The sequence below is a fragment of the Nesoenas mayeri genome (genome assembly GCF_963082525.1).
Source record: "Nesoenas mayeri genome assembly, chromosome: 4".
Classification (NCBI taxonomy): Eukaryota; Metazoa; Chordata; class Aves; order Columbiformes; family Columbidae; genus Nesoenas; species Nesoenas mayeri.
In genome coordinates this window covers 62,955,137-63,099,315 of record NC_137540.1, presented here as the reverse complement: position 1 = coordinate 63,099,315, position 144,179 = coordinate 62,955,137, and positions in this window count along the sequence as shown.

Sequence of the window (144,179 nt, the reverse complement as noted above, 5' to 3'; positions counted from 1 at the left end):
ATCATTAATATTTTGTCATTTCCTAAATTCTTATGTTCAAGGACTGTTCTATGTAACTGAAATCTGGTTAATTACATAGTTTGTATACTCGGTGTCAGGAAGTGAAAATATATGGTATTGTTTCTGGTTTAGAATATACTTTTGTTCTTGTGAACAGCACGTAACTAAGATGTGTGTGTAACTCTTAACAGGTAACTCAGAGCACGTGGATGAAAGCACTGACTCATTTCCAGGTTTTATTGGAAGAGAGCACTGAGTCTAGGTTCAAGTTGTGCTAAATTATCTATATGCTTTATTTTCACCATGGATTATCTCTCTATGTTTGTGTTACGGGACGTGTCCCTTTCTATGTATATGTTGAGTCCAGTGAGAAGATAAATCAAAAATCTCAAGCAAATTCAGTGAAGGTGCAATCTCCAGAAAACTGGAGTGTTCTCTGGACCAGAAGGCAGTGGTGGGTCATTCATTGGTGGACAGAACATGTTTGAGGCAAGACAAGGGAAAGTTCTGCAGGTGAATACCAGCTATATTAATTTACTACCTGGCCTATCTTACACTTTCTGTGCACGTAAGGCATGAGTGAAATTCCTCTAAAGTTTTTCTTTTTCTTCTTTGGTTGGGAGGTATTGCTTCCACTCTAACCTAGAATAACTTCTTAGCTCCCATCAAACCTGTCTGGTTTATGCACTTGAGAAATATTAGTAAGAGAAAAGACAAAATGTGGCAACATATGTCAAGCTCATCAATTCTGAACTAATCATAAATTTACTGAGCAAATGTGACATGTTGATACAAAAGGAACTTATTTTTGGCATATGGAGAAGAGAAATGCAGGGCTCAGCCACAAATGTTGATGTGCAACACAGAAAACAAACTGCTCCTAGAAAATAATACCTGTCTCTTAAATGATAAATTCTCACCATCACTCAAAGCTAAAAGAAATTCCACATCTTTGTCACTACAGTTCCCACATATATGACTTTTTTATAACATTATCTAAGAGTCGTCATTTTAAATAGAAACATGACATATCCAGATAGATTATCTAATTAAATTTGTAACTACAATGTAGGAGGGGAAAATATGAGCTAAAACCCAGAATTAATTGGTGTTTAGAGCTCTAAGGTAACACAGTTGGACTGTTCACTTCACAGGGTTGTTTTAGCTTGCTGAGGGCTAGCAAAAGCCCCTGTGCTTTACACTGTGATCTGAACTGTCAGTTCAGATGTGAATATCCTGTACATAGAAACCACTAGTAGAAATGTAATATTGCTTTATTTTCATCAAAATTATGAACCTTCAACAAAAAACAAATTTGATTTTTAAATATTTTTCAACTCTCCTTAGCAGAATTGTCAGGAGTCGGACAAGTATCAGTGCTTATATATTATGATTGAAGAGTAATGAAGAGCAATTCACAAGTTTCCTTTTTTTTGTATGTGGACATAGCAGGTCTTTTTTTTTTTTTTTTTTTTTTCACTAACAAAACAAAGTTTAAAAGAAATTTTGAAGATACTGGAGAACTTATTACCAGAGCTATACTAGCTCAATTACACTGGCAATTGTGCTTATCACTGTGTTTCAACAGAACTTCTCTCCACTTGAGTTTGACCAGGAATATACTGTGATGAAAACAAATTGGGCAACAACATCTGAAAGAATAAATCCTGTAGTCTCTTCTTACAGTGGAAAACTCTAGATAAGCAGTGTATTAAATGTCATTCTTTTAATAGTGCTGCTATTAAAGAAATAATACTTCAACCAGCACTGTTTATCTGATTGCTGTCCACCACCTCCAGACTTCATCTAGATGCAGAATCCTCTGATGGCAGATCTCTGTTTTCACCTGCAGAAGAGTCATTCCTCCTCCTCCTGTATTGTTTAGACTATTACATCAGCTCTAAGAATCATTCCTGTTTGTCATGAAGTTTGAGAAGCTCAGGCGCAGAGCTTTCCTACCTACAAAGCACTGTATTGTGCACACTGATCATTCTTTCTGCTTAACGATGGTGAACTATCTCAAAATAAACTGGGAAGTGGTTATATGGCAGCTTAATCATGAAGGTTGAAAGTGCTGTAAATGTACCATAGCACAGTGATATTATTACCTAACAGTAAACAACAGAACTTAACAAACAGTATAATTTTCTTCTCATAAAGCACCTTTAATCCTAGTTTTATTGTACCTTCAATGTTTATTAAGGCAATAATGCAATTATTAGTAATTTAAGCATGTCTTTATATTAACAGCTGTAATATCAGGTGCACTGCTACCAGAATCACATAGTTCAAATGGAGTCTACACCTCCCACAACAGGAGGATAGATATGCACTATCCACAAATTGTAGCAAGTGATTTTCTATGGGTAGTGCCAAATTCAACTCTCCATATTGCTCCAGACAATTTAGGAAAAGCTTCAAATAGATGTATTGGATTAGGAATTGGACCAAATGGTACTGTGGGCAGCTATCACTATCATTTTTTACAGGGATTTATTCAGCTTTCCTAAAATTAATTTGAACAAAATCTGTCAATCTGCCTTGCAGGTAGTGTCTGACAATTTGATGGATGGATCACATTTTCCAACATTAGTAGAAAAGGAGAACACTTCTCTCCACAGAAAAGGGCTATACAAGATTTGTGTGGAAGGTACCTTCTTCCTTTGTCAAGGCAATTGAAAGATTACTATAATAATAATACATAATGCTGGACCAGAGGCAAAAGAACTAAAAGTTTTTCCTTAACCCTCCTAGGCTCTCCCTGAAGACAGTGCAGCATTCTGCATGAAAGGGACTGATGTTTTCATTTCAATACTCCTTAGACAGGGATCTGCCCTGCAAACAAAACAGAAATAGTCACACAAACATACTGCTGGCAGAGCAGACAAAATGGGGCAGAAGTGACCTCCAGAAATAGTACAGAAACACATTTACCAAACTCCTGCCTCGTCTGAGCTGCAGGATACTGCGGGAATTTTGCATCATTCTCACCCAGACTGAAACATCAAAAATGTTGCAATAGGGGATCATATTACTGATGTACATCAACTCCAGTACTGACCTGTGCAACAGGGAATCTCTGCAAAAAACAGCTGTGGAATAAAGATGCAAAGTCCTCTTCCTGGTAGATACTGCTATATTCCCTCTGGGACACCTTTCTCCATAATTGGTAGTACATGACCTTGCATAAACACTTCTAATTCTTTTTGCTAGTTTGGCCCTGACGCAGAAACCTGTTTTTAAAGGAAAGCACTGTATTCTAAAATTGTAACACAGGACTTTCTAACTTTATCAAGGATTAAAAGGAATAAGATATCTAACCAGGCTTCATCTGTGTGCCTGATTTTCTCTGCAAGTCTCTTGTGCCTACAATACAATTCTAAAGTCAGCAAGGATTCAGCAATGAGCAGCCCAGCAAATGTGCAGATAGGTTCTAGTGGCAGAACTTTTTTACATTGCAGAACTACCTCAAACTATTGCCAGCACCTCTTCAAATCTCAGCAGGGCATCTCCAAGGGTCAGCTAAGCCAAACACACTATAATACCAGGTTGTTTTTGTTTTTCTGTAATAACGTCTAGTCTCTGTCAAGGCCTGGTAAAGAGGCATATTCCTTGTCCTCATTTATGGATTTTCACAATGAACATTCAGCTTTCTGAAAAAAAGTTAGGTGCTTAAAGCTGTGATGAGAAGATGCAATCTGGAAAGATTCATTTATCTGCCAGGATATGCTGTAATGCATCTGTAACTAGACAGACTACAGTCAAAACCACATTCAGACTGGCAAAGCCTCACTGGTAGAGTGGAGCATTTCAAAGGTATCTGTAAATTGAATGAAAAAAGGGAATTTCTGTGAAACAAAACTATATTCCTGTAGGAGAAAGGAGTTAAGAAATGAGAAGATGGCTTAATTAAATCAGTCATCATTACTGGAGTTTGTAGAAGGCTTTGGGGGAAAATATGCACTTACTAGTGTAATCCTATCTAAGAAAGAAAATGTAAAATCAATACAGCCACTTCAGTCTGTATTTACTTCAAAGAGGGAAAACCAAGGACAGGATATGTCAATGATTGGGGTCCACTTAGAGAAAACATGCCAGAAGATAGTTTAACATGACTGTAGCTAATGAGAAAATCCCCGGAAGCAAAGCTGATGACTTTATGTCATGATCATGTTATTGTTTGGTTTATCTGTACCTGTTTCCAAATACAGTCAGGAATTTGTTAAATAATCCTCTTTTCTCTTTTTCATCTTATGATTTAAGTATTGCTTAATTATTTCAGAGAGGTTGCAAACTCCTTCTGTGCACGGTGATGAGGACTGACCCTGAATTTTGGCATTTGCCTCTTAACTTCCTATGCCTATCAATCAGAACTGTCACTCTCAGGAAGGCATCTTCCTAACAGACATTAAGCATGGCAGGCCAGTGAGGAAAGAAGCTGAACCTGACGCATTATTGAGCACATTGTGTTGAGAATAAGGGAAGGGGACAGTCATGATGGTCCAGAGGCTGGGGCATGCTATGCATGACCAGCATCTTCTCGTGAGGCTCCGCTGAAATCCTAGTGCTACACTGAAAACTCTTCCCACTTGCCACACATTCTTCCCCTGATGACACAACAATGCTGTTTGCAGAGCTTTTTTGATGACGTTCAAGTAACTGAAGACAATGGAATTGTAAGAAATACAAACTATATATATATATATATTTACAGAGGAATCTATTAGAGAATCAAGTACATTGAATCCAACTTCATGGCAAACCAAACTGGAAGGGATTAAATGATTGATGCTCTCAGATGTCCGGTCTTCTCCCCTCCCGGGCTTTGTCTCCTTTCACATGAACAACTAAATAGGATGTAAATAAGTTCCTATATACTCAGCTTAGACACCAACTTATCAAGTAAAATATAATTTTCACTGTTTTATTTTAACATGCTACATTGTAAACTGAGCCTGTTCAAATGGTGTCATATATGCTGTCTGAAAAGCCACAGTAATCCTTCCAGCCACCAAAGGTAAGTGGACACAAATGCCTTACAACATGTCATTAGTGCCAAGATTGCATTTAAAGCAAAAGTAAATTACTTTGAAGTTATCAAACTGGCCACTGTCAAGAAGTCATCCACTTCTTATGAAAGAGGTAGCAGTGGTGTTAGGTTATGTGGTTAAAGGCTCATTTCCAGAGCTAAGGCACAGAGAGGCACAATGGCAAATGCGGGAATCCTCAAAACCTCACTAGAGAAATGAGCCCTTGCCCCAGCTCCTCCCAGGGCTGTCAGAGGACAACCATTACTGCTTTGACAACCATCACCATTACTTGACGGGAGAGCCTTTCTGGGTCACCTCACAGGCTGAGGGAGGTTACTGCCTGACAGGTTTTGGGGTTCTTGTGTGATGCTGAGGAAGAGTGTCTTGAGATTACACTAGACTTGAATATGAGATATCTAGGGGAAGAATCAAATGCAAACAAATGGAGGAATCAGCATGTTTTGCAGAGCAACAAGCATAGAAACCTGTCTGGCCATGCCCTGTGCCTGGTCACTGCAGTCTGCCCTGTATTCTCATCAAACTCCATTTCTAACTATTTTCCTGAGTAAGGGACTCTGTATTCAGTGTGCACACACGTGGGAGGGGCCACACATTGAGTCAGACCACAGGTCCAATGTCCCATGTGTTTGTGGTGAAACAACTGGAGAGAACAGACTGTATGCATCATCTGTGGGTGTGCATGTTGGCCTGTGACCACTAGATAACATCGAACTGAATAAGCTTGTGGAAAGGGTAAGAGGTTTGGTACCTTGGTTTTGGAGTGGTCATAGGTCTGGGCCAAATAATAGAAAAATAAGTAACTGAGAGCTGGCTGCTGGAGGGAGCAGAGGGGATCCAAGTCAGTCGCTGAAGAGACCTTGGGGACTGGTGGACAGCTACTGGTGAGGTCCTAAGACTGAATCAGCTACTCCAGAGACCCATGTGTATGGGGGGGTCTCTCGATACAAATAACTGCAGTTGCGCTGCAGACTTCAGGGACTTTTGTGTCCAGGTGCCAACAAAGGGAGAGACCTGGGGTCCAGGCACAGCTACTGGATAGAGGATATGCCTGAGATCTGCTACTGCAGAGCTCCAGCCTCTCCGTTGTTTGGCTACTGCATTTGGCAAGTCCTAATGTCTGAAGCCGATAAGCAACTAAAAAGAGCTTTACTGCTAAGAAGTTCAACGCCTCTGAGACCATCATAGATTACTTCAAGTGAGTATTGGCCAAGTTTAACTAAGATTGTTCTGGAACAAAATAAAAATCAAAATAAAAGACAGAATGATATATTATACTGTCCCACTGAGACAGAATATATAAATTCTCCTGGCTCTCTAATGAATGTTAAATTGGCACATGAGATCAAGAGCAATACATTTTCTACCTAGGAACAAAGCCTGTATTATCAGCAAATAGTAAAATATCGTTCTACTAGGCTATACAGTGTTTTGTCTTTAAGTGGTACAGTCCCCTGTGGTGAACTCCTGTAACATTGGAAGTTTTTGAGCAAAATAAGAAGGACTAGGAATAGAAGTTGAGAGTTACTATTTTGCAACTACAATTTTTGGGGGTCTGTGTAAATGATGTACGTTATCATCATCAATGTCATGCAATTTCAATGCATAAGCATGTGTCCTTGATACTCTCTGGGCCAAAATAATAAATGAAAAAAAGTGGGAAAATTGCATCAAATTAATGTATTCTTGTGAAAAATAGTGATGCAAATTGAAAGTCATCCACAAGACAAGCAAAAACCTGTTTTGTTCTGATGCTTTATGAGGAGTAATCACAGAAACAGATGAAATAGTTTGAACTGAAATATCAGAAAGAAATGAGTAGCCTCTCTTCATAAGGCAAGCACTCCATTGATCCCTTGAAATTGTATATCACAAAAGGAAAAGCTTGCAGCCTTGGAGAAAACAAGCCTCATTTAAATGACTATATGAGTGAGACCAAGTCTTTCAAAGGCTTTGTCTCCATTATAAAGTTCTTCTGGCACAACTCTGTCAGTTCATAATGAGTCAGATATCCTGACGCAGTAATGCCTGTAAAATCTCAGACAGAGGCAGTTATGGCAAGTAGAAGAAATCCTTTGGCAGTGAGGTTTAGTGGGAACAGACTAATCTGGCTCTCTTGTATTAAGCGTTTAGCTGAAGATGCTGATAAATTCACATATCTCAGGTTTTGTAACATGGTGTAAACACGCCTGCTGTATCCCAGTGGGGTTTTTACAAGGCAGCTATGGTAAAAATATAGATGTGTCACAGAACCGAATCCAGAGGAAACAGGTCACCTTCAAAGTCAGTGTAAACACAGAGGAATTAACTTATTTCTTGTTCCAGTCACAGACCCCAATTGTCCTCCCAGAATAATACTCAAATCATTAAGAGAATAGATGTCCACCTCTCATTTCTAATGTGCACTGGAAGAGATGCATCAACAGTAAGGCATAGAAAGGACTATGTCCTTTTTAAACCTTTTTGGGGATCAAACTGTTAAACTTTTCACAGGTGGCTGAATTCCATATTTTCCTCTTTTTTTTCTGGGCACACAGTGTGAAATTTTGGAGTCTAATTTGCACAGGTGCAGAGCACACACAGCTGCAAGTGAAGTCAATGAAAGCTGTGGTGTGAACACATGAAATGCTCTATAATTCTAAGTTGAAATGAATTTTTAACATTGTAAAGCCATATATTGAACTACTTCACTGAATTTTTCAGGGGTAAGGAAATGATGAGCCATAGGCAGACACCTGGAATAATATCTTTCATGAAAAATTGTTGAAATTTGGCAAAATTATATGAAAGTGAAAACCCAGTCATTGTATGAGTGGAAAGTGTTAAGTATGCTTAAGAATAGGTGACACAGCCCAAGTCTGATGTATTATAACTATTTTCAGAATCCCTATTGTTCGTTATGAAAATCTTGCCACTATGGCAGGAAAAGTTTAGAATCAACTAACAGAAGCTTATTTTCAATTTAAAATCAATGGCTGAGATGTTTTTCTTCCAAATACTAAAAGCACTTACAACATAAGGGAGGCTAATTGACTGTCAAATTTACATCAGTTAATGGCATTTTGCAGGTACTTAAGTTTAAAGAGATCCACATTCATTTTGTTCTGTCCAACTCTTTGGAAGCCTTATATTCTCTGTTAATGGAATTTGCATTAATTGAAGAGAGGAGAATCTAACCTTTCATAAGGTAAGAGGCAATTAGCAGTATGTTTAAATTATGGAATGGATTTTTTATTTTCAAGTTTAATTACAATTTATACTTTTGAGCCTCCTTCAAGAGATTTACTGTCTTCTTTGACGGTATGTCATATGATCTGTGCAGCATCACATTGGAAGCTGACTAGAACAGTCGGGAGAAAATCCTTATGCATACTGCAAGATTTGAAAATATGGAATATATTTTTTCATATAATGTCATAATTTCAGTGTTGCCAACCATTGCTAAAAGAGAATGGACACTGATAAAACATCACTTTGGGGAAAGAGGGAATTAACAAAATGAACTAATGTAAAATTGACTGCACAAGAGCTTTTCCTTTAGTTTACATAGTTACTTTACAGTCTGTAGAGAATTAATTAGTATGGAAGTATGGAAGCAAGAAGAGTGGAATCCAAATATCTGAATTTCACAACCCAAAATCCTAGCCTAAGGTCCTTTGAGATTGCAACTTAAACTGAAGATCTATATCCCTATTAAATAGAAAGTTGCTTAGATTTCATGGAATAAACTCACAAAGTGGGCAGTGCTTGATCATAATGGCTGATTTTATAGCTATTTTGCTCCATAGTATATTGTATGGCAGGTACTTTTCAAATAAGACAACAGACAGAAAATAAAATAAGAAAGGGGAATAAAAAAAAATCTGTGGAAAGCAAAACAAAACAAAATAAAACAAACTGTCTAATTGAATTCAAATTAGTACCAGTGGAGCAAACTAGTTTCTGCAGTGCAGTAGGTATATACAGTATTATTATAGTGGCACAGAATCCTGAAACACATTGTTTATGCATCAGTGTCAAAAAGGGAATGAAACCTCAAAGAAGATGCCTGGTTGGACACCTTTTAAATCCAAATATTCTAGGCTACATTGGATGGACAAGTTCATTCAAGCCATACCCATTACTTACTTGTATATAAATGTGTAACTTTTATGCTATATGTAAGTATAATGATATGAGAGCACATATTTTACATAGGAATCATGCTCTGTTTTTATTTGGAGGGGCATAAACTTTGATCAGATTTCACTGTAAAGAATAATAAAGAATCATCTATTTAAAGGTGTATTTGGAGACAGCAAAGTGATTCTGTTGACAAATGAAAAGCTATTTGATACTCTTTCCAGGGTAATTTCACTTTCTTTTAAAATTTGGTCAAATTTCCTCTCAGTGATGGTAATATAATCAATGTGGCAAATTCAGAAATGAGGAGGAATTACAGTGGAAAGGGAAGGAAATAGGGTTCATTTGTTCATACTGTCATTCCAGTGACATGGAATATTGTGTAGTAGTTTCTCTGTTTCGGAAAATTCTTAAAGTGGTCTCAAAAATATCTTCCTCGGATAAAAAAAAAAGTTGTTTGCTATAGTCTGGATGTTTCTTAATATAAAGTCAGTTATTTACCAGATCTCTTGGTGAAAATGTTTAAGCAAGTATCAGTGGAAAATAGACACAAAATAATAAAAAAATAGTCTTTTTTCCTTACCTGTTTTTTTAAGACAGCTGTACTTAAAGGCAATAAAATTCAGTGGTGCTTAAGGCAGCAAAGACAAGAACAGATTATAGGATGCTCTTATCTCAATCGATTTACAGTTGTGATGTAGTATTAGAAACTTTATCCTCTGAATGGAATTTAAAGTTACTGAGATCTTCACTTCACTTTACTTTGTGTTCACTTACAATCTTTGGCAAGTGATAGTGGAACACTGGTTGGGGTTGCTACACCCAGTTTTCCTAAAATTCCCATTGAGTTTATTTTAATAGATGCAGTTTTGGTGTTAAATCATAATGCTGCCCCTCTGTGAGTTTTGTAATTTTTGCTGGATATTCAAGAAGTTTAAGATTTTCTTTTACTGTAAAAAGTAATGATGGAAAACACTCCTCCTGTCTTTCTCCATCTTCTACTTCTGTCTCTCCATGTTAAAACTGAAGTATTTGGGCTTTGGCACCCAGGCCTTTCTTTTCAAGTGCTACCAAAGCCTGATTAGTAACACTGACAGTAGAGTGCTGCAACCTCTTCTTCAGATAGATACTGATCTCCATACACAGCACGGACTTCTAATTATTTTTGCAAAGAAGTAGTATCTGCAGCTCTTGAGCCTTCCACCACTGCTTGTAGGGATGGTGGAGGAAGAATGAGCCCTGTAATCCTGTAGCCATAAATAACGAGAAGGTAAAGGGACCAAAGAAGAATGAAGAATAATTTTTCTGAATTTCTTCTTTCCCAAATGCTATGGTGTGTTGCCACAAAGAAAGAGATCTTCTTCCTTACAGGCACATTTTTCTTAGTTGCAAAAAGCAAATTGGTTATGTCTGGGCTACTTGAAAGCTTCTCAGCAGTGAAGTAGAATGATACTGGGTCTGCTGTCCTATTCTAGGTCTGCATCAGCTTTCTGCCCCCACAAGTCGTGATCTGGCTCATGGTTTAGGAGTTCTTAAGTGCTCATTCCATGTCTGCAATTGAGAGCAAACTGTCTTTCACCTTTCCTTGTCCTCCTCTTCCACCAGAAACATCTTAGCAATCAGTTGGGCAGAAGCAGCACAGTAAGAGGACTCCCTGTAAGATGAGGTGCAAAGGAGGTGCCAAACTACTCCCACTTTGTTTTTGCTGTTGTTGTTGTTTTCTTCAACCTGGCCCAGAGCAACCTTACTCCTTCCTATGGTAGGAGACCTGAGAAGCTGTCTTGATGAACTGCACTGCATGATGAACTGCTGTCTTGATGAACAGCACTGCATGATGAACTGCTTGAAAAGACCAAGAAGCCTCTTCCACCAGTTCTTGTTTGCTCAGTCTCTGCCTATCCCAAACCACTCAGCCCCCAATAGAGACCATGACATCATCTCTCAAGGCTGTACCAGATGTGAAGGCAGGCTGGGATACGTCAACTCATAGGAAGTAGCTCCAAACTTTATATTACTCAGATAGTGCCCCAGTTTAGGAATATGCTCTGGAAATATAATTGTGGAAAGCCTATTCTTTCTGTATGTTCTCTGCTGAGACAGTTGGACTTCACATTGCAAACTTCAGTAATGCCACCAGTTGCAGCCAGAACTCCTGGATGTTTTTGAGATCTGTAATGATCCTTACAAATTTTGAGCAGTAGAACCTCAGCAGATTTTTTTCTCAAATCTAAACCACAAGAAGTAATCTGAAGTGAAAAGTCATAGAATAAAAAAATCTTTCTTTTTTCTTTTTTTTTTTTTTTTAAATGTGGTTGAACCATGGATTCTGTTCCTCATGAAATTATTGAGACCAAAAATGTGAGAAGATAACAAAAAAGTTGCAAAATAACAACAGCAATACGAACTATCTCAAATTTGCATAATTAATATCAACAAATTTTGAAAGGGGCATTAAACATTGTGCTGTTATTCTGCTGCCTCTCTGGAGTAAGTAGTAACTCATACATATGTGTTGGAGATTGCCCTACATTTTACTTTTGTGGGGATGATTCTTTCATTTTTGGAAACATGAATCGTATTAGATCTATTCCTCTGGTATCAATCATTATGTCTCTTTGATATGGTCTTTGACAGGACTTAGTTGTTCTATTTTTGCTGCCATTTTAAGGTAGTTTATAATGATTCTTTTGGTGTTTTTTAAGCAATCGGGACAGAGGTGCTGTTAGTTTCAGTAACTACTGTTACTTTTCAATGTTTGGAAGAAAGGACCCAGAGGACAAAAGGACTAATGGGAAGGAGAGGTGGAGCTTATTTTGTTTTTTACCACCCAGTAGTCCAGAACTCATTTTTTATGCATTTTAACCTCTGCTCTTCTCTCTCTAGAAAATGTTGGTACCCTGACATAAAACTGAGTGATAAACTGAATATTTTTTTCAAGTATAAACATTATGCTAAATTGCTTGAAAAAAAAAAACAAAACAACTATTTAAATGTTTTTAACTATTTAATATTTGAAAATGCCACAGAACTAAAACAAACAAACAGAATAATAAAAAAAAAAACAAACACAAAAACCAACACCCTCACTGTAAGCATTTCACTGGGCCTTTTTTCAAATTAATGCAGTTTAACTATTACATTAACTTAATGGCTATTTTCCCCTACTTTTAACCAAGTTAAATGTGCCGGCAATAATGAGCTTCTAATGCTGTCTCTTTCAAGTCTCAGAGGCATCTTTAGAGCTCTGCTTATCTCCTGGATCATAAAGCTGTATAATTTAGTATTCAAACAATTCATTTAAAACTGAAACACTTTGAATAACTGTAAAATTAATCAGGAAAAAGAAATCTTAACATGCCCAATCTCTTTATCTCTATTTAGCAAATTTGAAAGTGTAAGATAAATAAAACTTCACAATATTCTGTTTTCTACTTATTAATCAGCTGTTATAGGCATAAATATATCTAAAATTTTAAGGGACATTTTCAACACCTTTTGTAAAAAAGTTCCTCATGGCTAGTAAACTAAGATAATTATTTTGATGGAACAAACCTTTTAGATTTTTCCATACCATTAACTTAAATAGAAACACCTTTAAAATAAATTAGCATTTCTAACTTATTTCCAGATTTGCAATGCACAGAGGTAGTTGATGTACGTAATCAGAACTGCTGCCCCGTTAAGTGGCTATATTCTAATTATTCTGCAACTCACAGCACCACATCACTTAACATTTTAAAATATTTCTGCACCTAAGCTGTGTTTCATTTCCTTTGCTCTGCCTCTAAATGCATTTGTTTCTTGTAGGCTGGACTGTTGCTAAGCGAGGAAGAAAATGATAAGAGATTTGATTTAGTTCTTGAGTTTATCAGTAGGGCCTGGATCTAATATAATAAAAGGCTGAGTTGCCTAATGTAGTAGAATACTTTGTTTGAGTACCCAAACGTCAACTGTAAGCCCCAGTTCCCAGTCCATCTCACTATCCACTTCCTGAGCTTACCTATAAGGATGTTACGGGAGACAGTGTAAAAAGCCTTGTTGAAATCAAAGTAGACAACATCCACTGCTCTCCTCTCATCTACCCAGCCAGTCATGCCATCATAGAAGGCTATCAGATTGGTCAAGCATGATTTCCCCCTGTGAATCCATGCTGACTACTTCTGATAATCTTCCTTTCTTTCACGTGCATAGAGATGACATCCAGAATTAGCTGTTCTATCACCTTTTCAGGGATGGAGGTGGGGTTCACTGGCCTATAGTTTCCTGGGTCGTCCTCCTTGTCCTTTTTCAAAATGAGAGTGATATTGGCCTTTCTCCAGTCCTCAGGTACCTCTCCTGTTTTCCATGGCCTTTATTTACATTTTAAAAAGAAATCATATGTGTATTATTTTTGTGGCCTGATGCTGAAGATTTCTATGAGAGCACATTTACCAGCTACTCTTCCAGATCCAGTATGTGTCAGCACTTCCCCAATGTTTCAACTCCCAGGTGGGCATAGGTAGGAACACAGTCTCTAGCTGCAATGATGTAGATAGTTTTGGTGATATAAAGAAGCTGAATGTGGACACACACAAAAGATGTGTGTCTCTTGCTAAAAAACCACAGGTGTAAGGACAGTCCAGGCAAGTGGTGTTTTAAACTGTGAACCTTTATTGCATGCCCTGCTGTGGTGTATGAAGATCCTCCCTGAACTTTTTCTATACATAAAAAGATATTGGAGATTAAGCAGGCTCATCTGTTATGGAATAGTGTTGTAAGACAGTGAAAGGTGAAGATATGTAAACTTAAACTGGTCTTTTCTGTACTCTCTGTTGAGAATAGTATCTGGTAGATATCATGTCCAAGCACATACCATGTTCAGGCATTGTCTGGAAGTCTGATAGTTGTCATGGGCCAGTGTTACAACCTGCAGCATGAGGCCAGTGAAGTAGTATGGCCGATCAGTAGTCCTGGGGTCAAGCTTGGCCCCTACCTGTGCTTTAGTTAGCAGAATAAATACAACCATAAAAAACTTTCTAAGAGCAGCAGCTATTTAACTCCTGCAGGTTTAGTTAATTCCTGAGCAAACTTCTGTATTTCAATTTTCTGTGTTTTCTAGAAAATTGTATTAAATCATAGTACACTTTAGCCACCTAAAATCTTGGTATCTGATCTAAGGTAAACATTTGTTGTTCCTCTGCCATCCTTTTTGTCTTATTGACCTCCAAGATCTCTTTCAAAAACAGTAATAGCTAATCTAAAGACCATAATTTTGGAGCTCATGTCTACTGGTTTTCCTATACCACCATCTTTTGAAAGTGTTAATTTTTGAGCTCTTTAATTTCCCATAAAGAAATAAAGCAGAACTATTTAATGATAGATGCCATCAGAAGCATTAAGATTTGCTAAAGTTTAGTGGTTTACATGTGATCAGATCACTGCTGGAGGGGCTACTGTGTTATCTAGCTGTGTTCTCTCGGTTAAGATGTGTCACCCATGATCCACTGTGGACTTTCCCTACTCAAACTGCTTTAGTACATAAGTCGCAGGCTTGTGGTGAGATCATAAGCATATGAACTACAACTATCAACTTCTAGGCAGTTACATCTGACAGAGGATGTGTTTAAACTAGCATTTTGATGGGGAAAAATATTGAAGTTTTGAAGTTTGTTTCCGTGTTGTGTCTATTTACTACACATCGATTTGGGGCAGAGAAAGGTTTCAGTACACAGAAGGCAGACTCCTTCCAGAGGTCAAAGCTCTGTTCCAGGTGTGAACAGATGTGCTCCAGCAACTTCTGGGGATCTGCAGTACTCTTTGGTTCTTTAGACAGCCTCAAAAAAAAAAAAAAGTGCAATGGGAACATTTGGTGTATGGGGAACCTGAGCAAATTCAGTCCATAGTAAAACTCTTCAGCCACATATGGTGTGGATGTGAGGTCCTGAGTATCAGCTGCTTTGATCTATTGTCCTCTCTGCATCAAATTATGTGCTTATACTGACATAGCCACACGGAAATCTCAATAACAAATGAAAACCAAAGATCATGTTTCAGTTTGGTGCAACAATACAAAGCAAAAGACTTCTTTGCTTTATAGGTTCTTATAGTGCCCCCACTGTTATCATGTGAGAGCAGACTCCAGAAGTGCATTCAGCACTGACGAATTTCACTCATGTCTTATTCATTCTCTCTGTCATTTTTTCCTTAGGCAAGAAAATGTATATGCAGTGTTTTGTTTTGACTTCTATTTTAGTTAGTTAATTTATTTCATTTAATTGCTTGTTCCACTTTGTGTTTGTATTAGAGTGAGAAAGTCAAAAAAGTTATATTTTATGTTTTGGAAAAGAAGGAACAAACTTTTGATGGACTTTAGCTCCTGGGGGAATTTTTGTCACTTTTTTCCTAATCAGAAGATAACGTTGTAACAATTAAAAGCAGGTATTTAAAAAATTTCCATTTAAAAGCAGGTATTTAAAAAATTTTCATTATTTGGAAAACTGAATGTATTTTGACTTCTATTCCTATCTGGGACAAAACCAAAACAAAAAAGTAAAAATATTGGAATGTATGATAGGGTTGAAATTCCATTTTGCATCCATCTTTAGCAACCAGGAAACATTTTTTATGTAATTCACTTGCTCTTTTCTGCTCAGCACTAATATTCCTTAAGTCCTTTGCCTTAAGCTTAGAAAGCTAGAGATAATGAGGAAAACTAGCAAAAACAAAGTGAAAAATAGGTCATTTTCTTAAAGTTGAGATTCAGAATATCGGTGAGGAAAAGGGCAGGCAGCAGTTCACCCACAACAACCACTTTTTTTTTTTTTTTAAATGAATATACAATTTTGCTATGAAAAATAGGGAACCTAATTTCTTTCTTTCTTTGTCATACAGTCACACAATTAAAATTAAACTTTAAATTCAAACAATACAGAAAAATAAAAGCAACTAGAAACTGCAAGAGACTAATAATGTAAAGCAAAAAAGCCTCTGAAAACCAGAGTTTTTCTAATGCTTTGTTGCATGTAAGGAATACCAATATGATGAAGTTGATTGCAAGCATCCTGGGTCTCAAATGTCTGATTATATAAAACTATGTGGTTCCTCTAAAATTGGTGTTCCCAGCTGAAGAATGTGATTGCTCTAAAATTGATGTCCTTAGCTGTTCTTCTAATTAAAAAAAAAATATACAATTCAGCTGGAATCCAACAATCTTTACATTAGTATTTAGCTGTCCATAAAAACTACTGCTTCCCTTAATGAACCTGCTGCTACCATTGTTTATTACCTTGATTTTAAGGGGGAGAAAAAAACCCCAATCACAGAGCAAGTCTCATGTTGCTGTTTTTCCCATCTCTATAGTCCCATTATTATCTCTAATTACACATAATTAATCAGTGCCAGACTCTGAAAAAAAGCTTATTCAATGGAACAAGATGAAATAGATGATACTTCCACGGTCAAACAATAACACAGATCTAATATAACTCCTCAGAATAAAGTTTACATTTAATTTGACCAAATGTGAATGTGAAGACCATCAAAATATTTATTAACAAGGGTGATTAATCAGTTATCCAGATATTCGTGCTTGATTTAGAATAACTAAATATGGGACAGAAAAACTGTAAAAGAAGAATATCTGCTAAATGCAAGGTCTTTTGAGAGCATGTTTAACATGCACGATGACTGAACTACTTGCACTTCTCTATGGGTAGGTGTCCATCACAGGTTTCACAGCTTTGCTTTTTATAAATATCAGTCAAGTTCATCTCACAGTTCCTCACAGGTAGCAGATGTCAACAGTCACGTATGGTAAATGCTAAGTAACACAAGAAGAACAGGGTGGGATGTGGGATTTATTTCCCCCTCTCCCCTCAGTATCTTTTTTAATCAGCAAATGTTGACTGCTGTGAGTCAAAAGTGCTTGCAGGAAAGCATCTATCATGAGAAGTTTCTGTTTCATTTTTTCATTTCACATTTCAAAATTGCTGACATGTTCCACTTTGGCTCATTATTGCCAAGATGTTGCAATTACAAGCGGGTCCCAAAGGGGCAGGGGAGCCAGGAGCCATAGGTGACAGCTGGGTGGCCAGACAGTGTCCTCACCAGCACAGGTGCTGTCCCACCATGCCCAGATAGGGAGATCCAGTGATGGAAACTCGGGTCAGCCAGCAGGACAGGGATCTCCAGGCACCAGTGACAGGTAAAGACCAAGGACAAGAAGGGTTGTAAAGATGGGGTCAAGATCAGGGTGATATCGGTGCAATACCAGGCACCACAGCACTTACGTACAGCAACATGCAGCCCACATGAGAATGGAGCCAGGCTCTTCTCAGTGACAACCAATGATAGGACAATGGGTACAAACTGGAACAAAAAAGGTTCCACTTAAATTTGAGAAGAAACTTCTTCTCAGTGAGGGTGACAGAGCACTGGAACAGGCTGCCCAAGGAGGTTGTGGAGTGTCCTACTCAGGAGACATTCAAAACCTGCCTGGACACCTTCCTGTGTAACCTCATCTGGGTGTTCCTGCTCCGGCAGGGGGATTGGACTAGATGATCTTTCAAGGTCCCTTCCAAGCCCTAACATTCTGTGGTTCTGTGAGACCAGGAGGAGCCCTCTCACCACCTGTTCACAGCAGCCTGGCCCAAGGTCACACAGCTGTGACACATCAGAGCTGACCTCCAGTACAGGCAGCTGAAGCCCTTGGTGGGGAGACATGTTGCAAAAGAGGATTACAGACAATGATGGTTTCAGGCTGATCAGGGCAATTAGAACCTGGTGGTGTTCTCAAGGCAGCCAAGAAATGAAAGAAAATGCTTCTATCTTTGTCCAAAATGACTATCCTTTTGAAATATAATTAAACATGTAGTTGGAAAAATGTAAACCCATGTTTAGAGATGAAGAAGTAAAGAAGAAATTTTGTTTGATATTCTTGGCTGAATGTTATGCTTTAAATTTTTAACTAACTTTTTCAAGGTTTTTAATTTTCTTTCATATTCAAGATGAGTACTTTTTTTTTTTTTTTTTGTATAAAATCTCAATTTGAACAATAAAATTATTATCTGTGAAACTGTAGAGCTAACGTGACATAAAATATTCCAGACAGAGTACTGTGTGCACTGGTGTCCTGGCTTACCCTGACTTCTGCCCATTCCGCCTGGAGGTTTGAATGAATTCTTACAGACAAGTGATTCTTCTCAGAAAACCTCTGACTCAAAGCACCACATGCTGAAATACATTTCAAACATTTGCATCCATGTATAACTGATATTCACCATTTTGCTGTCTCTTTACCAATCTCTTAATAAACCTATGGGTATTTTTATCTCATCAGGGTAATTACATAGAAAATTCTGGATATAATTTTTTTTCTTTTGATAGTTTTTTTTTTTTTCCTAACAGTTCATGTGAACTTATTATATCAGTGGATTTCTATAAAACTTTCCAAATACAGGTGACTTTACTGTGACTCACAAACTGGAATGCTGACTTGGGCATTAGTTAACTTAGTTGCCACATTTATAATTGTAGAGCTGGTAACATATTTATGCACTGTATTCTCATCCACGATTCCTTTGTGGTTGTAATAACTGTGCAGAGCGATGTTCTTTCTCTTAAAACAAGATTTTTAAGAGCAGTTTCAAAGCCCCTATAGACAAGACTGCAATACAATAAAATTAACAACCAAAAGCTAAATAGGTATTTGGAAGCTGTAGTGTGTGTTTATCTATACCTACTTATTTCTGACCTTTTCAGGGTAAACCAAAAAATTTTCATCAAATGAGAAGCATGAAAACTGTTCTGTATTTTGCTTTTATTACCACAGAGAGACCACTAAATATGAGCACAATTCAGTTCTAATAACTGGGCTGACTATGTATATACAACATAAAAGGTTTACTTCTGTGGTTTTAACAGTTTTGACTGTTGTTTTTGTTTTGTTTTGTTTTGTATATATAAATAGATATAGGTTTACTGCTTGGATGACATTTTGCTTAAATCTAAAAATTGGCAGGCTATTTACCAGTTCACATACAATAAAGTGCTATTTCTGTTAAAATTTAAGTTCACTTAGTTTTGATGTTCCCTTTTTGGTAATATCTGTATAGGACTAAACTTAAAGAAAAAAGCTAAAGTAAATCACCACATTAAAAATTGTCTTTTTTATGCCATGCAGATTCACATTTCATGAACCCTTACATTTTCAAACTAGTCAAAATTCAACAAACAATGTCATTGCTCCAGTGTTTATGTTTTCAATCCATGCACTTGAAGTAAATTTATTTTTCCGGTGGCTATCAATTTTTTGCTCAAGGTAGTATCTTTTAAGGAATTAATAGACATGCAAAATATATTTCAGTTTGCCTCAGAATTTATGCTATACTCAAGAATGCAACTTCCTTTCTGGAATGGATGGGAATTGTTTTCCAAGTAACTGGAATTCTTCAAGTGAGCATAAGTATACATTTCTCATTTCTCTCACTTCAGCATAATATAATTCAAAAAGTGAGATACTCTGTTGCCATTGAACCAAAGTTCCCCATCTTAGCTTGTAGTATACTATCATTTTAATAATATTACTAAAAAATACTAATAAGCAGGAGATATATGGAATAGTAGTATCCATTTCAAATATTGTTAATGGACTTCAATAGAGTAAAAAGGGGATTGTTTCTTTTTTATTCTGTATTCTTTCTAGTGTGTCATATAATTCATATAAAAGGGAACAGCAAGTTTCTACAGAGCAGTAGGTGTAAATGGCTTTTGCTGAAGTGCTGTTTGGTGCATCTGATTTCTAAGAACTGGATAAGCCAGAACAGAGACTACAGAAGCACAAATCTTTGTTTCACTGAACTGGCCCTCCACTTCAAGTGTTATCTCTCCTGGGTTGTAGTGGAGAAGGTCTACCCATGTCCTGAGCACAGTATTGCAGCAGCATCTGTTCCTAACAGGGGAACTTATTTACCATCTTCAGGCCTTAAGCCTGCATGGGAGGTTTTTCTAGTGTTCCAGAAATGTTATGTCCACCCATTGCAAAGCTGGGTGAGAAAGGCAAAAACGGTCACTACAAGAAGCAAGCTGCTGCAAGTTTTCTAAATATCATGAAGCAAAACAAGTAGCTGAAGTCCAAACAGAAAAGCTTATCTGGGTCTTAATAATACAACTATTATATGTTGCAAGGACAACTATATATAGTGGCAAGGACTGCATCCCTTTTCTGTCACTACTGAAGGCAAATAGATTTCACAGAATCACAGAATGTTAGGGATTGGAAGGGACCTTGAAAGATCATCTAGTCCAATCCCAATTTAGCACTCTTCCTGAGGGAATATTGTGTTAAATTGGGGATTAGTGTGAAGGGAGGTCTAGCTGACAAAGTGTTAGCATATACTTTCTTACAACTTAGATGCTTATAGCTTCTCCATTAGCTGACAATGAAACAGATCTCAGTAAATAGCATCTTTCCCTGTGCAGCAGGAGAGGAGGAGAAGGAATAAAGGAGCAGCAATTAAGTTTTTCCAGCTTCTTCATGCCATGTATTGACTCACTAACCAGACAGATGTTCTCCATCTACTGGATGAACTGTGGAGTGCGGAGGGTATTTCTCCTTGCAACACTTGTGTCTCTTCAAGAGTCTTACTACATTCAAAGAAAATTTACCCTTATCTCAGACACCTCTTATGAGACTTGAAAACCCTGCCTCCACAGCTCCCACAGACCTTCACTGATTTATACTGTTCTCTGCTATACTCTGTCCCTAGACCCAAGGTTTCAGTGTTTGTCACTGTGTGAAAAGAAATGTGGCTTCAAAACCCTCGCTCTCTTCAGCGCCCCTAGATCACAGAGTCCTAATGGAAGCAGGCTGAAACAATGTTATATTGCTGTAGTTTGAAAACTTTAAAAATAGATTATTATGGCGAGGCAAAAATGCTGGGCAGTTGATAACCTACACACTAAGTTACAGCCCAGCATGAATCAAAATGATAGTTATGGAGTCTTGGAAAATGGCAATTGTAATGAAAATGTCTACTGACCCTTGACTAATAGTGTCAGCAACCCAACAGTGCTTAATTATTAAAATCAACACATGTCCTGCATCAACAGTCCAGTGCTTTGAACTGCACAGTTCTGGTGAAGAGGAGGAAACAATAAATTGTAGTAGAAAACCTCCCTCCTTTATTCATTGTTTTCTGCTCTTTCTTTTTGCTGGTTCCCTTTCACAGCAGAGATAGAAAGGTCAGAATGACCATGTTTTTTTATTAAGAATCAGTGTTTCCCCCAACAAACAAAATGTAAACTGCAACCACTAGAAACAATGAGAATGTATTTGTGCAAGCTCAACCTTAGAAAAGGAGGGTGTGTTGTGGTGCAATGTGTTGAGCTCCACAATAATAAGTCATAGGATCATAGCAAAATTCAGGTTGGTAGGGACAGCAGAAGGCTGTCAATACAGTTCAACTTCCAAAGACATAAACTGAGCCTTTTTAGTCTGGTGTTTAAGTTCTTCAGAAGTTGTCTTTATTTCCAGTGCTGGTAGGAAAAAAGCTTGTCCTGTAATAGACATGGCAGATGTCAATTAGCTTCAGAAACCACTGCTTGTGGTCTACAGACTCCAGGCTCATTCTTCTGCCAGAATGATAGCTCCCTGTTTTCTTCTCTCACTTTTGTTTGAATACTCTTCTCCCCACAACCCTTTTATTTAAATAGCAATGGTAGCAGAATCTTACTACAAAATTATTATGATGAGAGCACCGGCAGGTCTGAGAAAAATGATGTCAGTATTCCTGAGCAGCTAACTAAAATGTTTACAAAGCAATCCATAAATGCTCAGTTATCTGCTCTAAGAGATAGACTATGATAAGCAGGATGTGTAGACCTTTAACATGAACTGCTTAAAAGAGAACCTCATGTTTTATTTTCAATATGGGACATTTAAGCATATAAAAAATATATGTGCTGAGTAAAATAACATATGTGGTCATAAACATCTTCATATTTTATTGATATGGCCTTTTCATTCCTGGTGACTTATACACATGTGTTTATAAATAAATACTTATTCATATAGAATCATAGAATCATTTCAGTTGGAAGAGACCCTCAGGATCACTGAGTCCAACCGTAACTTAACTCCAGCACTAAACCATGTCCCTAAGAACCTCTTCTAAATGCCTTTTAAACCTCTCCAGGGATGGTGACTCCACCACTTCCTCAGGCAGCCTGTTCCAATGCCTGACAACCCTTTCAGGGAATAATTTTTTCCTAATATCCAATCTAAACCTCCCTTGGCGCAACTTGAGGCCATTTCCTCTTGTCCTGTCACTTGTTACTTGGGAGAAGAGAACAACACCCCCTATGCTACAAACTCCTTTCAGGCAGTTGCAGACAGCGACAAGGTCTCCCTTCAGCCTCCTTTTCTCCAGGCCAAACAGCCCCAGTTCCCTCAGCTACTCCTCATAAGACTCATGTTTGTATGTGTGTGCACACCTGAATATTCATGATGCCAGAACTCTGAGAGTGTTGGAAAATGTTGAGATGGATGTTAGGAATGTTCTAAAGCAGAACAAAAAGTCTCATCTGACAACATTGCTAACCTAGCAGTAAAACACCGGAAAGGGTTGGCCCTATCAGTGTGAGGCTGTGCTCAGCCTGGTTAGCTTTCTCCTAGCTTCTCCTTCAAGCATTTACTGAGACCAATGTGAAAATGCTGAACCAGTGTGAGAGTAACAGAGCTGTGGGTGGGTGTTAAAGCCAGTGCCTATCCAAGAAGCACCAAAGCACCTGCACTTGGGCAGTAGCTGTGGGCACAGTCTTCTGTCTTGAACAAGGATGATGCTGGGTCTGGGGTCTGGCAACCTCCAGAGCATTTAAGAGCAGACTGCCCAAGCACTGGTTCTGAACTATAGGTATTCCCACTTCTGATCACTTCTCTTTTAGGTTCCAGTCTTCAAAAACAGTGACACAAGTTTAACTTAAATATATTAATTATCCCAATGAGGCTGGTGAAAAATCAAACTAAAGTAAAATTCCTGCAGGTTTGAGGTATACATAGCAAATGAAATGCTAGCTTCCTTCACCCCTTATTCTGTGATGTATGGCTTCCTCATAACAGTAATTTAAGGATGAGACCTGTGGGTTCGCTAGCCCTCCCAAAGTATGTTTTGCTTTGATGGAAAGCAGGCAGGGGTTCACCCAGATCACCCAGTAGCGTCCTGGTCTTTGTGCCCAGAGAATCTCATTGCAGAGATTCTCAATTCTGTAGAGAATGGTTGTCTTGCAGTACAACTTTAACTCTTGAAATACAGATTCAATAATGTGACTTTCTGGAGTTACAAAAGTCGTCTTAGAAAAGTGGACTTCAAAGCCATCTAGAAGCTTCAAAAAATATCACCATGGATTTAGGAAAATGCTAGTAAAAGATTCTGTACCTTCCTGCTTCTCTTGTAAAGTAGAACATTCAAAACACCCTTGCAATTTTGTCAGCGATTTTTAAATATTTTTCTGCATTTAGAATCTTGAGTATTAATCTGAATAAGTAAAAGATCAATGTGAAACATAATAAAAGTCAATTTTTTGATATAAGGAAAACATATTCATCTATTATGTAATGAGAACATGTGTAAACTTTGTTGGCAAAGAAAATCAGAATCAGAATGCTTTTTATACCATGGCAAGTCTGAAACAATATATTCTGAGAAATACAGCAACTATTATAAAACTGGAGATAAATTATCACTACAAAGATTTTTTTTTACTCTGCTTCTAAGGGCATTACAGAATAGTAATGTCCTGAGGTCTCGTTTAGCTCTGTCTTTACCCTTCAAAGCACAGCACAGATATCCAGTAGTGGGCTTTTTGGTGAGGGGACACTCTAACAGTGATTTCCCTTTAATAAAAGTTTTGGCTTCTATTTTTAAACTTGTGCTCCATCTGATACCATAATCTACATTCCCTATCCATGGAAATAAACAAGTATTGCAATGAATATATCTATCAAAGTCTATTTATTCCAGTGTTAGAGTTTCTTCTTATTGAAAGGTCATGTGATACTATCTAGAGCAATATATAAAAATGAAAGGAAATAACTTTATCTTGCTTTGGCATTCATTTTAATATGTTATTGATAACCTGTCTATAATAGCAACATAGTAGAGAGTAAGTAGCTCCCCTTTTGTTTTAGGACAAGTATTAAAAGACTCAAAGCATAAGGCACTAAATTTACCAGGTTTGTAATTCCTCTGAATTCAGTGGTTTACTCCACTGATGAATTTGGTCCATTTGGAAAGCTTTGCTATTTGTTACCATAAAGCTGAATCTCCTTTTTAAAACATTCTTCTACAGTTAACATGCATGCTAAGTAATACAGCTGCAGCCATCTGTAAAAGCTTGGAATTAATTTTCCTCTTTATTGCTGCAGCTTATTTCATTCTGCCTTCCCTTTTATATTTATAACACAGAAAAAATCCTCATTCCCTGAGAAAGCATTGCAGTTAGTTTCCTTCCTTTTTATATTACTTGTCAGTAAAGTAATCAATACAACTGTTATCAGTACACCCAGTAACTACTGTATGAACATTGTCAGAAAAAAATACTGAAATGGTAAATGAAGATATAAAATTAATCTTTTCTGGTTTGTTGATGAAAATATAAGCCTAGAAAATAAAAATGAAAGAGGCAGAACATTACAGATGAGCATGTGGACTAAAGAGATGAATAAGAAAAACAAGCTAATGAAATGAAAGTTACTATATAATATGAGTAGAAATCTTTGGTAAAAAAAAATGCATCCTTTTTGTTAGCCTACTATGTTTTAAAATACATCTGTGACTACTGGGAAAAACTAATATTTTCAAGGGAAAAAGCCACAGAAGGGGAACAGTTACATTAAAGAAAGTCGTGAAAAATAAGAGGAAAATGTAAGGTGGTGGTGGTGGTGTTTGTTGTTTTGTTTTTTGTTTGTTGTTTTGTTGTTGCTGCTGTTGTTTTTAATCCTGGTTTAGGAATAAAAAGTCTATGCTGAAAATAGTGCTTCTCCCAGGCTCCAAAATAAGAATATGCCTAGAACAAGGAAGTGGGGTTAGGTTTAGAGTTAAAAGCTGCTTTTTTTTTCTGAATCAAGCATTTTGTCTTCATTGTACTTGTATTAGTGTGGTGACTGAGTGAAGAGACCATCTGTCTATCAAGTTGTGTTTTGGAGATCACATTCACTGCACCTAATTCCATTGAGAGGTCTTCCCTACATGAACATATATGTATCAGTTCATATATGTGTATATTGTCTAATATCCATTTAACAGGGAGATGACTGTCAGTCACCTGTATTCTTCTTCTGCTCCAACACTGACACCTTCTACTCTGCAGAAGTCAAAGAGGAACAATAAGAATATTTGAGACTGTGCTTGATGATGATTGTTGTTTATCTTAGCTGCTTGTACTCCTATAGTTTTCATAATATCCTTTACTGTACTTTGCTACAACAGCCTTATAAGGTACAGAGTGTGGCTATGTTTTTAGGCTCTTTGGCTACCATGTTGGCATCACTCAATCCCATTATTTGAGTGAATAATTTTTGCTTGTCATTACGTAGGGAGATTCAGTGTGGGATTACCCCCTAAACTAGCATAATGATATCTAAAATTTGAGTGCTGTGGTGATGTTTATGAATAAGTCCTAAATGAACTCAGGTATGAGATAATTAACAAAGCAGGCAATTGAGTGAACTCTTCATTCTGTGCCTCTGCCTTGTCTCCATTTCTACAGACATATTCCTGCAGCCTCAGGCAGGCTGCTCGGTGGTATGCAATGCAGGCACTGCCCTCTCCACTGCTGCCCATGCTCCATTAAGCAAGCATTACCCTTTCTGTGCCCAGACTGGAAAGAAGGTATTTTCTGTGACATGACACATTTCCTTATCAGATTTAAACTTCATAATAGTTTAGTATTAAATATTTAAATTTAGATCTGCTGGAAGAAAGGACTGTTTCCTTGGGGTAGAGGTTCAAAATGGTGTCTAAATTACTCTTCCTTTCTGTGTTATGTGGAGAAGCATTATTCTCATTTCATTCTCTACCTAATGTTTTTTACAAAAGCAAGAGTGAGTGAATTACTGGTGACTACATTTTCCAGAGCAAATACATCTGCTGCTTGATGCAGCATTGTAAATAATGAATCTATTGAACATGTTTACACCATGCCCTTCAAAGGAGAATGAAAATCATCTCTAGATTTTAATGCTGAAATATCTCAGAGCGCTTCCAGTGAAACAGAAGGCATTTTTTTTTAATTTAGTATAACCCCTTTGCAAGTGAAATCTATCCAAGTGCTAAGAAATCTAGAATTAAATATTTCTTCATTAAAATTATCATTGCTGTATAAATGACTATGTGTGTTGTACTGGTGGTGCTGTGGTAGGAATGGTTGAGGAGGGTGGGGAAAGGGCCACAAGTGGAATCCATAAATTGGACTAAGACAAAAGCAAACCAGCCTACTGAACAGGCCCATATAATCCAGTACTCCCATTGTTATTCTCATATAATGAAATCCTGTCCAATTCAGTGTGCCACCCATGGATAGTGCTTGGCACAGGTGAGGAGCTGGGGTTTAAGCCTCAAGACAAAGGAAACCAGAGGTTGCTTACCAGACACTTCTCCCCCAAGAATATATGTCAGCCCATTCCTCAGCTTTGTGCTAGGCTTTTCTGTGCTGGTTGTTGCCTTTAGCAGTGCCTTCCACTGTTTTAGGTATCACAAAACTAAAAGACATTTATTTCTCTCATTATCTAACTGAAATAAAAAGTGGCACTTGTATCTCTCAGTTCAAGCTGATAATTACCCCCTCTCTCCATTTCTGCTTGTCCCATGTGGGTAAGCCAGCCCATCATCTTTTTGCTGCCCTGCCCTTCTGCTCTTCTCATGCCCATCACATCTTTCTCAAATTGTCTAGCTGTTTAACATAATCAAGTAAAATTCAGAGCAGTTGTCTGCAGAGATATTTAGCCTGAGGCTGCTGCGTTTGTTCCAGATCTGGAGCAGGGCTTGTAAGCCCGCAAGCATGTTTGTTTCCTACCAGCTGTATCAGTTGGTCTAATAAAGATTATTGCAGTTCTCTACAAATATAGCTTCATTTATATTCTTAGGCAGTCCTGGCAACAGCACAGCCACTTGTCAATAAATATATACATAAATATGTGGAAAATTTGATGATTCACACAAACACTTGTATCTGTATCTGAAACTAACATTTTCAACTATGGATCAAGCCAAAAAAAAATCATTATTTTGGAGTTCAAAATATTTTCTTCATTTTCTGATTGAATATAATTTATTTAAAATATTGTTTAATTTACTTTTTGTTATTTTTACTCCTTCAAGATAAAATTATCTAAACTCTCCAAAAAACTTAACTACTTTGAAGTAAAAAGTGTCAGTGTTTAATAATGAAATACATCAGGCCTTCCTGAGTGTTTTGTGCCTGAAACTAGCTGATGAATGTTATCCAAAGTAGCTTATTTGAACTTTGGCTTTTCAAAGAAACAAAACCCAGTTTCAATCTAACAAGGAGTTTTGGCATCCTCACTGATGCTAAGACAAAAGTTAGAACTTCTGCTGATGTGTGTATAAAAGATGTTAGGAAAAGATAGGGAGATTGCAAAAACTTATCAAAACAATATCGAGTTTGTAAGATGAGATTTTCCTACTTCAATACCCATCAGCTGAGCTTGAATTAAAGCTTATTTTAAGGAAATGAAACCTTGTTTTCCATTTTGTCAACACTGAGGGTGATTTTCTGCCATTGGTTTATAGCTGGAATTTGTCCTCAGGTTTTGTGATTTCATTCTAAAATAAGCAATTGTCAAATAAATTAGTAGTAGCTTTATTTCCATGTGCTAGAAAAAGCTATATTCTTGAGTTACCAGTATGAAACATTAGCTATCAATATTGCCATCTGCATTAATAAAAATTACATGTGTGACCACAGCAAAATGCATTTAAGAAGCATGGAGTTGGAAAAAAGGTGTTCCTGCTCCAGCAGGGGGATTGGACTAGACGATCTGTCAAGATCCCTTCCAGTGCCTAACATTCTGTGATTCTGTGATCCTGTGAATTGCTGAGATCAGGGAAGTCTGTCGTCAGACTGAGGTTTTAGCAATGAGGATTTATCAGTGAAGACCAGTAATGTTGGCAATGATTTTTTGAAGGAAAGGACTCTTTTTTGAGCAAGATTGTAGGCAAAGTCTCAATTAAAAATCTTTGTTCTAATTAAATAGCAGACATGAATGACAGGTAGTTCCCAAGATATACAAGGTATATTCAGGAAGTTCTATCACTGTTCATTCATGCCTGTTTTTCTGACCAAGAAAGCTTGTAATACTTACGCATCCCTCAATTATTACACATAGTTTACTGCTGTGGGCTTGGTAATAGGTGGTTTTTAACAGCTTAGAACTCTTTGGAAGTTAGAACAAAATATGATTCATACTGTCCTTTGATCCTTTTTCTCCTTTAGCATCTGAGAAGCCATGAACAAACCAGTGACTGGTTACCTGCCACTCAAAAGAAAGCAAGTAAGAATAGCATATGTGTTCAAATATTTATATTACATTATGTACTGTCAGTTTTTGGGACAGCCCACAAAGTCAGGGATGCGTGTGCGGCTGTTTAAAGTTACGTACAATTTATGGCAATAGGGCATGTGAAGTACTCTATGCTGAACACCACAATACACATTTAATAATTAGAAGAGTCCTTGAGTGAAGATGTTCTGATTTCAAAATGCACTAATGACATATGAAAGACAGCCGAGTAAAGTGTTTGACTTTTGACACTAGAGTAATGACAACAAGCTTACGTGCCCGCATCAAACCCTCAGCCCACACTACACTTCATCCTGATCCATGGTAGGTGGGAACAAGCAAGCAAAGATCAGGTTAGACCTTCCTAAAGTGGCTTCTTTACCAAATGCCATGCCTCATACTGCATCTTAATGCACAGCTGGGAGCATGGGTGCAGAACTAGCAGCTCACACCCCAAAGTTACTTCTTAGTATCTTCCCCACAGTAAATAGTTAGTTGGTTTTGGCTGTGAATACAGAACTGAAAGCTGAAGGACCTAGTTGTCTAACTACAGTCTTTTTAGTCTGGTTTTGCTAGAATAGAATAGAATAGAATAGAATAGAATAGAATAGAATAGAATAGAATAGAATAGAATAGAATAGAATAGAATAGAATATTTCCATTGGAAGATATCTACAACGATCATCCAGTCCAACTGCCTGACTGCCCCACGGCTGAGCAAAATTTACAGCATGTTATTAATGGCGTTGCCCAAATGCCTCCTAAACAGTGACAGGCTTGAGGCATTGAACACCTCTCTAGGAAGCCTGTTCCAATATCTGACCACCCTCTTGGTAAAGAAAGGCTTCCTAATGTTCAGTCTAACCTTCTCCTGAGGCAGCTTTGAAACATTCCCACATGTCCTATCACTGGGTGCCAGGGAGAAGAGCTCAGCACCTCCCTCTCCACATCCCCTTCTCAGAAAGCTGTAGAGAGCAATGAGGTTGCCCCTCAGAATCTTTTTGTCCAAACTACACAAGCCTGAAGTCCTCAACCGCTCCTCACAGAACATTCCTTCCAGCCCTCCCACCAGCTTTGCTGCCCTCCTCTGGACACAAGCTCCTGAACATACTTAAATAGTGGGGCCCAGAACTGCACAGTGCTCAAGGTGAGGCCATACAACACTGAATACAGTGGGACAATCACCCCCTTTGACCAGCTGCTCATGCTGTGATGCACCCCAGGATGCGTTTTTCCCCCTTGGCTGCCACAGCACACACTGCTAGCTCGTGTTGAGCTGCTGGCCACCAACACTCCAGAGCCCTTTCTGCAGGGCTGCTGTCTAGCCACTCCTCTCCCAGTTTATACTTGTGCTTGGTGTTACCCCATCCCAGGTGCAAACCCCTGATTTGTTCTTGTTAAATTTCATGCCATTATGCAATTAATTGATTGCTTTCTTTTGATGCATTAGTGCATTGCTTTGTTTTGATGGAAAGCACCTCAGTAACATAAAGGGTAATGTTTAGGCAGAATATTTGTGGTTGATTTGCAGATCACTCACCTAGCTGCAAGTGTCACATACTGCATATTGCACATTTGAACTGACAGCCTTGACTAGTAGTGCATAAAATGCCCAGAGAGGCCAGCCAGAACAAAGTGGGAGACCTCTGCAAACAATACCTGCCAAGTCTAATGCCAAATGAACACATAATGATGTGGCCCAATATGGGCTCAAAATAAACATGCCATCTGACACTGTGTCTACAGTTGCACAGTGAGCCTCAGGGTTGCAGCACGTATAAGTCTAAATCGCTGCAGAAACTGTTAACCAGACCTCCAGCCAGACTGTGACTGACACTGTTGATTCAGCTGAGAGTTGTGAGTGTGCTATAAGAGACACTGTTCTTTCTCCTTTGGTTGACATTTTTTTCATGGGATTGCTGTTACAGGGTGAATACCTAGATGTAATTTTGAAAGGATCTAAAATGACAAATTAAAAAGTGGAATGAAGTCTGATGACCTGGCATTAATTTCTCTGAACATTTGAATGACCAGATTGTAGTGCAGGGTAAGAAAAATTCCCAGGAAATATCATTCACAGTTTTCTCTGTTGTGTCTTATGCATTTAGACCTTTATGCAAAAGTAAAGAAAATGTTAAATTAAATTGAAAATGCTGTCCTTCCTCTTGAGAAAACAAAGTTAAATACAATTATCCCAGTCTTTCAAAGCCAAGAATGTACATCGAACACATTAAAGGTGATTGTTTTCTATTACTGAAAAGGTCAGGCTTAGCTTCAAAAAGCATCAGCTGCCTTTCTCTTTCATTAATATAAAATATCTTTGTTACCTTTAAAAATGTAAGATCAAATTCTCAGTTTCCTAAACCTCGTCTGGGTTTTGTGTAAGTGCTTGTGCCCCAAACATACTTTCAGCAAGGTCATACTGGATTGATATGGAAAGCAAGAGATACTCTTTCCAGCCACATGAACAGAAATGGGTTTTGGAAGAGAATAATTCAAAATGTCACTGCCTTGCTGTTTGTTTTGGGGGTTTTGTTTACTTCATAGAATCACAGAATCACTGAATGTTAGGGATTGGGAGGGACCTCGAAAGATCATTTAGTCCAGTCCCGCTGCCAGAGCAGGTGGAGTTTTGTTTGGTTGGTTGGTTTTGGGTTTTGTTTGCTGTTTTTGTGTGTGTTTGTTTGTTTGTTTGTTTGTTTTCAGTCTGTCATGGTATGTTATAAAGGAACTAGTGTTTAGAGAAAATAAAGTATTTCCTTTTTGCTACACGTGTGGCTTCATGCTGCCATGTTAGACTGACCAGTTATTAGCTGGATCTCTTGAACTTCCTGCAAATCAAGACATAAAAGTACACCGCAGTGCACCTAGTTCTTTGAAAACCTAAGGATGAAGATGTTTCCACTGTGGGCATTGTCCTTTCTGGAATATTATGGAACAAAGGCTCATCAAGCTGCCATCTGGAAATACTTAATCCATGCTTCCCTGAAGTCTGTAGCCCTGTCCTGATCCCCTACCTGCTGACAAATCATTCAGGTGTGATCAAGGCTATTGGCAGGCTCGGCTTGCTGTGCAGGGTCTCCACATGTAGCTGGCTGTGCCTTGAAACTTCTAACATAGTATCAAAGGCAAAGGATTGCACAGTCTGTGAAGTATGGCACGGGGGCAACTTACTTTGCTTTATAATGTAGATCACTGTGTGATGTGAACTCCATGGTCCAAATCATTGAAATTGGTTATGGAAGAGGAAGTGGAAATATGTACTGTAAGGGCCAGTTGCTCCTCAAATGTCCCCTCTCATGGTACTCTCAAGACTGGGAACTGTCCAGTATAGGACATTCACTGAGTTCCACTTTCTCCTGCAGGGAATGTTGTTTATTCCACAGGAAGCAAGAAATATCACATTGCAGATACATTGCACTGCCTTTTCAGTTGGCCCCGCCACCCTAGAAATGAGGTTTTCAGTTTTCCAGAATTTTGTGCTTCTTCTTTGTAACAAATGCAACAGAGCTGCGGCACATAATTCTGGGTAGAAGCACGCACATAGGTGTCAGTAGCTGTAAATGTATAAATATTAGGTCAGTCTTCTTCTAAATGAAAAATGCCAATATACTGATTCAGAATTGCTTGTTGTGAAATCATCATTAACAGTAGCTAAAATAGTAAAAATTTAATGTCAGTGGGTTTTTTTTTATTTTACAATAATTTGTGTTTTCATAAATTTTTGTTGGTTTTAATACTTTATGATATTACGTTTCTTTCTGATTCTGGACAAAATACAATATATTTCACTTTAAGAAAAATGGGAGGGGACAAAACAACATTTCCTGCTCTCCTGTAGTTTTGATGGTCTTCTGGCATGACATTTTATTCATCTCTGCATATGTACAGCTACCACAGACATGCCTGAATTCAAATGTATGGAATTACAAAGGTATAAAACTGAATCATTCTAGTGATTAATTAAACCCACTGACTACAATGAAAGCCAAATCTAGGACTGTAGAAAGGACTTCGGTTCAGGAATGTTGGCAGAAACACACTTAAAGTAAAGATACGTTTCATTTTCTAAGTGCATTATTTGAGGTGATTGTGTCACACCCACAGAGAAGAAAGCATTCCACATTTCAAGTTATCAGTGGCAATGCTCATAAGTTAAAAAATGGTACCCCCAGACTGAATATACTTCCATCCCTATTCACTCACATATGTTGTTCCGTTTGACAAGTTATATGACAATGTTCTGAATATTACATTCAGTGCTGCCAAGTTAGGAATAAATTTACCCAAGCAGTTAATCTTTGTTATAAGTCCTGGAAAGGTTTTTGTTGGTGTGGTTTTTAGTGTGTGTGTGTGCTTTTTTGGGGTTTTGTGTGCTGCCATTTTTGTTTGTTTGGTTGGTTTTTTTCTCAACAGTGCTCTGCAAAATTCTTAATTTCTTTCTGCTACCTACAGGAGATAATTACCTCCTAGCAATGCTATTTTATTCACTGAAAACTGACACTTCCTTCTGTTTTAGCATCAGTTCATTGTGCAGGATTCTTTGTAGTGCTTTAATTAATCTGGCATGATGATCTCAGTACAGCCCCAAATAAAATTAACATCAAACACTCATATGGAATTGTTCTATGAGATAGCTTGGGTGATGAACATATACCATATGGTAATCTTTAAAAATAAAACCCGCCAAATAGCATATTTAATGTGACTATCCTGGCATGCTCACAAGGACTGTAAAAATCAAAAATAATTCTGAGCACTGCTCACTTCAAAGGATCCCAAAATATTTTATACAAACTATCTATCTTTCTAAAATAGCTCACCTACCACTTGAAAGCAGCCACTTCTGCAGTCAAGTGCAGCAGATATTGCAGTAAAGCACAGCAAATTGGAACAGCAATTTTAGAGCAGGTAATGAAGACAAATGGCGTATCTTGTTCAAACTGCAGGGGCAGAAGGTAATTACCCAAATTTGGAGCTGGCTGAGATAGTGAACCTAACACCACTCTTGCAGAAAAGTGTCTGTCATGACTTTATAGTTGGATAACATTAAACAGAAGATGAGCAAAGCCTGATATTTAACACTGATCAAGTAAACAAGTCGGATTCTGAGGGAGAAGTGTTCCTACTTACATTTATGTGTGCAATAAAATCAGCTATGTCTTTGCTGCACCCCATTTCTGTTTAGATGAGAATTTGGAATGGATTTCATGGAAATGATCTAAAGTCCACTGAAATCACTAGAAAAGCATTCACTGATTTTGGATCAGCTCTTCTGCCAGGTTCAGTTTGTTGGAGAGGGGATTTGTACTCTGTTTTATTACCTCATAACAGTGTGTTATATATTGAAATATGGAAATGGCAGATTTGTGAGAGCAACATATTCAATCAAGGCAGGAACTTTTTCTTTAATGGTAGTCATTGTACTTTCCTAGCATCTTGCTGTGCCAGCTGCTTGGCTGGACTGTGCCAAGTGCTTTTCTGGCTGCTCCTGGTCAAAGCATGTAGCTTTCTGCAACTCACATACTGTTAGACTGAGGATCCAACTTACAAGAGTTTTTGCTCTTTCAAACCTCAGTAAAGACAGAAAAAAAAATGATTCATCCTATGTAGGGTCTGAATTACCCTTTGGAGCTGCTCCTTTGAACTGACAGAGGAAGGAGCCACTTTTGCCCACTGTCCTAATTCAGCTGCTCGGTTAACTGTCCAATGCTATGTGGGGTAGATAGAGTCCTCAGATCTCTCAATAGTAGAAAAGATCATTCACCTCACCTTACTTTACCATGTAAGAAACCCTCACTATCTCACATACCACTTTTGCTTGCATTGTCATCATACAGTAGTAGCATTACAGCTGCTGTTGGCGGTTTATCACCAAACACATCACACATTTCTTCTCTTCTGATTAAAACAGGAGCACAATGACCTTATTCCTTTCTGAAAATAAATTGTCTGTTCTTTTCACCTTTTTTAAATATGCTGACCTCCAGGAACAAAAAATGCTTAGCCATTAAGAAAGTAGCTTTTGTAGCACGGCATAGTCCACTTTCTGGTGTTTAATGTTTATTTCATTCTTACAGTATCATTGGAGTCACCTGCCTTAGCATCATTCCCTTTACCTGAAGCACCTGTGATATTTTAGTGTATTTTTAACAAATCATTCTGATTGGTGCAGCCAACTTCCTGCCAGACTTTGAATAACCAAGGTAGGAGCAAAATTTGACTGTTTTCCATCTTAACTCACATCTAATTATAACTCAAGGAAAAAAAAAAGATGGTAAAAAATAATCTCCACAAATTACTTTAACAATAACAATTGTCCTCCTAAAGCAGAATACCCACTCAGTAGGAGAAAAAAACTTATTACTTGAGCTTAGGTTAATTAAAGTCACTTTCCTGACTACTGAGGGTATCTGTAAGTACTTTAAACTACCTTAAACATTTGAAGATCCCTGTAGCTGTCAAGAGTCTGAAAGCTTTACTGATGCTAACCCCCATGGAGAACTTAACTGTTTTCCTTGTTTCAAATTCAAATGCTATTTCACAGCCAGACAAGATTCACCTTTAGTCTCTTCCTTTCTTTTATTTTAAAATCCAAGATACATAGACTGACACAAATATTTTCAGGGAGCCTCACTAAAACCATGGGGCAATGCTGTCAGGGAGCTTCACTTGCAAGGAATGGGATCAGAACTGATCCACTGCTGTCTTTAACTGCTCTCATTTATATGCCATAGGTAATGTGAGATCACATACTATATTTTTTTGCCTCTGTTCTATATGCCATCTATTTAAGCCTGATTACACTATGATTTCTGGTATAGTTCTGTTTCTTAACATGAATGCAAGTGTAACACAAAGAAGACTACCCCTCTGAGGACTCTATCTGGCTTTTGCATTAATGAGAGCAGCTGACATCAATGTTAATTCATTCCCCAATTATTTGAGCAAATTTTCTTGCCATTTAAACACGAACACACATTTTTCAAAGTACAGGAAAAACAGGATCATCTGCCAGGAGGATACCAGTGACAGTTAACATCACATCAAGCTGCAAAAAGTAAGCTTTTGGGTTTTAGCTTAGTTTTATTTTAAGTAAATGACTGTACCTTCAAACTGTGCTGATTTCCAGGATGGAGAACTGTCAACCTCTAATTTATATTTGTGGACACATTTTAAGGAAACAAGAAATAATAGCTCAAATTTTAGGGGTTATCCAAACTTTGCCACTTCTGAGCAGTATGGCTAAAATTTGGATCTAAATCTCAGCCAGACAGAAGTTTGAAATTGGACAGGTTTGACCTATAACAAAGAGGTCTGAAATGAAAGCCTGATGGGAGCTAGGATCCATTAGGTAGGGTCATTCCCAAGTCTGAAATTTAACATGCACATAGTCTTTGCCAAGTGGGACTTCAGCCTCAGCATCTTTTGTTGAATAGAAATAACGCTTCTATTAAGCAGCAACTTCCTTTTACTTTCTTCTGTAAATTTGGGAGCTTAAATATTTAGTGCTTGTGAAACACTTGAAAAGTACTTTTTCAGAATTTAGTGGTAGAGTAAGAAAGGATCAGGTTTAGTGAAGATGCCCAGGGGTTGTATCTCTCCTGTTAATGTCATCTAACTGACATATAATCCAGATAACATGATGTGTACCATGCTGTTTTGCTTTACAGTTCCCCAAATAAGGAAAGCAGTTGTGTCAGATCCTGTAAAGAGGATCAAAACTGATCCACCACTGCCTGTTGCTCTTGATCTATGCAGCAGGCCCATAAGGCAATCCAGGGCTTGTCTACGTGTGGCTGAAATTAATAGTTCAGATATTTGAGCTTTGAACCTGATTCAGCTTTTCAGCTCCATATCTTTACTATGCATTCTTGTATCAGTAAGCGTAAATATTCCACTCCCAGAGTAGGTAAAGTATCTTCATTCTTTCTTGTATTTCTACAGTAGATAAAAGAAGAGGAAAAAAATCCCAAATATATTGTGGTAAAGAACAGGCAGAGTAGCTAAGCAGGCTTGCTAAAGAAAAATGTGAAGCAAACATCCTGAAGTATAAACACAGCTTGTATCTGAGCAGGGAAGGGGCAGATACAGTCATAAAGAAAACAAAATTAAAGTATTTTCTTTCTTATTCTTTACCTAACTATATCTGATCATGTTTTAGTTTGTTTAACAGAATGATAAATTAAATCCATATTATTTCAAGTGCTGGCTTTTTGCCATTTTTACATTTATTTCACGAGAAATTGTATCTATGACCAGAAATATAGTTACCTAGTTAGGGCTTATGTTTAAGTAGCTTTTGAGTGATAATGAATACGGTGACAGTTATGATTTTCAGCCTTAGCATATGTATGACTTGGAAAAAACAAACAAACAAACAAAACCAAAACCAAACCAAAACAAACAAACAAACCCCCCCCAAAAAACCAAAACAAACAAAAATACAAAACAAACAAACCAACAAACACACACATACAAAACAAAACAAAACCAAACCCACCCCCCAAAAAAAAGCTGCTTGTACTTCATTATAACTGATATAATATTCACAGGATTTACATCTGATGTAATGATGGTTGATGGTTGATGACTTTCAGATCAGCAGATGCTGATCTAAATTGGGACTGGCATGGTTCAGCTCTGCCATTTATTTGTGGGTATCTTGTTCAGGCTGCTGCTGTCCATCTGAACAGAAACATTTTTATTTTTTAACTGGATATTTTATTCAGAAAATTTCTTTACCAACTCTGTACCTCAACCCCCACACACATTTTTCTGGGATAAATAGGAAATTGTTACCAAAAGTCACATCCCAAGGTTTTCTCTGAAAATCATGTTAAATGACAGCATAGTGTTCTTAATCAGGTGTTAGGGAGGAACAGGTGGTGCCAGGTTACTGAGAGGGAATGGGTTTGTGGTCTTTGTCTCCCATTTGGTAATCAGTTGTGGAAAACACAGAGAACAGGAGAAGCCCTGTTGGACTGGGCTTCTCTAAAGCATCTTGAGGAATTTTTTTGTGTTATGAAAGGCTGCCTTGCCTTTTGCAGCCTTGATGAGTGATAGTTTAAAAGCCCCATATCTAGCCTGACTAAGTGTGAGAGATAAGTAGTGTTAAATATCTCTTCTTTGTACTGATGATGATCAAACATCATCAATGACAAGAAAGTAAGAAGCTTGTACCCTAACCAAACATGACTGTAATGTTTATGTTCTTTAAATACAATGAATATGGAAATATTAGGGCTGTTCCCAACTGCCTGGAAAAAAAAAAAGACAACAACCCACATGCCTTTGTCAGATCATCACAGACCAAGTAAAAATGCATTCCCATTGCATAGGATGTGTAAATGCACTGTCAACATTGAAAAATTAAGACAAAAAAAATGTCATAAATAATTGCCAAGTTTAAATTGCTGTGTAGCATTCTCAGTTTCATTTGTAACTAAATGCAACATGAAGTTTAGTGCAGTGACATGTATATGCTCTAATTTAGAGAAAGTGTTTGTAGAAGCTTTTAATAAATTTCCAGTCAATGCAATATTGAAAGCATATGGAGATTGGTGATGTGTTTATATCCCATTTTTTTTTTGTGTAGCACAAAAGAAAATAAAACAAAAATGCTGAAGGAGGAAAGGAATTGCAAAGAATTTATTTAAACCTTAGTCTGCAGGAGGTCAGAGTCCTTAGTATTTATATTAAAAGTTTATTATTTAAATTTTCACGTGTGCATGAAAATGGTTACAGCTAAATAGACTCTAAACAAATTGTAAATAAATGATAATGCAGTACTTCCACTCAACCTGAATTGGAATAAAATGTTCTATTGAAACATTCCTGAGTGAAGAAAAAATATGTTGGAACTTTACTGCCTAATAGTACAGCTACTGAACATTTGGCTGCATTTATATTGGTCAGATAGGCTCAGGAGGGTCCTTAGCAAACAGTAACAGTTCAACATAGTAACCTTCAGGACAAGAGGTTATACATGCATAGTAACTAGGACAGACTACAGGAAGCATTGTGTGATCGCACATGATTCCACATATGGTCAAGGTAATGCCCTTTCCAGTTGTTATGACTGCTGTCCGCACACGAGCCTTTCTGATGATCCCTGATGGACCTCTGTCTTTCCCAAGAAGACGATGTTCTTTAGAAGAGATGGATTACCTGTGCACATGAAGAACAGTCGTTACACATCCGTTGTTAACTGATATTTCTCCAAGCAGTTATGCTGATTGTTTGCATAGCAAGTCAGCATACACGGCTTGCTCGATTAGTGTCCTCAGTACTCATTGGGTCTTTAGGGAACACGGAGGACAGTGAGGATTTGTGAGTGTCTGGCAAGTGCTGATGAGAGGTTTGATACTACTGCAGAGGTACACAAAACTATGAGGTAGTGTTTGGAACCCTACCAGAACAGACTTTTGGTGTGGGACCTATGAGAAAGAAGTGCAGTAGCTTTATATCTGAAAATCTTTTTATACCACTCCAGTGTTTCCTGGCAGCTTAGTTCTTAGAAAATATTTTCCCATCTTTTTTAATTCCTTTTTCATATGGAAAACATTACTAGGCCCCAAGTGTGATCGTTAAATCTGCCAGTTAATAATCTTGATAATTCAGAATAACAGCTTATCACAAGTTATGAAAGAATTAAACCTAAAAATTCTGCTGCTATTACGCCAGCTTGTCACTGCAAATGGAATGATGGATTTCAATGCACTTCCTTGATAGAAACTTAAATATATAAAATTGGTATCAATTATCTTTGTTTGACACCATCATATTAATCTTCTTACTGACTTCTAAAATAGGCCATCCTGGAAAAGTTATACCTTTGTACTCCTTTCAAGTACATGCTTTGTGCAAGAGCTTTCATTAACACTGTCATGTCCCTTCAGCTCACTTCTCAATAACTCAATACCACCCAATTACTGACATAAAAGTCTGTCGCTTTATTTACAACTCAGGAGTCTCTGGAAAGGCTGTATTAGTTGTGCATAATGGAAACAATCTCAGGTCTAAATTAATAGGAATGTTGAATTGACCTTGTGGATATACAGTTCTCTCAAACTATTCATATGTGTGTATTTCACCACTAAAGAGTATAATTACTCCCTTCCTTTTTTTTTTTTTCCCCCCTCTTTTTTAAGACATAAAAATTCCCTGCTCACTGAGTATGAAAAGTAACATTTATCGTTCACAGGCCTAACAATATTATTTGTAAAGGTTTCTCTGCTCTTCCATTAATTTAAGGAGATCTGCCCCATTTCCTTTGAAATGTCAAAGGAAAAATAAATTTTAAACCTTGCAAGTTCCATTTACAAGATGTCCACTTACTCCATAGTCTGGCTATGGCATGCACTTGCTTGATCTGTAAAGCAAGTCTCTCAGGGAGCATAAGCAGTAGAATGAATTGTAACTTTATTATTTTCAGATCAATAGGTAATGTTTGAACTGAATAAACCCATGTTATGATATAACCATGGAGTTTCCTGGAAAGGAAAAAAAATAAATGGCAGTTGTGCCTCTGAGTGGTTCAGAGAGAACAACAGATATTACTGATAAATGGACGAATATGTTAATAATGAAATTCTGAATGTGTATAGGAATTATGTAAAGTGCTATTTTAAAGGTAGAAATATTCCAGTAATATTCAGAACACTGTCAGATTTAATTATGAGTTGCTCAACACTCTGTATAAAATGGCAATATTTCATCTATTGATTTAAAAGACTTCTGTCCAAGAAATCCACAGTCACTTGTTATATTTCTCTCTTATCTCCAGTCAAAACTACTAAACTTCCTTTTTCTTTTCCCAGTCCTGTCACCTCCAGTTCTTACTGTAACATTAGGGGAAAAAATGCTGATACTTTGCATAACGCAATGAGTAAGCAGTCCATAGGTCTGAGATTGTCGTGTTAGTTTCTTACTTTCCACCTCAGTGCCATACTTCTTGTTACATCCAAAGATACAAAAGTTACACAAAATCAGTCATTCTGGTTTGATTCCAGAGCATGGTCACATATCTCTTCACATATCACCAGATCTAACAGTGTCTCATTTCTATTCTGAGTCTTAGTGGTTTATAATATACTTTATCTTCAGATTGCTTGAATACTTGGATGAACATGCTGTTATGTATGTCTTCTAGTGATCATATATACATTTTTCATTCCAAATAGATTTTCATAACTTTTTCCTTTATAGAATAGATTGAATAGGAAAGTCTTTGTTAATATCACCCTTTCCCCTCTTTCTATGACCATTATGTGGAAGCCTTGGTATATTATCATTTGAAGTCGTCTCCTTGCTCAATTCACAAATAAGAGATATTATATTTATTTTTTTCCTTTGCTTTTCTTCCCACCATAGGGCACTGTATCCTGCAGGCTGGTTATTGCAGTTGGATCCCTCTTTCTCATTGCTTTTGTATCTGTAAAACTCCTGAAATCTTCAGTTTCAATCCAAACCTCAATAAAACAGATGCTTCAATGGACTTAGGCTTATATGACCATCTCCCAGTCTACTTGCCTCTGAAGTAGGGAAAGAAAATTCGTCTTAATGATTAATTAATTAATTTGCTTGGCAGTTTGCAACTCAGAATATACAGGATATGTGGTCTATATGTCTAATGAAAACCTGGATGCATCTAGACAAGAGAATTATCTTTCCTTTTGAGTTTGGTTTTTTTTTCCCTCTTTCCTCATCTGGTTTTGTGTTTTTTATGCTTCATCAGCTCTACAGTTAAGTTACTAATAATAAGCATCTTCCCTTTAAGTAGTGTACTGGCCTATTCAGGCACTTGCAATAACAATTAAAAAAAAAATCAAAAGGAATCATCCTGAAAAAAAACCAGCATCTAGAGTAAAGCCCCTGAGCAAGCAGGTTGTGTGCTTGCTAAAGTTAAGACTATAGACTCCGAGCATCTCCTTCAGTTTGTATAAGGAAATGCGGTGCCCAGCAATTAGCTGCAGGAAACTAATCTCTGTTCAGAAGGGACACCTACATTTACAACTCGTTTGAATTCATACTTTTATGGCAGCATCTCCTTTCACACTTTTCTCAGTGCACCAGGTAGTTAATACAGGCCAGCTGAACCCTGGAGACCTCTCAAAGTTTCTCTGCAGCACAGATTAACTGAATTTTGCTAGGTGCCTTTCCCCCACAGCAGAGACTGAAGGTTTATTTTCTGTTAAAGAACTGGAAAAGACAGAGGAAAACCTGAAGAATGGTGATGGGACCAGGCCAAGAGTTTCTTTTTCTTATGGAGAAGATGGGGTCCACGACTGAGAGTGGAAGGGGCTCTCTACACTCTCTGGGTCTAACCACCACACTTCTCAACTCTCTTGTTTGGCATTCATGCTAGCTAGGTGTCTCATGTAGAGGGTAGTGGAGACAGACTTCTCATCTTGCCTCCTTGGTACGTGGTAGACTCAAGATACTACCTTGCCGTGGCCCCCAGGACCTGTGTGGGAGTGCGGGTGACCTATATACAATCTGAATCTATAACCTTATTCCACAGACCATGCAAGAATGTGCCTTTCTTAGAGTTTATGGCAAAGCCAAGGTCTAGCCTCATGAGAACTGTTGGGCTCTGTGTAGTGGTGCATAAGAGAAATGTGATGTCCTATGACATTGGTCAGAGAAATGATCTAAGGGTCCTTTTGGCCCTAGCCTCTATGAGTCTATTATATCACACTCTTCACCATCATAGACCTAAAATATGTGAGTACCTTACTGTTGATAGATGTACTGAATGTTTTTATAACCTTGCACAAAGCATTTTGATTGCAGACAATTGGTGATTTTATTTCCTGTTAGTTCTGTTTCCATCAAATCGACTTTGGTTTGACAATATAGTTCTATTTTTGTTGAAGGTCACCCCTTCATAAGCAATGATTAGTGGAATCTTTATACAGTTAATCCTTCAAAGACCTTTATTTACTATTTTCTTGACTTTGCATCTTCAAAACTCTTTATGAGTTTCATCATTTAAAAGCTCAGAACTGAATCCTGCTGTCCTTAATCCAGCAAAGCTGTCTTTTAAAAGACTGAGCTCTTTTAGAACCTCAGAATTTGGTACTCAGAATTCCTCTTTCTCAGTAACCATTAAATCTGTAAATATATTCTTGTCAAATAGTAACCTGCACAGGAAAAAAACAAACAAACAAACAAACAATATTCTGCTCTAGGTTCTTTCAGTTCACACCTACTTAATTTAATTGTAAAAAATATTATTATCTTGACTGTTGACTGCTCTTTCGTAATAAATATAGTTAGGATGGCTTTTCTCTTTCCATTTCATTGCAGCATGATCACAATGCCTGTCAATGCAGTAGGTTTAGTACTCGATAAACGAAGTACAGAGGGGCTAATCTCAGTATTTGTGTAATACTTAATAATACATTCAGCAAAGAATCCTTAGAGCAAGGAAGCTTTATTGTTTACTTAATAAACGGATGCATGGCAATATGTCCTTACAGTTTTGCCCAGGTATTGACAATTCAAAGATTATGCAAGATAACAGGAACATGGTCTGTGTTTACATGTGATTTGAAAGTGACTCAGATTTATTTTAAGGATTTTAAGGATTAAAATGACTCCTCTGCCCTTATTGAATCTTGTGACTAGCTGCAAACATTTTGCTTCCCTGGCCAGGCCACCTACATCAAGGGTTATGTCCCTGGTGCAAAGGCAGCCATTCTTTTACATGGGACTGGCAGTGGGAAAGAAATCCTGTGGGATTATACAACTGGCAGGAATAGCTCAGGAACTGTGGATCAGGACAAAAAGGTTTACATTGCCTCTGCCCCTGCAACAAGCTCACCAGAGCTGGAGCTATGACTTAAGGAAACTCAGCTTAGTCCTGGTCTCATCTGGGACAGAGTTGTTAGGTGCATCTCCCTGTGCTGAGTCTGAGATAATACCACAAGCCATCCCATAGATGTGTGACATAATTGATTGTTATCACTTATAAAATATACATAACTCCACTTATTTCCTTACAGATCATTTAGATATTCAAATTACCAAGCTTATAGTGCCAGAAATTCAATTAAAGGAGTAAAACCCCTATGTTGTAATAAACTTCAGTATTTGAAATAGCTTAATAAAATGAACTTCATCTCAGAAGTGTTTCTTACACTTTAATGTGTAAGTTTTAATTATTTCATTCCAAATTAACACAACTTGTTAAAAATGCCTAATTGTTATTTACAACAGAGTGATCTATCAGGGTATCTGGACAGCCTCTGCCTTTGAAAGTATACTCAGCTTGATATAATAGGCCTTTCTTGGATGAATTGAAGATGCTTTATGGCTATTAGTCCTTAAAGATGATTGAACACAGAAGTGAATGCTTTGCTATTCAGAACAGTAGATTTTACTTAGCCAACAGAGTTGAAAAATCACCGCAATAGAGTAAAAAAATCCAAACCACAGCCCTACTGCATCTGCCCTGTAAAAGCTGTTCTCCTCAGGCAGTGCAAGCAAAAGAAAAATGTCGTGGTCACTTTGCCTCTAGCACTACTTTAGTTTTCCTCTCTGTAAATGGAAATGTTATAAATGTTATGTAAACCAATTGTGTTAAATGACTACATGAAAAACATGAGTTGTTTGTTTGATGGATTTTTTTGTAGCAGGTACAAATCCAGTGCTTAGATCCCTGGTGTCATTCCTTTTTCTGTCCTTAAGAAGTAAGGAGTGGAGTATAGGATAGTGATTTGACAGGTGAACCTCCCCCAAGTCCCACTGAGAGACAGTCCAAGAGTTTGACCACCTGCTCAAACCCAGCCCAGAGAAGGGCCAGATGAGCTCAGGTTGCTCAGAGCCTTGTCTAGTCAAGTTGTCAGTATCTCAAAGGATCTCCTCCAAAACAGAACCAGCCTGACACCAGAGCCAACACTAAATATCTATTTCTTGGACTCCGTGTTTGCCTTTTTCACACATACTCACTTCAGTTCTCCTACAAATAGTCACATGAAAAGTGACAGCTAGAGCTTGGGAATTGTTGATGCAGGATGAGATGGGCGAGAAATGTGGCTGATATAAATTCTAGAGCTAAGACTGAGAACCTGCCTCTGGTGTGAAGGTTGTGATTGCAGAGAGCAGTGTGTGAAAGGACAGAGATGCTCAGGAACAGCCTCCACATTTCATAACTCTGAGCTCACTGCCTTGTTCCTCTGTAGCATGCCATTTCTCTGTGGGCATTGAGCTTGTTTCCTTGACACGGCTGCCTCAATGCTCTGGTGTCCTAGCCAAAAATGCAGGAGAGAGACCTTTTATCTGCTGAAACATATTTGCACAAATATATATCTGTACATATCACCTCCTCCCTCTGGCTTTATGCACAGCCATCCTCTGCTATTGAGGTGCAACAGACTGCAGAATGCATTTTCATTGCACAGCCCATTTCTGCCTGTTTCTCTCAATAGATTCTTTCCACCCCACACCTCCCAAATGAACACTTTTGAATTTGTGAATTTTCTTTTCACTTTGAAAGTACTTAGAGACATTTTGAAATACCCAAGCTTCAAACTATTCCTTTTGTGAAAATATATAGATTTGAAGATATTTTTTTAATTTTATGTAGAAAAGAAAAACATATATATGGTATTACTGGTTTTTATAGGTTTGTGGATTTTTGGGGGGGGCAGGTGAAGAGTTTGATCTTTTTTCTTTTCTTTTCAGATTCTTGGCTGGGTTGGCCATGTGCCCATACTACTTTCACTGGCCAACCATAGCTGGAATCTTCAGGAGGGACAGAAGTAATTTGGATATATTTCCCTCAAGTGTCTCCATGCATTGCTGTCTGTAGCTTTAAATTTATTACCTTTTTAATGGCTTGGTCCTGAGACACCCCAGAGAGAAACTCAGGTCATTCACTGAAGACAAGCAATAATCTGTTATCAAATTTCTTATTGAAAATCCATGTGGGGCTCAGCAGAATATTATGCTTCGGAGGATAGTTATGTCATGCTCCAGTGGCAGTGGAAGAGATTCAAGGAAGCAGGCAATGAGACTATCAAAATGGCAGTCCTTCTCTGTCTTCCAGTCACCTTAGGAAGGACTGAGTAAAACTGGGTTACCTCCAAATGCAGAAGCAGGTAGTTTGTGGTAATTTGTGCGTGTAAGTACTAATAAAACATGACCGGGAGCATAGGTGGGAGTTAATCCCCATGGGCTGCACCAGTGGAGGAGGTGGTGATGAGGGCTGTGCAAGCTCGAGGATGCTCCACGCTGGCTGAACACACCATTTACGTGGTAATCTGAAAAGAGCTTTGGTGCCTACAAAGCCTTTGTGTCTCTTTATCAGTTTTGTGCCTCAGACTTTATGCTAATGTAAAAATGTAAATCCCCAGCAATTAACAGCTGTTTCTACATTAGCAGAGCTCCCAAGTTTCTGCTATCTCCATTTGTATTTAAACATTTTATTAGAAATTTGACACCAGTGATGTTCTAATTAAAGTCCATTTCCTAGCATGAAGTACTTCTATATACAGCATTATGGATTTATTCTTTTGAGACTGCTTCCAATTTCATGCTTGCTTACAGCAAGTGTTACAAATATTGTTATTTTTTTTTTGAGAGAATCATCATTGACATGTTGCTTAGGCTGCATTTCTGGAGCTTGTTGATTTCTCTTTAGATCTGATAATTCTCAGTGGACTTATTTAGATACTAGCGCTAACTTTGTGTCCAAATTTGTTTCTGAGTTTGCATAGACAAGTTATGTTCAGATCCAGTGGACAGGCACTGAAAGCAACTACTGGTGCTGAAAATATAATTTGTCATAAAATGAAACAAGAAAGCAGCTTGTATCTCTTGTGTAGCAACAGAAAGGAAAAAAAAAGCTTTCATTAAATGAGTTAGACATTGTTCTCTGGCAGCAACGACAGAATTATTTGAGTGAAGGAAGAAGGAACATCTTGCTTTTAAAAATGTCTTGGGGGCTAAGGAAACTTTTTATGTTCTGATTTTCTATAATCTGAACTACATTAGAAAAGAGTGAGAGGCATTCTTGACTGATTCTGTAACTAAAACACTTTAGGAACAGTCTTTCCCTTCAGCAAACTGTGGAATGCAAACTTTTTATCAGAAAAGCATTATCTATACATTTCAGTGAATTTGAAGTTATGGGCTGTGTGAAAAAGGGCTTTTTTTCTCAGCTTGTTAGGTGTGAATTATTTAAGATAGAAAGAAAAAAAAGTACCTCTTTTTAAAGAACATATAAGTAACAGCAATGGCCCTTGAGATCCATGCTTTGGAGTCCCTAATCCAGAACTAAATACATTCAGTTATTCAGTAAACAAATTTGAAAGACATTATAATAACAGTCTATGTCTCTTAGCAATGATTTATCTCAAAACTCCTCTATAATGAGGCTTCTGTGTGCTTTTTTAGGTAAGATGTCTTACAATAAACAGGCTCAATAGTCCACCAGGCACTTTTACATGCTGCACTGAGCACTGAACGGTTGCCAGATTCTGCAAAATGTCACTATGGTATAATTCCTCAACTTGCTTTTGGCTCAAACCCAGTTTTGCTTTTTGATAGTATGTTCATTGCTAGGAATGCCTGAGATACTGAAAAAATCCTTTTGTCTGTTGTGTCCGGGAATTTGCACTGGTCTTTCTGGTTTGCTGTGAGAGGTTCATGTTTCAGTAACGGCTGTGCATCCCCAGTGTTTTAGTGGTCAACCCATTCTGTCTTCCCAGAAGTCAGGCTAGAAATTAAACATACAGATAATATTATGGAAGCCCTCTGACTATCTTGCTTCCCAACTGGGATAACCAAATGAAGCATATTGTTTCAGGTCTGGTAGATATGAATCTACATGAATTAAGTGCTTTGTAGATGTTCTCATCCAGTGGGCTGAGGTCTCTGCATGTGTGACATTTTGGATGTGTGATGCAATAACCTCCATGGAATAAACATTGCTAAGGGTCAGGGTAGTCTTCCATGGTCTTTGCAGTAGGAATTCATTTTATGTCTAATGCAAAACAATACATATGGTACTCTTGAATAATTCTTCTGGCTCAGCCCTTCAGTATTGTAATCATTTTATTTAGGGGATTTTCCTTGATCCTACCCTCACACACTCCAGTGGGTTATATACTTCTGGACTTTTTCATGTGTGAGGAGTTGTTTTTCTTTTCAGTTTGCTGTGATTTTGAGAACTGTGAGAATGCTATGAGGTTTTGAGTCTTCTCCTGCGCACAGGCCTTAGTTCAGAACAACCTTACTTTGAGGAATGGAGTTCTTCTTAGTCAGAATAAGTAACCTAACTAGATTTAATTAAAATATTCTTCCATAATTTATGTTTCATTTTAGATAAAAATACCAGTGAAACCTTTTTAACAGTTATCAGAAGTGTGAAGGGCTTTTTCTATCTCTTTTTTTTCCTTGTTCAAATCTGAACACTGAATAATAAAATGCTGCTGGACAAGTTCTTATTTAATGTAGTCTACTCTAGCATATGGACTGTGTCACTGCTTTAAGCAGTCTCTTTAGGTCTGGTGTACTACCTCATTTGGGGGATTCTCTTTGTTTATGTATTAATGGGATTTTTATAGTCTGTTTTTAACAGAAAGGTGGAGCTTTGAACTCCTCCGGCATGTAAAACATATCTCATGTGAATTTGGTGTAACTTATATGATTTTAAAAAAAAAAAAAAGCTAAAATTTTCTGTAGATTAATCTTGAACAGATAAAAGATTGCTGTATTACTTCTTGTTGAGCATGTGTTCTTTACTCACATCCATTTTCTTCGTGTGTAGCTGGGCTTCTGCAAATATATTTTCTTTCAAGTTAGTAATTATTACTTAGCACATTGATTTTTCAAAGATGAATGCTGGTTTCAGTACACAGATTTCTATACTCGGCGTTTTCTGTAACATCATCTGTAACACTGAATGATGAATAACATTTCATCATATCAGTATTCTATTTTATCACACATTTCTTTGTCCAAAGGAGTTGAAATATTGGGCAACTGAAATGCTGCTATGTGTGGAGAACCTCTAAATATGTCTATGGTGTACTCTACCACCATGATATTAATGATGTATTCACCCTCAGAAGAATCAAATGGTTCATGTGATTTTTTTTTTCAGAACTTTAAAACGAAGGATAAAATACTAGCTATACTGCATTCAACATGAGCTTTGCTGTTGTCCAAAATGAGTCTGTGATTTCAACCCACAGGAAGGAAAGGGTGTGAATGGATGGAGTGGTACGTAACAGGATGCAGAGATTTGCTCTAAGTACTTGCTGTGATCCAGAACCATCTGCCTTTTGCAGAACAGCTGACTGTGGGGGACAACAGAATCCACAGTGCCTAGCGTTGCAGTGGCTGATTAAATATTTAATATGCTAGGGAGAGAAAACAAGCAAGAGGGAGCACGCATTATAGACAAATCCCTAATCACCTGGCCTGACGAGCCAAGCTTCCCTCTGCTCCCTCCTTTTCCTAGAGAGAAAGCGAACTGCTGAGTATCAGTTTATCAGTCATTACCTTATAGTGCCTTGGAGCTGGTCAGCTTCTTTGAGATGTGGCAGTGGAAGATAAAAGCCTTCTTGTTTTGATAACAATTAATTTTCCATTTTTAAAAAAAATTTCTACATGAAATTGGTCAGCTTTATTCTTAAAAATTATTTTCCTCAGAAAAATGAAATCATGAAAATCAGGAAGTAGTACTTTAAAATGATCCACACTAAGATGTTTTTAGGAAGGGAGGGTTTGATTTCCTATCAAATTTAAGTGTTTGTAGTCAAAGTCCTGGACACTATTACAGGACAGTAAAGAACAATTATGCTGTGGGTGATGAAATGGTTTCTTGCTGTAACTATTGCCTGTGATTTATGCCTTGCAAAGTGACAATTATAAGCCTGGAAGTGTTCTCTTATTAGACATTTTTGGTTATTTGTTTTGTCAATCAGGAAGCTTTAATTTGCTCAGAATTCATCTTTACCCAGATTATTTTATTTTAAATTGTTATGTGAGTACAGCAAATACGAGGCTGTTCATACACCTAGCCCTGGCTATTTTAATTCTGAGGCTTGTTTCTCATTATAATGACTGTGGATGTGCTCAAACAATGTAGCAAGTTCCATATTCTGATCTGCATGTTAGTTCCTAGGCTGTTCTTCTCCTCACATTTATTTCTTACTTGTGCTGAAAATTAATATTGGATTAATGAGGTGAATTACTGGTAGGGGATTTTGTTTGTTTTGTTTTGGTGGATGGTATCTTATTATTTCATGTTAATGCAGTTCTAAAATAAAGGGTTTTTACTGGCCTTGATGGGCTTGAGGGTTTGATCTTCTTTTGAGCTTTATTTTTCACATGATATTTGGTAAAACACCATGAATTAATACCTATAACTGTCCAGTGCAGATTATACGTAAAATAGTTAAGGTCTGTTATCATATCCGGCACCAAAACAATGGCAGTTTTCCTCCAAAACACATATTACTGCCAAATATGCACAAGTGAGTAGATTTTACTTGGCTGAGAAAGGACTAACAGACTGTTCCAATGTATTGGGTAGTAACAAAATTAGCTTTCTAGTGTGTTGTCATAACATTATGCTCTTTTGCTCCACAAGTCAAAGCATTCTAGTAAACTTCAGCTGTTACAACAGAAAAGAGAAAACAAAGGCAAAAAAAATAATGCACCCCAGATTTCCATGATACACACAGGTGAGAAGAACAATCTGGTCAAACCAGAAACAATATTTTCTTTAGAAATTTCTTCAGATATTTAGACATTTTGGTCAAAAATTAAATTTCTTGGTGCCAACACAATGCCCTAGTGCTAACCCCTCCACTGGAGGTGTCTGAAGTTTCCAAGTTGTGGGATAAAATCTCTGGCATAATGTTGGCCAGTTCTCTTCTAACTTGTGAAAACATTCATATGGCAAGACAAGTTTGTCACCAAGATATGGCCATCTGTCTGTGTCCGGCCCAGAGAGATAATGGTGTGGTTCTTCACTGGGAAAGGACAGGGACTGACTGCATGAAAGCCCATGTAAGAGCATGAGATGGCAGAGACCTGACATTTTGAAATGTGTGGTGTACAACATATAAATCCTGAATTGTAGACTTGGATAGTCATTTGACTGGAAGATTTTCATAGAAATTTCCACTGAAATCAACATTCTCTCTTGAAAAGTTTTACCTTGTTCATATTACAACATACTGAAAAAATAATTTCATTGTAAAATTGTGAACTAATTCAATATAAATTGGTCACTCTCATTCAGATTTAACTCACTAGAAAACATATTTTGCCTGTCATTTAAGTACATTTTTTTAAAGTATGCATAAGGAATGTCCTCATGAAAGTCACAAACATCCCTATTAAAAAATAACATTGACAGTACATAAAGCACTATTTAGAAGTAATAAGCAATTAAAAGTGAACATTAATATTTTTTCTTTCTCTTCCTACACAACTATATTTAGTAAATTATAGATGTGGAGGTAATAATAGCACACACAGCCAATAATGTGGTTGTCTGCTTGCCCAGTCCCCTTTGTGAATGAGTTCTACCTGTCCCAGCAGCCGTCACACCAGGCTGATGTTGCCTCCCTTCACCTTGCACAAGTGAGGGTGTTCAGTTCTTGCTTATATGTAAGCTTTATGGAAGTCATTTCTGCAAATGGTTACATTTTGTGTGGTTTTCACTTTACAGCCCGAATATATTCAGTTTTCTTTCTAGAAGAAAGCAAATTTGAACAAATCAGAAAGAACATGCTGGTTTCCTGACATACTGAAAATGTTACTGAAAAACCACATTATAAATCTATTACAACTCAGAATCAAATTGATCTTTAGTAGGACTACTCTAACCTCAGGAGTCACAGAAAAAAGTCAGTTCTGCTAGAAAGAAAAGATTTTTGACAGAGAGAAACAGACATCTTCTGTACTATCTGTCAATAATGATCCTAGCAAAAGCAATGCTTGAATATATAATAGTAAATGAAGAGTGTTACTGCACTGACAGTTGTAACACAAGCAGTTTGTGCATATATGGTTGCACAGTGCTAGCAGTTGCAGCCGCCTTCACAATATTACTATGATTATACATGCAAGTTCATAATTAGAACTGAAGAAGTAGTGGGAGAAAATTTCATGTATTTGATTTGATCATTTGTGATCATAATCAACTCTTTCCAATAATATTGAAGTGTTCAAGCTGGTATTAATACTCAGAAGAGATAAACATTACAGTCCAATATTCTCTTGTAGCACATTTTTTAGTAGTTCATTTAAGAGAAGAGTTTGTAATTGAAGTTGTTGTCCTTTTTAATGCAGGTTACCCACTAAGGAAGCAAAAAAACCCAAATGTGGGCTGACGGTAACTGATGCAGTGTAACAACACACTCCACAGTGCAAATCTTCATTGTTCTCTTTTTCCATGGTCTTCAGACTAAGGGTTATTCAAAAGTGGCTGAAAGCACGGATCTCAGAATGGCATGATCTGCCTAAGCAAGGCAGGTTTCAGATAAGTTCCTAATTGTGAATCATTAATTTGTTCTATGCTACTATTGCTATCATGTATTACTTCCCATTCCTCTTCTTCTTCAAAGCTTTTATGAATGGAAACTATGGACGAAAGCAAACCTACTTATATGTATGTAGTGACTACAGGGTAAATTACTCTGACTTCAGGACTTAGATGTAATCTCTCTACTCATGAGTCTGTAGCTTAAGATTCTCATGGATGGCGCCCTCAGATTCCCTTTTCTACACATTAATACCTCTGCAGGATAAAGGCCTACAGTATTTAGTTTCTTGTTACTGTTGCTTGTTTTTATTACACTAAGAACAGAAGCGTCAGCTGCACAAAGGCATCTGTATCTTGTTGTATGACCATATGTGAAAGATAATCTCTGTGTCAAAGAACTTGTGCTATAAAGATGGAAACAGTAGGTAAAAAAGAAATACAAGCAATGTGACATACCCGAGGTCAAAGATGTACACCTCACTTGTCTTGAGTCTTATCTAAGGCAATTACTATATAAAACCTGGGATATTGTGTGCTGCCCGCTACAGTTGCTATATTACAATTACTTTGAAAAAAGAGGATGTTTCCACCCACACAGTAATGAAACATTCTTTCAGAGAGACTAATGAGATTTTGCATGAACCATCTGCTGCTTGCCTTCCATTAGTTCAAACATCTTTGAAAATGGGAAATCCCTTTTAGTAAAAGTAAAATAGAATTATAAGAGCAATGATCATCTGTGAACTAGAAGCCAAAATATAGTGTGATAAAATAGTCCAATGTTGCTTTAAACACTAACCACTGAAAAGACACAGAAAAACCTGTTATGCTGAGCAAAGACTCCAAGGTCAAAGGAAGCTGTCTGTAATAGAAGATGCACTTGATACAAGGTTGATTTCCATTGTCAAGAGATATGGGATACATTATATCCTACTTGTTGGAGACAACTTTGCTGAAGCTTCATATAGGATAACCCACACTGAAACTAATTGTGGATTATAATGTTAGACAGTGCCCACTGAAGACTTGGAAAGAAGAAAACTTGCCTGGGAAATGGAAGAGAAGTCAAATACTTGGCGCTGTCCAGCTGACCCATGGGGCTATCACGGTTTGGGTAGTGTCTGTGGCCAGCAATGTTCAAAGAAAGTGCTCAGCGAGTATTCTGGGCAGCTCTGATGAGCAGGCGTCCCTTCCCAGAGGCCCTGAGTGGGCAATGTCTTGGCATGAGCTTCCTCCAGAGCTTGAATTCATGTCCTGAATCTATCACAGGATCTGGTAACATTACCAGTTCTGCTCCTAACTAAGTACATTATTGTTCCATTGAAGTTTATTTTCTCCTAAAGGATTCCTCTGTTTTCTTGTAGAAGGAAGGTAGGAATGTTGTTGAAATAGCTTGTGAAATTAAATTATATTAATGAGATTTCATATTAGCTAACTGGTTCTCACATAGGCATTTATACATCTGATATATTTTGGAAAAGGACTGTAATCTTAATTTAGCAATGTTTCTTTATAAATATCCAAGCAGCATATTTTCTTTTTATTAATTTCACCCACTTGGAATATTTCTTAAATTTACACTTAAAGTCTCCTTATAATGTTAACATTGAAATTACGTCTTTCAGCGGCTTTCTGAATAAATCCCTAGTTTGTTGAACAATAATTGCTAAAATGATTGTGATCTTAGGAACCCTTGTTCCTGTCTGACAATCTTCCCTGTGACTAATTATTTTACAGACTATGCTTTAATTGCTGGATGTAGGAGGTACTTTCTATAACTGCTAAGTATTATAAGGGGACATGCTCTGCAGATCATTAAATGTGCTACAAGGAATAAGCACACTTCGGAGACCAGTGGCATTTGTCAAAATTAGTCAGTGTGTTTGTTGAGAGCAAGAGGCCATCTCTAGGAGTTGTCTCCTAATAATTGCTGGTGTGGTGAGTGCTGTTAATTATTTAACGTGATATGGAGGGCATGAGCCTTCTTAGGAGAAATGGTTTCCTTTTCTCTTTTATTTACAAACAGGATGCATTAAAAGCCCTGAGTGAATTAAATTTGTTTTTTAAACAAATCCAGACTGACAATGTTCTTGGTAGCCTGCAAGCATTGCTAAAGAGGAGACAAGTTGCAGACATCAAAATATTATGCATATTTCATAGCTTCCTATCAGAATATAGAGTAATGTAAAATAAAACTATTAACAGATTCGAGCATCTATGCTCAACTTAAACTAGGCCAACACCACTATGTACTTTCAAAGTCAAAGTCAAACACTAATGACTATGTACAAAACTTAGGTCAGAGGTACTGATTTGCAGTGCTTTCTCTTACAGTGCTATTATTTGCTTTTGTTTTCATTTTATCTGATTTTGACAAAGCAAGGGCTCATGTTCTCCACATGATTGCCCTAAACCCCAGGTGACAAGAGTACATCAGGCATGATCAGAGGTCTAAAAACCCATGAGTAAACATTGAAGGAATTGGGACTTTTAGCCTAAAGAGAAGATTGAGGAAGGAACACAGTAGCAACTTTGCCTAGGTAAAAGATAGTCCCAGAGAGGGCTGCTCCTCTATGTCCAGGGTAGATAGGACAACAAATAATGGGATTATGCTGGGGAGGAGGGGAGAAGAAAAAAAAAAAAGAAAAAAAGAAAAAAAATGTTCAGATATAAGGAAAATATTTCTAAGAGAATAGCAAAATAATGCACTGGATCGGAGGCTGTCTAGTGTAATTTGGACTATAACTTCTCAGAAGCGATTTAAACGTAATGGTTCTTGCCTTGGGGGACTTGACTTCATCAAGCTCTTTTCTAGACTTTTTGCTAGAATTTTATCAAGGGAATCCACCTGGGAACCAGAAAACCTTTCCCAATTAAAGTTTAATCAAAACAGGTGTGAGTCTAGCAGAAAGTTTGTTGGTGTTTTGTTTTTTTTTTGGTCAGGTCTTGAGTTGTTCTGGGGTACTTTTGTGTGTGTATGTTCAGAAAAATCCTCATAACCAACTGAAAACTCTTTTTGCTGAAAGGGTCTGAGTCATTTACTACAATCATCCATAAGCAGTTTGACATTATAGATCATGCAGTAGATTAGCAGTGACATCCTCCAGATAAGACACCTGAATGTTGTACTCGAGTGTATGTATGATAAAGCAATTCTGATTCTGTTGGTTTGGGGGATTTTCTCTGTGAATCTTTGTATACACACAGCTCAGTTTGAGAGGTAAGGGCTTTCATTTTTCTCAGGCACTGAAACACCAACTCTGAACACATTGCAACAAGACTTTCACTATGCATACAAACATTTAAAGTTACTTTATCTTGTTTTCCAGGAATTATTTGCCACTATTGGATAGTTTCTTTCCTTCTGGGCAAATGTGGTTATACTTTTGAAGGAGCAAAAGGTATCTTTGCTTTTGTTTTGGTTTTGTGTGCAGTTGTGCAGAAAGACATTTTGCACTAAATTAGTGTCCAGTTTTTATTCATATCCTTAAAGAGCAGTCAAAAAAATAGGTACTGTACATCTGTGCTGTTACCTGAAAAATCTTGATACGTTGTAGCAGTTTTCAAAACTATGTTGTCTTAACCACAGTTTGGTGTCTAACCCAGAGCTTGGATGTATGTAACTGGAAGGAAATGTCCCACATATCCTCACTGAGTAATGTCTGCTTCAGAGAAATAGAAGTAATAATAGATGATGCAGAGTTATACATAACCATAGGATTTTATAAGTCTGATTTGCACGAGAAAACACCCAGTGAAAGAATGAGCTTAGGGCAATTCAAATAAAGGTGATCTGGTTTTAATGCTAACCCTTTCTTCTACATTTATTATCAGATAAGAGGATCTTGCATGATACTGTATCAGCACACACCTAACAAATGCGTGTACATATCAGCAAAAGGTGAGTCATAGTCCCTATGCAAACAGTTCTGGAGACAGGGCTTGCCAGGCACCCTGTGGTGCAGTTTGCAAACATTACGTACTTAAGAAATCCTATCCTGAATTGCGTCAATACTCTTGGATATTATTTAATTTTAAGGCATATTAGCTGGCAACATCTATGACTATATTTTGGGAAATGAAAAGCAATAGTCTAGATTTCTGCTCAAAGACATAAGGAATAGGAGGTGATGATGTGCAGTATCTTGGAGGGTTGCTAGATGGTGCTAAAGCATATCCAGAAGTGTACCACATGTAATTGCTGCACAGGCTGTTTTGGTTACGTGTTAGTTTGGAAAAGAGAAAAACAGAAGATGTTTTCTGTCTGTCTTATTTTCTACATCATCTGCAATGGAAAGAACACCTTAGCTTCCTTGGTTTCTCAAAGAGTGTTTTATTCTAATTTGTACCAAATGACTAAGCTCACATTTTTACATTCTTTTAGAGAATTTTTTATTTATGGCAGAACTGACTAAATATCTTTTGATGAAGATAATATTTACCAAAGGCTGGCACTTCAGAGATACTGCCATTATTCAGGGGAAAAAAAAAAAAAAAAGAAAATACTTTATTTCAACATTTCCAGAAGGATACATGTTGGCTTTTCTATCTCAAAGAGCATATTCACTTATAAATTTATGCTTGTTCAAATTTTGTAAATGTTTACTTGACTGGAGGAAGGAGAAATAAAGTGAATAAGATCTAAAAAAGTAAAATGAGTGTTGCATTTAAAATAGAACGGAATTTTTTGGGTAAAATGGAGGAGAAATGGTTAATATTTTTACTGGTTTCACAAGGCAAATACTATAACTAAGCAAAACACATTATGTTGACTACATTATAAATCAAAACTCACTTTCCTTTGTCTTTGTTTTCATCCAATGTACCTGTTACTTATTTGCACAGTTACAGTAACTACAATTTCTAACAAGTTTTGATGTGATTTAAGTTCATCCTGTGGTGTCAGCTGGAATTGTTTTTTGGTTTGGTTTGGTCTGGTTTCTTTAGACACCAATGTAATCTTTAAGTCATATTGAAGATAAAACCTTTTATGCAGGGAATATATTAAGATGTTATACAAAGCTTATTAAAAATTAAAGGTAAAATATACTGCCTTTCCTATGGGAAAAATTGTGGTGTCAGATAATAGGTACGAGTATACAAAAGCTAAAAATTATTCTTAGGCTTTGGCTTTTGTCAGGTAGCACCTGAACCCACAAAACAACTCAAATGGTAATTTCACAATGTAGCAGAAAAAGAACACCTTACTTGCTGAGGATGATCTAGTTCTGGATGATCTAGACTTTTCTTAAGAAAGGTCTTCCCTGACCTCAGAAAAGGTTAGTGTTTACAGACTTTCTACTCAGCTGCGAAATTTTCTGTAATGGCCTTTAAGGGTATGTGTTTATCAGTCACTCTTTTGTTAGGTGCAAATGGGAGTTTTTCTGAAAAGGCCACATAATGACTCGATATTTACTGCCTCACAAAGGTTTCTTTGAAGCACCTGTACTGAACTCTTTATCTGTTTGAAAAGTAAGAGTTCTCATGATAACAATTATTATAAAAGTATCTGCATTCAGACTAACGTGTACGTGAAGGAAGGATATATGGATTCTTTTCAGCATCCATAAAAATTCAGAATAATTCCAGTGATAAAACATGCCATAGATTAATAAGAGTCCAAAATTAAACAGGAATTCCCAGATTTTAAAATTAAGCAACCAAACGATAATTGGATGCATAGATTACAGGTGACAGATGTTGCTGCACCACCAGACCTGTCCTTGAAATCAATATATAAATGTCTATGTGCCACAAGTCAGGCTAGGCTACATATGACCCACTTTAAAAAGATTGACAGTGATGGTGTACTTCATTGACACTTGTGTTTTGTTTTGGGTTTTCTTTGTGTGCCATTTCCACTACTGGTGCACTTCAGATGTATAAGTAATGATCAAGACTTCTAGGAGTTTAACTTTCATTATACAAATTGATGCCTGGAGCACATACGGACACATCTCTCTGGAAAAAAGATCACATAGAATTGAAATCTACTCATCCCATGCCTGTTCCAACATGATTTTTAGCCCCACACTAAGCTTGACACCTTTAAAAGGACAGGCTTGCTTGGTACAGTTCTGGGTGCTTTCTGTAGCAGGAAATAATAGTGCTTTTAAAATGCAGTGAGCTGTCTGCAGAGCACACAAACAGTCTACCCAAACTGCATAATATTAGAGGAGTATCCTGCCTCATTTCAAAGCTAAATCTATCAAGGTCTGCAGCAAACAGTGCTAAGAAATCCTTCACCAGTAGAAAATGTAATCACCCTTGAAAGTGTGAGCCCCCAGAGCTGCTGAGACAGGGGAATTTCAGACCTTGATTATAATCTCATTATGAACAAGACATGTTGTCTTTGGTATTTAGAAAGTGAGCCCAGTGCCTTGGATTTGGTTGCAAGATTACCACGTGCATCCTTTCAGAACAAGAGGAATCAGCAGAGGCACATGAGAGCTAAGCTCTGAGCTGTACCAGAGAAAGCTGTAAGAACTCACAGCTTATTTATATTAAAATATTTTTGAGTAAGTAATGCAAACAACAGGGTAAAACGTGAGGAAAGTAAATGGTGAGCAGGAGGTGAGTGGTTTGTGTATGTTTGTGAGCTGCGAAGGAACTGAAGGAATGCCAGGGTTGAATTAATTTCCTATTCACTACATTCCCTAGCCTAAGAATAGAAGTACTAAACACATACATCTCTTTAAAAGGTAGACCTTGTAAAGTAAACAAAAAACAATCATTCTGAACAGGAAACGTTAAAGTCTGGGAAATAATAAGAGGGACTGTTCCACAGAAGGAAAGCATCCTGCAGATGACCTTACACTTGCTTGTGCAGGCCAGAATGGGATGTGGGAGTGGGGGGTGGGGAAGAGAAAGGGCTGGAAAGGGGGAAGGAATGATTACTCTTCTCATGCTGTTTATTCAGTGTAAAGAAAGAATGCTACCTTAGAGACAACACATGCAATGTGCTGGCTTCAAAGAGCCAGTCACCAGCAAGGCCAGATCTTAGAAGATGCTAAGCCTCTTAGAGCTTCTGGTGGCTGCACAATAGTTGGCATCATGCAGCCCTTTTTGGAGCTGGTCTCGGGAGAACTGTGAAAAAAGTCGCCACTATACAATACCATAAGATTATAAACAAAATAGGACAAAACTCTCGGCAGACACTGCATAGCCCTTTCACCATTACCCTGTTTCCCCCAAAATAAGACCTATGCCAAAAATAAGCCCTAGCATGATTTTTCAGGGTTTTTGAGGATGCTTAAAATCTAAGCCCTACTTCAAAAATAAGCCCTAGTTACAGTTCATTAAAAAAATAAAAAGTCAATTTAAAAAGTACCCAGGCAGCTTTACATGTAAAAAAATAAAATTAATTGGCAATAGAATGTATTTGAACAAATGTTGATTTTTGTTCATGAATATTGGTAAATATAGATTGTTGTACATGGAAAAAGCAAATAGAGTCACAAGAAATTCATTATGGAATCGAGGGTTTGGAGAGTTATGATGATGTTCCAGAATGAAATTACATGACTATATTTGAAAAAATAATTTTTTGTTCAAGAATTAATGTAGATTGTTTGTTCATGGAAAAATAAGACATCCCCTCAAAATAAGCCCTAATGCATCTTTTGGAGGAAAAAATAGTATTAGACCCTGTCTTATTTTCAGGGAAACAGGGTAGATGCCATGTGCTCCCAACCTGTCCTGAAGATATTAAGTTCATCAATTAAGCAGAGAGCTCCTCAAAGACAGGAGTACTTGAATTTGACTCACAGACACAAAAAAATCAAGTAAAATTTTCTGTGTACTAGAGTTTGTGTTAGAGCTCTATTAGGAAGAAAGGAAGAAAACTCTTCACCACATAAATAATCTTACGAACTTCCTGGTTTGTAAGGACTTTCTTGTAAAACATGTGGTTGAACTGAGAAGTTCATAATCCAGTGAGCAGTTTTACTGAAATCAGCATGACTCTTTGTATAAATGCCTAGCAACAGGAGCAAGGGAAAATCTTGCCAAAAATAAATGGATTATATTTATCAGAAAAACTCTGGTGGCTTTTCTATACTTAAGGACCACAGGGGTCCTTAAGCAAAGAAACAGAGCAGTGCAAAGGCTTATGGGCACTTATGCAAATACACACACATTTTAGAAATAACTTTTAGTTCAGGTACTGCCTAGATGGATGAGTAGTTTAACTGTGCCAATACTTGTAATGCCCACAAAGAAGCAGGGAAGAGAGTGTGTCTTCTCAAGGCATGTTGGTCACAGTGGTGGTCCAGGTGGTATCCTACAGGCCAGGTCAGGCCTATAAGGACATTTCTGCCCATGTGTGATTTCCACATTTGGCTGACACCAGTAAATTAGTTTCCAATTAATACCTAGAGAGTTCTGACTCTAGCAGTTTGGGTAACTGAATTAAATGTCTAAGAAACCAAGTGCACTGTTCATTTGTGGTTCCCTAAACACTGCCAAGAAGCCATGACATTCACAATGAATTATTGAACAACAGTTTCAGGCAACAATATCTGATACTTCAGATCTGGGTTCCTGCTTTGTGTTGGTCTTAAAAGCAATACTCCAAAAATCTTTTCACAAAAGCAGAAGTGAGTTGTCTGGTGTAAGGGTTCCTAGTTTCAATATGTGCACTTGTACAAGGCACAGAGCTGTGTGAGGGAGAAATAATTCATTCCCATTGTGGAGCACTCTTGTTTAAGGTAACTGAGCACAAGTGCCATAAATAAAACCCAGGATTCAGAGATGACTTTTTGTGGACTCTCCCTGGCCAAGCCCATGCCAGCAAGAATGCTTGTAGGCTTCGTTTGATGTTTGAAAAAGTTTATATTAAAAAAAGTATTGGGTCTTGAATTTGGTGAAAGTTTTTCAAACCAAAATGCCTCAAATGAAACACTTCAAAACAAGAGATGCCCTTCTCTGTTGCAATTTTGCTTCACTGAAAGTATTTCTACTGTGTCAGTGGTGACCACGCAGGTGAAGGAATTGAACATTTTCTGTCTATGTACAGGCACAGACCTAATGCACAGGACGGCCTCTCCCAGGCTTTTTCTTTTGCTCTTTCTCTGTTTGTTTCTTTCAGTACTGGGCTGACTGGAAGATCTCCAGTTTCAGATTTAGCAAAAACATACTATTAGTCGAATGAATTTAGTCTCAAACAACCTAGTCAGCTTTAACAGCTGTGAAATTTCTCTAACATTACCACCATGCAATATTTTTTGTATTAAATGTAACTATTATTTGACATTTTTTAGCTACACTTTTCAATATATAATTATTTTAGTCTGAAATATGTAAAATCAATGACAGTGCTGAAAACAATTCTAACTGATTTGAAGGTAATATATAGTATCTGATCATTAAAATGTGAGCAGCATCTAAACAGGGTACCTACAAGATGAAATGGGGAATAAGTCATGGGTTTTATTTCTGAGTAAGCTCATGGCATTAATTATTTTTTATAGAAGTATTTTTTCTAATAGGAAATTTGTTGCTGCGATATGATCACCACATATTAGAGTTACCTTTAAAAAAGGAAAACCAGTTTTCTTTTAATGAGATGTTTACATGTCATGTATCAGTATGTTTCAAACTACATCATCAGGAAATAGCATTTGATTTGCTTTCCCTTCATATCCTGCTTCATTGGCCTCTACTTTGCTCTAGCAATGCCTTATAGTAGTTTTTTTCAACTCTTTTATAAACAGATAAGGAACTATATTTACATTCTGAAGTTTTTGGCTTTGTAACAAAATCAAGTTTGATAGCAAGCCTCCTTTCAGGAACCCATTATAAATTACTTAATCTATCTTGGTTCCATGTACACGTTAGGCCCCCTGTTTAAAACGCAATATTCATTTCGTAAGAGAATTATAGGCAGCTGACAGAAAAGGCTTTGGAGTTCAATATATCTGGAGTTCAACTTTTGCTTACAAATTTAACTTTGGAAGTCAAGGATCCTGGCTGGGAAACTCATTGAAATTCAGAGGACTGAGAAGAAAAATCTTTGAGCTCTATGAAACAGAATCCTCTGTTTTCCCAATCATAACAGCATGATACTATTAAGCAGTGTCTTTGATCTGCAATAAGCATATCTAATTTGAATTCACTTGATATTACTTCTAGTATCAGCTAAGCCTTTGTGCATCTTCTAGATTGCAGGAATATTATATAAGGACTATCTTCATCCCAAGCCTGAACATTTGAATCATATCCTTTTCCTCTTCAGCAAATGTCACGTACTATAAACCACAGCACTTCAGTCACTTGGTTAGAGGATTATCACAGACTAAGAATAAAATCTGTCATTCACTCACTTGCTTTAGGGAAAAAAAAAAATAGCAGTTTTAAGGACCCTATCTCCTGAGGTAAGAAATTTGCACAAAGCAAAATATTGTACCTTAAAAATTTCCTCTGAAGGAAATGACCGTAATTTTGTATTTTTCCCTGAACATTTGCATTTCCTTATCATACAAACATTACTGCATACTTAATATTACCTTACCTAACACATACCGATTATCAGGATTACTTCAAGATAGTCATGCATCTTAGTAAACAGCATGGAAGAAAAGGAAGGAACTGATAGAAATCTCCATACTTTCCTACTATTTTGTCATATAATCTTTATAAATTCCTTCAGATATATGCCACGCTTTCTGTCACAAGATGAACAGAGAACTTAAATAACTCTTAAATACTAACAGGAAAGTTTTTTTTCTCCCCCTGGCTCTTTTCTCTTTCCAATAAGGAGATTCTGAGTAAGAACTTTGCCTCTTGATCTTGCTAGGACCTGCCATAATCATCTCAGTCTTCTGTCTCCTGTTTTCAAAGCAATTTACTTCCATCAGTCACTGCATTAATGACTTGTTTCAAGCTTACCCTTGGAAACAGTGATAACTGTTTGGGGCTCATATGTTAAGAGAAACACATTGTAATATGGGGCCTGATCCAAAATCTATCGCCTGTCCGACAAGGTCTTCTCAAGTTCTTAAAAAATGTTGAATTGGGTCCTAGACCTTTTATCTCTGTGCTTGTGTCACACCAATGAAAACATAATAGCTCCTGTTAATATAACTAGTACATATGTTACCACACAGCAAGTAATGTCAGAGAGGTGACTATGGTGGAACAACTCACGTAGTTTGTGAATGCAGAGGACTACCTTTGTGTGCACCTTCTTTACTTTTGTGAGAAAATAGGAGATGAATCTTTAACACCACAAAGCTTTGGCCATTCTCTTTTTACTTGACTGGGAGACCAGCATGTAAACAGCTCATGCAAACCCATCAGGTCAAATATCACTGCAGAATCTTAAAAGTGAGTACTTTAGAGTTATTTAGAATGCAGCAGCTCCATGTCACAGAGGATGTCTTTGTTTGGTGGCTTCTTTGGGGAGCAGAAGACCCCTGGAATCACTCCATCTGACAGGGATGCAGAGGCAGTCTCCCAAAGATTGATCAACATTCCTATTCTGAAATCTACCTTGGGAACAGGCAATATTTCCTTACATGGCAGAAAAATATGTAATAAAGATAGTGTGTGTCCAGTGTTGATGGACATTCCACATGGGTGTGAAAACTTGCCTGAAACTTACCCAGTGTATAGTACAAAATTAGAATAATATTTTTAAAAAGCAACATTGTCCTGGCTGGAGGAAGGGAATTCTGATTGTGAAAATATTTTCCACTATAATGGAAGAAGAAATCTTAGATCTTGTCTGTTTCCTACATAAAATGTCACCAGTTTCCTAAACATATTTCGTATGAAAAAGATGTATTTTCTGTGCAACCAATTTTATCTATATACACCCATTTTGCAGGTCATTAGTTGGCTAACTGAGCATCAAGCAGCAGCCTCCCATACCCTGTATTATTTGGAATGGGATATACCAGAATCCAGAGCTTCATTTAAAACACAGAGAGAGTAAGGGAAGCTGGCAAGAAGCAATGTCAAAGCAATTGTCTGCTGTGTCTTCAGGCAGGGCTGGAGGCTATATAGAGGGGCTGAAAAAGCACTGTTAGCTGACTAACAAACCATGGGTCTTCAGAAGGACACAGAAGGATGCAAGATCTCAGTACCCTAGAGAAGGTGTTTATTGGTGGTAAATTTTTATAGCATTCATGTGAGAAAAAGATAATAGATTGTTTTCTATAAAAAGAGTCTATTCTCCCCTCTCATGTCTCGTTTGTTTTTTGTTTTTTTTTTTAAGTAGGTTTTTCCCTCTTGAATTCTTAATATAATATGTTACATGATAATTCTGCAAGGGTTGTGGGAAGCATGGGAGCAGGGTAGATCAATTTTTGATATACAAGTTCTGGATGTAGTTCAGGTGCCAGGTGATTTAAGATTGCATACTTAAGAATAATAGTATTTCTAATTTATTTATTGAGGAAACTCGAGCTCAGACTTTTATATGTTTAATTCCCCAAAGGTTTCTTTCATATTTTATTTTTTTCTAATTATTTTTCTTTCACTGAGGCAAGCCATGCCATCCTTTAGAAATGACAATAGCACTTTCCCATCTCTAGACCTAATCAAAGACCTTCCCATAGCGGTCTCTGTGTTTGAATGCAGAAGTGGGTTTTGTCTCCTCGTACAACGCTATTCCTCTTCTAAGCCCACACAGAAACAGGTTCCTTCTATCTGGTGACTATCCAGCAGGAAGACGGGAAGGAGACAAAAGACTGGGATGGCGTATGCATGTCATCTACTGTCCCTGTCAAGATTCTCCAGGAAAAACAAAATCCAAGTGGTATATTCCACACACAGTACGGTGTAGCCCACCAGTGGCTGGAGCTAAGAAAATTTCAGTGGATTTTCCTTACTATAGTGGGGGCAGGATTTTGGGAACAGATCATTGTTCCTCTTCCACACAGACAAAATGTGCCTTCAGATCAAGATCTGTCCTTCATCAGAGTTACTCCCCCACTATAGAGATTTCCAAGAGAAAATAATTTTATTTGCTCAGAATTTTTGTTTCATCTTTGAAATATGGTCAGCATCACAATGAAGACCACAAAATATCACTACCAATAATGAAGCATATAATATAATGGAAATAACTGTAAATGTCTTCTAGATATCAGTCTTGTGAAGTGTATTATTTATTTGCTGAAACAAGTGTGTAGTGAAAAATACAAAATAGATTGGGCCACCTGTTTGATGTTTTAAAAAAGCAGAAAGAAGTGAGTAAATTCAGTACTGGAGATGAGCACATTGAGTTCAGACTGTAGACTGGCATGTTGTATTCATCTATCAGTACAGTGTTTCTCCCATAGTGAGGCCCAAGACTGGCATATTCATAGGAAAGAATAAAAGAAGTCCATGAGTAGATGTGTTGTAAAGTCAAAGGTCTCTTTCTGCAAAAATACAGAACCAGAGACACAACTTACATAAACTCCTCTAATGGCAACTTAATTCAACATCTGACTTTGTTCCTCTGTACTTAGAAGCTGGTCAAAGCTTTTTGCTGACTGACAGACCTGAGAAACATGAAAGCAGCCTGAGGCACATAAGGATATTGAGCTGGAAGAAGAATGAACAAGTGCCAGGTCCGTGGTAGTGTAAGTTGTATGGGACCCGGCATCTACAATCTCTGTTCCTCCATGTTGCAGCTCGGCAGCCCTGGAGAGAGTCCTGGACTCCATTCAGTCATTGTTGCCTCCCATCTGCCCCATAGCTCCAGATTCCCCACAGCAGAACCGTTGCTGTTGCACCCACCCTGCCAGCTGCAGCATCTCCCCTCAGCAGGGACTGGCCCAGCCGCTGTTCCCAGCCTCATCTGTCCCTGCAACAGCATGGGGCCTGGCAACAAACAGCCCATCATGAGTGCTGCAAGGAATTTATTTATCAAAGAATCACACCCCATTAACTATAACTGCCTGTCATAAGCAAGGATATATGGGCAGAAAAATATATATTTTTTTTAATCTTCATTGAAACAAATGGAAGGAGAAGATGCTTTGCCAAAAGTCCTTTTCAACAAATAAAAAGGAAGAAGGAAGAAGAAAAATCAAAGATCTAAGGAGACCTAAGTAGAAAGGCATTTGTTTGCCTTCACCACTGTTATGAAGAATAATTAAATCTGAAAAAAAAAAAAAACAACCCAAACTTCTGCAGCACCATGAACTGAAAGGAGGTGATGTTGTCATCAAAAAGACCAATCTGTCTATAAATTCAGAGACCTCTGTCATTTTTGCTTAAGAAGAACTGCAGTATGTACTAGATATTGTTATGCCTTGTGACACATGGAGCTATGCTAACAAGCCCTTAATCGCATGTATGGTTCTAATATTGTTTTGAATTTGGTAGTATTCCAATTTCAGATGAAAACCCTAGGACTCTCAGCAGACTGCAAAGCAGCTGAAGATTACCAGCCAGCTTTAATAACACATAATGAAATCATTCTCAAGCTACACAGCTGAGAGACAACATATTATGCACCATTCTTTACAAGACCTTGCATAGTAATAGTCTTTACAGAAAGATTTAAAATACAATCCGTTCCCTCTGCTTTGAGTGCAGCACCCCTGCAAGCATTGCAGAGATCTCTTCTCCATGGAGCTGAAGATGAAGAATCAAATGACATGTGACATTTCCACCAAAGAGAGAAAAAAACCTTCGAACTGCAGAAACTTCCTATATTCAAAATGGAAAGCATCTGCAACTTTTACATCCCATGTCTGTACATAAAATATGATACAATGACATCCTTGAGGAAGCAGGCGCTTAAGGAAGAGATCTCTGAGGCAAGAAAGAAGCAGTGCAATGGAGCTTCCACTTAATTAGCTTCTCTGCTGGAGTTCCCCACAAAACTCAGCCAAAGAAGTTCCACCACCTTGAATGACTTTCCTCTAACAGCAATGTCAAAAATTGCCAATAGGCAGGAAAACATCTATATGTCCAACAAAGATGTAAAATTTAGTGGAGAACACCCCTGAACATTATCATGAATGACTTGGTTGACAACAAGGAATTTACAGAAATATCACAATAAGAAAAAGAAGAAACAATATCTAGAAGGACCTTGATTCCTTAAAAAAATAATTTAAAAAAGGTGACATTTGGTTTCTAAATATTATTTCTTCACTCTCTTTCCTTTCCTCTCTTCTAGTTCTTCTCTGAGCTTTGCTGAATGGAAGACAACCACACATCATAAAAAGTGTGAGTCACCACAGGACCTAATTGTTGGAACTGTTATTTGTGATTTTAAGTCAGACACACAATTCCTTTTTTTCTCATGCAGATGAGGCTATCTTCAGCAAATAAATACATATAGTAGCACAGCAACTTTACTGGAAGAGAGAGGTTATTAATAAATAAATTTTGTTGAAATGTAGTTCTTTCATCTGTAGGGAAATTTTTTCCACTAGTATCTACCCGAAAAAGAAATTCAGAGGTACCTTGCTCCTCAAACCTTTATGGATATGTCTTCATGTGCCAGCTGCAAGCATGAAGACACTTTTGGCTGCTACAAACACTGATGTGAATAAACCAAGTGGGATCCTAAGGGATCTCTTCCTCTGCGGCACTAACCTTTCTTTGTCTCATGGCTGTACAAGGGTCCCCAAAGGGCTCAGAACTGGGTCCTGAACCACCGTCTTCCCTTCCAGATGTAAAATTGCCTGAGGGCCTCCACTTCCCCCCTGTTATTAGGTGTGTGTTGGAGAACTGCCAGAAGCAAACTGTGACAGGGCTGTTCTCTGCAGGTCTGACAAGAGCTCAGCACCAGCCACATGAACCAAAACAAGTGATGAGCAGAAGTTTTGGCCTCACAGCAATAAACTCCAGCTGCTGTTTTTCTTATAGCCCTAGGACTAAACCCTCTATTTTTCATGCATGTAGAAGCTCAACAGCTCAAGTTGAAGACATGTTTCCAATCCAGGAATACATTGATGTTTAATAATCACAGCAGTGAAGAGAGAAATTAGAAAGAGATTTGAAACTGGGCATTAAACATTCCAGGTGAGCGCTCTGAGAAGGATGAATACCATGGACGCAAATGTGACCTTTTCTTATGTGTGGGACAAATGAGTCTTGAAAATACTTACTGGGTAAATGCTTGTGGGATATATCAAGAATATCTGTCCCACTCCATAAGTCTATGCATAGTGTAAAGTGCTTCTGCTGCCATTTCTTCTTCTGTTTTGCATACACCCTGGAGCAAAAACACAGATACGAAAAGCTTTTGGACACCTTCAAGTTTAAATAGAAAATAAACAAGATTTTTAAAGATCTCACCTGCACCTAAAATCAGATTTTAATGTCCTAAGTGAGAATTAGGCAAGCAAACTACTATGCAGACCTACTTCTAAACAGTTAAAGCAGAAGCACCCCTTCTTTAAATACAGCACATGCTTGATGAAGTGGCCAAAATGAGACCTTGTGTAATTCCTTTAAAATGTTGTAACAGGAGGCACCAAGAGTTCTCAGAGTACAGCTAGTGATAGAGTACAGCTGGGATGTTCTGGCTAATATGACTTGGTTTGTTCAGGAGGCGCTGGTTGGAGAGTAAGGGACACAAACCCTGACAGTGAAATAGGTGAGGATGTGAATGCACAGACAGCCTGTCCCACTGTGACAACTGTGTCTGGGCTCTTCCCTTGGAGAAGCAATGCCAAACAGCCAAGACTCCCCACGAGCAGGCACTCCACCTCACATTCAGTCTACAGGGTAGCTGTGAGCTTCTGTTGGTCTTTCTCCTACTTAAGGCTCACACACCTGTGTCTCCAGAAGGGAAACCAGTTGTTGCCTCCTTCACTGTGCAGCAGGAATATATAATAAGTCTACACGAAGAAAAGATAGATGCTTGTGGGGGACTACGGTGGGTCCGTGGATTCCCTGACAGAGGGCATGGGAACAGAAATAAGCCTTGAAGATATGAAGGCCTACCCGTGAGAAATATGGGAGTAAAGGAGTATCCAGGGATGTTAAGGATGTACCCGTGAGAGAGAAGGGAGTAGAAGAGTAACATTGATGATAGCAAAAATAGCCAATGAGATGTAACTTGTAACTTGTAACTTGTAACAGCCAATGCTGTAACTTGTAACGAATAGTGAAGAGACAGGAATTGGTAAAACTGTATAAAAAAGCACTTGTGGCAATAAATGGCATCTACTACTTTCATCCTGGAAGAACTTGGTCTGTGTCGTTTGTCCGTCTCAACCACGACAGGTGCTACAGAGTTTTATTCTTTTCAGTCATGTCACTGATATTACTGTTATGTTTTCCGATCTCTGACTGACATACAAGAGCTTTGACTAGACTAACTCCTAATCATACTTTCAAAGTAACAATGAAATAATTTATATGGTGCTACTGTGTATTTGCACTGATACCAGCAGCTGAAAATCAAGTTCTAGGGCTTGAGAGCATGTTTACTTCTGTGTCTCAGTAATACCTCGTAGTCTTCTTGAGCTGCGGGTGACAGGAACGTCACATGTTCTGTTCTGAATGGACAATCCATTAAAAATACCACCAAGATATAATCACAGCCTGGCAGCCGTGAAAGGATTAAGAAATGGTAGCCACAACCATGTGCTTTATATAATGAATGTGAAGCCTACTAAAGAAAAGAAACACAAATTTATAAGATTAATGAAGTTTCCAAGTTCCCATGAGCTCCACAGATAGGATAAATCTTGCTATTGAATCACAGTAAAGTTTTAATTGACTAAATTTACTGATACATTTTATTGAAAATGCCAATAACTTTGGAACAAAGCACTGCACTGAGTAGGCTGGGGAGAAAGATAAGCTTTTGCCGTCTATTCATTATTTATCTTTTTTATTATTTCTAAACTAAACATAGTGCTATAATAGATCTTGATTATCATCGTGCCTTCCATATTCTGTTTACATTAAAAATTTAAAAAGAAATCAATACAAAAGAATTTCAAATATATGCACTGGAAGAAAAAATAAATCCCCCTTTGTGAAGAAATTATATTCTTCCTGCTGGAGAAATGACTTTGCAGACTATGAATAGCAGTCTTTCAGCAAACCTCCTAACAGGCTTCGATAGAATTATAATTTATGATGTATTAGTTGGACACAGCAATATTAATATTTTATCCCAGAAAAAGTTGCATCATTAGTAAAGTAGCATATTTCAACTTTTATTTTTCTCAATTTTTAGTAAAAGGAAAATTCATGCTTATATTGTCAATTAGAGAACAGCTCCTACCTAGCGAGTTTTCATAGTGTGCTTCATTTTTTGGGAGAATATAAATGGATTCACTTTGGAACATATTTGTTAAGTATTCTTTCATAAAGAAAATATTTGCTATTACATCATAGCAAATAGCATTTCAACTTGTATAATGCAGGGATTCTGCTTACAACCTTCTAGTGGTTTTAAGAGAAATCATTTTTAAAAGCATACGTAAACTTTTTAGTAGATTTCCTTACAATATTTTACTGAGAAAAACAACCATGCCATTACTAACGATATATTTAACAAGTCTTACAACACAGTAAAGTCACTTTTGAAGTTCCAAAATGTAGATCATACAGATCATCACATGTATATCAAATTTTTTTTTACCCAGTGTTGGAAAATGTTTTACCTTCCTCTCAGTTTCAAAACAATATGGCCTACATTTATTTTTTCTTTAAATCACCAAAATCCACTTTTTAAAGAATGCCATTAATTAAAAACAAACAAAACCCACCCACACAAAAACAATAAAAGATTTCTCTATGCATACATAGCTCTGATACGACAGATAAGCAAAACTACATGAAGTATCTAGCAGAGTACCTTAAAACAAGTTGCCATTATTCTTGTGTCATGATAGTGAAACAAGCATTGTTCAAGTCAGTCCCTCTACAATGTGCAAGAATCTGTTTATATTCTTGAAACAGCCTGTGGAAAGCTTGTTTGCAAATAAGTGCATTGGTGGTGTTCACAGGACACGAGCCTTTATCAAAGGGAATATATCCCAGGCATAGATGTGTTTTCCTTTTGCTATGGCTGGTGGAACTTAAGTATCCAGCCTTACCTACCCTGCGTACTCAAAAATATAGAGCCAGACCCTGGGAGTATCACAAGGAAGGACTAAAAATATATTTCAAAGACCTACACACATTTTAAGATTTTGCATTTGCCTTTTGGGTTTTGACCTTTTAGAATTCACAAAGTTTTCATTGTACTGCTGAGGACAAAGAACTAACTAAAACTAAATAGAAGGGGCTATAATTATATTATTTCAGGAGCTTTGTGGTTTAGAAATACACCAAATATTTTTACCTTAACATAGAATTGGATTGATGGCAATACCGTCGGGATAGTAGAGAATATAAATAGAGATATAAATACAGGGAACTACCTGACTTCTCTTTTACTTCTTTTTTATTTTAAAGCCCTAATATATTAAATCAGAAAGCTACTAAACCCAGGTGGATCTTCATACCCTGCCATGGATACATTTGTTTTCACTGAGCTTTACTTCAGTTATGTCCTAAAAATTTAAGACTGTACAGTACTAGCACAATAATAAAACCATAATTACCTAGTTAGTAGTTTGGCTACATTATTTGCTGCTTCTTCCACTAAAACCTGAAACAGAGAAACTAATCAATCAAAAAAAAAAAAAAACAAACCACAGATGAGTAAAGCCAGCTGTCTTCAATTTGTCCATTGCAGTGTGAAATTGAACAAAATCAGCTTTTTGAGAGGGAGCTGTGTTCTGTGGAAAAAACATTGTATTAACATATTAAGTGCCAAGAAGTCACACAGAGAAGAGAGTCTGTTTTCTTCTCCTGTGATATTCAACATGTCCATCAGGTTTACAAACACCAGTGTGCACAGCCACTTTCTGTAACTGATGAACTGATGAAAACACCTGACAGCATTTAAGGTCCAGGGCATTATTTTCTTTAAACTGCATCATGAAGGTACTCAGTTTCTTCTGTGGTTTGTCACCCATTGAGTTTTAAAAGGGCACGGGTTGTTATTTCTTTTAAGTAGCTGCCTCATTGTGTATGGTTTTTGCCTCTGGAAATCTGCCTGCCTTCTCGTAGCTGATTTTTCTCTCACATCTGTAGGAATCAATTAACCCCCGTAGATTTTGCATCAGTATTTGCAAGGTAGATGAGAAGGAGCAGTCAGCTGCTAGATTTTACTCCCTTGTGTGTCAGTCATCCTCTAATCTAGTTCAGACAACAGAACAGAGATCAATTAACCAGGAGTTACTGCTGTTTCATGAACTAAAATTTCCTCCCCTACTTCTGCTTTTCATTCTCTGAAATGGTCATACCTTACTCCTTTTTTGGAGTATATGCTGTGAAATCAACATAAATTCTACAAACAATTTCACTTCTTCTCAACCCAGTTGTTAACATGTCCTGCCCTGTTCTGCCTAGGGCTCAGGGTCAGGAGAATTTTGGTCTCCCTATATGAGGTACAGTGGAAGCTGGAGATGGAAAATTAGTGCAGACATTTGTCACCAAGCTGCTGGCCTCATTTCCAGGATGATCTGACTCCAATGCTGTGCTTGTTTCCAGCTCAAGGTACGAGAAATCAGATTATTTCCTACATTTGTGTCTTTGTTTTTCTCAGACAATGGGGTGGAAGACAGAGGACTTACACTTCATTCAAGCGTTGCCTCTATCCTTTGGTCTGCAGACAGCTGGAAGTCTGGAAATGGAAAATGCCTATCCATCCATCTGACATTACTTGGTATGAAAGGCCACATTTACCTAACCCACTGCATTGGAGAGAAATGAGTAAGGACTTCTCCAAACCTTCAATTTATGTATTTCATGTAGAGAAAATACTATGGCCTTTGAAATATATTTATCTAGAGGTATCTAAATATCTTTTATGTTGTTGCTTGCTTCTATTTTGCACAATAATTTCATTCAATTCTTTGTAGTCTAAACTAATTTCCTCCACCATAGCATTTTATTATTTGCTGATTGTCCCTAGGTAGCTTAATTACTGTTAAGAGGATAATGAAGCAAACCTGGAGCCAATATTTAAGTAGAGTGGAGCTACTCAAGTGTAATGAGCATTTTAAATTTGCCTTTTAGTACTTTATAAAAACCTGTAACAAAATACTACCTTCCCTCCTGCCTTGCCTGTTAAAAGGCTGTCAGGAGTTGGTACACTGCAATTAACACCAGGGGTGATGTACCTGTCAGGAGGGGGTGCTTTCTGCTGGGCTAGCTCTTCTGGGGCTTCATTTGCTCTCATAGCATCTTCACTAAAACAGAAAAACAAGAACACTGGGGTCTTAAAAGGTCCCCTGGTGTTTTTTCTTTACCTCAAGGAGGCCATTATGGGTTAGTGTTGATGTCCTCATACATTCTAGCAAAGTTGGTTATTTTCCATCTGCTTAAATACTTTCTATAATTTCAGTTACGTCAGCCAGACTTCACTCTTCAATGTTTTGTTTTACCTGCTACTTTTGCAGCAGGCTTCAAAACAGACTTGACTTCATTTCTAGTGACAAGAAAACTCCTTGTACTCTCTCACACACGGTCGGTCTGATGTCCATCCAAGTAAGAAGAAATGGCCCAGGCTCTGGTGTGCTTTTGCTCCTGGCTGGATTGTGGGTGCTTCTTTGATGAGCACCCATGGTGCTTCTAGGCAGTGCTTGTACTGGGGTCAGCATAGACTATACGCTCCCTGTTTGGGCATAAGGGGAGAGTAGGAGAGGATTTAGCTCTGTGCATTTGACTTGGCTTTGACTCTTACCCTCTGATTCAGAAAACGAGTCTTGCTCTGTTTCATTGACTGGCATAGATGTAGCCCAAAGGACTAAGCTGAAACTTGAGTGACAGCTTCTCTTCTGCAATTTTGTTTCTTTGTGATTTACATGGAATGACTTAATCAGCTAGGGCTCAGGAGGTGACAGCAAAAAGTGTTTCATTTCCAAATGAACACGTGCTATATAAATAGATAACAAAGGCTGAAGCCTGAAATCATGTTTGTTGGTCTGAGCCTCGTGGACCCTTCATGGGGTTTGTAAAGAAGTAATGCCCTCAGACACATTTCTTGAGTATTTGAAATGTTATCATTTTGTAACTAGGGGACCTAGTATGTGAAATGTGCTCTGTAAGCTATTACTTCTGGGCAGTTTTGTATGAACTAAATTTGAAATCTGTTCTTTTAAACCATCAAATTCATTTTGATGCAATTTAGAAAATATGCAGTATTTCAGTCATGAAGGATTTTAATAGAAGTAATAAGGGAGCTTCAAGGGTTATGATTAGTGCTGGATAACCACATCCTTGGGGAATTATAACTATTTAGATACTCTTTCTGTCCAATTAAAATATGACACCATGGGATTAAATGTTAGGACATATACCACGAGTAATTATTTCATGCCTTATTAGATGCAAATAAATGTTAACAGAACAAGAAAGATAACAGCCCAAATTAACACTTGGGGCAAGTGGGGCAAGGCTCTGTTGAATTCTGCATACTTCCTGTGCCTGATACACCATGACTGGATTCAGCCAAGTATGCTTTTATGGCTACGATATTTATGGTGCATACTGACTTTCTTGTAGATGTATATTGCACTGTAATTCAAGTAGACTGAGCTCACAGACTAAAGATCCATCTGATGCTGACAACACTGATCTTGCTCGGGCTTGTTTTTACAGCAGTTGGCTGAGCAACATAGACAGGGCTAATGGTCCTTTTGCTGTAGGTATAGAGCTCAGCATCAGGGACATCTAATGCACATGTCTTCTAATGGTCCAGTGACAATGTGTTAAATCCACTATGATTAGCACTGTAGCATTTCATTTTAGTCACCTTGCTTTCCAATGGCACTCTGTCTTGAGTCAGACTCCTTTCTCATTAAAGGGAAGAATCAAAACTGCACCAAGTATCACTGAGTGACATGCCACCTAAATTACCTGGTAATAAAGGCTGAGGAGAAGAACAAGGATTCTTTCCAACTCTGCTGAGGGGGTTCAGCTCCAAAGTCTGGTCTGGGGAGACACAATGAGCCATCAACAGTCAGGAACTCACCCTTAAAATCTGCAGTTGCCTGAGCCTCACAAGGATGGCAATGGCTGCAGGGCTCTTATCCTCCCAACTTTAACCAGTAGCAGAGTGAATATCCCCTCATGGGAAGGGTGACAGAGACTGTCCTCTCCAAAATAATTTAATCCCACAAAGAACTCCAAATGTTTCTTCGTCTATTTCATGAATGAGTTTATTTCAACCCCTTTCTGATGACACTGTTAAATTTTACAGGGAAGGAGTAAATAATTGATGATGAAGAGCACAGAGACCAGCTCTGTAGCCCAGGACACACTCATTTGTGTAGTACGGGGAGATCAACTTGCAGCGAAATTTTGGAACACAGGCTTTAATTTAGTTTCCTCTTTGGCAGACACATGTCTGGAGAGGCTGTAACACCAGTCTCCCTACTTCTCATTGGACAAGTTAATACTTCTTTCACCTTTTACATATTTCTCAGATCCCCATCAGCTCAACAGAATTGTGTATGTGCTTAAAGACAAGCATGTGATTAAGCTGATTACTTGATTTAAAGATGGATTTATATAACTGTCCTTTATCTGAACTAAGTTTTGCACACTTTTAAATAAGAAACTATTATCATCGTCTACATATTACCTTTCTCTAAAGTAGGATCATTTCTAAAGCTTGAAATTGATATATCATTTTATATATGCTCAGATTGTTTAATGCTACTCCCTAGGTTATAGAAGCATGACAAATCAGCTGGAGGCAATTTGTGAAGCAGCTTCGCTTTCCTTCAAATTTACTCAAACCTTTTGGCATCTCTAAAAGAAGGTGAAGATGGTGACCAATCCACATTATTTTTGAAAATTGATGCAGCTAGGAAAAGAGAGGATAAGTAAACACTACCAATCAAGCCTCCCAAATGTAGCCCCTGGTGTATCTACTGGACAAAGTCCTTTGTTATGTCAAAAAGATACCGAATTGAAAATACAAATCTCTGTAAATGAGAAAAGCTTGCTATTTAAAAATAAAATAACTTTCTTGATTCTGCTATTTAATGAAAGAAGATGCCTTATGATTCATGTCTCTGGTCACACTTCTAACTCCTCATTTCTTAAAGCAGTTACAAATTTCACTATATACCAACTCAAAGGGCATACTTCTTATCATGTTAGGCAAAATTATTCTGCAGATTTTCCTCAAGTGACTGTTGTGACATTTTGTAGTTCAGATGGATCACAACTGTGGGTTCAAAGTAAGCTGTGAAAGACTTGAAGTAGTTTTCACTGCTTCACAAATCAATGCTGTCAAGGGTAAATCTTGACCTTTGTGTAGTTTTAATTAATTTGATAAATCTTTTCACATGGTGAGGTAATTTAGAGACATATGGAAAGGACTTGGCTGTCTAAGTAGTTTCTGTCAATTTTGACAAGCACCCATGATGGAAAGTGAGTAAAGGTCCATGAGACTCCATCAAACTTCCCCGTAGCAGTCAGAAGGGTCTTACATCCTATGTTCTTTATTCTGTTTTAAACTTGAAACAAGGCAAGGTGAGCTGCAACCTGGAGACTAGATCACAATTTTCTTTCTGAATACCTGAAAATGGTTTAATTTTTAGCAAGCTACTTATGAGGTCTTGGGTTAACAGATGGATTTGCAAGAACTCTGCTGTGCTAGCAGCTTTGTACCAGTAGTCTGCTAGAGTAAGAATTTCTGGTGGTTGGAGGACTCATCTCCTGCTTCTGCAAACCTATTTGAACTGACTTGAAACTTAATAAAAAAAATTGTGTCAAGGAACTCCTTTCAAAGTATAGTTATCCATAGAAAGGAACTTCTAGCATAAATTTGCAGAGCCTCAAAGCATTTTAAATAATATCTTGTCATTTCCAGTAAGTTTTCATACCTATAAACTTAGCAGGGTCTCCAGCTGATTTATGAACTGTTTCACTGAGATAACCTTGTCAGGTCACCCCATCGAATGCCATGTTTCATTTTTGTATCACACATTGACCAAAGTGGTACAGCCAGCTCACAAATAGCAAAATAGCATGCTGACTGTCTGTCCTGTGGTATTAATATTAGTGACACAGATGTGATGGGCCTGCTCTGTGATTTGGACACCAAAGACATGAATATCAATTTAATGTATTATAGGTAAAATTTCTGTGCACTAAAAACTGTATTTGTTCTGCTTTAAAAATGCCTTTAATGTGGATACAACTAAGTAGAATTTAGAAAAGAAATGTTGTTTAGAATATTGCTGGCATGCATCATCTTATGGTGGGCATGATAAGGATGGATAGAAGTATTGTCTGCAAAGAACATGTTGCTGAACAAAAGAGAAAGCATCTTTACCCACACACAGAACAGTTTCAGTTGGGAAAGTTAATAATGATGGAATGTTTTTACCTGCTCAGGTTTAACACAGGGATTTACAAGGAGTAGAATCTTAGCTAGCATTTGACAACTAGTAATCCAAATTCCAGACCAACAAACACAAATCATGCTGTCACAATTTTTAAGAAAAAAGTAAATGCCTGAGGAGACATGGACTTCATTCTTAGTGCAAAGGCATGTCTGAGCACAGGATTATTCAAGATTATCTAGACTGCTTTAAATTTGCATTTCACCATCCTGAAATGTCAGATGTTGACATGCCCTAATTTAAAGAATGACAAAGTAAAGACTGGTGTTCTTTATAATGGGACCATTCAGTGGACAAAATCAGGTACCTGAAGGTCCAGGACACCTAATTTTGCACAGATTCCAAGACCTGAGTTTCATTTGGAAACTTATAAAGGAGCTATTTTACTAAGAAAAGTGATCTTAAGAACAATACACATTTTGAGGGCTTTTTTTTTTTTTTCCTATTACACTGTGGAATCTCTGAGTTCTCCTTTGCTGCATACAGCAATATAACCATCTAATAAAAGCAAGGGTAGATTTTAGTGTGATTGCGTATCTCTAGATCAAGAGATCCTGAGCACAGTACTTCAAGAACTTTGATTGCATGTTATCTGGTACTAGGCTCATAGATAATAAACCACAGCAGCCCTGGTGGCATCAGTCATGGACACAGGCTGTGGCTTCTGTCCCCTGCTTGAGAGCTCTGTGCTCCATGTATACAGAAGCAGAAGCCATTCTCCAATTTGGAAAGCTTTTATCTGACATCTTCTAGCAATGAAAGAGGCCATCTGGGTGGGGTTTTTTTGGGTTCTATAGTGAGAGAAAGGAGTTTGTATGTAGAAATCTACTCAAAGTAATCTTTAGAGCTACTTAGAAACTGTTGTTCAAATTAAACCCTCAAATTTTGAAGTACCAAGGACTCGTGGTTATTAAGAACTTTAAGGCAAGAAAATCTGCTTTCCTGTGTTCCCTAGCACATTTCTGGCTTGCTTGGGAGTGTGTGTGTGTGCTCACTTAGGAGCTAAATCCAGTGTGAAAACTGGCAGTTTCAGAAAAGGCTGGAACATCTCCTGAAAGAAGCTTTTGAACCTAATGTAGCTGCCCTGAAAGGAAGAAACCCAGCATGTCATTTTAAAAAAGGATTTTACTTTCAAACTCAAGCCTTAAACTCAATTGCAGAATCAAAACAGGAGAAAAGCCCTGATTCTGTGCTAATATATAATGATACAAGGCTGCCACGATCCTACTGCAGTCTGTGTGAGTGGCATGTGTAAGACTAATAAGCCACATGAAAGTGTAATACCTATCTTCACTGAGGCTTCTTGACACTACCACAATTCTAATATGAAGTAGGGACATAATTGACTCTTTAGGAATGCATGTGAAAGACAGAATCAGATGTATTGAATAATACCTTGGCTCTGCTAAAATCAATGACAACTTCAGTCTTAAATGTCAGTGGGTCCAGGATTTCCTCCATTATATTAATCAACAACACAATGCAATGATTTCATTCCAATTTACATTATTTTGCATTAAAATTCCTCATCAATAGTAGCATTTTTTAGCTTAGAAATATTGCAACTTATAATTTTTCAAGAATGGACTGCTTTATAAATATTATGAGTACTGCTACTTTAAAGCATGGAGGCATTTTAATTGGATTGCATAAATAGAGTACACAGCACAGCTTCCAAGTAATATGAGAAGAATGAATATGGAATGGTAATCCTTTATGTAATCATACACATGATAGATTATATCTGGGCTTCTGGGAAGACAAAGGCTGTCGTATACAGCTACTGGAGCTGAACACCACATACTTTTCCCAGCCATGCAATTTTTTTGACTTTTAGCAAAACAAAGTGCAAATTGAACGAGTTGAAGTCTCAACACTCTTATGAATAAAGAATTCAAAAAAAAAAAAAATTACTTGGGCCTGCCAAAACATTTTTCTTGTAAACATTAATTCAAAATTCTTACAACTGGCAAACTAGCAGAAACATTGAAATTAAAGAGCATGTTGATCTAAGCACACTATATTTCTCTAACTATCAAACTTTAAAAAGTCATAAGTTTCTTTAAAATAAGGAAAAAATTCAGCAAACTCCTCAAAAATATTATTCTCTTTGAAAAATTATGTTATAAGAAAAAAGTGACGAAAAACTTCATGAATATGTCTAAGGAGCTCCATGGCAGGAGTACTTAAAAATGAAATAAAATGCCAGACTTTTGACACTTTCTCACTTAATATCCTCATTGAAAAACTGATGAAGTACAAACGAGGTAAGTGGACAGTGAGGTGGAGTGAAAATTGGCTGAACAGCCAGCCCCGAGGGCTGTGATCAGCAACATGACATCCAGCTGGAGGTCAGCCACTAGTGGTAAGCTCCAGGGGTCGGAACTGCAACTGATAATGTTTAGCATCTTCATTAATGACATGGACACTGGGACAGAGTGCACCCTCAGCAAGTTTGCTAATGACACAAAATAGGGAGGAGTAGTTGATACACTACTTGGATGTGCTGCCATCCAGAGGGACCTTGACAAGCCAGAGAAATAGTCTGAGAAGCTGCCCATGAAGCTCAACCAGGGAGGAATAACCCCAGGCACCAGTCTACAGTGGGGCTTGAAAGCAGCTTGGCAGAAAAGGAGCTGGTTGTCCTGGTGGGCAAAAGGTTGACTATGAGCCAGAAATGTGCCTTTGCAGCAAAGGAGGACAACTGCATCCTTGTCTTTGTTAAGAGGACTGTTGCCAGCAGATTGAAGGAGGTGACAATTCTCTACTCCAGAATGGTGAGGCCACACCTGGGGTGTGGAGCTTTGGGCTAACCAGTAAAAGAAAGACATGGATTTGCTGAAGTCCAATGAAAGGCCATGAAGATGATTAAAGGAGGGAAGCATCTTTCATACAATAAGAGCCTGAGACAGCTGGGACTGTTCAGCCTGGAGACAATAAGGCTCCGAGGGACCTTATCCATGTATATAAATACCTGAACAGGAGAGTATAGAAAAAGGAGACAGGCTTTTCTCAGTGCTGTCTAGTGACAGAACAAGAGGTGTTGAATGCAAATTGAAATACAGGAAATTCTGTTTAAATATCAGGAAGCAACTTTTTCTGTAAGGGTGGTTGAACAAGTTGCCTAGAAATGTTACGGAATATCTGTCTTTGGAGATATTCAAAACACAAATGAACATGCCTCTGAGCAATCAGCTCTTGTTGACCCTTCTGTGGGTCAGGTGTTGTACCAGAGGATCCCCAGAGGTGCCCTCCCTCCTCAGCTGTTCTGTGATGTTGTTCCACTGTTCACTTTCAGAGTATAAGCAGTTCTCTTAAGAAAAATATTTGTGCCATGACCGAGGTCCAAATTCATCAGGTCTCTGAGGTAGGGTAACAAAAGTAGTTTCTGAGTTCACACTGCCAGGACAGTGTCAGTAACAGTCATCTGTGTAGGAAGATCCATTTTCTGTGCATCTGAAACTGAGATATTTTTCCTTTCAACAACTTGAGAACCGAGTGTTGAGACAAGCAAATACAAGGGAACACCTGCAAACAGCCCTGCTTATCAATGACACTGTCAGGGTGGGGCACAGCCAGCAAAACTACAAAACAAGCAGCATCAACTTCACAGACTTAAAACCAAAAGATTTCTCAAGTGTTTTCTAAATCAGTTACAGATAATGAATTACAGCCAAAGAATATTCATGAGAACTAGAACGACCACATTTTTCTGCAGCAGAAATGCTATTTTCTTCTGATGGTTTTGTAGAAGGCTGACGAATTTCAGTGATAATATTGGACTGCTTATCCCTGATTTTTTACCAGAAATTAAGATTAAAACTTAGTTCATTTGTCACAACTATATTTCATATCTTTAAGTTTGCTCCTGATAGTAAGTGATGTTTTAATGACATCTTATATAGACAGACATGTCAATGAGCAAAATATGTCATTACACGTCTGTGTTTTTGTCTTTTATAGACCTTCATGGTCTGTGTCTATGTTAAATGCCAAATCTGTGTGAGACATTTACTCGGAGACACAGAGCTGTTACATTTTCCAAATTTCCAAATAGAAATTTGAACTGGTTTCTGGACAATTTTTTCAGCCAAATTGGTTTGCTTCTCTGTAAGAACATGTTTCAAGATTGATTTTTAGGCAGAACAATATAAATTCTGTAGCTGCATCTGGTTGTGTTTCCAAGCAACATAAAGGGAGACTCTGGGGATTTGTCTGTACATACGTTCCAGTCAAAATTAATGAAATAGAGCCTTGCATGAACTACGGTAAAACTTAAAAACTCCTTGAAAACTTCATTCCTACAAGGAGAAAAAGTTATGTACATATATGCTAACCCAACCATTTTGTTACATTTCTGCAGACAATTTGTAAACAAAAGAAAAAATAAAATATGTCTGCTGGAGTATTTGCAGCTGAAGATCAGAACATCTGATGTCTCTGTTACTTCAGTGTAATTCACTAGGAGCAGCAGATACCTAGGAAGCTGAACATATAGTAAAATTCTTTGTTAAGGAATTCCATTATGAATACCAAAATTCTTGATAGTATCAAGATTAACTGATTCAAAGGGTTTCATATTTGACAAGAGACCAGAAGAGTGACCGCTTCAGTTGGTGACATCCTGTCTGCACAAACCTCCTTTGACTGTCAAATATTTCTGCAGCTGTTTTTTCCAATACTGGGCATAAAGTGTGACCAGAAACATTAGTTCAAATTTATTTAGTACATCATAATGTTGGATTTACAATAAAGAAAGGGATATTGCAACCAAAAGAGCATATCTTAGTTTGAAGGAAAAAAAAGTAATACAGCCTCAGGGAAATAAAAAGCAAAAGAATTATGCCTATAACAAAGTCGGGAGTAGTTCAAAAAGCAAAGAAAGTACTAGAAGATTGACCACTTGTAATGGGATCTTTGTTCTTTCTGGCTTCCTGCAGCACTCCCTGTGCTGCTTAGACATCAATGGTAATGTTAGACTTTGACCTCTGCATTCAGAAGAAATGCAGACATATTTAGCCAAGTATATTTAGAATGATTTAGCTACAGTTATGAAGCTAAATTAAGAATAATAGGATAAGTTTCAGATAATAACTCTCCAGTATAATTAGGATCATACCAACAAGTGATAAAACACATTTAAAAAAACCTGAGAGGTACTCCAAATTTCAAGATAAATCACCACAATAGGAGGTGTCAACTATGATCTCATGCTAAACACTCTTAGTAGGGCCAAGGCCACTGTTCCACTGACCAAAGTACCAAACCAAGCTATGGATAGCCTTTGAAGGTTAATCTTCCCACTGGCTAAAGGATCAAGCCTATCCAGTGGTACCCTTTAAAGGCTTACAGTGGTCACCTTTAAATGTTAAGCTTTAATTTATTTATTGTATTGTTCAGATATCTTTTATTTAAATCTTTATTTTCTGCCAAGGACCTCACACCCTCCTGAAATCTGATTTGGACTAAACAAATTTAACAGCAGAAGGCATTACTAGTACTTATTTCTGGAAACAAGAAAACAAAAAAATAATGCATGAGGACAGAAAGAAATTTTATATTTCTCTTTGTGTATGAAATGTATGAAATTCTGCATGCAGCTCTGTAGGAAACAGCCTCTAAGGAGTCATAAACTATTTATCCTATAAAGCGAAAAGATGTCCTGATGGCAAACTTCAAGCAAGCAAGCAAGGTCATGTTACACATTGATAGCAAGTGGCAGTGGCGGATTGCAGCTCTTACATGCTCTTGGGCTTCACCAGGCATTCAAGGGAGACCTGTCCCTGGGGCTCTCTGTGGCAGGGAAACCAGAAGCAGCTTGTGTGAGGAGAACGAGACTTGGCCCAGGCTGGGAAGCACCGCCAGGAGGGCCAAGCTCTTGTTTCCATTGAACGGGCTTGCCCTCCTCGTGGCATCATGACCTGCATTTGAACCTCTCAGAAACAGCAGCATTTGTCTTCCTCTAAATCCTCTGAGGGATGCAACATAAGAAACATTTCACTTGTCAGGACTGTTTACTACTTGATGAAGTAAATGTAAGTCTGATGTTTCTCTAAGCAGGATCTGACAGCTTTATTTTGCAATGACATATCCGTAATTTCTAGGCATTTCTTTTTATTATTTTGACACTAGAAGCTTTTTCTTGTGTTTTAGTGTCAAAGCAGTACGGTTATCTTGAGCTCTGTAGACACTTTCTAAACAGCAGACTTAAAAATAAGAAGCAATAACACATTGGGAAAGAACTGAAATATTTAAATATATTAATATCTCACCACAGGTACGTACCTATGACTTCTCTGTTTTACAGTACCTTCAAATTATTATTTAATAAATAAACATATTGCTAATGATCCAGTGAGGATCTTACAGTGAAACTGTGTATACTATTAAGCAACAGCTGCTGCCTCCAATGAATTTACAATTTGAATAGGTTAAACATGTAAAATCGAAGCACACAAAGAAACAGTGAATGCAGAAAGGCAATTACCAATCCTTTCTTGAGTAGTCTCTGCAGTGTTTTAATTTCATCCAAGTGATCTCCTCCTTCTCCTTTTTGTGACTTGAGCAGCTACCCTTCAGACTCCGACAACTCTGTATGGAAAGTTGCTGACCAGCCAGAAAAGACCAGAAAGCTTTCACAGTTCAAAACAGTCCTGTCACTTGACAGACTGTCCTAGTCACCCTACACAACAGTCCTGCATCTACTGCTTGAACACTGACTTCTATCTAATAATTCTGCTTGTTTTTTTGACTGATAATGAACTGATTTGGTTTAATTACATGGTCAATTAACTATTAATTTTTAATTAGAATAACATTGTGAGTTGTCCTTGAGAAGTTAGGCCCCTATGAAGGCAATTAGGCTTTAAGAGACATTTTACCACCACATTTGCTGAGGAAATAAACACAAACAAAAAATCAGTAATGGGGACTTCATTACCTAAAAGAAAAATAGATACCATACCACTAAATTCTCCTGTCATTTTGCTTTCCAAAGGTTAAGACTGGCTAGGGCACATTGAACCTCTAAGATAACCAAGAATGATTTCAGAGCAGCTCTGATCTGTATTTGGCTGTGGAAAGGTTTGTTGTAGATCAGCTACAGTGTTTAAGTCAATATATATCAAAGCCTGGGACTCCCATTGAAAGTACAAAAGTTGTCATAGGGGTTCATGTTATGATTGATTTGAGATGTGGAGCTATTTTGGAATGATTCAGAGTGTCACAAGGACATCAGCCTATGAGGTTCTTTGTTGTTGAGAGTTTATATCATTCTGTTCTTCATGGGGTCTGAACAGTCTCTACAGTATCTTGTTTACATCTGGTTTGAGTCAAATGGCTGTCACATTAACAAGAAAAGCAATGTAAAAAATCAATTGTTGCAACAAGTCTTTATCATCACCACAAACTTTTAATGTTTTCTCTCAAAACTTTCTTTCTATGTTCAGTTTTATCCATCGATTGATATGGATTTTACTTTAAATCCTGTAACATATATCACAAGGCCTTCAGCTGAAGTGCACGTTTAAGGAATAATTACAGCATACAAATCAATTTTATGACATCAAGGTGTGCCAGTCTCATAGTTATGTGTGAGCATGAGTCTTTTGCATTCTTTGCTATGGATATTTACCATTTACACGCATCAGCTGAGATGTTTACTTCCACAGTAGCACACTCCTGTCACCTGCAGCTTCTACTTCTCTTTTCCTGCATCCCATTTGGCAAGAGCTTTCACTGTGTGGACATCTCTGTGCACTTTTTAATGTTCCCACCGTTCTACTCATGATAAAGATTGTGATTTAACAGCAAAGAGCTTCTGTTGACCACTACAGCTGTTGCATTGACTTGAGAGGGAAAAATCCTTCTAGTCATGGTGTTCTAGACACACAGCTCTACATGGGTGGCATGACCAATAACATAACATTGCTAGGGTTGTTGTAGAAACATGCAGTGTTCAGCCTCTATAAGTATTTAAGGTAATACTGTAAGGTGTATTGTGCACATTTACAGAACCTTCTTTATCCTTTCCTGCAAAAAAATGACACTGCCTCAGCAATGTTTGGAGATTGAGGGATATGTGAGCATGTTGCTTAGGTTTAGCAGACTATAAATTCTCATATTTGCCAAATGTAGTGGAAGGCTTTCCAAGATATTGAATGCTGCAATGCCCCAAATCATTGCATAAGTATCAGAAGCCTGTGTGTAAGTGCAACTAAGCTCTTCTTTTGGTTCATTTGAACATGTCCTTGTCCTTCTCCACAATTTTAGTGATTTCTACCCAAGTGTTTTCACTAATTGTTAGATGGCTGCTTGTTATAATTTCTGGTGATTAAAAGTTCATAGGTATAAAATTCAGAAAATAAAGGGGCTTGCTAGCAATGTGGTAGAGAATTCATTGCTAGTTAATCAGAACATTATGAATACCCTTGATATTCTGTCAAGATCTCTGCCCTACACATGAGGTGTTCTGGAAGTGTTTCTGAAAGCATTTACCATATTAACAGCAGACTAAATATCAAGCCTTAACACATTTTTAACTGTTCATTGATGTAGAGGATATAATCTTACTTGATGCATAATCTCTGAAAGTCATATTGATGTCTGGGCATAAAGTATTGACATCCATCAAGAACTTCAATAGGAACATCAGGAAGTTCACACCATGAGGCAAAGTTCACTTTGTTTCTAAGGTATATTTTATCAGGGTGGTTATCTTGCCTGATAATAGCTTGTTATCTTTAGAGAGAGATGGAGGATAACATTGGGTTTTGTGATGAAAGAACTCTTGTAAGTCACCTTCTTTCTCCTGACAGGCAATGCATAATTATGGGAATAAAAGATGAAATTTCTAGAAGGGTTACTTGCAAGGTATTTCATGATACATTCTTGAAGGAATCATATATGAAGAAATATTTCTACATATGAGGTCAGATCATGTTTATCTTCACAAGTTTTTGTTTTGTTTTGTCTTGGTTTGGTTTTGGTTTTGGTTTTGTTTGTTTGTTTGTTTTGTTTTGTTTTTTCAAAAAATCATTATATAGTGTGAGGTCAGTACATTTTGTGATTCTTAGGTTTTCTGCTGACACATGAGGATCACTTATTAAGAATTCTCGAAGAACACACTGGATGGATTTTAAACATAGTCTCCTATTTTCTCATCATATATTTAGCATACAAACGTATCCACAGAACAACTTCTGGACCATCACGGTGTGTGACCTGAAGCAGGTGCTAACCAGACATGGTTTTCTTATTCCAATCACATTAGTCTCAGTCCCAAAACTGTGTCTCTGCCTTGGCAGAGACACAATAGTGGAAGGAAAAAAAATTCTGAATCACTTTCATTACCTGAAACTCTTACAGAGAAGGCTTATTAGCTACACTAGATCATGTCAACTTTCTTTTCCCTTTCTCTGACACTTCCATGCCTTCTTCCCTGCTGTCTGATTATCATCTGCTCCCCAAGCACCATCGTAATCCTGTGATCAAGCAGCTGTGGTTTGTGTGTGCAGAGCTGTAATTGTTGCAGCTATATTAGCAGAACCTATTGTATGCTTATTATTTTAATTTTAGGATGGATGAGGGGAACATGCATTATAACAAAAGTCTGCAGCATAATTAAGAAATTCCCTATTACATGTTTTCTTTATATTTTTCTCACTTCAGTCTTTTACTTATATTAATTCATCTTAATCTTATGGGTGAAGGATACATACAGAAAATTAGAAGACATACTCATCTAGTATAAGCTTTTTCCGTACAAGTTTTCCCAAACTGATCCTGTTGTACAGATGACAGCCAGTGTTATTCACGTCAAAATGTGTTCTTCCTATTTTGAAATTCAGCACCCTTTTGTTACAGGATAGTGGTAATTTTTATTAAGCTTGTCTCTTTCTCATAGTGACATTTTGTTTAAATAAGAAAATCTGTGTAAAGTGGCTTTGTGCCTATGGGTGAATTTATTTGAAGTGTAAAATGTCAAACTAGCAATAGCAATAATCCTGTAAATTAGGTATGTCAAATAATGTACAAGTAGACTCTCGATTTATCTAAGAGTAGAAGGATTTCTCTAACTCTATTTTGAGAAACCTGAGTCATGAGCTCCCATTTCTTAATTGGTAGTCTTGACAAAAGTGAGGAATATATCAACATAAAAAAAATATAAATCAGAAAATATTGAGTCTAGGGTAAAACTAACACCAACTCCGAGTTCAGCAGTTCTCAGAAAGAGATGTCCCTACACATGGAGTAGAGGTCAATACCAGAACATCATTTTCTAATTGGCAAACTGGATTCATTGTGGAGATGCTGCAAAACAATGTGCAGATAGTTACATACAGTGTATATATGCATAGACGTACTGCTACTCAGATTGTGCTGTACAAGCCAATCAAGAAAGTTCACATCATCACACACCCTCACCCTGGAGACCAGGCACATTCTCAGCAGTAAGACTGAAAATGCATGCAGAGATCCTAGAGCCAGCAGGAAAACAGGGTGGAGCATATATGGAGAAAACACACATTACCATTTGGCTGCAGCTGCTACAGCTGAAAATCCACCAGCTCACCCAAGCTGGCCCCTCTTCTCTAATCTTTCCTACCCCCTTTGCTGGGTAGCGCTGCACCCTGTGAGTCTTCAAGTTCACTGCTTAGGTGGGCACTTTCTGCTTTTCTGAGTTACAAAGAGGTCACCCAAGCAGGTTCCCAGCAATTCTGAAAGGCAGTAAGGACTGTTAGTAAGCATCAGGGAGCGCAATCTTTTCCATCTCTATGACTTCAGCTAGAACACTTTAGAATTAGTGATTTTCTCTATGAAAGAAGTAATTTTGTCTAAGTAACGAATTTAATTGCAGCAATTTGCTCTAAGTACGGTGTCAATACTTTTCCTTCTTCAGAGACCTGCATTGCTAAAATGGACAGGGGCACAGCTTTGTTCCTGTTGAAGCTTTGCCACTTTTTACTCTTTACCTGGTAGAGTCTTCTCCTTGGTGTAACAATATCAACATGCATTTAGACACCTACTGCACACTGTACTATTTGCATATGTAGCATGTATAATACTATTGTATTGTATTACTGTATTATTGTAAAGTGTATGTATTATTACATTGTACTATGCAACACTGTTTTGCAGTACTTTACCTGTCACTTTTTCTGCACTAAAGTGGCATAATCAGCAGTAATTATTCTTTTTTACAGAAAAAGCAATAGCTTTTTTGGATTTATATGGCACAAGGTAGATTAAAAATGCTATTGTCTAAAAAGAAAGAAAAAGGGGTAAATAATTTAAATTATTGTTTATTATACACATACCATGTTAATCCTGTGGTACACACAGTGAATGGGAGTTATCTCACCCTTCTTGCATGGAGAGTGACAAATCCACTGCCTCCTAAGGGATAACACCACTCTAACACATCATGAAGTAGATATTGCAGAGTGAATTCTTGCCATTGTTTCTCTGTGGACTTTCTCACGGACTTGTATCATTATTCTCACTCTCTGCATTTGAGAAGGCAGGCTAATTACAGTAGGTGTGTAGAACAAAGCTAATTGGGAATTAGCTTCTCTTAGCTACACTGATACCATCTGGTAATGTCACATTAGACGGTAATGTCACTTCACATAGGTTAAACCTACAGAGGAAGGTTTTGTTCTCAGTGAGGGTGACAGAACACTGGAACAGGCTTCCCAGGGAGGTTGTGGAGTCTCCTACTCTGGAGGCATTCAAGACCTGCCTGGACACCTTCCTGTGTAACCTCATCTAGGTGTTCCTGCGCCAACAGGGGGATTGGACTGGATGATCTTTTGAGGTCTAACATTCTGCGATTCTGTGTGATTCTGTGAACTAAACAAGGGCTGGCTGAACGGTAGGTCTTTAGCCTCAAGACAGCTCAATGATCCTTTAAAGTATGAATCGGAGAGGATGGAGAATCAACCCTCAAAACACCAGCACCAGAGATCCATAACTGGACTTTATCAATCAATTTTATTTTTCATTGACCATTTCCTCATGGCAATATCAGAGCAGGAGCCAGTCTGCATCTAGTACATACTGGAAGAGAATTCCTAGAAAGGGGACCTGAAATAATTTTCTGGCATCCCCAACCACCAGCACGTGAGCAGGGACACATAGGCACCAAAGGGATCTGTTAAAGGAATCAGCACACAAATACTGCACCTCATTGTTTGTCGGGCACAATGCAAAGAATGCTGCAAGTACTCTTCTTACTAACTTATTCATCTGTTCTTTCTAATGGGCCTTGTAAATGCTAAGTAATTGCTTTATCATATAATTGTTAATCATAAAACAAATTTAAAGAAAGTAAAAGGAAACAAAAACAAACAAACAAAAAACCAAAACTAAACTAAATAAAAGCAAACAAAAAACCTCACACGTTGAAGTCTGCAAAAGTTTTGCTGGTAAAGGAAGCTGTCCAAATATGTGTTTTTTCCTCTTAGCTTATAATGAGTACTTGCTTTGCATAGACTTGTTTCTCTTTATTTTCAGTGTCAGTATAAGCTCTCCAAGTTCTGTTAAAACCCAAATATTGTCAACTGCAGAGCTAGAGACTAAGTATAGCTTTAAGTGACTGACTGCCTAGCCTCATTCTTATGAGTTAAGAAGCTGAAGCATTATTCAGAGTTGGCTGTTAGCCACAGTACTTTCACCAACTACTCAGAATTTATTTGTGAGATATTCCTCAATGTTAAATGGTATAAAGTACATCACATTGTTTGTGAAGAAATCTCACCTTTATGATCCCTTTCATTTCTGCCTAATTGTCTAAGATAAGAATAACTTGCTGTGCCTGAGGGGGAAATTTTCCATTACTGAAAAGATAAATGGTAGAAAGCAAAATGAACCTGGCTCATTACAACCTTCTGAAAAAAAAAGGCAAATTGGTCTTCAGAAATGATATAATAGAGCTGACAATTTTAATAGTCTAGAGTTCAAATGTGTCATTTTATATATTTTTTTCATAAAGTATAATACAAACAATTACAGATGCTGGCAATAATGAATGGTACTTAGTTTTACTCTGTAAGTTACAGGGGAAGGAAAATGGTTTTACCAATAACCATTTTAATGAGAAGAGAAAGGTTACATTTAAAGAAACACAACAGTCATTTCAGTGTGTTTCTAGTCTTAATCTCTATAATAATTGCACTAATGCCTTTTGATCTACTATGAAAGTGAATAAATTGCTTAGAATAGTGAAAGCCAGATGGCCAATTTGATGCTTTAAATATCTGATGAGCTTCGGAGGACAGGGCTGAAAAAAGATTGATTTCTCAGTACAGAACATAGTTCATAGTAATGACCAGTTTACTTGGGATTCATTTAAATCAGTTACTTCTAAACATATTTTCATTAAGTGCATTGTGTATTATTAATTCTTAATAGGTAGGCCTTGATTTTCTGGAGTACTGATTAATATATCACATTTACATCTGAGAATGGAGGGGTTTAAGTATCCATACAGCAAAACTATGGATCATTTAATTGAGGTAGTGGATGTTGTTAATCTCAAATAGTGTATCTCCATATTGAAAAAAAAGGAAAGATTATCTACTGTCTGTGCCACATAAGTTTACTTTGCTATATTGTTCCAAACTAATGAAGAACTTGCAAATATATTTAAAACCATGTATATTGCTGTCAATCTATGCACCAGTTCAGGAAAGCCCCTAACTATTTATATAAACTATCTTGACTTCAATGGGATTTAAAGTCTGTTTTAGGCAGGTTTTTAAAGCAATGCTGAACAGAGGGCATGACTTGAGGATATAAGATTAAGATTATTTTTTTGACAGTTTCATTAAACTTGATCACAGGTCTGCATCTGACAGTCATTTTTATCAATATCACTTAAAAAACCCCACACCAAACAAAAAACAAAAAAAACCACACAAAAATAGTAATAATAATAATAATAATAATAGCAAAAAAAAAAAAAAGCACACACACATACAAAAATAAAAAAACCAAAACAAACAAAAACAACTGGAAGCACTCTTTGCACATGATGTTCATCTGCATACAACCAAACTTTTTGTATTTTCAATGAAGATCAGGTTCATAAATCAACATTTGCCATGAGCACTTTGGTCATACTGATTAACACATTTTCAGCTCTGGGGAATGCCTGCCTTTGTATGTAGGTTGAGAAGAGCTTAATACATTGCAGGTACTATTTAAACAGACTGTAGCAGAATGAAAACAATAATAATAATTCCTAGAAATTCAATTATTGCCTAACATAACTTTACACACATTTTTATGGATACTTATAACTGGAACAACATAAGCTCACTAGCAATGGGAGTATTTTAAATTATTTTTTCAAAATTATTAAAGCTACTTTTCCAATCTTATTGAGGTCAAATATGTGTATGTATTTATGTGGATAAAAAAAAAAAATTAGTTCTGTACACATAAAGTTGTGTATGTCACCTTGCTTAAACAATTCCCCCCCTTCCTCACAAGCAACCTCTGTGGTGTAGGAGAAATGAGGTCATACACACCATCATGAAAACAAAGTTTGTAATCCTTCTATCTATATATCTGTAATGGGAACATGAAAGACATCCTGGGGACTGTGGAGTCTATTTCTGCTTTCATGTTATACCAGGTTTCCAAACAAAGCGTCCCTGGAGCTGCCCAGTGGCTCCCAAGATGCTGGTGTTCTTTGGCTCTCTCTCATTCCCAGCTTCTAGTCTTTGACCTCTGCTTTCTTTCTCTCCAATGTTCGTTCGTTCGTTCGTTCCTTCCTTCCTTCCTTCCTTCCTTCCTTACTCCCTCCCTCCCTCCCTCTCTCCCTCCCTTCCTCTCTTCCTCCTTCTCTCCCTACCCTCCCTCCCTCCTTCCCTCCCTCCCTCCTTCCATTCTTTCTTGCCCATTTTTCAATTTCTTTCTGCCCCAGAGTGGCACTTAGATTTTCTAGTGTCTGTGCTCTTTCTGCTTTCAGGTGGATTTTTTATTTTTTCAAAGTTAGCTTTAACATTATCAACACAGAGACTTAGAGAAAAACAAACACAACAGTAGCTCATATGTGTATGAAACGGGGGGCCGTACATGCCCCACTCTGAAGTTTATGTCAACACAGACAAAATGTAATTTCTTTCCAATACTTTTTGAATTGTTACCCCCTTCAGCAGCAGCAGTTCTGTTGTTTAACAAACATCTATTACAGTAAGTCAGCAATCCTCGCCAGAGCCCCTAACTGATAATGCACCACAACTGCTCAGTAAATAACTCTAGATATCACTCAGCACATTGACCTGAGCATATTAATATCTGGAGGTTTTCTTTCACTAACCGTATTTCTTGCATTTAGTTGGCATACCTAATTGTCATAGACTTTTCCCTCCCCACTCCCTCTCCAAAAGTGTATGTTTCTTTTCAGTTAAACCTCAGCTCCTTAGTACTTATGTGAAAAATAAGCATCCACACAGCAGTGAGATGTGTGACTGCAGGCAGCTTACATGTCCCCAAGTCAGCTTTCAGTGAACTGCTTTGAATGTGAGCAGTTGTGTACCTGCAGGACAGTCTCAACAGCATGGCCAACTAGATATCTCTGGACAGGTCTGCATGTCCGTGTGCACACCTGAACTTGCTCGTCCTCCTGACTGGCTGGACACTGGCCAGCTCTGAGCTGGATAATATAGCACTGTTAGCACAGTATTGTGCCTAAGTCCTAAATTCTTCTGAAGGGCACTGTGTAATTAGTGCAGGATCAATCCTGTGCTAATAAAGCTACCCAGTTTTCAGTTCCAATCTTGCTCCTTGCAGCTGAGGGAGCTGAGTGCATCTAAATATTTCCATCTATACCTGCCCTAAATGTTTATTCAGTGTCACTGTCAGGTTTTGCATGCCACATGTTGAACCCCGTACTGCCAGTAGCTGCACTGGTATCAGACCTAACTAGTTTGCAGCTACGCAGAGTATAAGTGCAGGATGGCAGTCACACTTTCAGATTTCAATGTAAACGTGCCCCGTGCTGACAGCAGTGAGAGAAGAGATGGCTTATGGCAAAGGCTGAGAGTATCACCTTCTCCAAACCAGTTTTTATAGTGTGTGAAACTGGCTTAAAATAAAGTTTATTTTTCAAGGTGAAAGGTACAGAAAGTGAACTTTTGTACTGATTCTACAATACCTCCAGTCTTCCTTAAGGCATAGACTTCAGTTCAAATGGTTTAGTGATACTATCCGAGGGTTCAGTCTTTGCAATATATTTCACAGTAGTCCCTAGGTTGGACTCAGGCACAATATATCATTTTGATATTGCTTTATAGCCTGTTGCCAGCTATATATTTATTTATTTATTTATTGGCAGAGAATGTGTGAAATTTTTATTAATGAATAATATATTGAATGCAGCAAACAGAAACTAAAGGAAACAGGCACAGCAGTGAAAGGAATATCATCAAAATAGTCCCTAAGAAGTGCCAGAATTAGCTGTCACTCTTAACTCCAGATAACTCCAGGCTAAGTGCCAAAGTTAGAAAATGCTCCTACTCTTATAGGTATTTGTAATGCTGGAATAATTACCAACACTCTGGGCAGGGAAACTGTCCACCATTTTTGTAACCTTCAGGATCAATTATTTGCATGAAAGTCTCTAGTTTTTCTTCTTGAGATTTAAATCCTTAGCAACATATGTACTGCAATCATGGATATGCAGATACATCTGAGCCAACTTTAGAATATCCTGTTAAGGGACTTGTATTAGACCAGCTGTTGTAGACAGTAGACATAGATGTTCCTCCGTGTGCACTATAAGCCTATAGGAAAAGCAAGATAACTTAACAAGAAACCTGGTCCACACTGTTGTCACAGAATATATCCATAACAGGACACTGCTGGTATAGAAACTCAACTAGAATAAATGCAGCTTGGGTGTGCCCACAATGCACTGAACTTCATATTGTGATATAAAGACAAATAATAGGAAGTTCCAACAGTTTCTAAGTTCCAGATTCAGTAAAACTTATAGCAAAAGATTAAACAAGTGAAACCATTGACAAAAGCAAGTGTCAGATGAGATGTAAGTACCACATGCAGTCTGATCTATCTTGCTGTGGAGCTGTGGAGCAGCAAACTCACCAGAGCTTCTGCATGAGTATGCTGGTCCCTGGCCAGAAGCTCTTTTCTACTCCAATGCCATATGAACGGGTTAAGGTGAAGAAAATCACTGAGCTGCTGAGCAGAAATCTCCTTTTTATAACTAAATAGAGTTGGCAGGTCCTCATATATTAAACTCCAGAGGCTTCCTAGGAACTTGCTTAGTAACCTGGTCAAAAGAAATTTGAGAAAAACAAGGACTATAATTCAAGTGGTACATAGTATATTTTTCTAAAAACTATACCTTAGCTTTGGCCTGGACTCCTGGCTATGAATGGAGGGTATGACCAACCTCTCACAGAGCCATACCAGCATCCCTGTAATCTCTGCCCCTTCACCTCTTCCTCTTTTGAGTCAGCATCCTGTGGGGGAGGCTGGACAAGCATGTGTTCACATGGTAGAAATGGGAGGGCATGGCTCCTCACAGCTTAAAACTCAGCTTTCTATGTAAAACAAAATTAATGGTAAAAAAGTTGAATTGATCCCTTTTATTATTAAACAAATGGAAAATACCACAGCTGTTTTTATACTGTTATTGTATATGTTAAATAGTTCTATTAAACTAATCCTAGAAATTAAATAAATCGGTAATTTTTTTCCATCTCCATAAATGCATTAGAAAAGCTTAAAAGTAAAATTTAAATATGATTTGCAATTCTTAATGAACAAATACTTTATTGTAAACAAATTATCCCAGAAAATCTCTTTTTATTTTAATGTACTAATGTACTATTATCCCTCCAGTGCCCTGTTCTTATCGACAAGTTCCATCTATTTAAAAATATTCTGTGAGAAAGGATTCTTCTCTGCCAGTATTAACAACAAGGAAATCTATTTTTCTTTCTCCCCATTACAGCAACCTGTCCCGAAAGCTGAGATTTGAGGTAATCTCAAATGGAATGTTCCATTACAAACTAGATTTTTTCTTCTTATAAAATCCCCCGATAGAGCATCTCCGTTTATGAAAGATGAAGCTAAATAGTAAAGCTGACTGATTTTTTTTTCTTGCCAAACAATAAATACCCAGAATTTCAATTCTGTTTCAGTTGGCCTGAAATCTTCAACAGACATTTTCTATTATAGAGTGCTGGTGAGAGAGGAATTCTGGATTCAGACAAGGGACTAGTCTTCTCAAACACGGATATTACTGTTGGGAATACTCATGGATGCTCAGTTAGAGTTTCCTCAGTAGATGAGGAATAAGTGCCTAGCTCTGTTCTCTACTGAAAGAATTTGAATGTTCATTTTTCCAGTCATGTACCTAAACCATCATTCTTTAAAACACTTGGGGTACTTTAAAATCTTTGGACATCTTTGTTCCATTTTGCATGAAACACGAACCATTGTCAGTGTGGTTGAAGAGCTTTGTGGTTTGAATAGTCCCCCAAGATGGATGAGAACTTCCTGCCAGCCTATGTCAAACTGAACAGCCTTATCGTGGTCCTTCTGGCAAAATGAATATTTAATTATTCCTTACAAAATGGAAGAATACTTCCATCAGCAGGATCTGCCTCATTGCCTGGACATACAGCCTGGAAAAAGCATATTTCTGTCATTTCTCATGGAAGGCAGCACACCTGAGGGAAGGGAGGAAATGAAATAGCAGATTTTTACTCCCTCAAGTGAGTATTCTCGTAGTTCAGCATGGAGATAGGAAGGAAAAATCTCTATGTTATGTTATTGGTTTGGTTGGGTTTGGTTTGATTTTACTTGTCCCGCCATTTTATTTGATTCTATATTTTAAGGAAACAACATTTCTTCTATGTTGAAATACATGACTTTGCCTACTATGGTGAAAAGCAAATCAACAGAATTTAAAGGCATTTTCATGTAGACTGATCTAGACTGTTAAGTAAAGAATTAATTATTCACACAGCTCTACTCAACAGAAAGACAGTTCTAAACAAACTAAAATACCAAACTTTACTATTTGTAAAATAATAACATTTGTAAAAAGCCATATTACGTTATCTATTATTTTCTTTTTATGTATGTGGTCTCTTGGTTTCTTCTTCCAATTTACATTCATTTGTCTATTTCTTCAAACACCCCTATCCAGATATGGCATATGTGCATTTCACTTTTTTTTTTTTTAATTTCTTAATGCAACTCTATCATATTAACACATTGCTACATTCTATCTCACTTAGTCCCATCTCGTACACTAGTTTTGCCCTCTTCCTTTATTTTACAGAAAGTGTTAATTCTGTCTTGATTCAGAAGTGTCACAATTGCACAGTTCTTTGGTATGGATAAATGTGAGTAAAACTGTGCAGAATCAAGTTCTAAGCAAGGGCAACTCCTGCAAAGCTAAAGCTGTAGCAAAGATAACAATACATTTCAGGAGACCAGAATGGTAAAAAAATCATCTGAAGAACAGGAGTAAGAGGGATCTGAATAGTATGACTGTTCTACAAAAGGGGGTACTGACACAGTCCCTGGTGAACATCTAGTTCCATTAAGAAAATATCAAGATTATTTTCTGTATGTGTGTATGGAATCTTCACAGAGAGGTGAGTGGGCTCTTTGGATTGTTTGTTTATTTGTTTAACATAGATATTAATTCGGTTTACTGTTACAATTCAAATACTGTTGCATCTTACATATACTTTGACACTGCTAAACAGTTTTCAAATACCGAAACCAAAAAAAAAAAACCTGATATGGATACATGGGCAGGAGACAGCCAGATGTCATCCATGTTTCTCTTGTGTTTCTCCACCGCTTTAGTTCTCGTCAATATGTTTACTTTATATGCACCAGATTGAGAGCCATGGAAATGAAAGCCCACCACTCATCAAAAAGAGGGCTAGATCTAATGCACTCCTTGAGATTAAATTTCATCTGATTAAGAGCCAGTAGAATTGGGTCCCAAACACTTTTCCCAAAGAAAACAGCAGTCTGAGTTTTCCATGCAGATTTCCTTCAGTCTCACTTTTGTGCCACAGAGTGGTCGCTCATCCGTACATATTAGTTAGTATATTTTTTTCCCTTTTTTTTTTTTTAATTTTCTGTAATATAGACTAAGTGTTGAAAATGTAGCTCTATCCAGAAAGCTCAGAGTGTTAATATCTCCCCAATGCACTTGAATGCACTCCAACCACAGCTATACATGCTCTGGCTTTCCCTCTGAGTGAAGACAAAGTCACATAAAGGTGATACGGCTGTTCTTACAAACACCATGTATTATCTCATGCCATGCAGAATCTCAGCTGGCCATTTCAGCAGCTTTACATTTCCAGAAAAGTGCAGAGGGACCTTATCATGCTTAATAATTGGAGTCAATCAGTAACCTGAGAAAGCATCAGAAAGGAATTTCTGTTGCACAATGTAGAAATGATGGCTCACATTTTAAAAACCAGGGTCAGCAAAAGGAATTAAGTTACGATTTTTACCTTAACTGATGCTGTATTCAGGTAAGTTGTTAGTCTGTATGTATATCTTAGTTACAGTATTTATGTAACCCCCTGGTCAGTCCAAACCTCTGTAGCAGGAATAGGAAGAAAGAATAATAACTTCCTTATTTCTTGGAGAGCTCTGTAACTAAATTCTCCTACAGTGTCATGTAAGCAGTGTGTACCTCTATGTTTTCTTAGCAAACCTTGAGAATACCACAAAATGGCTGAAGAGGCAATGTCCTAATAGCAACGTGCCCTGCAGAAGGGGCTTCCTATAATTTGGGACATTTTTTTCTCATCAATACAATAGGATATTTACATTGGGAGGCTGTAGCTGTTTCTTCAGGTTTTGAAGTTCCCCTCATTAATTTCCACAGGAAGGAGAGTTTCAGCTTCTTTCAGCGGGTGTCGACACTTCTGTTTCCAGAGGCAGTAACTCTGTGATCTGCTCAGTCTTGAATATATTGACCTGAATTCCACATTCAATGACATTTGGATGAAAGCTGTATCTGTTTTCAGAGTAAATAATTGAGCAACAAGTAGTTATTCTCCATGTATTCCAGCATGAATGACCTCCCGATTACCCCTCTGAACACAGAACAGAACAGACTTTGTACCAAAGCCCAACCCAGGAGTCCTAGTGTAAGCTAAAAAGCTGCAGTTTTCCATGTCTGGTCTTGTCAACCTGATAGGACTGGCTTAATCAAAAAGGGCTCCTTCATAGGAATGCTTCTTATGAAAACTAGGATTAATCTGATTTGGTTTCATTGTTAGAGAATATCTGCTCTTTTTTTTCACTTTTGGCAGTCTTAACCTCAACATGGAGCAAGGACCAAAATTCTTGTATGTATTTTTAACTCCTTCCAAAATTAAGAAGTTTGAAGTTGTTACTGTTGAAACTCTGTATTTCCTCTTCCTCTTTTTTTTTCTTGGTTATAAAAAAAAATCACATGAATTTGTGTAAAAATGTGTTTGTGTGTCTTCTGGAATAAAAGTAATGTTTAAAAGGCGGCTTCAGTCAGCAAAATTTTTGTTTTGTTTTAAGGAAGACTAGTCTTTGTATTTATGAAGCAAAATAGTGTTACTGAGATTTCAAGCTATTATATTGCTTGTCTTGTCTTCTTCCAATATGAAAAATCAATTGACTCTGATTAAAAGTGTTCTCCAGGATAAGAATGCAAGTCATGTGGATACAGTTAACAAGCTTCAATGGATGATGCCATACATAGTTTTCTTACTAAAATAAGAAATAAGGTGTCCAGCTTTAGTATACCACAATGTCAGTTCATAAGTTACCTTCTTTCTCACATTAATTTTAAGCTGGCATACTTCCATTATACAATGTCGACTTTGGAGTGAACTCCTAAAACTCTCTTGAAGACATCAACATTGAATTTCAAAACTGTTGTAGAGGAAAGAGAGATTGGATCTCCTTGGAATATTTAGGCTGCAAGGGAAACGTTGTTATTGCTCCTGGGTTAGAAACTATGATGAGAAATCTCACAGATTCTTGGGAACATCTTGCATTTGGGCTGACCTGGCAATATCCTCTACTCATGTAAATTGTTATAGAAAATTAATGAGGTATCAGCTATCTTAATCACTAATAATCTGTCTACAGGACTAAAAGTATGGGAGGGGCATGTGCTTGCTGTGAATAAATCATCAGATTACAAGCAGAAGTAGGAGGGCTTTTCTTTAAAAATATACACAATAAGATTATGAAATGGCAATTTCTGAATTTTTGAATCATTTTAGGAAACCCTGATAGAACTGCTAAAGGAAGAGCCCCAGAGTCATCTTGGAGCTCATAAACTGTATTTTGAACCTTTTACTTGACATATTTGGGGTTTTGCAAACTGAAGATTGCAGATAGCATAACTGAAAACATGCAAATAAGCACTCTGAACATGTGGGTTCACTATTGGCCTTAGTGCAGTTCCTGTACTATGCAATATCTCCTCAAAGCTACCTCTGGCATATCAGCATTGAGATAAAAGGTTGTGTAGAGTTCCTGAGGATGAAGTTTACTGAACTGGCTATAGACCAAGAGCCAATAAGACCACACCACTATCACCTGTTAATTAGACCTCCCAAGGAAAACAGTTTCTTAGTCTGGGTTCAGCCTTAGGCTACACACCTGTGTTGGCAGGGCAAACCTGAGCTACTGATACTCATGTGTGATATTGCACTATGCACTCTACTAGTTTGGGTTTCTGCTTGCTTGAAGGTTTCTTCATTATGCTTCATGACATAAAGTGAACGTATTCTGAGATATCTCTGATTTGAAGTGACATGGGACATGAAGTGACTATGTTCTGGGATCTCTCTGATATAAAGGGAGGTTGACAATGGTCATTTTGTTGAGGAAAGTGCTTTGGGATGTATGGGTAAAACATAGTATGTGGCACTACAAACCACATAGCAGTAATTATAGCAAGAAACTGTACAGTCAGAAATCGTGCTGTTGTGGGGGAAGGAAACATGGTAAAGTATACACATAAATATCAGCCTAACATTTTTTTACTCATTCTTGAAGTCACTGAAAAGATTCAGCTTATATTTGAAACTACTCAGCAATCATGAAGGTTTTAATGAATCTAGTCCACCTCACTTCCATGGTATTTTGCTGCCTTATAAACTAATTTCATTTCCTGGGCTGTTTTTCAGGAAAATCCTATTTGTTAAATGGTTTTGATTGAAAGGCTTTTAGCTGAAATACAGATGTTGAATTTGAAACTTTGATTCTGATGATTTATTGTTACTAGATCTATCAGATTGGTACACTTGGGTTACACAGTTGTTTACTTGGCTATTCGGTATTGACAATAATCATTTATGTGTTTGTAGTAGACAGACAAAATGAGCTTTGATGACATCTTATATATTCTTGACATCTGTAGAGCCATCCTCTTGTAGGCTTGAGTTTGGTGTCTTTGACAGCAAAGCTCTAGCAAATCTTGCTGTAGCATTTTAAGATATGGTATCTTCCTTCTGCCTCTGTTGAAGTTCTGCCCTTAAAGAAGTCAGCAGAAGAAAAAATGGTCCTCAGCCACTCCAGCTGACCACTTAAAGGCCAAACCTACCTTCATCAGGAGCTTAGTTTAAAAAAATTAGCTTTTTCTTGGGACCAACAAACCCAGTAGTAACTGCCAGCAAAATAAGGGGCATATTATTGAAAGGAGTAGCATTTTGCGTCACTCGGCACATTTCACCATACCTCACCTGCCGAAGCCTTTAGACTCTTTGTGGCAAACTTGAGCAACATTAGCATCCATAAAATGTTGTATAAAATACTTAAAATATCACTATGTTAATACTTTCCAATCCAACTTTCCAAGATTAGGTAATAAGCTTTTTTATCTTCCACTACAAGATATATCATAAGAAAGTTCCCATACAATCCTGAATGCTGGAGTATAGATTTAAGAAATGCAAAACCACTCCCAAGAGTACATTGTAAACCTCAGAAACCAGACAGTGCCTAAACACAGAAACAACGGATACTAAATATTCACTTATTATTCTCCTTTTTGTGGCTGAAATTTGCAACACAATTAACCATTAGAAAGTTGGAAGATCAGAGAAGCCCCTCCTGAAAACTGTTCTTATCTGTGTGGCTGAGCCATCTCAGAGATAACTACTTTTAATAATATCTTATACTACTGAAAGGTGTTGCTAACATTATAGGAGTCTACAGATTTTTTTTTTGCCCGTTGAGTTTGTCAGGGACTGAGGTTTTCTATCACGTGTGTGAATACTGACAACAGGGCTGTTGTAGTTTGCCATAAGACAAGTATCAACTGTCTGCAGGAAACTGGCTGTCTGGCCTCGGCGGTGGGGAGGACGGATGCTGAGGCTGAGCAGAAGAGGGAGACAAGGGATAGATTCTTACAGAGACTCAGAATAAAACTGTATAAATAAATACTGTAATAAATGGGAACACAGAAAGAAAGGAAAAAGAACAATCCAGTAGGGCATAGATGAAAAAAAAAAAACATAACACATATTTTAGAAAAAGCCTGGCAGGAAAGAGAATACAAATGTGCCAAAATGAATATACTGCAGCAGAATGCCAGTTTTATTCTGCCCATTCATCACTGCGTATGATTTCATATCTTGTTGTTATAAAATGATACTTTGTGGGTTCAGTGATATTCCTCAAAAGTTGCACTGGGGACAAGGAAAGGCTGAATAATCAAAACATGGGAGATGGGAAACATTTGCAAAGCACATCTGCCTTGTGCTGGGGAGCATGAAACAAACTGCAGAAGAAATCACTTTCTAAAAAGATTGATCTTAATTTTCTCCAAAGACTTTCTAGACAAACTGGCCTTGTGCACAGCAAGAGATGGGGCTACAAATCCCACCTCGTTCCCCTCAGTCTAAACATATACTCCCCAGTCCTATCGTGTCTTTGATTGTGGATAGATGCCACCCTCTGCATCTCCCTACACACACATTAGGTATCATTGCTCTCTGCCATCTTTCAGAGCTGCTGTTGTGATTGATGGCTAACTCAGGTCAACTAAAATGAACTGTTTTTGCTTAAATGGTTTGAGACAACAGGTCTAGGGTAATTTCTCTCTGTCTGTTTCTTCCTAACATGGATTAGTAAGCAATTGGTCAACTGCATCACAGGGCAAACATAAGGAGAAAATAACACTGAAAGGAGTTAGACTGGAAAGAGAGGATTAAACTAAAGAAGTCCATGAGCCATAGTCTCCTCAGCTGACAGAAGCAGTACAATGTCTTGGGCTATATAAGGCCAGGTATTTCCCACCTAGTCAGTCCTTTTGGTCCATCTAGCTCATTCATTTGTTCACACCACAGATAACAGCCCTTCAGTTGGTCTATGCGATGCCTGGTATTTGTATCATGTGTCAACAGCTCAACAACGTGAAAAAGAAAAGAGCAAGAATCCAGCGAAAATGTTTCTGATCATCTGCTTTGCTACAAGGCATCTAAGTCTGAGGCAGCCTACTACAAAGCTGTCTCTGCAGCAAGAGAGATGGATTTTAGTTCCTGTGGAGAAATTTGTGTGTGCACGCGTATGTGGGTGTGTGTGTGAGTCCTAATAAGAACAAAATCAATATTGATCATATAAAATTAAAGTCTTTTTCTTGGGATGCCTCTGGTACGAAAAATCAGATGCCAAGTTTTAAATAGTCTTGTGTGAACAGACAAGGGCTTTGGCAGGAGAAAGGGAAGCTTTTTTGAAACACGGGTAGTGGCAAGTGTCAGAAATTGGTAACGGCTGCTCTAAGCACATCCCATATTCACAGCTCTTTATAATTCATTGCCACAGTAGAGCTGCAATATGTCTCTGTATTGCCTGTGTATACAAACATAGATGCAACAACCTACACAAAAATTTTTATCCTGATTTTGTTAAAAACAAGTTTCTCTTTCAGTGAATTTGCCTGTCAGCTAAAGCCTTCATATTAGCTGCATTTTCCTGGAGAACCAGACACATGTTTTGGTAAACCGAGCAATGAATGCAAACTCATTGATAAGCATGGATGGACATCTCGAAAGAGGGGCAACGAGAAACTGGTGACCAAGAAACTGACCAACTGTCTATAATATTCCATTCACGTGAATACTTCATATAAAAGTGAGAGATCACGAGGATCTTGTACCTTTTCCCTTTTCCCTTTTCCCTTTTCCCTTTTCCCTTTTCCCTTCTGCTTATGGCCAACATTAGGAGAGGACCTTGCTAGTCGTCCCTGTGAACTGAGGCCTAGTGACAGACTGAATCCAGCTCCGGTTGGCTGCAGAGTCCAATCCAGGACTTTGGGTGCCGGGTCTGCAGTTGCTGAGACTTTCAAGATTGGTTTTGTATATTTTGTATTATTTTCTCTATTCTTATTAGTAGCATTAGTAAAACATCTTTAATTTTTCCAACTTTCTTCTCTCTGTCCTTCTTTCCCTCCCGATCGCCTGTCCTGAGTGGGAAGGGGAGAGAGGGAGGGGGAAAAAGGGGAAGTGTGGGGGAGAGGAGGTTAACAATGCATCTGCCAGGGTTTTATTGTCACCCTGCAATCTAAACCTTGGACAATTTTGCATTTCAAAAACTCTGATTTCTTTTTAGGGCATCCTCTGACATTATACGCTCCCTGTATATCAATGACTTACACATCTATAGGAAGTAAAGGATACTAGAAATAATTTAGGCTTGCTATCCAGACCTCAGGCCACAGTTTTGTCCTGAAAATGTAACATTTTAATAACATGTTTGGAAACATTGTAGTATTTTGTGAAGCATTAAATATATGGCCATGAAAAATAAGTGCTGAAACCTCCTTCCTCTTATAATGATAGGTCATCACCTTCAGAATGGATAACAATATTTTAAACATCTTGATGATATTAAATCTATCCTGTCTAAGATACACTACAATTTGGAAGACACTAAGCTGAAGGTATTTTGTAACTGTGATTTTGAAACAGAATAACCTCAGCTTAGATACTTCTCATTCCAACACTTACTGCAATAGTGAAGAACTTATATTTTCACAATTGTTCAAAACTTCACTCATTCACAATGGAATTCTGCAAATTAGGAATATGAATTAGTAAAACAAAGTGTGAATGCAATGTTAATAATAATTCCAGATTAATCTATCATGACTTGTTGAAGATCCACTGTGGTCTCAGAGCTGATCACTTGGCAATACTTTAAAATATTATCTCATGGGTTTTGCTACTTGCCAGATCCACTCTACTGTTCCTTTTGGTAACCCTCCTGGTGTTCTTATTGTGTCACTTAGCATATGTGCATTTTAGTTTGTCTGAAAAGCTAAAGAAAACTATATTAATCTGATTCATATTCAGCTACTTTTTAGCGAACTCCCTTTTTCCCCTTTGATAGTGACTATTGAAATCAGAATCTTTTTCTTTTAATGTATTGTTGCCAAAGAGATGGGAGGTCTTTGGGTTACTTCTCCAGAAGTAGTTAGATAAAAAAGGTCACTACTATTGTAGCTAGGTTGCAGGATAGCAACCCATCTGATAGCTTAGCATTATCTACTACCACTGACAGTTATGATAGTGGAGCAGTGAAGTCTGCAACTCAAGTTAGAATCACCTAAGTCTGTCTATGAAGCATTAATTAATTAAGTTACAGAACAAAGCAGTGGACTATACCAGTTCAGTTTAACAGTGTTCCTTCAATGGACACAAACTCTCCAAGTCCCACCCTAGAAGCCATAAATCTCTAATCCAAAATTTGGGTCCTCAAAACCTTTACTCATCCTCTACATGGCTCTGTGGGCACGTGCATTCTATATACGGAGACATCTTCCCTAAGTGAAACTGTATGTAGGTACCCAAAAGGAAGATACTGGGCATGACAATACTAAGCAGATAGTTGCCTAAATCCATCAGGATGCATATACCAGATATTCCTCTGCCAGTGATTAAAAACTACCAAAATTTCTGCACAGATCTTGTAGTGGTCTTGGCAGTACTTTCTTGTCTTTGTCATTAGTCGATGACTAGATATTTACCCAGAAAATTAAGACCACAAATCAATTCTATCTGATAGCAACTATAGCTACGTCTTTATTCCAAAATGACTTAACACACCACCAAGTACTGCAGGTCTGTAACCCACCTAGTCTTTATGGTCCGGTCATATGACAATTTGGTGTGGGCTAAGGGAAATAGCAGAGGAGTGACTGAAACTCAAAAAAGTGCCTTGCATACTAGCCTAGAAACTCAGTCCTATTTTATTAAGGTTTGCCCAAACCACTGAATATATCAGGAGAAATAGCTGGCAAAAGTGCTTCCCAAACATACTCAAATGCTTGGCCAAATGCTCAGCCAGCTCTGATTTTGGATATGATCCCTAGTGCAACAGGCAGAATTAAGCTGAGAGCAGAAATAGGAACATTTTGAATCCATGCAAGGTTTTCTTAGGTGGCTGGGTAACTACTAATTGCTCTGGTTCATGCAGGGCACTGTGATCTCTATTTGTCTCATAAAAACTTACAGTCTCCTTTAGGCTGTAAACTAGTCCAAGCTTCTTTGTCATGTGCTCATTTGCAGTCGTTTTGCAGGACGAAAAATGTAGCGCTCCCCACTGTGAGAGCACTGCAGTATTTCTTAGCTTGAGGGTTGCAGTGTGTGCTGGCTGAAATGTATTAGTTGAAGTTACAGTCCCAAGGAAGACTGGTGTCTTTGCATAAATTTAGTTATTTTTTTTTCTAGGTGTGCTGTACAGAGAGACTTCACTATTATAGTCTGTTTTCAATATTAATCTTTTTTCAAAAATGTCAAAGTGGAGGGAGGCCTTCATGGTTAAGATTACAGCTACATTCGAACTGATTTAAAATGAATAATGTAGAGTATATATCATGTTGTCTAAGAATAATGTTAGACTACTGAAAAATAGGGTTTCTGGCTCACAAGAGTTTTACTACTATTATTTAGTAACTGAGTGCTGGGGAGAGAAACATCATCTTCTAGTTGGATCTGGGTGACTGCAAAGTCATGCGTGAAAGAGGCTGAAGCTAGCAAAGACAGAGCAGTGCAGTGTTATAATCCATCTTTTACAACATTCACCAGAGAACTTTGAGTCTATATCACCACAGCATTCCTGAATTTTTTATTTTGAGAGCTACCTAAAACATACTGGGAGCCCAGATTACGGGGATCATTGATTTTACTAACCTAGCTGAGGGCTAACCTACCTCTGCGCTACAGAATTAGACTACTAAATCACAGACCACTAAGCTCTATATCTGCAAGTCATTTCACCTCTCACATATAAGAATTTTCTAGTTTTGGGGTCAGAAGCTCTTGTGCAGTGACAACAATTCCTTGTTGCCTGAAGAAGTTCAACTTCAGGGTCCTTTCATGGCACATACTGTACAAACCCTTAATAAGAGAGACTGAACTACCAAGTTTACAATAAAAATTTACTTGTAAGAATATTTGAGATTTTGGAAGAAATGTTATAATAAAAAATTAAAAAGTCTTCTTTTGAAAATGAGTCTGTTTAGTTAATCATACCTCATAGTGGTTTTGAGAGGGTTGTTTTTTTTTTTAATTTGGACTTTTAAAGATGTTATTAATATTTCACTTACTAATATGTTAAAGTTCTGATCATTTTCCAGTAAAGAATTACATCGTTTCACTGGAAAATATCAGCATGAACTTCTCAGACACTTGGCAATGTTTCCCTGTTGTTTGTGAATCAGGACTTTTACTAACATTAAAACTGCTTCCCAATCACTTTGGAAAGTTACAAATTGCCTCTACTTTAATACATTGAATACTTCTGTCTAGTTAAGAAACTATCACATCAAGGACTTATAAGGCCACTACTAGCTCTTACCAACACCATGTGTTCTTGAAAGAAGTGCCTATAAGCTTTTCCACAAGCTAAGCCCACACACAAAGAAGAATGAAAACTTAGAAGTAAAATTTAGAGCAACTGGGTAATTTTCTGGATCTGGCATTAGGGCTGGGCCTCAGAATGAACAAGGGAATTTTGGGTCATTAACATCAGTAGTGAAGCACCAGCTTGAAAGAGACATGCTTTTGATCACTGTTGTTATCTAAAAAGCATAACACTTGAGAATGAGCTTTATTCACAAGAACTACCCTCTGAATTTTTAAAACAGGCCACCTAGGGTGATCAGCATTGTGTTCTTTCCTGAATAAATATTGCTCTAAAATCACTGAGTGCTTCAACAGACTGTAGAGTGGTCTTGAGTTTTCAAGAAATTAAATGAGATTGAGAAGCTTTTTTGTAGATACCTAGCAAAAAGACTGGCATGTCACAGCACTTGTGATAAGAGTGGGACACAGCCATCGCAGCTGGACAAACACTGTTATACAAAAAGCAAGAGGGAAGGGCATAATTTGGGATAACTGATAAAGAGACCTCATTACCAGTTATAAGCTGTTCCAGTTGCACCCCAGCTCATCAGTGGTGGAAAATAATAGCTCAAAAATGCCTTCCCAGTGTTGGTGTGGTGGTCAGTCCACTTTGCCTCCGCTGTCTTGGGGTGTGTGGCAGAATGCAAACCCACCCTCTCTCCCCCTTCATCCTTCGATATTAAAGAAGTAGGCACATCTCCCTCTCTCTCTGCTGCTTAAGGCTAACAGCTTCTTTTGTTTGGCCTCAGAGCCCCTACCCAGGACCGTTAAGAAGGGAGTGCAGAGGTGCCAGGGAGCCATTGGGTGCCCACGACCAGTGTGGGGGATGTTTGGAAGCTTCAGGGGCACCCCACAGCCAGTGTGGAGGTGCAGAGAAGCTTCTGGAATGCCTACAGTCAGATCTGCTCAGGCTATAAAAAACCGGGATTCTCGTCGAGACTCTGCCCCTTGAGCGCGATCTCTTGGAGTTAGGAGCTTAGCCCCTGCCGCCAGGAGCCACCCCCGACTCCGGGATGGAGACTCCTCTTGCCTTGCTGCCATGTGTGTGAGTAAAATTAACCCTCTCAGGATTGCGAGTGTATCTACTTTCCGTGCACATTTGCATGTGTATTTATACTTTCCGTGCACATTTGCACGCGTACTTTCCGTGCTCAATACAAGCACGTATAAAATTAATCCTCACAGGACTGCGAGTGTATCTACTTTCTGTGCACATTTGCACGCATATTTTCTGTGCTCAATATGAGCATGTGTATAAATTATTTCCTCGCATAATCGTGAGTGTATTTTCCTCCCTTGCTTCCACATAAGCAAGTGTAATATTCCATGCACATTTGCACATGTATTTCTCCTCGCAGGATTGCAAGTGTATTATAAATTTACCCTCGCAGAATCGTGAGTGTACACTTTCCATACTGAATATGAGTACGTGTATCCCTTTAAAATAATCCCACACCGTGTTCTGGCAAGTGTGTACTCTTCCCGAACCCAGGGATGGCTTGGGCATTGTTTTTGGTAAAGCTACGTGTATGCACACTGTGGACCTCCTGTTGTATTAGTTGCTGCCCCTTAATAATTTTCCTCAACTGATATCCGAACCTGTATTCAAGTCACTTTTGGAGTGCTAAAACCCTGTTTCTCACCAGTTTAATAAAAGTTGTTTTGGACCCTTTTGTCCCTTAAACTAACCTCGGGGTGCCTCTGTGACAGGGTGACACAGCTCTTCAAGGTGGAGTAGGTCCCAAGGACTGAGAAGATAGTACACGCATTGTTACCTTTCACAGTCTTTGTCAGTCTTTTGTTTAATGACATTTTAGCAATCTCTTGAGAGACATCACGTTAGTACTCTTAATAAGCCAAGGGGTACGCACTTCAAGGAAAGCTTCATCTCCTTCCAAAACATACAGTTCGTTTACTGCACAGTCTAACCCCATACCACTCATTGGATTTTACAAAATAAATTCTACCCAAAACGTACATTTGCAAATATAAACTATAAACCAGAATTTAGACAACAATCCCATACTATTCCTTCTTCTATATATTGAAAAGATTCAGAAATATTTTATGTTATAAATCCTTACTTTAAATTAGTTCCCTATAGTGTCAAAGTAAATATTTCTGAAGGGAGTTCAAAGCTGACAAAAATTATCACCTTGAGATTACTGTCTGTTCTTTACGAAACAAAAATTTGCGTATTTCCTAAATAGCAAATAAACATCTAACTCCAGTTCTCTGTGAACAACTCTAATACACTCTGCACCTTTGTCTCATATTTTAATAAATCTAGGTAATAATCTAGGAACCAAGAAGCAGAACCTATCCTCACTTAATAATAATAATACTAATAGATGAGTTCATACTTTTCTATCCCTGTTGCATATATTAGATGTGATTTTACTTCCACATGGATGCACTGGTATCTTCAGTTCAGGAAATTGGACATGACATACATTTAATGAGCTCTGAAGTGTTTACATAGTCATTGTCTAACCTCCTTGAACACCTCCAAAACATATAAAGTCATTCTACAGTGACCTAGGCAAGGTGGTAAATTTCAAATTAACAGCATTGAGCTAATTTGATTAGAGTACTAGTTTTAATTTAACATTTTTCCCTTAATTTGGTTGTAACGTTTTCCTGTGTATGCATATATATAGGTATGCATATATAGGTATGCACACGCACATACATTCTTTTCAAGTAATTTTATTTAGGTTCACATGAAACACTACTAATCACCTTGAGTTCATTTGAAATAATATGGCCAAACAGAGCTGAAAAGTGTTTCCCATCATCTATAAAAGAGTTTGAAAACCACACTTGAAAATGAGCAAGTATACCTCTTCCTTGTAGGCAAGTTCCAACTCAAAGGATAAGAAACACCACTTTCTATGTAAACAGGGCCCTGGGCACAAATCCTTGAAAACGTTGTCCTTAAAATTTATTCTGAAGTTCATTGTAGCTGCAGCATAATGCATTTACCAACACGCTTTAGTACAGTAAAAGGCATTTGGGGCATCTTATTCCTTTCCATAATTGTTTTCTGGGGAAACCCTTACCCTCTACTTGATTTATGCAATACAGATGGTTGGTAAAACTTGAATTTTTATTGATGCATAGTAATATCTTTCTCAGCACCCTTAAAGAAAGTGACATAATTCTTTAAGACGTAATATTACGCTTAGGAATTGCTCTAGAGGATCATCAATCTTTTGTGAAACTCTTCTAGCACTCTACTAGTGTTAAATAAACCATGACTAGAAATTAAATTCAAAATAGTTTGAGTGATTTCTGCAAAACGTTCTCCATTTGCCAATTATGTAGCCCTATATTTCATCCTATCAGTTATTCATTATTCTTTCCTAAAAATACAGCAATGGCAAGGGATTTTTCTGAGTTCCAGAAGAATCACAGATGACCTATTGTCCTGGTTTTGGTTGGGATAGAATTATTTTTCTTCCTAGCAGCTGGAATAGTTCTGTGTTTTGGATTTAGTATGAGAATAATGTTGATAATATGCTGAGGTTTTGGTTGTTACCAAGCAATGCTCATACCAAGTCAAGGACTTTCCAGCCAGATGACTGGAGATGCGCAAGAAGCTGGACACAGCCAGGACAGCTGACCTAAACTGGTCAAAGCAATCTTTGATAGCATGTGACATCATGCTCAGTATGTAAAGTAGGAAAAAAGTTACCAGGGGATCACTGCTTGGGGATAGTCTGGGCATCAATTAGCAAGTGGTGAGCAATTGTTCTGTCCAACAATTGTTTTGAATATTCTATTATTGTTGTTGTTGTTATTTTCTCTTCATTTGCTATCCTATTGAACAGTCTTCATCTCAGCCTAACAGGTTGTTTTTTGGGGTTTTTTTGTTTGTTTTTGTTGTTGTTGGTTGGTTGGTTTTTGTGTGGTTTGTTTTGTTTTGTTTGTTTGTTTGTTTGTTTGTTTTTATTTTTCTTGTCATCCCACCAGAGTGTCCAGGGAGGAATGAGGGAGCATCTGTGTGGTGCTTAGTTGCCAGCTGGGCTTAAGTTGCAACAACCACTTCTTAAAAACCAGGCATTATTTTACAAAAATTAACAAAGCTGATGAACTAAGTGGTGATGATGTGATATTTTTCTGTAAGTGTTGCTTTCTTGATAAGAAAAAATATCCAAGCCCAGTTGAGAAAACTGTTCATTCAAACCTATATTCTAAATGCTGGCTGAGTCTTCTGAGTTGAAGCTCAATTCACACCCCATCCTGATGGCCCTTAGTTGGTAACAGAGTTCCAGAAGACAAAGCCCATAAAGAATAAGAATAATCCAAATGTCTTTCTCTTAATACTAAAAATGGTCACAAGTGTGTCTATGTTCCTTCTTCCCAAATCATCTTGAAATCCTTTATTTACCACCATATTCATTGTCTTACTGCCCCTCCTCCCCATGCCAACCTTTCCTTTAGATTTGACATTTTAGCTCAAATCCTGAGCTGGGACCCTTAAACACATTCTTAGTTTGGCTGGCTAAAGTTCATTTTAAAGCATTCTAGGTACTTTTATAAGTGTGAGTGTTTCAACTTATCTTCAAAACTTAGCATCAAAAGCTCTGACCCAGGGATAGTGATGATGCACAGCCTATCTGTGCATTGCAGCAGACTTTAGGCATCAGCCTGGACTTTGAAGAATTCAATTCCCATTGAGAAAGCTGAGTCAGGAACATGTTTAAGGCTCTAATGTGGTGTTTAACAATACAAGTAAGACCCTAAAATAAGATAATAAGGTGGATGCAGTGGAAAGGCAAGGACTTGGTATTATTTTTTCTTTTTCACCACCTTTCCTGGCCCTGCAGGCAACATTGGCCCAGATTAACATGGAAAACAAATCTTGATATTGCTCACAGTGTGTTACATACCAACCTTATTACCACTGAAAATCAGAAAACACCGACCTAGAAGAAGAATATTATGTTTTGAAATAGCTCGGTTTTTCCAGGTTTCTGTAACTGATTGATCTCTCATGACTGTCTCTTTGGTATAAAGTGATACCAGCTATGAGAGGGGATGTTTTTTGCCTCTAAAGGAAAAGATGGTGTGATCCTGCATAGATATGATTAGGTGCTTTGATTTCTGTGCTCACTGGACATTTTTAGCTTATCCTTCCTAATACTACAGCACTCAAAAATGATGAAGAAAATCTAGCTTCCTAAAATGTGTGTAATATAAGAAAAAATAAATAAAAAACCATCAGGAATAACTCTGGAGACCTGCTTTAAATTATGGAAAGCAAATAGCAAAGTTTATTGTAAGTAAAACCATGTGTTTATTTTCACTTCTTGTACTAGTTTATGGCAAACCAGTTCAAAGTATACCTTCTATGTTTTAGTGATTTTCCATTAACAATGCATATACAAAAAAAAATAAAAATCTAAAAGCACTGGCCCTTTAGTCCTTATTATCCAGGCTTTGATTCCCAGAATACATCCACATCATAAAGTGGAAATCAGATTAAAGTTGTATAAACAGCCCTAATCTTACTGTTGGTGTTGTACAGTGCTTGGTCTGACTATTCCACCCTGCCTGACTGAAGTGCTTTCAGGACTCAGTTGACACTTTGGCCCGTCATTTCATTGAGCAGATTGTCATCTCAGTTATGTTCTAGCTGAGGTATCTTTGCACCAGAGTCCTTTGAAAAATGTACCTTCATGCCTTTAGTGGCAGATAGGCATGAGCACAAGAGAATGGCTGTGTCTGGGAGACAATATCACAAACTCATGTCTGAAAAGAATCATAGGGAATGAAGTCTGCATAGCAGATCAGAGACCCATGGGGAAGGTGAATAAGAAGAGCTTATGATATAGCTTCAAAGAGATACAAAGTTTGAGTACAGCTAGAGATTAATGGGATGTTGACCTGACGCTAAACAATTTCTTTTTGCTTTCCCAGAAAAATATCCCATAAAAATCAAATAATTCAGGCAGGACAAAAAACAGGTTTTAGTGAACTATATTTCAGTTCAAGATATTTGACCAGCTCTAACAGTTTATAAAGCTTATGGAGACATAAGAAGTGGATCAAAGCAGTTCACCATCTGCTACTGTAAATAGAACCTTTTATCCTAATGATTAAAGCAAATAGGGCAACTGTCGTGACTTCATTAAATCAGAAGTCTACAGTACCTGTAAAACCGAAACTTTACTGCAGTCCTGTGAGACTTATGTGTCAGTCCACGAGACTGGTGGGTTCTGAGAGTGAAAGCCTTTATTCTTACTATGAGTAATGAGGGAAGGCATGCTTTGTCTGCCAGCACTGCAGAAGAGAAATTATAAAAAAATATTCATATTCTAAAATGTCTTTGCCAGGGAGAGAGAGAGAGAGAGAAAAGCATTGTTCTTATTAGAAGGATAAAAAAAATGACCAATAATATATTAGCATTTTATTCACAAGAGAAGAGCTCCTAGTTCATAAGTATAATTTTTTCTCTTTCAAAAAAATAAAATGTTTATTTGTGATATTCCTTTTGAAGCCAACTGAGTTGACTTAAAAACCATTCAGAATCTCCCTTTCATTGATGGCAAGCGATTTTTAAAATAAGGTATTGAGAAGTTTTTTGAAAATTTTCTCTTGTGTCTCCAAGTAATTCATCTGCTTCACAAAAGAATACCTCACTTCCCTAAAGTCATCCCCTAATTAAAACTCAAAGTATTATGCCCTTTCTGGTTATATCTGACTTTTTCCAATTTGTAAACAAAAAACTGTATCACCATAGCTGTAGAGCAATGCTTCTTTTCCTGGACATTTACCATCAAGGACAAGTTTGAGGAATTCGTCTCACTAGATGAGTCTTCAAAGCCCATTTGAAATACATGACAGACAACCTGCACTCAGTGAATTTGTTTTAATGTGGGTTCTCGTCCTTCCTAAAATCCTTGATTATTTTCAGCATAACAATGTTGATATTACTCTTCTTACAAGATGATTGAGTGATTAAGGGAGTGGAGCATCTCCCTGATGAGGAAAGGCTGAGGGAGCTGGGTCTCTTCAGCTTGGAGAAGAGGAGACTGAGGGGTGACCTCATTAATGTTTACAGATATATAAAGGGTGAGTGTCACGAGGATGGAGCCAGGCTCTTCTCGGTGACAACCAGTGATAGGACAAGGGGTAATGGGTTCAAATTGGAACACAAGAGGTTCCACTTAAATTTGAGAAGAAACTTCTTTTCAGTGAGGGTAACAGAGCACTGGAACAGGCTGCCCAGGGAGGTTGTGGAGTCTTCTACTCTGGAGACATTCAAAATCCACCTGGATGCCTTCCTGTGTAACCTCATCTAGATGTTCCTGCTCTGGCAGGGGGATTGGACTAGATGATCTTTTGAGGTTCCTTCTAATTCCTAACATTCTGTGTTTCTATGATTCTGTGAAGGTGAAATACTGGTTAGACTGGTTCAAAATTAAAAACAGTTTTCACACAGATGAGCCTGATATATTCACAGACAACAGTGAAGCCATTTAAGAACTACATTCAAATTTTCAGGTACAGACTAATGAACTCATCACAACTGGAACAGATGGCACAGCCCATTTTCTGGACTATTAACTTTTATAGATCACTGAAGAATCATTGTGAAATAATGATAATCCAGAAAACAGGGAAGATTCCTGAACTAGATTTAGGATGCTTTTGCCATTTTGCTTTGATTTATAGGATCTCTTAATTTTGTCACACAAAGAATGCATAAAGACTATATATATATATATATATATATATATATATATATATAATGAATATTTGCTTTGAACTCTACAAGTCAAATAATGCTGTAATGTAGAACACATTTATAAGCAGAATATAAATAATCCTGAGCTGTGTGCCTTTGACATAATTTATGGAAGTTACAATTTGTTATTAAATGGTACTTTGAGGTAACTGAATTTCATCAAAAAAATCACTACTAAGTTATTTAAGCTACTTTGTAGAAATTTGTAAACTTCCTCTATAATAATTCTTTCACGAAGGTTTTTCCATTTTTCAGTGGATTCCAGGAGAGACATTGCTGAACTTTCCTTCCAAGTTAAAGAAAGAAAATTAATGTTTTTGCATGTGTAAAAATATATGACTAAGAAAAACAAGCTCATGAGAAGCTCACCCTAGTGTATTTCATGTTAAGTGTAATTTGAAATTTCATTATCAATGTTTGACCCAGGGGCTGTTGTTTCCACTCAGTTGTGATTAATTCACTCAGTGAGTCACAAAAAAAAACTAATTGAAAACCTGCAGTGATATTAAAAGAAAAAAAAAAAAAAAAACAAAAACAAAAATTGCAGTAATATTTATACACTGGCAGGCAGTGGGCAGAAGCTGGGAAGACACTCCAGAAAGCCAGATATTGTATTTCCAACCACAATGACCAAGCTGAACAGGTTAAAAAAAATAAAATAAAATAACAATAATAATTTCAACAACTCAATAAGGGAAATAGGTGTATTAGTACATACTTTGGGGAGTTCTGTACTGCAATAAAAGAATGAGAATAGCAGGAGAGTAAAGCGCATTTCCTACTGGGCAAAAAGGGAAAGGAAGGAAACTGAATTCCAGCCTCAGAAAACAAATATTTTTCTTTTCAAGACAGCAAGTCTGAAGGAAATATGCCAGCAGCTTTGAGTACCTAAGCAAACCAGGAAGATTATAACAAAGCAGCATGCTGCATGTTGCCAAAGAGACTTACCAAGGCAATCGATCAAGTTCAAAAAATAATATTGAAGCAGGTGCAGATCCTGGAAAATCACAGAGATGTGATATTGCTGATGTCACTGTAACAAAAAACAAACTAAGTCTAAGTCATCCATTGCTTTAGCAAAGAACAGTAAGGATGGACCTTTAGAGAGACAGTTACTTTTAAAACCCCAAGCATTTCTTACACTGAACCTCAGGCAGTGGATTTAACAGGTTTGCAAATAAGTGATCAAGATATATAATCTAATGAACCACAAACGAATATGTGCTGCTCTGATGGAAGCATTTAAATGAGGAAATGGGAGAAACAAGGTTAAATTTGATTAAAAAAAAAAATCTTCAACTGCTTGAGTGTAAAAGGATTTCAAAGTCAGAGCCTTTTGCTTGACAAAACAGTCTGAAAGTTGCTTACAGAAAAAATAACTTGAACCCTTGAACTAGGTTCTCCTGCAGCTGCAAAGGAAAATCAACTGAAATAATGGTTCTATCTCAGAGATGGTGTTTGCTGTTTTCAAAAATACTACGTTTTTCAAAAACATATACAAATATTGTTACAAAATAATCTGTAATGTTATGAAAGCTCAATTGTTGGAAACACATCCAAACAGGCCAAGTCAGATTGTAAGGATTAAACAAACTTACTTGTTCTTGAAAGCATGTTCTCTAAGTCCTCCTTTCACACCACAGGTGGAGAACCAGTGAGCTATTGCTCCTACTCAAGCAAGGATGGAAGGTCATTTGATCTCATGAAAGCTTTTCAGAAGTGCTCAGGGTTTAAAAGCTTTCAGATTATTTTTCAGTCTGAGGCTTTTCACAATCACAAATGAAATTTTTGTCAACATATTTTAAAAATGTGCTTGTTTTCTGTTCATAGTGACATGTGATATTTTCTTTGCAACATTCTGTGGCTTCAAAATACTAAACCAACTGTTTTCTTCAGATTCTCCTGTTCCTTGGATTAGAGCCACAATATTTCAAAACGTTCAATGGATGAATGTCAGAGAGGTCATCAACATTACAATCCAGAAATGGCATAAGAAAAAGGGCATGTGAAGTTTGAACCCGTTAAAATTTTTCACAAAAATGGTTATGAATCACTTGTACCTAGACATAGTTAAAAATTTGGCAACATTGATATTTTTTTCCTCTATAATCTAAAAATCATTTGGATTTTGACATGGTACAAAATGAACCGAAGTTTGGTTTTCCTGACATTTTTATAGAGGGAGAAAATAATTTCATGATCAACATTACCTGTGATCGTTATAGATTCTAATAAGTGCTGACTGGTCATTTTCCAAGAACTGAATGTTCATTTTCTTTGCTTCAAAACATATTTTTTAACAACTCTGGTTTTTTTCTCCATTGTTTCATAAGCAAACAGGATCAGATATTAAGCTCAACAAACAAGTAAATGGGTTACTGACAATGTCAACAAACATTTAAATAATGTAAATATTATATTGGATATATTATATTATTGATAGAATGCTAATATTAGTTTCTACATCAATAACTGTAGAAGAGGACAAATGTGAACCATTCCCAGTGTTTAATTTTTGTTATCTTTTTGACTGAGTAACTAGAATTGAAATATCCTAAAAGAAATTGAGTCATTTAAATGCTGATTTTGTAACTTAATATAGATATTTTGATGGATAAACCTTATAGATTACCAGTTGTAAAAGACATGAATTACTTTTTTAAAATCAAATCCACAAATTCCTCAATAATTAATCTTATTTTTTAATGAATAATTTTTACTCATAGTCTGTAATCTGAGTATTCTGAATACTGTAATTAATTGCTTAGAAATACAAGATAACCCCATATTCATCTACCCTTCATATGTATTCAGAACAAATAAATCTGCATATTATTCTTCTAACATTTTAGTCAAAAATAATTGTTCCTCGATTACACTTGAAATATCCCATGGGCATGAAAGAATTTAGCTAATTGGCATGTAATTATTCCTTAGAAGAAGAGTGGGTTACACATGGTGTATACTTCACACTTTCTAGTCATTCTATTTTTAAATTCATTCTGGCAGTCTCCCACAAACCTGTTTTGAAATTTGAAGATTGTTCTGGCTGATGGAAATGTGACAAAATGGTGGGCTTCCTCTGAGATATGTAAAAATAAGTCATGTATTCTTAACATCAAGAAAAATCACCGCTTAAAATTGCTGCCACAATATGGTCTTCAGTGGAGTAATTTGGTACATCTGATGGGCAGCTGTCACTTCAAGAAACTTCTGAGCATATATGGAAGAAATAGCCTTGAGAAAATAAAGAGGAGGTTAAAAGTGTTTTTCTTGCGTAGAGAAAAAAAAAAAAAAAGACTTGCATTGTACATTCTGAATCTGTCTCTGCTATAACACATATTTTGGCTATGTAGCACTGTCCTGTCTCGCTGGATTAATCAGCTCCAATCTATCTAAATATTTCTTAGTGACATTATTAGTTCTGAAGCCATTGTCAGCCTGCAAGTGCACTCTAGTACTTTTCCTTCATTCTTAGATAACATGTATCATAAAAACAATTCCATTGTTATAGTTCAATACACTCGGTGTTATTGCCTGCTATTAGAGCTGGTTGCAAAATTTTTATTGAAACAAGCTTTTAGCACAGAAAATCAGAAAACATATTTTTATCAATATTTTAGTGAAAATGCTCTTTCAATTTTCATCCAGTTCTGTTTTCTGTAATCTAAATGCTGCTTGTTATCACCCCTTGCAGAGTATGCTGGACACCAAAAATAAAGACTGTAGCCACCATCCCCAACATGAGACCTCCATCTCATTTAGATTCCTCTTCTCAGTCCCAAATATCCTTCCCCTCTTTCCTCCTGATTCCAGCTATTTCTTGTGTCTTATGAAATCATGTTATTAAACCAAAACTTTGCAAGACTTGTAATGGTGTGTCAAATATGCACCTAGGGAGCTTCCCAATCTGCTCCTGTGCTTCTGAATGCAGCTACTTAAAGTTTCCAGCATGCACTGAAGTTAGAATTAGGCCCTCCTGGTCTATCAGAGGAGCTGCGCAATATCCCTGTTAGCCAGTGGAGGTAAGAATAAGATTTATGATAAAAGCATTAGCTGAAAGGAAGATGTCTTAGAGACATATCACATCAATTTTACAAAATTCTGAAGGGGATGATATCTAATTGATGGACCTTTGAGTAGATTCACACAAAAAGATGAATCTACTATTTCTTGAACATTCTAGAAAGTTGCCATGCTTTCTTGATTGAGGAAGACAGCCGTTGGTTACTTTTCAAAGGAAACTAGCTAAGAGGCATGAAGAGTAAAACCATATATTGGAATTAAGATAAGAAGGTGCCAGTGTTTGTCGGAACTGATAAATATGAGTCACAGTGTTGGGAAAATGAGGAAATTCCTTAAATCTCAGTGCACTCAAATTAGACAAGCTTGCCTCAACTTAGTTAAACTAGAGGGCTTCAGAGAGTTTTTTGACCCACTTCTTTCTCATCTGTTTTCAATGAGGAAGCATGGATTCTGCTCCCATGCTGGGGTAAATTGCGAATCTATGAGTGCAGTTAGGATGATTTATACGACCATGGCCAAAAATCATAGTGAAGGTTTTGTGAAACTTCAGAGTCCACCAGAGAAGTTTATCTCATACGCCACTCATTCCTTGCCATACATTTTTTATTTTTCTGAAAGCCTCCCACCTCACAGTCAGCTATGTACTTAATATTACAGCAAAATATAACAATTCCCTATACCCCTAGCATGTAGTAAGAGACGTTACTGTTTGCCTCCAGGTACTTTCACCTTCTCTTAATAACTTGGTGTTGGAGAAAAGAGGTGAGACAAGTGAATGTGATCATGGAGCTCCTGGTGGTTTAGCCACAGGCACTGTGGAGACTGAGAGGGGAAACCGCTTGAAACAAAAGATCATGACTAGAGGTTAATTTGATAAGTGCTGGTAAGCCTTAACTTTTGGCCTAGTTAGCAGGTGAAAAATGGGAAAGGACTGAAAATAACATGTGATTGTTCCCTGGTTTGATCACATTTGCAATGATGGAAGAACATGAGGAAACTGATGTGAGGGAAGGGTTGTGCAATATGTGCCTGCTGAGGGGTTCCTTACAGCAGTGCATGTTACATGTGTTACTGTCACACTGAGGATATTCAACAAGATTTAACATGCTTCCAGTGTTCTATGCGCCCACTTTGGATATTCCTTGAACAAAGCCCAAGCCCTAAACTTTTTGAAGTTCGTTAATTGAGACACTTCATCTCTGTTAATTGCACCACGTGAAGCACCCAACACTATTTCACAGCAGTGTTTTCCAAAATACTTTAAAATTTCTTTAAAACAAAAGAGATTCAAAGACATTTGAGAAAAGTTCTTCTGAGTGCAAAAACAAAATGCAGGGCTTTTGCCCTTTCGTATTTTTGTTTGCTTCCAAAGTTTCACAGCCATTAGGAAGAGTTTGCTCCCTTGAGGCTTTTGCCAGCTCTTGGCAGGTTGGCATTTTCCCTGAGCAGCAGGGACTGACAGTGACAAGTGAGAGCACTGGTGCTCTGCTGCTGGCTACCTGCTGCCTTTCTTCTCTGGTTTCCTCAGGAACAGAGTCTGATCTACAAAAATAAAGCAAGAGGAAATGATTCTGCAATCAATATTTTAAGGCTTCTGACTTTATTTTCACTGCATTTTTAATATTTCCTTTTATTATTATTATTTAATAAAAGTATTTTTTTTAAGTAAGATACTCTCTTACTATTTTTCCTGCAGAGGTGGGATGAGTGATTTCTCAAGGGAGTGTGGGTGATGAGTTATGACCTTTCTGCTTATACTGGGCATCTTAAAACTCAACCTTCAGCAGCCAAGCAAATATTTCTGTTCAGAAGAACAGATGATCAACTTGCAGTAATGGTCAGTGCATTTTTCTTATTCCCAAGGAACAGGCTAGACAAAAAAAATCCCCCACAGTTCTTTCCCTGGCTGTCCTGCTTTTGCTGAGCCGTGACTGCCCAGCACTCTGAATTGCTTTGTCCATGTTGTAATGTCAGCCAACACCCCTTTCAAAGGTTGCTATCTTCTCCCAAGCAAATCCTCTCTTTATTAAAGTAGGAGTTTGCCTTAGTAGATTTTGGTGGGTGTTTGCTATTTAGGTTCAATGAGCAATGCAAACACCAGCCACCCAGGAGAGTTCTGTAAGAACATCCAGATTCCTATTCAATTGATCAGTAAACAAAGAGAGGGAGAGTTGCGAGATCAAATCAAGGCTAGGAGGTCCAGAATAATTTTGACTTTAAAAGTCGAATTTATTTTGTGCATTTTTCCTTTTCCTTTTCCTCTTTTTCTTTTTCCTTTCTTTTCCTTTTCTTTTTCTTTTTCTTGGAATCCTGTTGCCTGTTACCACTTAAATCAGCAGTAACACACCTTCGGAAGATTTTACTTCTGCTGCCTGTTGGGCACCTGACCTGTGCATAAAGAGATGACTGACCTTCAAGGTCACCAACGTGGCACATATTGTAAGTCATGTGGCAACAACATTTTTGAAACCCAGACAAATTCCTACTGCTATCTCATTTAATCTAAATATTAATTACAAGAACAGCAATGATTAAATTCACATCAGGGGATCCAGGCAAGACAGGAAATGGTAATCAATGAAACAATAAACAAAATGCAAGGGAAAAAAAGCATCTAAAAACTGAAGATAATATCAAATAACACTTTTATCTTCTTGTTTTTCCTTTTTTTTAGTGGTATTTCAACTTATTTTTACATTAAATGAGTAACACACTGCAGTAGGTATGGAAAAACAAGCAAAAATGTAAGAAACAGAACAGAGGGAAAGATTTGAAAAGGCAATGAGTAAAAATCCATAAATAAGAAATGAAACAAAAGAAAGAAATATTACAAGGCAATGTACAGAGGACACAGCAGAACAGCCATGAACTTTTCCCTATATCATTCAAAAATCCATGCAACAGGTTCTCTAGCCCCAGATGATGAAATTAATCTTCAATTTTAAACAGGTAGCATTCCCTAATGCAGACAGTGTTTCAGCAATGCGCTCATCCATCTGCCTACTCCATCTAGCCGTGTTGTTATTTTCTATTTTTTCTCTATTGTCACAAACTGTGCTCTATAACAAGAATTCTGCCCCATATAAATTCAATGTAATTATTTTCAAATGTCGCTATGATCTCCAGTTTATTCCACTGCCTCAGATACCTCAGATTACCTGCTCTCTCCTCTAATTTCAGATGATAATATCTAGTTCTTAGGTCCTTCCCTCTTACAACTGTGCTTATCTGGCAGCTCATCCTGGGCTTGTGGTTTCTGACCTCAACAGAACTGACAGCTCTCTCCTTGGCTTGGGAAAGGACAGGATTTCTTTATTAGACTCTTCTTCCTAAGGGAACAGGTCTTGTTATTATGTTGTCCATATTTGTCAGTCATCCCTTCCCCCACCTTTTGAATCAGTATGCCTATTTCAAATGAATTGCCTATTTCAATCAAATCTGACACAGGACAGATACATTAAAAAAAAATAAGTTTTCACAAGTTTAATGAGAATGGGAATTTAAGGAGGCAAAGAACATCTTACAAAAGCCTAAATGTAAGGAAATTCCTCAGTGTAACCCTGCTTGTTGCACACTGGACAATCTGCACTGAAGATGGTTTAATAAACAGAGAAGCTGTGGAAATGCTTGAATTAGAACTGGTGCTTTCTTAAACGTCCAGGTCATTCAATCCTGACACATAAACCCATGTAGCATCACGGTATTTCACACTCATCAGCTCTCAAAGAACTTCCTGTCCATTTTTAATGAAAACAGTAACTTTCCAGTGTAATTTCTTCCCTTTGTCCTGAGTATCACAGGTGGAATTTGGGTAGAGGGTGAGACTCAGCCCAGGTCTCTATTGTATGGTAAGTAAACTTGGTTAAAATGGCCCACAGTTTCAGAGGATCAGATATAGGTCCAGGATATCGACTTGAATAAAAATAACGGTTTCTTACCAGGAAATAATTGTGCACATTGGGATTTTTTTTTAATTTTTTTTCGTTTATGAAGTAACTCAGCATATCTGTAAACAAAACAAATTACAAAGGTTTCCCCTGCAGCATGTGTTTTACTTTTCCTTTCAAAAAAGCATAGTATGTATATGAAATTAGGGTACTCCCCCAAAGGGCCTTAAATAACAGTATGATACATGAAATAACTGTTGTAGACCTTGAAATCAATGTTGCAGAAGATAAGGATTTAGCTAGGATGTACCTCAGTCAAACCTGATTAATTTTTGCCTGGTTGTGCCTAAGCAACCACAACATTTCACAGGCAAGCCGTGAAAATTGCACGTACTATATGTGCCACTGCTTTGTTAGTCTGGAGGGAATAATTTTTACCATTTATAAAAATGATCTGCAAACCGATTCAGCCTAGCTAGGTCTGTCTGTAGCACATTATCTTATCACATCCCACAGGGATGCAAAACCTCAATACTGAATTAATTGTAATATGACCTTTGGAAGAAAGAAAAAGAAAAAACTGCTATACTAGTTTAAAACATTGGAGATAAAAAAAATATATTTTTAATTGTTGTTTGAGAAGATGACAATGACATTTTAATAAACATTTCTCAATAAACATCAAAGTATATATTTTTTTAGATTTCTGTGACCTTTTCCTCAAACATTTAAAGATTCCAGTCTCCACTGAAAACACAGGGTTTAGCAAGGAGTTACATTTAACAGGAGCTGACAAAGTGGTTGACTTTGTAGCAGTCTAAGAAGACAAACAGTAAAAATGAAAGTGAAGACATAACCCCAGTGTCACAGAATGGATTTATAAAACTATTCTGGTTTAGCAGCAATTGGAGATTTATTGAGGTAGATCACCAGTTTAATATTTGATTTTGAATATCTCTTAATCAACAGGTGATTAATAAAATGATATAAAACAATTAAATGAAATTTGTTGTAATCAATACAATAACCTAACTAAAGACCCAATGATGACAGGGTCACACTATGCTTACAAAAGAGATAAATAAAACATAAATTAGGACACAGGTAGATATGGAGATAAAACACATACATACAAGATACAAATCACACACACACTATATTGCACAGACTAATACACATTAATCCATGGATATCTGAATATATTTGCACACACTAAACTACAGCTGTATATGGGTACATAAAGTCCACCTACAGTTAATTTTGGAAGATGTAATCCCTTTTTTTTTTTTTTTTTTAATAGATTAATTTGGAGTCAAGATTTCCTGAAAATTATTTTATTTCAATAGTTTGCATTTTGCTAAGACAATGGAAGATACGCTGACTTGCAAAAAAAGGTTCAATTCAATACAAGCCAAGACCATACAAGTTAGGATGAAAGTAGGAATGTTCCAATGAAACTGAAACATATCACAAAGAAATTATTCTACAAGCTTTTAGAGCCTGATAGACAATTATATCCTTGCTATAGAGGTTTTAAATAATTCTGTGGAACTCAATTATACCCCTGCTATAAAATTTAAAGTTTGGTTTAAAGTCACAATAAAAAGATTATCATTCTCTACTCACTTCTAGTCATTATTTAATATCTTCAACTCAAGCATAATTTTAAAAACTGTTCCTCCAAAAATTTACTCAAAATTATTTTACAAGATCATACCAGATTTTTAATAAAACACTTTTCTCTGGAAAGACTGGCTTCTTTCCATATATTCTTTTTTCCACTAAAATGTTTTTGTTGAAAAGTTTATGTTGTTGATGACGTAGAATCTTTCAGATGAAACTTCATTGAAAATAAAAATGTGTATCACTTCAATTTAAGTTACTTTCGCCTCTGTAGAAGACACCTAAATAGTCCTACAGTCCTACCTTTTAAATGATATTTTAGACCAGTGACAAGCAAATGCAGTGACAAGAGTGAACTCTTTAGGAAAGTTTAGTTTTGAGTCAAAAGTGGTGGGTTTCTGTTTTCAATTCCTGATGGCTTTTTCTGATAACAGATATAATTCTTTGCTATGTGTGATAAAATTTCTATTCTTTTTCTGGCTACTCCTGTGTCAACATAAATAATATTTGTTGGCATGGCTCTTCTATATTTAAATTAAATTTTAAAAATACTAGATGTTTGTATGGAGTGAAATACTGACTCCTTTCATACAAATTTAATAAGAAGAACTTCCATTGACTTCAGCAGCATTGGATATGACTCACTACATATAAAATGTTGACTTTCTCAATCCAGGCTCTGGAATTACTGTATAGATACTTTTTATGTGCATAGGCTAATATTACCAAATAAACATACAAACCAGGAAAGCTGTCATACGTTTGTCTCAGCTGGAAGCCATCTTGCAAAGTATAAGTTGTAGGAAACAGGAGTTATATTTTTGATTGAAAAGAATCAGTAAAAATTCAGATGCTGTCCAGGTGTGGACAGGACATTGACAAAACAAATAATTTTTCCCACTGATGAAATATTTAAATCCTTTTTGTACAGACCTCCTCATTTTCACTCACATATGGGGATGAGGATCAAAGCCAGGTTTGTTTTGATCAAACTAGAAGATGATCAAGGACTTACTATAAAACACTTTGATATTGAAGTGATAAGAACGCTGGAACTATCTAGGGAGATGGAGATGGAAAAGCTTCAAATACTGACTTGCCATTGGGCTGGCTTATATCTGTTCCTTATAGCAAATCTGCCTTAAACTTTATACTTTTCATGAAATACGAAAACTTTCTTGACTGAGAGCTGACTTCAAGGAACACAGGGGAAATGCATTTTAAAAAGCCTCAGATGAGAACAGGAACAGATTTTGAAAGGTATTTATACAATGATTTTTGCTTGATATTATGCATTCACTGATAAAACTTCAGATAGCTTTAAAAGTCTGACCTTGGTTATCAGATGCCAGCTACTTAAGTTGCAGTTGATTCTACTGCTGAGATCTTCAAAGAGATTGTACCAGGAAACTTTGCTTTTCAGGTACGTTGTACAAAAATGTGGTCAGCTTGAAAGGGGAAAAGGGCAAGGGTAACAATAATGTTGAATGGACATCAAGGGATCCAGGACAGAGAAGCAAATGCAGTATTACATTAAGGCCTGCTGCACAAAGAGCTAAGATGATTTTCATCCATATGAAAGTCATAGGAAACTGGAATTTATTAAATAATAAATGTAATTTAAATTGCAGTTGGTGGCTAGTCAGAAGTAATAGCACCTTGAAATTTCAAACTAAGGTCAAAATGTACTGGACTTCTTGTCTTTTAAAGTGTTTTGTTTTATTGTCAAAACAATTTAAACTTCAGAAGGGTTAGGCAGACCACTTTAGATCTTGTCTTCACTGACCTAAAGTTATATATTGTTTTTCTTTTTCCATTGGGCTAAAGTATGAGCATTACCCTGCGTATGAGTGAAGATAAAGGACTTCAGTTTTACTAGAACATAGGTTAGGAAAAAGTGAAGTGTTGACCCTGTGAATCCCCTCGTCACAACATTGCAATGTCTTCTTTTCACTGTTATCACTTTTTTTTTTTCTAAATCTCCCCAGGGAGGTGTCACAGCTCCAAGACTGTCAGTATTCAAGAAGAGACTGGACAACACCCTCAGACACATGGTGTGAATTGTGGGGTTTTCATACGTAGGGACAGGAGTTGGACTTGGTGATCCTTTTGGGTCCCTTCCAATTCAGGACATTCTATGATTCTATGATCTCAGAGTTACCACTGGTAAGAATTTTATGTTCTTTGGTGCTGAAGTGAGTCCACAGGAACTCAAAGAAGCAAGAAGGATCTTAATTATTGGAAACTCAGAGCCAAAGTGCATTAGGTATTCAAAAGAGGCCTTTAGACAGCAGGGGTTGTGTCTTAGTCCCAAGGAGGTTTTTACAATAGTAAAAGGCAGATTGAGCAACGGATCAGGGAAACTGTGTGGGCAAGAAATAGAATAGAGTAATTCTAAGTAGCCACATACAGGAGCTCTTGGCTGAAATATGCCTGGAGTACAGCATGCTGTTTTGAATATTTAATCATCACCTCTGTTAAAACTCTAACAATAAAAAATATTCAAAATCTAGATAAAGGCAGATTAAGTTAATTCATTATTGGCATCTAAAATAATCCATTGATATCTGTTCTTCAAGGCCTTCCAGCTTTTTTTTTCCATGCACGACATAAAGCAGAGATCAGTATCACTGTAAGACTATGAAAGTCTTATGTAAGGTTTTATATTTGTAGACCTGAGATCAGAAATTTCCTTCTCAGAGTAATGTCACTAACAACTTCTTAGAGCACATATTTTTCTTCTCTAGAAAGAACTCACCAAAGGACCAAGAGTTTACTCGTAAGTTGTGGACATTTTTAGCAATATTTTAATACTTCCCTATGAATAAACTGATGAGCCTGCAGAATTCCAGTGTCTGGTTTTACATGACTTAGCAATTTCAAGAGTAAATCAGCTTTTCTCCATAGGCACAATTTATGAAACTCCAGAAAGAATAGCAGCAGGTTGTGCTTTCACTTTGCAGTGTATGCACAGATTCCCTGTGTTCTGTCGGATTCAAGACTTCTAATACCTTGTGAGGTTCTGTTACAGAGTCCTGATGGTGGAGCAGATTTTTCCACAGGGATTTACCTACACTCTGCCTGCAGCCTCCAACTCCAGGTTTCACCTCGGTGTCCCAGGTCTGAACAGGTCTGGGTTCCCTGCCGCAGCTTGTTGCGCTGCCTTCCATCCCCAGGTAAACACAGGTGAAACCGTGACTTTCACTAACAAAGCACAAGTGAGCCTGAGTTTCTCTCCTGATTATTCCCAGGTTCACACTATTTAGCCACAGTCTGAGATCAGAATTTCTGACAAAATGCAAAGCTAAAAAAATTTCACATGGTGTCAGTTTCTACTGAAAACACTACTGTTAGCTCTGACAAATGTGTTATGAATCAATACACCCAGGACTCTGGCAAACTACGCCGATAACAGTACAAATAAAGAAATCTGCCCAATATTAATTTTTAATACAAGAACACGAACAGAAACACCCACTCTGGGTCTTGTAAGCCCACCCTTTCCAGAGGGACGGTGAAGAATCACAGTTCTTAAAAGTGTTGTGCTGCTGCCATCTGGCCACCAGCCTCCTGCTGAGCCGAACTGGCACTTAGAGAAGCAGCAGTCAGTCAGGGGAGGATTGCCTTGCCCAGGTGCTGATTTAGAGCCTCAGGAGACAGATTAGAAATGACATAAGGAAAAGGTTCTCAAAAGTACAGTGGAACAAGAGAGACGAAGGCAGGGGGAAAGGAAGGGAAGGGAAGGGAAGGGAAGGGAAGGGAAGGGAAGGGAAGGGAAGGGAAGGGAAGGGAAGGGAAGGGAAGGGAAGGGAAGGGAAGGGAAGGGAAGGGACACAAGCTAGAGGAAAACAGAAGAGAGCAGGTGAAAGAGGCTATGCTCAAAAGAGAAATTTAGGAGGACTTTAGAATGATATCAGAATTATCATAGGATGGGGAAAACAAAATCTGAATTTCAATTTTCCTCAGTTTTTCTGACTATAAAATAGTAATATCTAGATGCTTTCATGAGGTTTTCCAGGCCAGTTTTGGTTGAAGTGCAATATGTAATTCTTCTACCCTGATCTTATTAAAAAAAAATATTTTGCTTTTAAATAAATATGCTGCTATACAAAAATGGATTTGACATCACAGATTTGCAGTTTCATCATGTGTATTGTTCAGGGATGAAAGCAAGAAAAAAGCAGTGAGTGTGGCCAAAGCTCGACATTCAAAGAGCGGCATCCATATACACCTGTATTTTAATTCAGTGCTGCAGTTCTGCATTCAGATGAGTCAAACAACTTATCCCAGAGAATGCAGGTGAAGCTATATGCACACAGAGGGGACTGCTGAAGTTGTTGACATAAGGTTCTCATTGAGTTTAATTTAAATCACTGGTGAAAGTCATTTACAAGTGTCAACTGTTGAGAGCTGTGAGAACACCACCCCACAATGTGACACTGTTAGTTATTTCTTCTAAGAGGAAAAGTCTTATTAAAACAGCAGGAACGCTGCAGTGTAATCAGATGTGGACTATATCACATTGATGCAGTGTCAGCAGATGTTCTGTGCTGTGCTAGGCATGGCTCTGCCTTCCCTCCCAACCTGGTGACTTTTGTTTCTGTATGAAGTCTTGTGTCTAGCTGAGGGATTGCTGATATTAGGACACTCAGGAAAGTTAAGTTAAAACAGAGTAAACCCCTATTTGAATGCTGTCGCTTAAAAACAGACTCCAGTTCCCTGCAGTTGAGCTTGAACCTGTGAGCTTGAAACTGTGAGCTTGAAACTGTGAACAGAAACCATAATGCTCTATGCTGAAAGGGTTCAAAAATGCCAATCCTTGGCTTAATTAGCCTTTAATTTTTTGAGGCTGTCAAATTATAAGAGTTCAAACCGCAACATTAGCATGAGGATTTCCTACTTGCTTATTTCTGGCCAAGACCACAGCATTTTTCCCTCTCATCTGTGGCATGCGAACAGCCAGGACCAGAACTAACACGTCCTTGCCTCAAGTCCCACACCAGGAAGTGCTGTGAACTACATTTGCCTTGATTTTAGATTTGCTCGCACCAGGGCTAAATCAAATACACGGGGAAAAACATGATCACTGTTTATGTTGGGCTTTTAGAGAGAAAAATCCGTCTTATGAAAAAGAACAATTTCACATTCCAGCAAAATTATTTTCTAGTAGCACAAGGCAAGGCAACTTAAGCTGCCAAGAGCTCAGTGCTGTTGTGACCAGACTGCTGGTGGTAGAAGAGTTTGTTTATGGCTGGCTCAGGTCTCTCTACACAACAGTGTGGATTGCAGCATCCTTGTAACAAGGAATTACTGAAAAAGTAGTGTCCTCAAGCATACCGTTAAATAGTTGTTTACTTGGATTTGTCCCACTTTTTTGTTTGCTGTTTTCTAGCTTGGACTAAATCCAAGTCTTTGAAAAGCTGAAATAATGGTTGTCTGCATGAACACTTTTAGGTGGTGATATCTATATCAAGGTAGGAACAGGACAGGTTTCCTGATGTCTGAGCGAACGCTTTAACCACTAAACTCTTCTCTAAATGGTGAAAACTGTGGGCACTCTTGCCACAAGTGAAGATTGTTCATTCATTGGAGGTTTCCTAAGGTAGCTGGCTACCTTGAAAAGTTGGTTAAGTTTCAGGTCTGAACTTCTTTGTGGTATTTTGAATTGTCTGACACGAAGAAACTTCCCACTCGCTTGAGGTCCAGGGCACAGTGACATGAGGGTTCTTGGCTCACTCTGTGTGCTGGACAGGAGGGGCAGGGGACGACTGGAAGGGCTTTTATTCTACTCTGAATTCAGACTACTTTCTTAAATCGAGGATTATTTCACATTTAAAAAAAAAAAGGCAGATTGAACCATTTTGTTACTCTTGGCATTTGCAAAGTCTTATTTTCTTATAATTACGTAACAAGCGATTTAGAGCAATATCTCATAATATAAACAGCGAGCTGGTTATGGAAAGAAAACTAAGTATAACCCTTGTAAGCAATCTGCAAACTAAACATATATTAAGAAAAGTAATATGGATTTAATAATACCGTGGGCAATTGCCTTGAAGTGAAGATAGTTTAAGACACATCCTCTTCTGAAGCACTTCAAAATATCTAGCAATAGACAATTCCCTTCACAATGTTCAGATTTTATAACTAGGCATGCTAGGGTACCCCACAATTCATGTTCAGGAGATCATCACACTAGATTGTATAAAAAACAGAATATAGGGCACGCCATTTTGAGATAGAGTTTGTGAACTATGTTATGATCCATAAAAATACATTTCAATTCACCAGAAAATATTTTTTGTAAGCAATTGGATTAGCCATCATCCTCATTTTTTGTCTAATATTTACCATATGATACCTTTCTCTGTCTCCTTGTGTCTTTATCTCCCCTCATCTATACAATTGCCACTAACACCAAATAAAAGTTTCTTATGAATTTTAGGAGTTTTTAGCAAAGTTTGGTTTCAGATATTTTTTGTCATATGTTTGTTAAAATCTGCCACAGATACATGACAGCAGGTTACAAGCTTCATATCTTTAGTTCCTTAGCTTCTTGGGTTTGAACTACTTAAAGATTTAATATTCGCCAAAATCAAGAATGCTATGCCCTATGTGTCAAAGTGTTACACCTTCTAGACAATAATTGTGATTCCTGATTGTTGTTTCAAACATATGGTCTGTGTGCCCGACTATTTAGCAAAACCTATTTAAGTGTCATGGGCTCATAATCATTGTCACATTACAGTATCTGAAATTATTTTTATACAGAACTATCCATGTGGTCCTCTGTTGTATTTTATTCTTGGCTTATTTAGATCATAATTACAGTTGTGGGGTATAAGAGTATCTACACTACAATATTGATCCTATGTGTGACATCTGTTAAAAGTGCCTGATCTGAATACAATTAGATAGTTGTGTTTTATTCCGAGTTAGAAAGTATTCTTGTGCAACAATTTCATGTTTCTCAGGTGGCTGCTGCTTTAGCTCTGAAAATGGCACTTTGGGGTGGAAACATTAGCTGAAATTATAGTGTTACTTGTACGGTTCTCAATCATTCTGCTTTTACTGACTCTGTGGATTACAATGAAATTACAGTTAATTTCATTTTATGTCTTTCTAGACTTTAGAAATCTTTATATCTGGATGCAGAATAGTTTTATTTTGTGTGTTTGAATGCTTTGGCTATGCTCTGCCCCTGAAAAGCTGGGGCAGTATTTCACCATCTTGAAATGAAACCAAGTTCAGGCCCAGGGGTAACACTGTGATCATCCAGTCTGATTTCTGCTTTGCAGTTTGACTTTACTTACTGCACTAATTACCTCAGTAAAGGGAATTGTCTTCCATTTAAGTGGATAATGCAATAACAACTGCACTCTTGCCCAACTGAGCTATCAGCAGAAGGACAGAGATGAGGGGGAAATTCAGTTTTACCAGTTTAAATATTGTTTCTCACAAAACATTCCTGTCACACAGGAGATACAGATTTTTGGATTTTTAAACAGACTTCTAATGTCCAGACCTCACCAATTCTTTTGTCTTAAAACTTCGTTCTTCACAAAATTTTCTGCAGTGTTCCCGACAAAATATATTCTAACTTGATTGTGTTGCTGCAGTGCAAAATGAGAAATTTAAGAAGAGAAGAATAACATGATATGAAGATTGTGGCCTAGGACAGAAAAAACATAGGAATTCTTATGTCAGGCCAACTTTTCTTCTACTTATCCTTTACTAAAGTTCCCATACATTCATTTTTGTCATTTTCTTTCCTAGAAAATTTGCCTCTGAAATAATTTTAATTCACAGACAGCATATACATGGCACACAGACCTCACTTTTCTCATATTAGCTCTAGAGATCAGATGAAAACACCTGGAGGTTACGTGGATCAGAACTGAACTTTATACAACACATTTGCACATGTCAGGCCAGGAATAAAAACGTTATATTGTGAACTATGGTTCTTTTCAAACAAGGTTTATTTTCATTATACCTGTATTATCAGTCTAACTAAACCCCAACAAAACAAGCAAAAAAGGTTGTGAAATATCTCTGTGGTCATCTTTGAACTGGAGCTATTTTTACACTGTTTCATGTCGAACCATTTGCCCTCGTGGTTGCATGACTTATATTAATAGCTTTGAGAGCTATCTGTTATAATAAAATGACTGCAGAGTTTACAGCCACAGTTATCAAATAATGAAGTATTTTTTTCATAGCCAAACTTTGCAGACTTCTGCAAATATATGTAAAAGTCCCCTGATTTATTGCACATTTATACTACACATTTAGTAAGAATCTTACACAAGTTTACCTGGGTTGTGCAAGACATTTGCCTTGCAACTGAGGAGTTTAATTAGCACTTAGGAGAACTGAATGTGGTTCCCAGCTTTCCTGCAGGCTGCCCGTGGATGTCAGGAAGAGATGCAGAGCCACACTCATCCAGCTGTGCCTCAGCTCTTACTGTTGTTCAACACTCAACAGATTAATGAGAAATTCAAGCCACCTGCTCTCCAGGGTTCCCAGACATGCTGTACAGTCAGAGTAGTTATGACACTTAAGGCAGCTGCTGGCAATACTCATTCTGCTGACAACAGATTCCTTTTCTCAGAGGTTTTCTTTCCCAAGGTGTGCTGTACCTCCAGACCATAAGCCAAGAGATAATATACATATGTATTGCATATTGATTTTGGGCCTCAGCTCTTCGTTTTTTTTGTGTGGTAATTGGTTACAACAGTTTCTATAGACTGATAATTGGCCAGTATTTATTATGTAAATGTGGAATGCACGTTTAATTCATTTGAAGAAATGTGGAAAAATCTATTTGGCAATGCTCTTTTGATTTCTGTTTTTCATTTCATGAAAATGTGGTAGTGTGTTACTTTTAGTGGATGTTGGCATTTTGCAGGAATGTGCTCCCTCTTCACAGTATCACAGTATTCAAATGATAACATTTTATATTTTTCTGGTCCCAGGTTTTACTTCTTTCTCTTTTGCTGTTTATTAAATACATCCAGTACAAGAAGATTAATTGAACACTGGGAAATGTTATAAGTTCTGGGCGATATTTGCCAATTTATCAGTGAGACAAGAGATTGTCTTTTTTAACCTATAAAGGAAAATGATTTATTTGGAAAATGAAACTTCAGTCATCCTTCACTGTTTTAGTTATACAGTGATCAAAAACCCTCCATTGGATTAAAAATGGCTAGAAGGTTGTTCCTTCTATTTGTCAGATCTTTTGGCATTTGTTCCTTGATTGTTTTTTTTTTTTTAAGTTAAATTGATGCCTGAGAATTGACTGTCCACATTGCTTTTATGCAGTTCACTTTATTCCAAAAGAGTCAGATTAAGGCAGAATCAGAACAGCAGAGAAACTAAAGGACCAGCCATGCACCTTGGAGTCCTTTGCTCATTATGTCGTTCGCACTTCACCAATGAAGGTAAACCTGATACGTGCTAATGGAAACTGCATTCAAGAGTAACCCAAAGTAATTCCAATTAAATCAATGAAATAAAGTGGGAGTAAACCATAAAAAATCTCAAACTTCATTTGCAGTGAAAAGAGATATCCACAATAATTTATTTTACTGCATATTAATAACTCTGATTTCTGAGGAAAGAGATGTGCAGCACATAAAGCCAGACGGTTCTTTCTTCCTGATTTGTTTTCTTTATTGACTTCAGTGGTGCGGAGGCGGCATCCATCACTGCTCTGGATGACTTGGACTGACTCGCACATCACATATAACTTATGACAGATTTTAAATAGACTCAGTTTAATCTTTTTTAGGGAAGACATTTAGGAGGAGGTTGCATGTGCTGAATGGCTCACATCTTTGTTGATGTGTCCTATCCCATAACTGGCAGTAGGTCAGTTCCCCAAATCATGGAAGTTGAGGATTTTTTTGTCCTGCCATCTGTTGTCTCTAAGAACCTAAATTTGAAGGGGTGTTTCCTATGAATTGGGGAGAAAAAAATAAAAATAAAATAAAAATCAGAAGGCTGAGAAATTAAGCCCTGAAATTCTTCACTCAGTAATCTAAAGAATATACCAAGGAGACTCACCTTTCAGCTCCTCATACAGGCTCAGGGCACCAAATAACACATGATGGGAAAAGTGTTTGATTATGACAAATGGAATTGAATGAGTTGTGCCGCAGGCACATATATTTGAAAGGACAGTATATACCATTTAACAGCTAATCTAAACCAGGGCTCCCCACATATGTGCCTGAAGGGCAACATAGTGTGAAAATTTGGAAGACTGGAAGAACGAGCTATAAAAATGTTCTGACATAAGACATTTGCTGTTTTCCTGGAAGAAGGGACAAAAACTCCCAATGAATAAAATATAAGCAAAATACAACTTTGTTACTGAAACAGCACTAAAGTATTTGTAGAACAGAGATTTAAATTTTTCTACTCTATCAAATTGTCTAATAATAATAGAAGCTGTCTTTTAAATGTTACAAATCAACCTGTCACTTCCTATCATGCAATTTGATCGTTACATTTCCTTTTTCTATAGAAGAGCCTCATGGGATTAGGGTGGAACAAGAACTGCCAGTTTATGACAAGAAACATTTCATATTGGAAGTCACAAAACTAGCAGTAGGTGATGAGATCTGGAAGAAAGCCCTCTGCAGTGTTCCCCATGAGATTACACAAACAGTGGAAATTGTTGATAATTCCTATATTAAAATTTATATGGCAAGGGCAGTCCATGGTATTGAAGCAAAACTGAAGTTCCAATTGTTTTATTAAATTTAAACCAACTTATCTTTTGTCAGTTTCAAAAGAGCCAGAGAGATTTGGGATTATGTCTCTTTTCTATGTGTAAGGGTAACTAAAGAGGCAGCTACTGACTTTTAAAGAATATCTAGAGAAATATGTTTAACTTTTAAACACTGTATTCTTTGTCTGTCTTTGTTATCACCTTTACTATAGAGTCTTCGAGACCTTTAGCTAAAGAGTATAATTCAGAATCATAAAATAACTTAGGCTAGAAGGAAGCTTTGGAGATCATCTTGTCCAATCTCCTACTTGGAAGCAAAACCAACTTTTAAGTTAGATAGAACTTCAAGGAATCCCTAAATATTTTCCATGTTATATCCAGAAATTGCTCACCTTTCCCCTTTAAACCGATTTCTATAAAAAGTAAGCTCTGTTTTGCAGCCTTAGAGTAGAAGGTGAATGTAGAAGCTAAAATACCCATATTGTCTTCCTGCAAGTAGAAGATAAAATACACATATTATATCTATATGTTATTTTCCAAGGAATAGTTTTTAAAATTTACTTATTTGATTGACCATTGAATGACTTCTGTTGCTGGGGAAAAAAAAATCCTATGTAGCTGAAGGAAACCAGGAAGAAAATGAGCAGATTGTTTTCAAGATATTATCTTAAGAGATTTGGTCCACCACCCTTTGCTACTTTTTACTGCTGATTGTTACTTCCTCCACAATAAATAAATATTATTGTAATAGCTCTTTCTGTTATGGGGGTAAGAGAGATGTGTTTGTTTTTCTGCATGTTTTTTTTGTTGTTGTTTTTTGTGGTTTGGGGTTTTTTTATTTCTGACATAATTACTTTTGTACCACAAGAACAATGAATTTGTAGTTGATTTAAAACCTATTGTTTGTTGTTTTTCAAAACCATTATTGACTGAAAATGTCAGTGACCATGACTCCCACTCTGTATGTATCAAAGTTATTTTAGCTGTGTGCATTGTTCTGGAAATATGCAGGCCTATTGATTACATTCAAAATTAAACTCTACTGTGCTGCTGCAAGCATTCAATGAATCACCTGTAATAACTTTATTTGTAGAACTTGGTTAACTACGGTATCTGAAAAAGAAAGAAATCAATGGCATGTGCCAGTTGACCTTTAAGTTAACAAATGTAAAAAAAAAAAAAAAAAAGTTGTTTAGTAACTTTAGTCTTTGTACAAGTGCTGCAACTGTTTTTGAAAATTAAAATGCAAAAAATAAAAAAAAATCACCAACATTTCAGCTGCTGTAAAACAAGGAAGTTCTGTTCAGTTCACTGAATCACAGCCCTCTGAGGCTACAAATTCTTAACCAGACTGAATGGCTTTGGTTCCTCTTTGGGTTTTTGGTATACCCCATGCTCAAGGAAAACCACTGTTTTGTAAATGTTTGTTTACGGATTTTAAAGACTTTTCAGCTAATTGAAATTCTGTCATTATTAACTAGTCTTTTACACCTGAGTCTTTTCTTTTCCCAGAGGCTGAGGTTGAAGTAAATAACCAAGAAATGGGTATGTGAGGGAGTCTTACAGCATGCCTACTTCAGACAGCTGTGTTAAAAATGAGATTCTTGAACCGACAATGCTAAGTGCCAAACTCTACTGTTTCTCAATTGTCCTCTTCAATGTTGTGTACAAGCAGCCGTGAAGACACTTTAGAACCGTGAAAACTCAGTATTTATTAAATGCAACATTTTGGCAAGCTTATTTTCACCCTGCAGTGAATTCATGTCCATTAGTCATATTAGTTTCTTGGTACACATAGTGTCCAGCTGTTTCAAAAACTACAAAAGGGACATTGAAGAGAAGAACGTACAGAAGAAAATGCATGAGGGATTCTAATTGTTTAGAGGTCTAAACATATTGACATGCATGATAAATAAAAGGACTTGTTTATGAAATGAACAGGTAAACAGTCAGAATATTTGTCTGCATGTGTCTGAGAACGTCTCAAGAGCATGTGGATGATATAAACAGAGAATGAAAAATTGAATGAGATTCAGTGACCAAGTTGTACCCATCTAGAAGAACATTTTGGCCATTGCTAAGTGTACAAAATGTTGCTGGCTGTTATCTTTTAAGATAAACAAGGTTTTATTTAAAATTGGCATCTTTTCTACAGCAATGAAGTTATGAGAGTCTAAGATTACATGCTGGCTTCCTGCAGCTTGTGATTTTATATTAAAGTTTAACAGAGGAATGAAATTTAAACCTCTTAATCTGATCCTCCATGTAGTTCAAATGCAGCACACTGATATAAAAGCCATGCCTACCAAAATCAAAACTGGTAAGCTGCGTATTGTGACTGTGATCCCTTCCCTAGGCTTCACTCATCCCTGCACTGCTCTGATCCTAAAATGAGGTAATTCCACTGAAATCTGTGAAGCTGATGATGTGACAGAGCTGGGTGATGCATGACAAACCCATCTCACTCATTTTTTCTGCACTGGAACAGATAAAACACTGGACATCTCAGCTATTCCCAAAAGCGTAATATCTCAGATGATTGCTAAAAATTTTGACAGAAGCTCAGAAAGATTTAGCTGAGGCATTGAAGAAGACATGCCTGGGCAGCCCACCACACTTCTTTGCAAGTCTCTGTCTCATTTGTTATAAATATTTGTGCAATTCTTCCTCTCATGTCCAGGCTGGTAGACTACACAGGTGAACAGGGCAATTCATTTTGCCAACATGACCTAAGTAGAAAAAAATCCTACTAGAGAACTATTCCAGCCAGCCCACCATGAACCACCCACCACTGCTGAATGCTGCAAAACTCTTCATCTCCTGGAATACATTCCTTTTAGCGAAAAATACAAACTGAATGTGCTGAAGGCATCTCACATCTCCTGTGACTACAGTAATCACAACCTCTATTACAGCTTCTGCTGTGTCAGGCAATACAAACAGGTCCCTCAATGGCCAGTCTCACTAACTGGGGGCAGATCCCAGGCTGGCAGAGTCAGAACTTCAGTATTTGCGTACTTGGCCCATGGGGAAAACGTGTTCCCCCAGCTCTAAAAGCTCACCAGAGATTCTAAGAATTTTAATTTTATACTTGATCAGCTAGTGACAATTTAATTATTCCCACATTTTGAGTATTTATAACATTAATAACCTGTCATGTTAAGTTTTCTGGTCCTGTGTATATACACTGAGTTCTGATGCGGCAGATACTTTAATGAGTTGGAGGACTAGCAATTATATCAGTTAGTCCCATAAAAGGAACAAATCTCAGAACATTGTTCTCTTTTAATACCCTGCCCAAGACGATAGCCATAATTTCCTGCAATGAAATGGAACAGTGTAGAATAGCCTGCAACACACACCTTGGAAAAAACTATCTTTGTTTTGTAGCATAGCCTCACCACCTGTGCAAGAGACAAAGCTTTTGCAAATTCATTTTTACTTTTAAAACACAGTTATACCTGCACACATTTTTTTCTATTATTTTATTTCACTCATGTAAATTGTCAGCCACTGCCTGCCTCACCCAGGAATTGTTAACCAGATTATAAAGTTCTTCATTGCAGAAAGTCACTCTGAACATCATGCTGTAAGTGACCAAAAGGGGGGCTCTGTATGTGGAACACTTCTGAAAGATCATTTTGCCTTATTCACTGTGTATAAGACAAGAAGACAGCCAGCTTAATTAACAGGAAAGAGAATTTAGGCTAAATATGAGGGAGAAAAGATAATTGCTAGGGTGGAAAGACACTAGGATGAAGATCAAGATATAATTAGGCCAGGATGGCAGTTACATAGAATGATGCCTACGCTGTTATTAGTGCACAAATTTTATGGAGGGAGAAACATCAAACCCATCCTGATGAGCTTTCAGATTTACTTTAGTACTGTAATAGCACATTTCTAGGATCTACAGTCATTTATTTGAAGTCAGTGGGTGAACTAGGTGACAACATGGATTGTGATGCAGTTCTGTACAGCAACATATTGGGAATTTAAACACTGGGCATGGATGTGGTGTTCAAGTGTTCAAGAAAGCATTCAAAGCTATCATTGTATATTTATGTATTGCTGAAATACTGTTTTGTTTTTTAAAAAATATTCAATCTTCATTAACCTACTTAGAAACCAAGGGCCAGGGAAGAACATTGCATGTGTTTATGTTCAAGTCTACTTAGAGCTAATCTCAGAAATCCTTAAGCCCTCTCCAGTGGCATGAAACAGCTGTAAACTAGTTTAACCAGCCCTTTGAGAATGTCCTTACACAAGAGATTTGTCAAATAAGCAGCAGAGAGCTGACACAGCAAGTCTTACAAAAAATGTCTTCCTAAGCTTTCAGTGCCAAAGATGTTCCAAGGCCATCTTCACATGGGAGGAATTTCAGCTTCTAGGTGTGCCTGACAACTGAAATAAACCAAAGCACCACTTAATTTTCTCCAAATGACCAGAGATTAAAAAATCCATACGAGTAGTGAAACAAAATTGTGATTTTGAGACACTAGAAGCCTACGTGGGAATAAATCAACAAACACAATAAATCAACAAACACAAGAAACAACAACAACAACAAACATTCAATGTTTTAAAATAACATTTCTGAATTTATTTTCACATACGAAAAATAGAGAATGGGCACTAACATATGGCACCTGTGCAGAGGTGGAGGTGGACACTGATTTTTAATGTGCAGTTTCAGATCAAAATACAGATGTTCGTGTTCGCCTTAAAAGCTTTCACTGTTCTTGTTGCTGCTACATCACTGACCCTTAATGCAAATCCCAAGTCTAATCTGGTGGCAAAAGCAGTTCTTTCCTTACATTGTTCCGAAAATAAAACTCATCAGTATCAGTTTAAGGGAACATATAAAAACATAAGAACAAAATATTGTAATTGTATAATTTGTTCTCCTGAGGACACTAGTGGAGGAAAGGGGAACAATCTGTTCAGGAGAGATCTTGTTGATAAATGGAACTACTGCCATTTGATGGTTCCTGTTTTAGCACATAATGATTTACTATGTTTTATTTTAGGGAGCTGCAATTTCTCGTAAAATCTATCCGAATCTGTCCAACATCCTGTTTTTTTCAGGCTAGAGAATCTTGAAAAAATTTCTAAAAGGAAAAAAAAAACAAACCTAACAACAACAACAACAACAACAAAAAATCAAACACATACGGTTTATGAGTCACAAGAATTTAACAGTGTGTTTGAGCAGGTAAAGGTGTGAACATCCTGACAAAACTCTGACTATCTCTACAGTGTGTCGGTGGAAGTAATTGATGAAAACAATCTCAGCATGAAGAGCAATACTCCACCTCCTTCTTTAAAGCTTCTGATAAATTATTCCCCGATCCTCTTCCATTATTCTGTTTTTTTTTTTCTAGGACTTGGATGGTAATTTTTTTAACCACCAGTTGTTGAAACTATTTATGATATGTTTACCTCAAGTACCACGACATTTGGCTGAACTACAAGCTTGCTGCTGTTTATAATGCTTAATTGTAATGCTTTGCTTGTTGTTCATAAAACCACTTAATTAGGAGGTAGGTTAAATCCATTTTAGTACATATTGCTGGTCAAGAAAATATGTGCCTTGGGCTTTTTAGTTGCTCTCTGTCCCATTGCTGGAACTGCCTTTTCAAAAGAGAGAGAGAAAGCAATTCATAGAAAGTGATTTTTCATCTCACTATAAAGGCTTTGAACCTAAGCTTCAAAGTCTGTGCCTCCTCTAGGAACTAATAGTAGCCTTTTTTTTTATAGTGTTACTTAGGAGCTGTTCTGAGAGCATGATACAACAGAAGACAGTATTGTTATTTCCAGCAGTACGATAAAGCATCCGAGGCACACATGCACCATTCCCGCACCCTCGCCCCCCCGCCCCCAAAAAAAAAAAAAAAGAAAATAATTTTTCCAATAGCACCTACTAAGCCAGTCCCAGAAGATTTATCAGACAGTGGTTCTTAACTCACTCCACTGTTCCAGCACACCACTTACCTGCTAAACATGCTGCACATTATTGAGATGCAATCACTATTCTGTTGAAAAACTGGAGTGAAGACAAAGTATGTGGGTATAAAAAAGACATCCTCTGGGTTTTGGTTATTGCTGCAGAAACGTTTGTTTGTATACCAGGGTGGTTGACTTGATGTAAAATCCTAGTAGAGAAAACACACAAGTAGTTTGCACTTCATCGTAACTGGACATCTTTAAATCCAGTTACAAAAGAAGGTCTTGAGTGGCTAGAGTTTGGTAAACTACCTGTATGGTGTCTACTAAGGACATTTGCCATTAAGAATTTATATAATATTTGTGGGGACTAGAATTGTGTTAGTAGTTGATATATTAAAAAACAAAACAAAACACAACACTTTTGTTTTCCATCAAATCAAAACTATAAATGCTAAAAAGGGTCTAGAATACTGCCAGTTGATGAAAACCTAAACCCACTTTTTGGATGTATCACAAATAGCTGACAGTTTCAGAAAGGTGAAATTACTGTTCGCTTTGCTTGACACTTACAGCTCCCCTCTGTGATATGGCACAGCCTTCTAGAACCACTGAAAATGTATTTTAAAAGCAAGAATGCAGAAAAGTGATTTTCACCCAACACAGTGGCTTTGAACTTAAGCCCTGTGATGTGTTACTCCACTTCAAATGATAATTTTAGGACCATTCAGCTACAGACTTAGAAACTCTGACTGCAGGAGAATAAGTGAAAAACTGAAAATAAAGAGATTAATCAATTTCAAATGGGAGTCCTAAAGCGTGTAATGTGAACAATGCATGACCTGCAAAAGGTCTATGGATGAAGTAATGCCATCTCTGTATTGATTTCTAAAGCCAGTACAAGAGAGGGGACCCGAAGGTCTTTTTTCCCCTTCTTCTTCTTTTCTTTTTTTTCATTCAATTTATTTACTGTTTTCCTACAATGTGTTTTGAAAGCAACAATATTGGAAAAATGTGAATACCACAGGTTATGTACCTTTCATTCCATGATTCTTAAATCAAATAGCCATATTGCTATGCTTATGAAACGTGTATCTCCAGTTCAAATTGGACAGTTCTATCCTTAAATTGAATAAGTGATGGATTACCACAAATTGATATATACAGAAATAAAAAAAAATGAAATATCCTTTCATGTTCCTGAGCTCTAAACACAACACAATAAACTTGGAAAAGATCTAAAGGTCGCTGCAGGCAGCACAGCCATACCAGAAAACAAGACAGACTGTGACACTGTGGATTTCTGTTTGTTAGTGGCACAATACCACGCGATCTCTAAGGCATTAAATCACTAACTATTCTCATACTCATATCTGTAATCATTCTCTGACAAAAGTGGAAGCTAGCACTTAATATTCATTAATCTTGCAGAAAAAATGGAATCTACAGCAAATATATATTTCTGTATTCAAAAGATAATGTAATATAAGATCATGGTTTAATCTCAGTAATGATAGCTGAACAACTTTGTTGTTCATGTTCACATTTTAAAGCAAATGAAATGAATTTCCAAAATGGTTTAAACTAAACAAGAACAAATCACTTTTATTCCTGAATAAGACTGGTCACACAATGAGGATGGCAATAGTCTATTCAATAACAACTGAACCAAGAACTTGATATATTTAGACTAAACCTTGATCGCGTAGCTCTTTTTTCCTACAATCCATTTCTGCAAGAGACATTAATCTTTGCAACTTTCAGTCCCCGAGGAAAGCTATTGTCTTTCCTGTAAGTACTTCTAAATTATTTTCTTCCCATTTAACTGTAAACTAAACTATAAATACACAATTAAGGATTAACAACACCATTCATTAGATGTGACACGCAAGCCTAGCATTTTGTTGTGAGAAGCACTCAGAATTACTATCTCTTAAAAACAAAAACAAACACAAAATCAGACAAACTTCTACATCTTATAAGCAGCAGTATTTGTGGTACAAAAGCTAATGAGTCGTATGTAAAAGTATAGGTGACACCAGTGTCAGAACTGAGAAAGCTTTGAATGATTGTAGATTAAATAAAATTAAAAGGGCTAGTATCCTTTTTTGGTGGAGGGTGGGAAAAGGAACATTTCCTCCGAGAGACAGCTGGTATCCAAGTGAGTTGTGTCTTTCATGTGAAGATAACTACTGCCTGATTCTTTTTATGTTTTGTTACTTGCTGCAATACAAAGGAAAAAAAAAAAAAAAGGAAAAAAAAAAAAGAAAAAAACTATGTGACGTTCTGATGGTATTGTTTTCCTAATGTTAAAAACAAAAAAAGAGGAAAATTTTAATTAGGTTACTCTGGGAAATTACTAGATAAGCAGCCAAACAGTTTCAATTAAAGAAAAATTGCTTGGGGATTAAGTTAGGTGACAAATATACCGCTGTTACATCCTATCTGCAGTACAGCTGTCCCAGGCCTCCAGTATGACCTCCTCTGTAATCTCTCTGGCTGCAATGTGCACTATCTCCGGAGAACAGGATGAAGATTCACGAGTGAAATCTCTACATCTAACTACTGAGAAAGCATGTGTCAGTCCCACATGCTGATAAACATAAGGTTACACTCCCTTTTTAAAACTTCAATAACCCATGTAGAATTCCTCA